This window comes from Ascidiella aspersa, chromosome 7 (assembly GCF_963924565.1).
Source record: "Ascidiella aspersa chromosome 7, kaAscAspe10.2, whole genome shotgun sequence".
NCBI lineage: Eukaryota > Metazoa > Chordata > Ascidiacea > Phlebobranchia > Ascidiidae > Ascidiella > Ascidiella aspersa.
Window position 1 is genome coordinate 27,324,165 of NC_139453.1, and position 144,179 is coordinate 27,468,343.

At 35.7% G+C, this 144,179-nt stretch overlaps 5 protein-coding genes across 6 annotated transcripts; 3 read left to right on the top strand and 2 right to left on the bottom strand.

Annotated features, from left to right (window-relative positions):
* The first annotated feature begins 9,337 nt into the window (after positions 1–9,337).
* Positions 9,338–25,075, top strand: LOC146138761 (uncharacterized). Of its 2 annotated transcripts, none has more exons than XM_083393862.1 (15): positions 9,338–9,430; positions 10,667–10,945; positions 11,727–11,854; positions 13,654–13,742; positions 14,020–14,092; positions 14,472–14,674; positions 15,002–15,179; positions 15,573–15,667; positions 16,213–16,374; positions 17,489–17,684; positions 18,103–18,253; positions 19,808–19,967; positions 23,259–23,456; positions 23,840–23,942; positions 24,524–25,075. In XM_083393862.1, exons 1-15 carry the CDS (start codon positions 9,359–9,361, stop codon positions 24,687–24,689), a joined length of 2,253 nt encoding a protein of 750 aa, XP_083249988.1. In that variant the 5' UTR covers positions 9,338–9,358; the 3' UTR covers positions 24,690–25,075. The 2 variants fall into 2 exon arrangements, with proteins under 2 accessions (XP_083249988.1, XP_083249989.1); XM_083393863.1 differs by having other exon boundaries at positions 15,014–15,179.
* Positions 25,076–25,998: 923 nt separating this feature from the next.
* LOC146138762 (cornifelin homolog B-like) lies at positions 25,999–29,287 on the top strand. Its single transcript, XM_083394672.1, has 4 exons — positions 25,999–26,110; positions 27,272–27,430; positions 28,580–28,719; positions 29,192–29,287. Exons 1-4 carry the CDS (start codon positions 25,999–26,001, stop codon positions 29,285–29,287), a joined length of 507 nt encoding a protein of 168 aa, XP_083250798.1.
* A 4,380-nt stretch (positions 29,288–33,667) lies between these two features.
* On the bottom strand, positions 33,668–38,492 carry LOC146138763 (uncharacterized). The gene is made up of 3 exons (XM_083394673.1): positions 38,459–38,492; positions 38,221–38,313; positions 33,668–36,906 (listed from the first exon to the last, which is right to left on the bottom strand). The coding sequence occupies exons 1-3, from the start codon at positions 38,490–38,492 to the stop codon at positions 34,304–34,306; spliced, it is 2,730 nt and encodes a 909-aa protein (XP_083250799.1). The 3' UTR covers positions 33,668–34,303.
* Positions 38,493–43,133: 4,641 nt separating this feature from the next.
* On the top strand, positions 43,134–48,487 carry LOC146138764 (uncharacterized). Its single transcript, XM_083394674.1, has 3 exons — positions 43,134–43,187; positions 44,336–44,450; positions 44,915–48,487. Exons 1-3 carry the CDS (start codon positions 43,134–43,136, stop codon positions 47,482–47,484), a joined length of 2,739 nt encoding a protein of 912 aa, XP_083250800.1. The 3' UTR covers positions 47,485–48,487.
* A 51,008-nt stretch (positions 48,488–99,495) lies between these two features.
* Positions 99,496–103,204, bottom strand: LOC146138765 (vitrin-like). Its single transcript, XM_083394779.1, has 4 exons — positions 103,009–103,204; positions 101,844–102,005; positions 101,108–101,227; positions 99,496–99,619 (listed from the first exon to the last, which is right to left on the bottom strand). The coding sequence occupies exons 1-4, from the start codon at positions 103,076–103,078 to the stop codon at positions 99,603–99,605; spliced, it is 369 nt and encodes a 122-aa protein (XP_083250905.1). The 5' UTR covers positions 103,079–103,204; the 3' UTR covers positions 99,496–99,602.
* Between the last annotated feature and the right edge of the window lie 40,975 nt (positions 103,205–144,179).

A 144,179-nucleotide genomic window follows, 5' to 3' on the forward strand; every position in this document is an offset into this window, starting at 1 on the left:
GCCGGGAACCTTAGGGAAGTGTAAAGAAAAAACTGAAAAGAACATCCACTAATTGGTTAAACACAGAGTAGAATTTCATGCTCTGATTCGTTCTAAGAATAAAAAATCCGTTGGTCATAGAAATCCACTAGCATTGCGCGTCCCAGAGTCAGAGCCACAAATATAAAATTTACATAAATAAAAAAATGTAATTTTTCACCCCATGCGCGTTTTGCCTGGTTCAGCGTTGTAATAACTATATTATTTAACGTCATCACTGTTTTTATATCTGAGTCAGTAATGTAAAGAAGTCATTTTGAAATGGTCCCAGCAGTCAAGTCATTCGTCATCCATAAATCATCTAAAAAAAATACAAAACTTGTTTGTCCAAAACACTTAAGTCAAGTAATTTAAAACAAAGTCAAGTTTTTGACATTAGTCAGTACAAAAGTGATCTGAATGGCAACAGAATGCCGAATCGTCACCAAACATGGGAAGGCTAAGCATGCTTTTTTGCAATTTAAACTTTATCCTTGCTATTAGAAAAGACCCAGATTATTAACCCACGGTCTACCACCTATTGGTTGGTCAAAAATGCATTCGATGAAATGCGCTTATCCCCTGTGAAAGTTATATTGGCCTTTACATCTCTGCGATAAAATTTAAAAAACATAGCAGGGATGACTTTATTAATCGAAAAGCATTTTAACTAACCAGCTTTTTAAAGTTATTATGAAGCCAACCAATTCAGGAATAGCCTAGGACAATGGTTCTCAACCTTTTTCTTTCGTGGCCCATTTACGTTACAAAAACATTCTGGGGCCCAATAGAATTTTTATGAAAGAAAAAGCTTTAAAATAGGTTTAGAACAAAACACAGCAGAACATATTTCAAAACAGATTATTTATTCAACCGTGCATTAGTGAGATACTTGCGGCTGAACAATATATTTACATTCCATTTTAATTCCTCCCCAAGCCATTATTCCTGTAAAATTAAATATAATGACACAAATGAAACTAAATTTAGCTTTTTAAAGTGGTCTGTGGCCCACCTCAAATGTTCGTATGGCCCACCAGTGAGCCATGGCCCACTGGTTGAGAACCGCTGGCCTAGGGCATCAAAAAAGGATTGACAAAGCATCGCTAAATATAAAACGTTTTTGTGAACATAACAGTGATGTAATGATTCCAGTGAATTAAGATTGACGTAAGTGCCTTCACGTAATAAGAATATCAAAGCCCATACAGAAGTAGGTATCATTTTGAACGTTTCGAATAACTCTTTATTCATGTTGAAAATGAATAAAGAGTTATTCGAAACGTTCAAAATGATACCTACTTCTGTATGGGCTTTGATATTCTTATTACGTCTTACTACAACCTCCAACCATTATGCTCCTAAGTGCCTTCAAGTCAATGTTTTTCAATCAATTGACTTAACCTATTTTTTTAAGAAGTTGGAAAGACTGGTTATGGTCAGCATGACTTTGGTAAAAATGACTATAAGTTTTAGAACGCCTTGCCCGAGATTTAGGTCATTTTGATTTTGGAACGACGTGTTTTTTTTCCGTAGGTTAAAAAACAACCGTTTTTGACCTACGGAAAAATTTATGTGTAAATTAAACTTAGGGAACACCGAACGAAAGTTTATGAAATGCTTTAAAATAAACAACTTAACAAACAAGTTTGTGTAGTTTTTCTTATCTTGGACTGTTCGGATGAGAAAAAAATTCAAATTCGGGTTATATTACTATCGTATTGTTATACAAAGAGTCCTATATTACAAAAAATAAATAGCCCAGGGCAAATCACAATAGAAACGGCAACAACTGTTGATGGTGGTTATAGTTACTTTCGTAAATTAAAAGCTTCTTATAGTACAGGGATGGCGAACCTTTTCATCGCGCGGGTCACAAACACCACTTTAATCCTCACAAAAGGCATAAGTGGGTCATAGGCCTACGTTTAATTATTTGCCAATTTTATGCGAATCTTTGCTGCGTCGTTTTAAGTGTTGTTGTCTGGGTTGGTAATTAAAGGTTTTTTTATGATTTCCAAATTCGGATTCCCACAAATAATAAGAAGCTGCTAATACCATTAGGCATTAGTCATAAGACAGTACTAATACCATTACCATTCTAATACCAATACCATACCATTAGGCATTAGTACCGTCAAGTGGGTCATTAAAAATCAGTGGTGGGTCACAAAGTGTCAGTTGCCAGAAAAACTTTAAACAGGCGTGCACGTTGCTACACCAGCCTCAAGCACAACGCATATAAGTTGGAAGCTAAATTCAGTTTAATGCAACGTTCGAAATACATATATGAGTTTTTCCAGCCTTCAGCGACGGACCAATTGTGATTTTTTTAGTTTGTTTTAATAAAGAATGCTTAAAGATGTTGTTTGTTAAATTGTGTGGGAGATATGTGTATATTCCCGGGAAGTCGAAAAGGTTTCCTTGCGACAAAATACCCACAAATTGAAACCTGGACAGTGGTTCGCCATCCCTGTATTGTGTTACACCAGTGTTTCTACACTAGAGTTCCGCGAAACATAGATTAATGAATTACTGAGTTGTCACACTCGAACCCAAAGTAAACTTAAAGACGTGACAACTCGCGACATTTTTGAATTTAGTCGCTTTTGTGTGGCCGTTTGCTCCCAGCAGAGTGGCGCAGCGGAAGCGTGCTGGGCCCATAACCCAGAGGTCGATGGATCGAAACCATCCTCTGCTACATACGCTGTAATCGTATCGTGGTTAGTACTTCACGTTGTGGCCGTGACAACCCAGGTTCGAATCCTGGTTACAGCAACTCTTTTACTTCAAATATTATAACTCTGGTAATCCTAGTTACAATTGCTTTTTTCTTCAAGTCTTAAATTTCGCCGATTTCTTTGGAAATTGACAATACAATCAGTTTAATCCTGGTTACATCAAATACTTACATTTGTCCAAACTTTTTTATTTTTCATGTAGGACACAGAGACTTTTTATTTTTTATATATAGGCCTAGACACAGAAACAGGCTACCTCGCTTTTCTGTCCGGCAAAAATGTTTCAAATTATGTTATTTTGTTCTGTTTTTCTTTCAAAATTTGTGGTTTTGTTTTTTAAAAGATGTTTTTCCCTGCTTAATGGAACCTTAATATATAAAAGCTACAGTAACAAAACTAGCCGCATTTTTATATAGGCTTATTGTGTTTTAAAGGAATAGTTTATGGAAAGTATTTGACATTGTATTTAAATTTAGGAAAAAGAATAGGTTTTACTAATGGTTTTCCTAAAGTAGAGTAGGATTTCCTAAAAAGGAATCTAAAAATTTCATAATTTTCGGCATATGCAAAAATGTCGATTTTTACACTGTATCTTAATTACGCAGTTAATCTATTTTGCGTTAAGCAACAGTTTCGCATACCATCACTGCACGAAGATTTTTCAAATGCTAACTTCCCATTGCAGCTACTCGCTGTCCATTTCTGGTCATTCCCGAATGTGTTAAAACAAAGCTGATAGTGAGACATGACACGATCAAAAGTGAGACATGGCCGGCTTACAGGAAACATCTATTTTTTGATTACCGTATTTAGGCATTGTATAATTTGTACCGGTTTTGTTTCAGCCAGTTTACTAAATACGTGATTTGTCATCGGCTTTAAACCGTTTTAAAAATTAGGTCATCAAACGAGATCAATTTGATGATTTGTTGGTGAAAATCTGGTTAGCCGTGTCACCGTTACGACAACAAAACTCAAAGTTTAAAAACCCAAGTAAAACTAGGATCAGACATTTTTTATATGAATCTATATATCGCCTATACTAACATATAAGACGTAATAAATAATATATAAGACGTAATAAAAATATCAAATCCCATACAGAAGTAAAAACATAGATGTTGAAAATGAATAAAGAGTTATTCGAAACGTTTAAAATGCTACCTAATACTTCTGTTTGGGCTTTGATATTCTTATTATTGCTGTTTAGGTTTTGTAAAATGTCTGTAAAAGTTTGGTACTAATTTTTCGAAACGGTTTTAAAAACATTTTCTATCGGCTTTGTTGCATTGTGTAACCTCGAACCCACTTGAATCGACAATAAGTAATGTTGGCCAAACGGTCTGACACCTTAATGATGATTAATCTCGGCATCTTATAGTATTACTTCAGCTTACGGTAAATAAATCCACCCAAATCAAATGATATTCTTATCACGTCTTACTACAACCTCCAACCATTATGCTCTAAAGTAATATCAATATTAATAATTTGAATTATTAAAAAAAATTATAAACATATGAAAGCAGTAGAGATTAGGTAAAAGTTTAAAAAACACAACAGGAAAGCTGTGGCTTTCTGAAAGGTGATCTAATGCAGAGCAGCGCCGCGAGGACAAGGAAACCTGTCGTGACATTCGATAACAACAACAAAACGATAAATGACAAATTGAGGGAGTATTGAGAATTCCACTTCCAGTCAAATATCAAACGTGACAACTTAGGAGTGAACGGGTTTTCCGTTTTGTTGGCAGCGAGCAAGTTGCTTGCAAATTAAGTTATAGTTATTAAATTTCTCCACACCGGAAGCAACAAAAAGTATAGCGGTAAATGGGGTCGTTCAATTCAACCCTAAGTAGACATGCGGAGAGCGTTTTGATCACGACAACCGGCGTATCAAGTTGTGAGCACAACGACACGCGAAAGTTTTTCATGACCTCAACTTTCCTTATTTAGAGCTGTCAATCAAGCACTTAAACTTGTCCGGCCGCTATAGTTTGAATTGGATCTTGGTTATAATCTCACACACTCGCACTTATCTAATTCTGAGTGCCATGTTAATTCGAAATTGTGACCTTGAGAAGCCCACTTCAAGGTCGGTATCGGATGTGGGAAAATCCCCGGCTAACCACCAGCCCGCGCGAAAAGGGAGTAACTTCTAAAGCGCTCTTTGGACCCCTTGTAACACGTGGCAACCCGTTATTATAAACGATATGGCGGTTGTTGCATGGTTAACACGTACTTTAAGCAGCTTGTCAGTGTTTAAAATATATAGTATTTAGGTTGGCTAAATAATATTTGGAACAATACTTTGGATTAGCTTTGATAATATATAATCATTGTGTAAAGTTAAATGACTTTCTAAAATAAAATCAGTCTATATTATTTTGAATAGTAAACCAGTCTCTAAAGTAAAATCAGTCTAAAAAGTTTTGAATAGTACATTATCATTTAATCGGTCTATAAGTTTTAAATTGCATAACTATTGTCAGTCTCTAAAGGTAAATTAGCCTATACGTTTTGAATAGTACATTGCCAGTTTGTAAAGTAAAATCACCCTGCAGTGCAAAGTTTTGAATAGTACATTGCCAGTTTGTAAAGTAAAATCACCCTGCAAAGTTTCGAACAGTATATTGTTTTGTCAGTCTGTGAAGTAAAATTTGTGCAGAAAATAAGCGTTGCAAATTCGTAAGAAAAATAAATGCCAAAACAACACGCTCAGCTGTAGCAGTTCTGACCAAGCTTGTTTTCGCTAACGCAGTAAAACGTAAACACCTTCTACCGGCGTTCTTGTTAGATTGGAAATCTCCAACTTAGGGATTCCACTGCCATCGCTCACCAGAACATCGTTTTCGTCAATAAACGCAAAACATTCTATACCAAAAACACCGGGAACGAAAAATACTATTGCGCGCCTGCCTCAGATAAAAGGCGACTTGACGTACTTGGGGGCCAAATCTGAAGGTGTAATCTGACCGGGGAAATTTGCTGTCGTAACCGTGGCCAATTTGCAATCGAGAGCAGAATTCGGGCGAACGAAATTTCCCGAAAATCGTCGTGTTTATTCAACGCGCGGTATTTTTCGAGCAATTAAGAGCGAAGAATAACCGATGCGTTCTGTTGGATATTCTTGCTTTTATGCTTTTATTGAGGTCGTGGCTGCGTTTTGTCGAAACAGGAAATCATCTTTAGGCTCGGGCCACAAATCGAGCCTGAACTTGGATGACAAATCGTGTTTTTGTGTCATGCGATTAGAAACGTTGCCATAGTGTCACATTTCAATCGGAAATGTCCCAAAATTCTCATTTTGACGGTTAATTACCACTGTCTGTCGCGCGCTGACGCGTCACAGTTACGTCAGAATCAAGTGCAGCTCTATTCTTCTAAGTTACGACGAGTTACAACCACAATGCTTCGAGAGCAGGCAAAGTCATTCGGCCATATAAGGCAAAACTCTATATTACAGCGATCCGTCCGAGAAGTGAGACTTCGATTTAATCCGCATTACCTTTACAGTGATTTCAAACGGTTCAGATTCTCCTAACAGACATGTATTCCCCCGTTTTAAAACTTTAGCTCGTCTCAGCGTGGCAATAAACACGAGCGGATTACGCGGCTAAATATTGCCACCTTGTCGAGGTGACTGGCACGTTTTTGCAGCATATGTCCTGCTAGCGCCACACTAAATCGCCCGTTTTTAGCTGTAAGTATCCATATTTATGTACATAACCTGATCGTTTTCTTTTGTTTGAGTTCTGATAATCTGTTTCCATTGTCAATAAAACAATGCCGAGGTTCTCGAACGTGCTCGATTGTTGTCTAATCATGGATAGAACAGTTGTTGTGGCTTTTTAAAAAGTCGGCAAATCTAGTTGTTTGGTCGTGAAAAACCAATCGGATTGCCAACTGTTGACCTCCTTATTAGGAATCGGGACAAAGCAATTCGTTTCTTTGAATTGCTTTGCATTTTTACCTGTTTAATCGTATTTAGCAAGCATTATAGCCCGACTTTCCGCTTTTACTTGACGAACGCTGTTTTTGTTTTCAATCGGAGCTGACTGTTTGTTAAATTGTGTGGGAGATATGTGTATTCCCGGGAAGTCGAAAAGTTTTCCTTGCGACAAAATACCCACAAATTGAAACCTCGTAAAAAACAACTTTTCTAGTAGCCTGCAGCTAAACAGATAACATAACTTGCGTCAAAACAGTTCAGTTTGCGTTGCTGGTGCATTGAGGTCAATCCTTCACTACAGAGTTTAAACTTAATCTCATGACAGTTCGTTGGGATTTTTGGTTATTCCTGGCATTTTTTGCGCCTTTTTTAACAAATGTATTTGCCCGTTTCCATTCCATTTTTGTTTTATCTCAAAATTTTTCAAGTCTTGGTCAAATGAGGACAAAAACCTTCTCACGTTTGGTGATTTAAAAATACATTTGAAATGTGATGCGTGGATTTCTTGGGATTACCCATTGAAGCAATGATCTTGTTTTTGTTTTATGTGGTAATGTGGTTATGGTTGGCGCTTGTCAACCCATTGGTCATAAAGATCTTTCAGGTGTGGGCCGCGCACTTTTTACACACCAGTTACTCAAATTATGGGGTACACTATACATTAAGACGCTGCACATTAACTGAAGATGATACAAAGTCGTATCGAAACGTCTTAGTCAAAATGATGTCTATCTACTCGACCTTTTCGACTTTGCAATTCATTATTATCAAGCTACACAAATTTGGTTGTGGCAAATTATAACCCGTTCGACTACATAATTTAATTTATTTCATGTTGTTTTTTGTGAAGTCTTTTTAGTTCAATAGCGTCTGTTCGTTTAGTTTACTGTTTTGAAATAAACGTTAAGAAGCACTGGTTCACTTTTTTACAGGTTGCTTAAGTAAAAAAAAATAAAACGAGGTTGAAAGCATTGTAACGCTTTGCTAAAAATAATATTATAAACGAATAATTCTATCGAGGAAATTCACACGGAACGCGAAATCAACTTTAAATCAATGCCATGGTAAAATTCAAAGCACGTGTTCACTCCTTTCGTCACAACATGTTATTATAGCATTACGTTGTGGCCGGATTTCAGTTAATGACACAGTTTCCGATGCGACCGCTTAATACCAAGTTTGTCGTTTCAGCTTTGCTGTATTTGCTCGATGTTATGATGAATCATACTCTTAGATCAGACTCGCAAGGATGACATAATTTGTTATTAGCCTGACTTTATACTTCTAAATACGTTCAATTAAATTTTCACACCAATGACAGGGCCGCTGAAAGTCATTCTTCCGGTGAATATTCACCAGCTTCCCCTAATTGTAATTAGTTCGCAGGAGCGCAGCCCCGAGTGACATTTCCGTTTTATGCAAAGTTGGTCTTTAAAAGGTTGATATTAAAAAGCGAAAAAGTTCCGGTGCCCAGCGCGCATTTAAAGGTGATTAAAGGCATAGTTCTATTATTGGATTGTGAATTGCCGATTCCGGTGCTTTTACCATCATGCGCTAAAATAATGCCAGAGTCGGATGTTGTTCGATGTTAATGCGCTGGGCTTTGGGCCCAAATGTCATTAGCGCGTCTCGATTTAGCCACTTTTACTACAAGCTGGACATAGTATCCAATTACACAAGTGCTCTAGAACGTGCACAATCGAAATGGTGCTGCTATTTGATTCGCAATGCGTAACAATCTAAATCCAAGTGGCTGCACCCTGAAGATCACTTACTCTCAAGTAGCGGTTGGTGTGACTCCTCGATCGCCTTGGAAAGAGAACAGGAACTGCGTTTGTGATGTCATAGGCAAATACGAGAGAGGACAGGAAAAGAAGAAGGCACAAGGCTCTTATAAATAGAGAAGCAAACTCTGTTCAATCAGTAAATTATCTGCTCTGGCTCTAGGGCAGGTAACCAGGACGAAAGTAGCCGGTTGCAAGGTGAAAGTGTCATGTTGTATTTCTCAGACGAGAAATAGGCAGCAAATCCGATTTTTGTTATAGCAGAGAAGATTTTTTAAATTATAGCGACATAATTTCATTTTGTCGTATACCGTTAATTACCTTGACATGCGTACTTTAATTTGTAGACCTTTTTTTAAATGGCATCAATTTAATCTTTTTGGTCTAACGTTTTAACATTAACAAGATTGTTGAAACGTGTTTGCATTTAACACTCCCTATATTTAGCCAAGAAACGAGTATCGCATATTACTCAATTTGAGTTTTGAGTTGTTTACTAACTTATTTAGATTAACTAAACATATATTTTGCTCAATTGTAAGTTTTAATTATTCTTATGAAATTTTAGTAAAAAAATTATTGTTGTTTCGTTTAATTAGGTTTTGTACAGCCGAACTTTTGAATTTTGTAAATTCATTTTTTTAAAGTCGGATTTAAAAAAAAAGCGTAATACGTAAAATACTCGGGCTGAAATTTAAATTGTTACATCCTCAACTCGAAGTTAAAATCATTGCGTCTACAAAACTCGAATTGATCTTTGTGTGCGTAGAAGGCTTACGTCTGCAGGACAACGGTACGGCACGTTTTTTCTATTCTAATCAAATTTCTTGTTTCGCAGGCGATAATTTCCAATTAAAAAGCAAAATGTACCGACGAAATACGTCACTGTTGCTGCTGACGACGGCCTGCCTAATCGGAGCTGTTTACTCAATGAACGTAAGTGCGGTTTTCTAATCCTAACAAACTGCCTCATGTAATAGTTTAAATCGTAAAAGTCCGGAAAACGATTAGCCATGCCTATAGCATATACGATATTATGAAACCTGCTTTATTCCCAGACGAAGATTTTCAGTTTAATACTCGTTGGATTTAAAGCAATTCTCTGAATAATGTATCCTGTACTACAGGCTTGTTGAAATATGGGTCACTAGGGGAAATGCTGTAAATTATCTATCTCAAAGTAACACCTTACAGCACGTTAAACCCGTAAAACCTTTTTTATATTAAGTTAACACGTTACACAAAATTACGTAAAGGTGACAACCGCATAATTGTAAGTTGAGCCGATTTGCCGGATGTTAAAATCGATGTAGACAATCCCGGCATCGTATTATTTTCAAGTGTTATGACCTCGAAATCCCGGTAATTGCAGCACAGGTGGCTGAGTAAGTCGGCTCTTCATTAAAAGGCCGACCGCACGGCAATTTAACCCTGGGCCAGCCGGTTTAGCTGAGAACCGCCTATCAGCCTTTACATCTGCTATTTAGTCTGGCGATTTAAAGATTTAAGGTGGTGGGCTGCAATATCTAGCCAGAGAATCTCGTGTCGGGCAACGTGTTTAGCTCAACACGCAATTTCGTTGACCCTTATCGATGGCATTTAACATATAGTTGAACGTTTTTAACAGCCGTGCCAGCTGCTTGTAACATTTGAAAAAGTACTGTTTAAGCTGAATGATGTGGCAAGCGCGAATACGTGATATCGCAATCCCCTCGTTGCCGTGTTTATGGGCGTAATAAATGCGTACGACCGGCAACCCTTAAACTGGCGACTATATTAATGCGGCAACTTTTTTACGGGCATTAAACTGCATTTCCCCGCTATTAGACATTGACACCAATAAAAAAACACCACAAGGCGCCGTTCAATTAATCTAACCCACTTCATTGATCCGTCAGTCCCTAAATAATAATACAGCAAAAAAACAACTTATATTTGCCTCCGTTGCCTATAGTACATAAATATTACATAATTAAAAAAAATAATTGATAGTTTTTTTTGTTGAGTATAATTTATAGCAATTCTACACAGACTTTCCTCAATTAAGTGACAAAAGGTATTTTTTGACATAAATAATAAAAACGACACATTTTTAAAACCGGATTTTGATTGATAACTTTTCCACATACTTTCTTTGCCAAAGCTTAACAAGAATATCGCGTTTCTTCACAGTTAATCGAGCGACAACAGAGCGAAGTGCAAAGACAACGACAACAGGCCGAACAGCAACAATCGCAATCCGCACAACGACAAGCCGAACAGGAGCAGCGCGAACAAGTAGAGCAACAACAACAAGAGATGATCCAACAACAGCAGGCGCTGCTACAGCAACAACTGGATGAGAGCAAGGCCAAGAATCCGGAGCCCGACTTGTTCGTGGAGCATCTGATTCCAAATATTGACGACTCTGTTGAGGAAGTCCAAGTTGGAAGGGCCTTGCTTTTGTCCAAGGTAAATCTAGGATATTGACGACTAAAAGTGAGGAATTGCGTTCTAAGGGTAGACGTGCAACGTGTTTTACTACAACGAGAGAATAATCAGTATCTGTACGCAGTATAGAAAATAATAACATAAAACACTGTTCTTACAAAGTGATGGTCCACCAAGGCCTCAATAGCTGCCAATTCCGCATCTTTGTTTAGTTGCAGCTATTAAACCTGGGTAGTGCACACGTTTTTCTTGCTCCTTATTCTTTGTTTTAATACTGATGATGGTTTTAGAGAAATAACAAATTTCCACAAACTGATTTTTGGTTTTTAAGCAGGTGTAGTAAGAATGTCAACCCCCATATATAAGTAGGTCGCATTTTGAGCGTTTCAAATGCTTCTTTATTCGCTTTTTTAACAGGTATTCCAAACATTAAAATTCTATACCTACTTCTACATAGGCATTGATATTCTTACTACGCCTAACTAAAAGCTCCAACAATTAAGCCCCAAAAAACATGCTTCTTGTTCATCAATAAGTCAATAAGTTTTCCCTATTCTAGTTTTTCGTCGCCAAATTGTTTATGAGGTTCTTGGGTTCACATAATGTGTTCTAAAAGTATGCAGTTACCAAAAACATAATGGATAACTTGATGGAAATTCAATTCAGAAAACCTTTTAGCAACATTTCTAAACTTTGTCAATGTCCTTGCAATCTTGCTTTTAGCAGTTAAATTTAAATAGGGTTGTTTTCTAAGGTTACACACGATTTCACGTTGTGCAATCTTTTGTTGAACCTGTTTCAGAAAAACTCAAAAGCTAAAGGAAAATTGTTTTCGATCCAACGCGATGAATATGATAACGCCGTGGAAGGCCAGAGAACCAGATCCACGAAGAAAATGGGACGCGGTCCTTCATCTTATTCTTGCTGCAGGTAATTTGTCGAATCTGTTGAAAAACAATTCTTCACCAATGGTCGCAATTTTGTGATATAGAGGGCAACAAAAATAAACCCTATATAAAAAGATAGAAAACAATTTTGATGTGTGTTTAGGGCAGAAAATCCTAATCATTTTCACAATAAAAGCTGACGCTTTGCAAAGTTTGTCCCTTATACACCTGAATATCGTTTTCGGACTAAACCTTTGCTATAGTTATAGATTTAATCCTTTGACCTTTTAAAACACAGCATGTTATTTGTTTGGCAGTTTTAGGCCTAAAATCGTGTACGAAACGTAAAAACAAGCCCAGTATTACAGGGTCGATGACCTGTATTGCCATTTACCCATGCATTAATATAGACATGACCATTTCAAAAACCATTCCGTGTTAAACTTAAAAGTTTCGTTCGTGACATTCCCGCAAAGCTAAACTGCGGAAACGTGAGACGTGTTAGATCAAAATTGCGCCCGGATTGGATTTTGGGCGCCTTCAAAAAAATGCCAACCAAACCGTACTGAACCGACAAACTGTTTTCGAGTCTGTAAAGTGATACGGCTTTCGGCGAATTGGAATTGATAAAAATCTGCGAAACCGAACCCAAGTTAACACTAACCTCTTTCTTGCACGAGATCGCGGTATATATAAATTATTTTTTAACTGGACCTTAGCCTACTATTAGGAACCTTACATTTTCCGAGCTTTCACTTTAAAGATAACATCATAACCTTAGACCTTAAAGGACTTTAAGTATTTTGTGTCACATTAAACGATCTACTCGACCTTTTTGGCTTTGCAATTCAGTATTATCAAGCTACATTACAGATCCGTGCAAAGTGTACTCAAGTATTTTACCTTGTAACTTTACCAGCATCACAAAAAAAAATTATCGCGTGGACGTTGCCGATTGTGGTAAAGTTACAAGGAAAAAAAGTACTTAAGTACACTGTGCAAGAATCTGTGATGTAGCTTACAAATGAATGTAGATCGACATCATCTTAAGTGGCGGTTTTTACGTGTATTGGAAACGCTAAGATTTAGTCACACACAACGATCAGTTAATGAGGCCCGAAAAAGGGTTTACGAACAGACAGCAGGTTAGTTAGTACAGCGTTCAGCGAACACGCAGCAGGTATTTGATTGCCAGCATTTCAAATGTCATCCTAGCCCCGGGTGTTATATTTAGTTCGACCGTAAGCGACGTGTAATGTCAGCTTGAGCTGGCCAGCGTCCGTTGTAACGCGACGTCCAACAGTTTGCACACTGTACAGACGCTCCGGCTGGAAAGTACATCACTTAAAAACTGACCCTTTCCTTGTTTTTAAAGGTCGCCGGCTATTTTTAGAGCGCCGGTCGTTATGGATGGCTTGCGCATAATTTTTTAAATTTTGGGGTGACGAATTGGCATTAAAATAGGTCAGACAACAATTGAACCGAAGTGACTGTTTTCTCAGCCGAAAAACAAAGTCGTTAGCCTTTTCACGCGGCAAAATTGGACTGGCGGTTCTCAGATTGCGTTAGATTGTGCACAAGATCACAAACATGCAATTTTGATCTACGCGCCAATGTATCAATGATTTGCGACGCTTTCGGGAACATTACTTGTGTTGACTGCATTAAAATTAGCAAAACAGTACAACAAACGTACAACATTTACATATTTATTGCAATGTGTTAATGATAACCTGTCAACCTTAACATCAATTTAGAGCAGAAAGTTGCCGAAAGTATGTTTGCATCGCAAAGCAATTTCTCCAAACGCCGTTGCTGGACGTGATTTTTATTTTTTAACAGACGTGAAACGGGGCTGCAGATTAAAGAGATGAGAGCGGCTGGTTACATCGAGTTTACCTATAGATCCTGCAGCTGGAATTACTGCACAAGTAAGGGCTTTTAATTATATAAAAGTTAAGAATAAAAATCATTATTTCGCTCTTGGTAGGGGGTAAACCGTTTCCACATAAAAAGCGTGAACAATATCTGTGAGTTTATTGTAATCGCGGGACCATATAACAAGAACAAAAAAAAAATATGTAGGCGATTCTCTGCCTATTAAAGTGTTCAAAAAAGATGGGGGTTTCTACATCTGTAAAATATGTTACAAGGTTTTGAAGGTTACTCGGTTTTGATTAGTAGCCTAACTCTGTATATCTCCCACAGCTTGCAAAAACGACATGGCTTCCTGCAGTGGACTGCGTCGCATTGGATGCAACCCAGCCAGCAGATTTTACAGGTTGGTAATCATGATGAATGCTTGCAAAAATCCGATTGGAATTGATTAGTTTTAGGAGGCATTATGTTAAGTAATGCATGCGAATAAGAAAATAATCATTCGTTTTGTCAAGTTTATTGCTTTACAAGTACAAACAAAAAACTTAAAAAAACTATAACGAATTAATCATTTTTACAATTTTATCGCGTTGCTTTGTGTATAAGTACCGCGAAAAAATTGCAGAAAACTGGTTAGAATTGATCATTTTTTTACATTTTTCTCACATATTTAAGCATTCAAGCTTGAAAAGAACGTGTTGGAATTGAATAATTATAACAAAGCTCAGAGGGCCAGGTCGTCAATAAAACCAACATCTATAAAAATACCACTGTTTTTTCAGCTTCATGAGTGCTCATTGTCCCGAAACGTGCGGATGGTGCAACAAGAAGCCGACAAATTACCCTAAAGTCCCCACCACTACTGCCCCCAGGGTCACCACAAGAATACCCACCACCACCCGTAGAACCCGGCCCACCAGACGTCCAACCAGACGTCCAACCCCCACATTCACCAGGACTTCGCGAGCACCCCCAACCCCCAGAAGTAGGAATTGTTTTGAGCCCTTGCTTTTTAAAATATACACTTGTGTTTACCAGAACCTGTTGGTAGATTTTTAAGATTTACAAGGTTTTTGTAATATTTGCGCTGACATTGTTTAGGTGCAACTGTATTTAAAAAAAAGAAGCTTTGAACACCCTACTAAAAAAACAAACAAAAAAAAACAAGCTTTGAACACACTAAACCGATTTCAAAAATGTATTTCTTTTGGGTTGGTAAAACTTTACCTTGTCAACTCAAAGCAGTTTTTTGAGATCCAAAGCTTAGTACAAACAAATTCAACCAAACTTAACGCTCAACTTCTATCCAAAGCAACCACCCAAGGCCCGACCTCAGCTCCAATGAAGAGGGTGCAGGTCTTTTTCGACCCAGAGAGCAAACCCTACCGCTACATGTTCACCACCTCCTCCCGACAACCCGGCTATCCCTGGAGAAAAGCCTCCGAGAGCGGTGCCAGTGGAGAAGTGGGGTCCTTCTTTATGTATGAAAGGTGAGTGTGACTGTGGAAATAAATCTGCTTTACTATACTCAACTGAGTGTATATACTTTGGGTTGTTGTGTATTTTGGTGTAATTAATTTAGTTAACTGTACGCACATATCGCTTAAAACGCGTCTGTATAGTTAGGTCAGTTGGAAATTCAGTACCAAATCCCTTTAAATGAAGTATTCACAAAGTTTTATTTGCGATAAGATGCGAAATGTAACAATTAACTTATCATCGAATATGATGTTGCTGCCAGGCGTTGTTTTACTTGTAAATGCTTTCTTCCGACACACAGAAAGATCAAACTTTTGCCGGAAAGAATAATTATAAAAGCTAGCTTATCATCCTTTGCTAAATTGATTATTTTGTATAACGCTTATACTTTTTTTGTTCCTCAGCCCAACTTCGTCTTTCACCGCGCCAATTTACTTCTGCAAAGCGGCCAACAGACGAGAGCAGAAGTGGATGGTTTCACGGACTCCATGCCGTCGTGGTACGGATTAGCTTGCTTTTCAAACAGATTTTGGCGCCAAAAGTTTAGGCTGTGGCGAGCAGACGGGAGAAAACAGATTTTAATACATATTTTTCGGATCCGATCGTTGTGTTCCAAGAATTCAACCGCATATTGCAAACAAACACACGTCTAGATAAAATTGAACGTTCGCAAATGAGTTTTAGCTATGCGCCCAAAGGCTAAATGCTTGCTAAGCCTGTTGCTATGTCTTAAATTAGATTTAACGAGCCAAAATACCAACTTCTATCAGAAGTTTATTTGCTGGGCAGATTTTGCAATGAATATATAGAAACTGAGTAAGCATTTTACCAAGAAATAAAGAAATCTAGGTGAACTAGCAAAATAAAGACAAAATATTAAATCAAGGGGTAGAATTTAAAGTAACTTAATAAAAGAGATATTAATCTTGTTTACATAATTATTCAGAATTTTTTTTTTCACAAAGATAAAAAATATACACTTTTCGTTAAAACTAAAACAAAAGCTCTGCCACAAATCGACGCCAATTTCTGTTTTTCCCCTAGGTTGGAGCCTTGACTTTCGTCTGTATGCTTCACGACGCCCAGTACCCTCATCCGAGTATCTTTTCGTGAGCAACAGAGGACAAACCCCGTGGACTTCGCGAATCTCCAGGTCCAACGTTTGCTGCGGCTACCAAAAAGCAATGTGGACCCTTTTTGTGCCGAGTAAGTGTGTGTAATTTGTGGTTGAAAGCCATAGAAAATAGGATTAAGCGCCTGAAACACAATAACAAGCAATTTTTAACTAACATTTCTCAATATATTTTATGACAACTAAGCTGAAACAGTTGCGATTGTAAGGAATCTCCAGTAGACAATAAAATGTAAAAGAAATATTCTTGCTTTAGGATGAGATGATGTTTAGACGGTTTATAAAAACAAGTATAAAACATAAAATGATTTTTTTGATTTTTTTGATTTTTAATATTTATAAATAGGACAACTTAGTAATTCGAATATTTCCCAAAATTAATATAGACGACACATATATGAATTCCTTTTTAAAGCCGATACATCAGTGGACTTCTGTGAAATCTTTGTGGCAAACCTTTAGTTGTACCCTTACAAAAAGTTGCTCACATATTGTTATTGGCCTAACGACCTTTCTTTTCACGGCTTACGTGAGCCTCGCGCATTCACCCTGAGTGAATGATATTTCCAAAATAGCTCTAAAACGATCTGCGTTCGACTTTGGCCGTGTGCAGTGCACTGTAAAGCGACCGCAGTCACGTTTGCTCAATTTGACCTGGCGTTTTTTCGGACGTGCTGTATTTCGGTCTCAATCCATTCGTGCCGATAACTTTGTCTCGTGCGAACGTCCTCTTAACGACTGTCGCACACGAACTAACCATTCAGCGTCTGCCACCATGCCTTGCCAACGTGCGGTCTGACGACCATTCAAAGGTTAAGCGACCGAACTGACAATTATCGACACTTTGCATGAAATCCTGTTCATGCCAATTTAAACTCTTCGCCTGAAAGAAACATACACCGTACGTGCATTAGGAGAACCTCCCAAAACAGCCAGCAAATTATAAAACCTTGCGATTAGATTTGAAATTTACCTCGATCAAATCTCGACCAAATGTGTACAATACGCCTTGATTGTCTGTCCAACAACTTGAACAGTTTTTTGTATACCGTACGCTATAATATGTACGCCATAATAGTTTAATTCAAGGATTCCAACAGGTCCATTTTACATTGCTACATCCGCTCAGTTTATACAGAAAAGTCTTGAAAAGCCCTTTAAAGCCTGTACACAACTCTTTATTTCCAGCATACCGCCAAGTCGAGACCACAAGACGACCCATAGTTACAAGAAGGACCACCACCAAGGCACCCAAGACCTGGCCAAGACGCCCAACACGCCCAACGACCCGCTACGTGGCCCCCACCACCCCAAGTCGCAAACCTTCAGCCCAGCCGAAGAGCACTTTCGAACGCGATTGCCTGCACTACCACAACTTCTACAGGTAAAAGAAATATGTAAACAAGGCCTTGTGTTATTAGTAATTAATTCTGGAGTACAACTTATTGGTCAGCACTTTGTTTGTAAATAAAAAAAAAAAATTGCCTGGTTCAGTAAAATCGCTCTTTTTCCCTGCAAATGCTCGAGAGCTACTAACAAGCAACTTTAGTTTACTATTTTACTTTTAACAATAAAAAAAGAAAAAAGAAAAAAAAAAAAGAAATATTGATTGCTTGACATGTTAGGATTGAAGCACAGCGTTTAATATGATCTTTCAGTCTATAATCTCTATGATTTTATTAAAAAATAAAGCGTTTTACAGTAAAAGTAACTGTAATATCAACATAGAACTATAGTTGATCCTGAAACGGTTCTTTTTGAAAACGTAGCAATTTTACACTTACAACGATTTTCCATTTCAGAGCCCTTCACAACTCTCCTCCACTGAAGTGGGACCCCGAACTAGTAGCTACGTCAAAAAGGTGGTCCAACTTTCTTGCCGACGCCGCCCCTCAACATCCTTTCAACGTGAAGCCAGGAGTCCAAAAGACAAGGAACTGGCCACATTCTGAGGTTTGTCTTACAATATCAGTGGTTCTCGGTTTAGGATCCTTGTTATGGACTCTCAACAACTTCCTCAAATGATAATAACGTTTTTTTTTTTTTTTTTTTTTGAAAGAAACGTTACAGTAAGTCACAACTTTTTCGAAGTCAAACAAAAAAGAATAAAAACAAAAACGTTGATTTTAAACTAAAATTGTAGAAAATACGATAATTGCTTGTAAGCCCCGAACTTTTTGTTAAGAAACCCTCAATTATATCGTAATATTGTCTGTTTATAAATCGGCACTTGTTAGATGGATGTGATTTAGATGTACCTTGGCATGTTTTTCAACCGCAAAATAATGTTGTCCGATTATGTACTTCATGCAATGCTAAATATGCAGAATTGGGGCAGTCTGAAAAAATCAACAAATAGAGGGATGATTTAGTAGCGGAAGGGTAAAAAATTATTGGTAGAAATCACGTTTTAAATGTGAAATAGCAACTGACCATTTTATGCAATGTCGCCGTTCGCTTGAAGGTTACTTCAAATTTGAAATTTACTTTAAACAGATTTTATCTTCAGAAAACTCAATATAGACTGCAAGCCACCGGCTTTACGCCGTGATTGAAATCAAACCGCACGAGTAGGTTACTGACTCGCCTAAAACACATTTTAGCCGAGTTCCTCCTACTTTAACATTTACCATGCATATAGGCGACGCAAACGCGATTGTGTATGTTCCCGCTTATCGCCACCTTAGGCAAGCCAAAGTCTTCTGGCCCGTTAATTAGACCCAAAACAAATAATTACGCCCGCGCTGTCGAAAACTAAAGACTGTATGGCGGCCTTTACTTGCGAATTTCCCAGAACTGGCAAAACCAGCGATTTATTTTAGATTGAAAGTAGACGCGTAGGCCGCTCGTGGTGGGATTAATTTCCTTTACTTGCATTTAAACTTTGCTTGTTGGACACTTGCATTTGAGCGTGGGTGAAAACCCGCCATCTCATCTATTAAAATCTTAACTGCCGCGCTTAATCAGCGTCTTAAATCAGTCTATAAATGTGAAGCAGTTTAAACAAGTAGGCGAACAGAACTGCCTGATGGATCTCTTATGTAACATCCGTTTTTATTCGTTAAAGGCAATTTATTGTGTAGACGATGTTTTTACGGATTATCAATTGATAGTGTGACAGAGAACTACAAAAATACTCTAACGAATTTATTTTGCTATTCCATAGTTAAGCGCAAAAGATAGATACAGTTATCAACCAATATTGCCAAACAACTCATTAGTTATACATTCTGATCAGTGTTGTAAACAAGTCAATTTGAAATGACTTAAGCCCCAATCTATTCATTTGAAAAATAGTGAAACCCAGTCTAACTCCGTTGTTCCAATTAACACTGATTCAGATTAACAAACAACGACAAGCCAAGGATTATAGACTAAATCTAATATGTCAAGATTTAGGGAGGCAAAAAAATTTAGGGAGGAAAAAGTCGATTTAGGGAGGAAAAAAGTCGAAAAGAACGTCATATGCCGCTTTTTAACCGTTTGCCTTGTATTGCTTTTCGACAGAAAGCTACGATATACAGAAAGCGAGGCGTCGGTGAGAACATTGCTTGGGACTTCTCGATGGACGGCAGCCCAGCCCAGGAGTCGGTTCTTCGCTGGTACGCCGAGATCTTCTACTTCGAGAAGAACAACCCTACGCACAGCCACACTAACAAGCCAGTCGGTAAGTCGACCTTTTTAGTTTGCGACGCGCGACATAAGTGCCGCTGTTGGGAGAGCGACACAAACCTGTTACGCGACGCTTTTATAACTGGTTCTCAAAACGTAGTATTGTCGCAGTTTAAGTATTAATTTTTGTTTAACTAGATGCACCGCAAGTTGAACAACTTTAATAACTCAGCGTCTTGACTGTCATAAATGGTTTAGAAATCAAAGCAAAGGTAAAATCTAACAAATTGGATTAAACGTTTAGCGCTACATAACTGCTTCAGTGCTAAGTGCGACTGAAGCGATGTAGTCCAGAAAAATTTAGGTAAAAATTCCAAACCTTAAAGAACTAAACTGATAAGGAGTTTTCTCGAGTGGAGTTTTTGTTGATTCATCACAAGCCCTTTTTCAAAAACTCCGCCAAAAGTACAAAATAGGTATTGCCCGGTTTATCAGGTAATTTTCTTTTTTAACACGGTAAACCCTAAGATTTACATGTACACCATAAATCGTGTTAAACGTAGACGTTAATTTACAACAGCGATATGCTGTAAATTTACCGGGCCCGTACAGGACAGCTTTTGCCGCGGGTTATACCTTACCTGAAGGTCGGGTTTGCGCTAGCTGATAAGATTTAGGACTTGTTTTTGTGTTTCGCTGCACTTAAACAAGCCTGTCCCATTTCCTAGGACTTGTTTAGGCTGACTGTCTTAGTAGCGGCTATCACTGAAATGTCAAAGCCTCCGTACAGCTTTGTAGGCAAAACTGTCTTGAAATTTTCGAAGGTAAATTGACGATTTTAGAAAAAAACATAACCTCAGCAGTTGGCTATATACCTTCCAATAAACAAACACCAAGCAGATTTTTGTTTCCTCTCAAATAGGCTGCCTTGCGAATAATATTTTCATGTATAGTTTTCGCGGAAAAATCTGAATGTCATAACTTGAAAACAGACCATGTTTACTGTCATTTCAGTCATTTCCCTGCACCTGCGCTTGAAAACCACAAAGTTTTTACGTAACGAAAGTGTTATTGCGTTGTAATGCCAGGCGCAAGTTAGAAACGTAGTTTGTTTTGTGATTGGGTACTAAACAGTAAACAAAAACCACTTAAAATTAATAACTATCAGCAAAACATTAAACAACTAAAACAGTAAAGCAATACGTGCAGTATTTTTGTTTGGCAATCAAGGGAAGAGTTGACTATTGCTCACATTCACACACAGCAGACTGTACAATCATTCAGTTTAAAATTTCCACAAAACTCTACGAAGAAAACAGTGCGGTGTACCAGGAATGTTTGTTTCCCAAACCCTGGCCGTGATGACTCGTTTCGTTTTTGGACAAAACTTGTTTATCTGAATCACGATCTCAATCGCATCAGATCACTATCGTGTCCGGTTTACGTTCGACAACCTGCAAATGCTCGCGGTTGTGATCGAAATCGGCCGCGTCAATTTTCTGGCTACATTTCATACTTAAAAGACTTTTGCAGGAGAACAAAGTAGCGCAATATTTTCTATAGAAGGCATAGTGCTCTCCCAACGCTTTTCTAATTGATGGAATTCGACTTGGGCATTGGCTCCAAAGATAAACCAAACCTAAATATTACTGCTGCTATGTTGAAAATGAACAAAGAGTTATTCGAAACATCCAAAATGATACCTACTTCTGTACGGGCTTTGATATTCTTATTATTGCTGTTTAGGTTTTGTAAAATGTCGGTAAAAGTTTGATACTAATTTTTCAAAACGGTTCTAAAAACATTTTCTATCGGCTTTGTTGCATTGTGAAACCTCGAACCCATTTGAATCGACAATAAGTAATGTTGGCCAAACGGTCTGACACCTTGATGATGATTAATCTCGACATCTTATAGTATTACTTCAGCTTACGGTAAATAAATCCACACAAATCAAATTGCGTCACTTATTTTCGCATCAGTCGCTTGACACCTGGCAAGGCCATCACAACCTAACATCGAAAGTAATTTTACCTACAGTGTAAGGCACCTTTAATTCAATGTTTCGACCGGATTCGTAACGCCGTGAGAAAACCTTTTGAATTCTTACAAATTCGCGTCAACGGTTTTAAGCGGAACAGCTGCAACACAGTTGTATAAAATCGAGAGGGTTTTCGTGTCGATTCAGATCTTTAAACATCAGGCGACTTACATCTAAACAGTGAGCACACCTTCGCAATGACGCACTTCGAAGTGTGAAGCGCTTCCGATAAACCTTACCCGCAGATGATATAACTATGATCAAAACGAAGATTCGAGAAACATCGCCAGATCTTCCATCGAAGGACATTACCCTTTAAGAAGCTAGACATTTGTCTAGATGCGTGACCCGTTTAAGTGACTATAAAGGGCAATTTGATGGGTATTCCTGATTAAAGCCTTAATAAGTCCCACAACCCAACAGAACCGATTACATGCCGGGTTGTTTTGTAATGTTTGTCACGAAATTCGGATCTTTTTCAAAACTCCACTTTGTTTACTGGTGCAAACAACATTAAAAGTCGGGCCTTGTTGAATTAACTTCCGATCGAAACGTTTCTATTTTTATCGTTTCGTTTGGCACGAAGCCAGCAACATGCAGTCCTTGCAAATTTCCCGGGTCATAAAATCGCGATTAGCAGGACTGCACGAATTGCACAGCGAGTACGGCACCGCCATTTCTTCATCCTCAAGCAATTTCCGATCTATTTCGGGCGAAGTCATCAGCACCTTGTCTACATTTGGGGATGCGTTTTGTCTCGATGGGCTTTGCACATCACGTTTGGCTCGCTTTCTATGTAAAACGGAAGGCCCTGCTGTTCCAATACGTGTGATTCTTAGGCGCCTGCCGGTTCCATACATTAGCATTTAGCTGGGGTCAACGTGGTTAATGTAACGAGGCCTCAATTTCTGCGAAAGTCTAGATGTGTTTGCAAATGAACTGGTTACAGACCTAGTTACCAAATAGGTATTTTGAGTGCTTTAAAACTAAAAGCTGTTCTTCATAACACAACTGCATGACGAAAAACAGGCGTTATGAGTACAACCCATAAAAAATGGCAATATTGTCTTGATGCAAAACTGTATATTATCGTAATAAACTATGCCTAGATGGTTCTTAAAATGTCAAAAATTATACTGCTTTTTTAATGCCAGTCGTTATCGGCCTGATAAAAAAAGCGTCAGGGTCTTAACCTGCTCAGAAGAAAAATCACTTTCTCGTACACTTAATTGATATACATATACCGCAGCCATACGAGTTTACCAAACTTTCACATTATTAACCTTTGTCCCTTTCGTTTTGCAGGACATTACACCCAGCTGCTCTGGAAAGAAACCACCCATCTCGGTTGCGCCGTGGCCATAAAGGAAATGGATCGAGGAGGCCGAAAGTACAAGTCCACCTACACTGTGGCTCACTACGCACCTGGAGGCAACGTTGTCTACCGCAGGAAAAGTGACACTCTGGCCAACTACGCAAGGAACGTACCCGACCCCAAACGTGGTAAGGACTTGTAGTTGGACTTTTATTTTAACCGACTCCGCAGCATTGATATCCAGTAACTAGGGTGTAGTAGGTTCATATTCAGCTATAATTAAAATTTTTCTTGATCCTCTTTGATAAATGAATCGTATTAGCTATTGAATATTGGGAATCTAGGTTTGTTGTAAAAACAGACCTACCCCAATGGTTAGTAATAAAACAAATAATTGTGCACCAAAACTTCTAGTTATCGCCCAAAACAGACATCACCCAACATGGCAGACAAATTAAAAACCAATGCCCAATTAGCTGCACTTAGGTTTGTTAATACTTCCTATAGATATATATTCAATAATGAACAGCAGCATGTATTTGCAACATACTTAACCTGAATATTTTTTCAGAAACTTGCCGCACGGATAGAAGCTGTTCCGGTGATGGCGGGTGCATGGGTTTCACCAAGGACTTCCGCTGTTCGTGTCCCAAAGAGAACACGTCCGGGCTCGGGTAGGTCTCTTTACATGTTGATCTAGTGCGTTTTTACGAAAATTTTACCCAAACAGTTTCAGATTAGCTTTTGTCTTACGCTTTTGTTGTTTAAGCCAGAACGAAAAAGGTTGAAAAGCAATAATTTTGGAGATGTCTGATAAAGTCAAATCGCTGTCTATACCGTTTGTCACGTCCCAATTTCTGCCAGGTTAAAAGTACTGCTTTACATAAAAATAATTTTAATTAGATTCACTTTTTATATGTAAAACAGTACTGCAAATCACAAGCTGAATTACGCTACCTCAATCAATTCCGACCATCACGTCTACAAATTAATTAATGACCTTAATATAGCCCAGCAAAACGACTAATTCAATTTCAAGCATGTCACTTGGTTTAACTCAAGCCGATATTACCTACAGGCGCGGCGGTAATTTTCGATCGGCCCATTTGAAATTACAATCAACCCATTTCAACCTTTTGTCGTAAACATGTTTATAAGTTAACTGCGGGCCTGATCATCAGGCTATATAATCGCCTTATTATTGACGTTCAAATTTAAAGCAGCACTAACCTGGGATTTTATTGTTACGTAACAGAGGCCGGCCAAGTTGTTCTGGAAGAGGAGGTTGCATTGTTGCATGTGAAAGGCCGGAAAATGCGATCAAAGGATATTATCGATGGAGCAGCGAATGTCAAGGCGAGACTTCGTGCGAATGCGTCTACGAGGTCACCGATTATAAAGCCGGCGCTATATGCAAATAATATGTTACCGGTGATTGTTATTCAGTTGATGTTGTACTTTTTTATACAAACTTTATGACGGCGGCGGCGGCGGCTGCGGAAAACTTTGTGCACTTGTAAAAACGAATTGCCCTGGCACTTTTTTATAAAACAAATGTCGTGCTGTCGAACTTAATTTAATTTAACGACATGTAGAATCGATGAAGAATGCTCTGTTTGCGTTTGAATTATTGCCTTTGTTACGTAACGACCGCTTGTGTTGTTTTTTTCACAAGAATGAACCGGGAAGCTTAAACCCTGTCCACCTCATTGTTTTTTCCTTTTCTTGTTTCTTTGGCAAATTGTTGTCTTTCTTTCCGCTTATATTATTCGTTTTTTGTTTTTTCTTCGTTTCTTTCTTTATTATGTATGCCTTTTTTCTATCAACAACATTAAATGAGAAAAAAATGAAAGCTGGATGATACTGTAAGCCTAATAATAATTAGTTAGCACAGTCAATAAAACAGTACCATCTATTCAATAGTTAAAACATCACAAGGTTGCTTGTTTGCTATAAATATGTGTGATTTTCTGAAAGCTGAACGTGTTTGTTTGCAAGGTTCATACTTCACCAGAAAAGTTCAAATGTAAAAGAACTCATGTAGAACCACTTGTTAGAAATGATGCCTTTTAAACTGAAGTGTTTCAGTTCGTTTGGCACAAATCGGCGCTGATTAAGCGTTTCAAGCGCTGATGGGGTACTTTGCCTAAGCGCCTTTAGAACTCAATTGCATAATAATCAAGTGGAAAACTGGAGTAAACCGTGGCTTGACCTCCAGTATGCATAAGAAGTCGGCAACAACTCGGTGTCCTGGTAGGTTGTTGTAATGGTGTTTGATACAGGCGAACAGCTATTTTTTATGTTAGCTATTTCATTATAGATATCAACCAAGGTAATTATGAACATGTATTTAAAATTAAACGACAAGCATTGTTCAAACCTGGTCCTAACATAGCTAAACAGTTTCAGAATAGTTTAGCTCTCATATTATAGTACACACTACACTGGTATTCAATTCAACCTAGTTGCCTTTTTTTTAATTCAAAAAAACTTTAACAGGGTATATAACAATCAAATATTAAAGTGGGGTTTCAACCCTATACAAATAGAAGTTTACCAGCCTATAAGTATACCTTTTTCATAAAGAACGGAATAACAGCTTTAACATAGCAGAACATGTAAATAGCATTGCTTATGTAGGCTAATATATTTTGTTTACATTATCAATTGCAGACTGTTAATTTTATGTTTTAAATAACCAGTAGTGCTACATTACAATTGGTTGTTACGATGTCGGGCTACCCACCACCCCAATACTCGGCTTATCCAGCCCCCCAAAGCGCGACCCCCCAACCGTACCAGGGGGTGCAGGTCTCTCAAGCCCCCGTCGTATACCAGCAACGTAAGTTCGAATTGTTTGTAGATGTGTGGCGTGTTTGACTGCTTGCGCAATTTGGTAAAATTTTACAGTTAGTGTTTATATGCCCAAACTTAATCAGTTTTTGGCGGTGACGTTAAAAAGTTTGGTAAAACCAGTTAGCGAGTATGTATTGCTTCACAACTTATTAACAAGCTCTTTTAAAGTTATGTTTCGACTGTCCAAAAAAAAAGACCAAATTGGTCAATACAACTTCTAAACATGTCATAAATGCAACATTTCTTTTGGTCAATTATTTTAACGTTCTTTACAATCATTGAAGTTTTTCATTGTTTTTTCTTAGCGAATTTAGTTTCAATAGAGACCAATTTGGCATGTTAACTTAAAATAAGATTCTCCCTTGCTCGCTGAATTTGTCTGGTACCGTAAAACAATAGTATTTTGTGGAAAGTTAACATTTTTGTTCAGGAAGCAAAAATATTTTTTTAAACCTCCTAGCTTCGTCAAATTCATCAAAAACGTTTGAAATTGGCATTTATTCCGGTTGTTCTTTTCTGAGAAATACTTCCCGTCAAGAAAATTTGGGTTCAACGATTTTGCAAGTGTACTAGTTTAAATACAGATTTTCTAGGAATTTCTGTGCCAACGTATATTGAGATGTAGTGACGTATACTTGCCTGTAAAGTTAGGTTTTGCATATTTCAACGAACTTGTTGCACTATGGTCTTGTGATGTTTGATGCGCTTGCAGTATTTGTTGCCTATTTGTTTACCACACTGTTCTATAGCAATTCTTTATGGTATAAAAAATAATAAATATTCGTTTTGCTTAATAACGAAGGTCAAAGCCAAAAGGTCGAGTAAATAGACATCATCTTGATAAAGACGTTTCGATACACACTTGTATCATTAATCAGTTAATGTGACATTTACTGATGATGATACAAGTGCGTTGCGAAATTATTAAGCTACATTACAGATCCGTACGTAGTGTACCAAAATACTGCTTGAAATAAGTCAATAAGTGTATGAAATGTCAAAAAACTAATATTGTAGTCAATTGCCTTTTAAGTATAGCGTACAATCACCTCTTTTGAGACCACATATAAAAAAATTGGAACTTAGTTGTTTAAAAATAAACAATGTTTAGCTTTCGTTACAAAATTACAAATTCATTGCTCTCTAGCGCCAGGACCGGTCATAATGTCTCAGCCGACCACCACGATAGTGAACAACAACACAAGTTGCGTAACAAACGAGAAGCCAGCGCAGCAAGTGATTGTCCAGCCTGTCAGCATTGGCTGGTCCACATCGTTTCTAGATTGCTTTCAGGACATTCCAAGTTGTAAGTTCGTTTGCTTCTATTAAATCAAACCGTTCAATTGAGAGGCTATGTCGTGCACCTTTCCTTTGAGATAGGTGTTCTCAAACTGGTGTCGCTTACCCACAGTAGCGGTGTTGTATTGTCTTAAGTCAGTTCCTTGATTTTTACCATTTTTAAATGACTTGACTTGACCTAAACCTTTGAACAAATGACTTGTTTAGTTAACTATGTCTTTCGGACAAGTGACTTGTTTAGCTAACTATGTCTTTCGGACAAGTGACTTGTTTAGTTGACTCTGTCTTTCAGACAAGTGACTTGGGTTGAAATAAAGTAAAGCATTTTTTTAATTTGTTTTTTTTATCCTAATATTTTAAAACAATTTAATTGCTAAACGTTGCTTTATGATATATTTTACTTAAGCTTATGAGTTACTGTTTTATTTTACGACACTCAACTTGAAGTTGACTTATAGACTTGACTTGGGATTTTTCGCACAAGAGCTTTGATCTTTCGACAATAATACTGTAGCGTCATAAGTGAAGACAAGACGCAATGATAAAATTTGCGAAAAGCCTCTTATTTTTCAACATGACCATGGGTAAAATCGTTTTAGTGCGTCATCGAACCCTTGAAAATGATGTTTTTTTGCTTTGCGCGAATCGACAACATATTTGTAACGAAGCATTTGTATTTCAATGTTACACAATACTCAAAAGCTAAAACTGACAGAATAAATAAATTGAGTGGTGTTCTTTAGGCTGTTACCTCGTTTGAACGACACGTTAATATTTAACTTTGTATTGTTATAATTTGGAAAAAAATTACAGCCTTTAAACAAAAGTCCTAGAATGGGTGGTTAAAACATGTAAAATATATATTTGTTTTGTTTATTAATTGCGTGTAGCCTACTTGTGTAAAATCCTTATAAGAGGGGCGCCTCATATATGGGTTCATTCAAGGTGTGTGTAACCAACAAAAGCTTTAAGACTAGGCTACATTATCATCACTTCCAAAAAAAACTGTTTAAAAACAGTGCATATCTATAAACGCTATTTCAGCTGTAAAACAAACATGAAATCCCATAGGGCACAACGTGGTTACATTGGTTACATTGTGAAGACGCAGTAGAAAGATTAAGCTACAAAAAATGTTTTACTTTTTTAATTTAAGGTGTTTTGGGCTTGTTGTGTCCACCTTGCCTTGCTTGCTGGATTGCCTCAAGGTACCAGGAATCGTGCTGTCTTGGCTGGTGTGGAACCCCTACGCTGACGGCTCTTCGAACCAAGATAAGGGTTGATTTTAAGATCCAGGTTAGCCGAAATCTTTTATATATCGATGTGCACAAAAACTTTTAACCTGTTTAAGGATCGCAAAAATACAGATAAATATGAAAACAGTGTTCATAAGAACAGTGAAGGGATGGCTATTTGTCCACGGCAATTGAGTTTAGGAAGGTGATTCTCTTTCTCTTAGATTTTACAGCGCACTAGGAAAATAAAAAAAACTCGGCCATCATTACATATCAATTTATTAAAATTTATGCTGAACGATCGCCCTTTATTTACAGCAAATCAAATTGGGAGGCAAAATATGCTTGCTACATGTTGCGTTTTGTGTTAATTTTTATTACAGTTATTGCTCATAATTGGACAGTTTGTCAATTTCAATAGTATAACGATTAATTTTTGACTTGACTTGCTCTAATTCGGACTTGACTTGTTTTTTATTTAAAAATGACTTGACTGGGACTTTACGAATTGTTTACAACACTGCATTTTACAGGGTTCTATTTGTGACGATTGCATTTGCGTGAGCTGCTGTACCCCGTTCACTCTTTGTCAAATGCACAGAGAGCTTAATCAACGACGAATTCCTTGACAGTTACTACTCAATGATGACGTCATGATGGTTGCAACGTGACGTCAACATGGTATGACGTCACTACAGCTCGTTATTTCTTCTTTCGTTTGTTCTATTTAGTGCGTTATGTTTTGTTGCATTAAAGCACCCTTCTCTTGTTATTTTCTTACTAATTAGTTTTCCGTATAGTTTAACTTTTTGTTCAATTTACTAAAAAAATATCTAATAAAACTATCAACCTATGGGCGTATTTGTAAACGGCTTTCAAGCGTTTTTTATGAGAGCAGTCCAGCGTCTCCTTGCATGTCATTTAAATCAATACTTAAAGCGAATATAAAGGGCAAAAAATTATCAAGTTCGTTTGAACGAACTAGATGTTCGTTACTCGTCAAAGCGTGATAAAAGTGGCAATATATTCGCTTGGAAGCCTTTGAAGTATCACCAAGCTGGTAAAACGTTACGTCAGCAGAGGTCACTGGCGCATTTTTGGAAACTAGCAAAATATCTTTGGCGGAAAAAAAGCCTAGTACAAAAATGCCTTTATTTCATTTAAATTTTCCAATTGTTTTAAGGTTAAGAAAGAGAAATGACGTAAACCAGGGCTGCGGAGTCGGTTAAAAATAACCAGAGTCCGACTCCGGTCAAATGTGTGATTTTGTAGAGTTCCGTGTCCGGCCCGGACTCTACAGCCTGTATTTCACCAATTTACGTAACTAAAATAACGTGGATATTCAGCAATCCACTTATAGGGTTGTCGTATAATGCATTTACTCACAATACATGGTTGGAAAATATTCCGCCATATAATATTCCACCTTTACAATTTCCATTTGGCGGCCATATCAGTTTGAAAAATTCGGTACTGCGCATGCGCATGTCGGACTCGAGACTCGGGTAGTGTTGCAAGGTCTTACTCTGAGTCCCGAGTCAAAAACAAACCGACTCCTCGAGACCCGAATCCCGAGTCCGACTCCGCAGCCCTGTTTAAAACTATCAAAATGCTACCTACTTCTTTATGGATTTAATATTCGTACTACAACCTCCAACCATTATGCTCCAAAATTTCACATTATTGAACAATATAGCATTTTTATAGATCAGGGTTTGTTATTCTTGTCTGAGGCGCGCTCCCTATGAGAGGGCGTAGCCTACTACCAGTCCGCCAACTTATTATTATAACCACGTAAACCAGGGGTCGGCAACCTTTTGTACTCCGTGTGCCAGTTTATTAATACTGTCAAAATATCAACAACTCGCGTGCCGAACATTTTTTATGTTTAGTTTTGCACTGGCAATCAGGGCTACAGTTTTCTGCCTTATCAGTTTAGAAATTTTGTCATGCGCATGCACACACGTCGGATTCGAGTCCCGAGTCCGACTCGGCCCTGTGTACATCTAATTTACGTCTCTTTTTTGAATATTCTTCTATGTTTTTCAGCCGATACCTATAAATGTTAGCTATAAGTTTCGCTTTTAGTTGGTTTCTCAGTCGCACAAAAACACACGTGTTAGCTGTTAATGTAGAACAGTGGTTCTCAACCTTTTTAGTATACGGACCGGTGGACATACAAAAAATAAAATCAACCCAAAACGTATTAACGACAAAAGTATGCAACTTGAAAGCAAACAACGGAAACTTCAATGTAATGAGCAATTTGCTGCTGTCTTTTTTATATCCTACGTGTTATGCGTGGTTCTATTGAAATTTTACACGTACAAATGGTCGTAAAGTTTAAGACTTAAACGAGTTGTAGCCTAATTTTGAACAGTTGGGCACAGCACTTGCACCATTGTGACGTAACAATAAAGTCCAAAGTAGACCATTAACTCTATGTTACGTCACAATGCTGCAAATAACTGGCGAAGTTCTAAATTTGATGGACAAGCTGCTTTCAACATCTTGCATTTTACAATCAGGACATGAAATTGTAATATATTTGACGGACCGACAGGAGAGTTGACGCGGACAGGCGGTTGGGTACCACTGATTTAGAATGCCCTGCATTAACGCAGTAAACGTCACGCAACTTTTGGGGCATTGTGACGTAATACGAACGGTTAGTCGTAAACAACAAGTTTAACGCACACAAAAAATATTATTAAATACAACAATTAAGACGCATATATTCGTGACTGTTTTCAACCATTTAGTTAGTGCTTCAGTGTTGGTGATGTAATAGTACTTTTAATAATGTAGTAGTGATGTAATGGTTGCAATTTCTCTTAAGGTGATATAACGTGCGCGTTAAATCATGGCGTGCCCTGAAAAATCATCTCTTGCCGACCCCTGACGTAAACCCTTATTATACACCAACTTAGTATCAAGTTTGTCACTTGTATAATTATGTTAAACTGCTTACAAGCCCTGACTGATGTGCATTGGTGTATGACATTCAAGTCAAACATATTCGTCTTAAACAAGGTACCGGTATTAAAAATCGGAAAATAGGGGTTCGAGCTTGCAAAGTAGACCTACCGCAATTGCTGCAACTGTAATTTCTATGCATCGCACGAACAAGACAAGAGGGCAGAGTTGTGCTTTTTCACAAAACGTTTATAACGACAAACTTTTAAGTACCCTAGGCCAGGGATGTCCAACCTTTTAACAGAATGGGCCGCATTGCAACTTTAAAAATTTTCGATGGGCTTAAAAATTTCGAACTTAACTTCTAAAAACATCCGCCTTCGAGATTGAAACTCATGCGGCCCATTCTGTTAAAAGGTTGGACATCCCTGGCCTAGGGTACTTAAAAGTTTGTCGCTATAAACTTTTTGTGAAAAAGCTCTTCGAGATTGAACTCATGCGTAAATATGCAAGAAAATGTCAGCCGTATCGCACGAAGCGCGATAAATTGAGTTTACATGCCGTATCACGCTATGGTACGACACCTTTGAGGCTTGGGCGTTTATATATTTTCTTAAAACGGTCCGCAAAAACACACATTTAGAAAAGCACACACCTTGCTTAAGAATGATGGCTACTCAAGCGTTCGATGACCGTTAAAATGAGACTCAATTATGGTCTCGGAAAATATATGAGATTAGGCCTTCATCAAATACTGAGCGTTCGCGTTTCGATGATACGCGTTTTGATGATAGTCGAAATAATTGTTTTAAATAAAGGCTACGGTACTGAAAGTTAGAATAAGTAGTGAGCCGCAGGCTGGACATCCCTGCCCTAGGCCTAAGAAAGAAGGGAGAGATTTGTTGGCAACAGTTTAGACACCAAAGGAGTTTTTTTTTCAGATTAATAATATCCTTGCAGACACGATAACTGAACATGAACATGGCTTCCTTGCAGGTCGGTTGGGGTTGATGGTTGCAACGTGTATAAAGTAAGGCGCTGGCTCTTGGCGAGGGCAGAAGTCTCGGCGAGGGTCGATAGTCTTTTACACAATCCCTAATTGTAGGTATCTGCCCCCGAAGAAACAGCCCGCTAAAAATATATGTCCTTAACTGTTTGAACTCTAGACAGAGTCACCTCACTTAGTTGATATTGCTTGTTAAATATATTCAAAATGAAATCCCAGAACACAGAACATATAATAACGTGATTCAAGCCGCTAGCTAGTTTAGAATCCAAAGTGAAACGCTAATCCCGCTCGCTTCCTATGTTGGTCACACGTCAGTGGACACCGGTCACATGTATTGTGAGGTCATAGTCCTACAGTCTAGAGTTAGGGGTTATGCCTATGTTATGTAGTATCACTTTTTAGGGAAGTTCATGTGAATTGCCTTTAGTCAGTCCATGTTATTTGCAATACATTAGGTTGATAACAAACTTTGGCGCTGGTCTAGAATCCTACCACATTTTCGTCCGGGGTGTTTGGCTTAGGTGGGTCAAGTATTATTATTACATTTACAAACCCATATTTATTACTTCCTTGCAATTTCATTTTCAACAACTCGTTCGTTACCGTAAAAAGCAAATCTTAGAATTCCAGACCAGCGCTAAAACTTTTTTGTTTGCATAAAATTTGCTTTACAAATTCTCAATGCAACACAACAAAACTGGGCGCTCTTTCACTTATGTACGTGAAAAGTTATGCAAAAAAAAAAAAAAATAATACCGCATACCACAACGGATATTGTTTGGGTTAGGGTGCGGGTTAGCGTTTGGGTGAGGGTGGGTCAAGTAATATTATGTTTATACTTAATAATAACTTGACCCACCCTTAACCAAACGCTAACCCGCACCCTAACCCAAACAACATGTGTTGTGGTATGCGGCATTTGAAGAAAATTTTGTTTTGTATTAATTTTTACGTACAATAGTGAAAGAGCGCCCAAAACTGTATTATCTATAAATAAAACTGGTAAATACCTGTTTTTATAGCCAACGCAACACAATATTTGTCTAATATATTAGCATGATATTTTTCCAAAACAAGTGCAATAGATCAAGTTGTGCATACTCTTAATGCTGCGATGTAAAGATTTTATAACAATTGGTAGTAAGGAAAAACAACAATTTGCATATAAATTGATTTCTACTAGTTACCACTGAAAACAAAGCACAAAATTTAATAAAAAATAAAACAATTTCAAAATATAAGATCAGTTACACACAAAATGTAAATTTTCACATTTTATATAATAAGTTCATATTTTAGATTATTTAATACACTATGATTTCTTTCATAGAATAAAGTTCTTTAATCACAGTGTATTTTGTAACATGTGCCTTACTGCACAAATTAGTTATACCCAAAACACATAAATAATGTAGCTTTACCAATTATATTCTAATATTCTATACGGACACAATGTAACGATTCAAAGCAATAAATTGAATTTAAATGTAATTTGGGCAATTAGGACATGTAGCGCAAATTTATCATTTACCCACATTACTTATCTTGATTAAATACATGCTTATCAGATGTTTATAAAATACCAAAGGAAAAAAATAACAGTTTTGTTGACTGTGGTTTAATTTTATTAGTTGGGATTGGAAAAATTTTAAACTTAACTATGAAATACTTTACTCTCACAGCCTGCAATTGTCTGCCTATTTATTTGGACAGACAAACTCTATCTATCACCATTATCTAGTCTTTTAACTGCTTCAAGTTTTTGTTCAAGATGGGCAATAATATCTTTGGACATTTTTGTCTTGGATTTTAATGCTTTTTCGCAGCAAGTGATTACCTTCGGAACATGGCAAACTAAATTTCCAGCCAGTACAGCTCTAGCAAAATTGTGACAAATCCATCCATAGGACCTGATGTGTTCATCTTCTCTTACAAAATCCATTGCCTCCATAATCAAGAAAGCTGCTTTTGCCAATTTCCCTCGTGCAGCCCAATATTTGGCACAGTACACAATGCACTGGTTCCAGATTCCCCAGGCGGTGTTTTTTTTTGCTTCTTCATACAATTTGTTGCAATATTGGTCAGCTTCATCCAAGTTTAATTCAGGATCTAGTGCTACTAGTTTCGCATTTATGCGGACAATAGAACGATAGTGCCGCATTTTGTTGAAGGTTTGCTGTTTTACATCTTTTTTGATGCCATGTTCATACCATTCACATACAGGAGTTTGGTTGCCTAAGAGTTCATTGCAAACGTACCTTCTTGTTTCCTTTAGAATGCTCAACTTTCCATCTGAAATGTCATGCAAAGCTTTCAGCATTACATTGACCAGACTTGAAGCAGATAGATGAAGGAAAAGGCTTGCCACTGTTGTTTGTTTCAGCAGGGTATCACACATAGTGTATGTCAGTGTTGAAAACCACTTCGACTGTTCTCTCTTTTCTTTTGTGATTTTCCCGTTGTCATAAATGATAAGTCTGCTCATTGTGTGAAAAACTGAAGCAAACCTTTCTGTAAGCATCACCATAGAATATAGATCCTTGTTGAGGAAATAATTCTTGTTGGTATCGCGGAAGTTTTGCAATTTCGTTGAAGGTATCTGCAGGTTTAGCTCATCTGCTTTCTTTACATATTCCAGCATTTTTTCATCTGTAAGTGGTCTCATGAATTCAAACTCTTCATCACGAAAATGAAGCATAATGGACAAAAATATGTTATCGTTAAACTTACGTTCACTTAGTGTTTTTCCAGCTTTTATGCATGCTTCAACTATTGCCTTTGCTACACAGTTTGCCTCTGAATTTGTTGTTGATGGCTTTAACTGTTCAAGGGTGATGTTGAAACCTAGATCCCTAACCAAATCACATAGCAAGTTAAGACTCTGATTTAAATTACATTCAGCAGAAAAGACTTTTTCATCCGGAACTTGCTCATTACTCATGATAACGCCAATCACTTCGTACAAATGACTTGTGCAAAGTTTAAGAAGATAATCATCAGGGTTTATCATATTTTCATTGACCAAATTTTGGTACTGCTTAACAAGTGCTTGCATGTGTGGGACTATTGCTTTCATTGATTTTGAATGAACAGATCTTCTTAGATCTTTGTGGACAATACTGGCAAGAGCTTTTAATGTAGTTAGATAGGTAGGGTATAGCAAGTTGTCTTGCGCAATACGGCTTCTCACTGAACTGAAAACTACATCGTGAAATGTGATGGTTTTTGTTGAAGCATCACATTTACACAACGAGAAGTTCTGTGCATGTTCAATAAAACTTTCCATATCTCTTCTGCTTAAATATTTTGTCCGTTTAAGATCATGTTTTTCCTCATAAAAGTTTTGCAAAATTCGCTCAACTAAATCGTTCGGTATAGCACCATGATGACACAACGATAATGCTGAAAGAACCTTCCAATTTTTCACTTGATTTTCATTGTTATTCCATGGAAAAAGTACATTTGTAATTGCCTGGTAGAGATGCTTCATTTTCATTTTTTCAGCTGCCTTTGCTTCTTGGTCAATCACTAAAGGATAAATTTCATCATCTTGCAAATGCTCCAGGTAATCTTTGAAACTGTACGAACCCGCTTTCGTAGCTGCTACCACTGCTAAACCAAGTGGAGAGAAGCTTAGTTGTTCAACTATTTTTTTAGCTGCTTGCCTTTCTTCCTGTGAACTTTCGTCTGACAGCGTGAACATTTGCAATCCTTCCTCCATAGTAAATCCCTCTATGTTTTCTAGCTTGTACATTGGTAACCCATCACAGTTAACAATATTTTTAGATGTTGACGTTAGATAGACATGAAACTTCTTTTCAGAAACTGTTTTGTTAACACATTTAATGAAATCCTCAAGCAATGCTTTGTCATCCACTTTTGGATCTTCTATAATAAGGAGTAGTGGAATTTGAGTATTTTTTAAAAGTGAGACGTAATCTGTGGTGCGACCATCCTTCATGCTTTTAATGGCTGTTTCAAGACCAGTTTCACTGGGAAGTAATCTGTTGTTGTAGATAGCTTTCATAAATGATTTCAGCTGTTCTTTGATATTGTGGCACTTGTCACTACATGCAATGTGCCATTTTGCTACCAAACCTTTGTCGTCCGCTGGAAACTCTGCTGCTAACTTGCGAACTATTTCAGATTTTCCTGACCCTGGCATTCCGTAAAGGTGCAAGATAGACACAACTGTGTTGCCAACATATTCCTTAATCTTGTTGTAAGTACTGCTATTTATAAAGTTTGTAGTAGGTTGTTCAGTGTTGTTAATTGGTCTTGTTGGCGTTGGCGGTGTTGTTATCTCCCCTGAAGTAAGAGCACCTAAAGGTTTATGATGTTAAACAGTCAAAATAATTATGAATAAGTTCAGAAAAGGGGTCCTAGTCTAATTCAGGGGTGGTCAACCTTTTTGTTGTTCAAGCTCCACATTTTTACCTAATTCAGATGTGCAACAAACTTTAACCCCCTTTCAGTCCTAAAAAGATGGTAATTGTGCATATTGTAATTACCCTATATCAATGGTCTCCAACCTTTTTAATAAGCGACCCCAATTAAAATAAAATTAAATCAGAATTTACATTGCGACCCCATTTTTTCAGATAGGAATAAATTATATATAATATAAACACGAGCGAATATGTGTAAATTATTAACATTTCCAGAATATATGTGTACCAAAATGATTTCTTTTAGGTAGTTTTATATAAATTATGAATTTATATTTAGCACACGAACTAAAGCAAAAAAAGTAATTTGTTTTAACACTAAGTGCGATGGTTGCGCTTGTATAATGTCCACCTGTTTTTGAAAACGCGGCCCCACTTCGACTAAGCATAACGATTCTACTTCCAAGCGATTCACGATGTTTCTTTTTCAATATGCTCAGTGCGTTAAATTCCGTTAAACAAAGCCACGTGGTTGAAAACGGAAAGAGTGGTTAACTCACAAAAAAGAAAACAAAATACATAAATCGTACTAAAACAGTAGGAATATGATGAGTTATGGCGACCCCAGAATTTTAGGCGACCCCACTTGGGATCACGGCCCACAGGTTGGAGACCACTGCCGTATGTAGTACTATAATATAAATACACCAAGTCACAGTTGTTAAGCTTTTTAACATTATAGATTTTTAAGTTGAATAATTTATTTCAGTTGGTTATTTTCAAATGTGCCAAGATCAATAAATGAACACTGATCGCAAAGTTGATTAAAACATGATGATACTTTCAAGCGAGATAAACATATCTCACTTTAACTAGATTTTTGTTATATATTTTTATTTTTACTATTGCAGAGATGGTTGGGTTTTTGTGTATATGTTGCGCCAATTATGCAATAGGCCACTGTCAAACAGCTATACAAATAAAATTTATATTTTAGTGAGATATTTAACTAAAACTTTGCCACCTAACTATGTGTTTTTTTATTCGGCATTTACCTAGCCATCAACTTGGTTATCAAAATAAATAAAATTTTGAATTTTTTGCTAGATTTTCAGGTGCATTGAAGCATATCAGGATTGCATAATTTATAGAAAATCAATCTGCAGTATTTTTTTGGTATTTCAGATTTAAACTGTAAAACTTTGTCCATAAATTATTTAAGGGGATTACATACTAATAACATTTCTACCTGAGAAGTTGGTATTTGGTGGTATCACATTCAACTGTAGGCCTCTAATTGTTGAATTATGTATGTTGACTTCATTGGTGATTCCAGGTGTATCTGAAGTTTAACAAAATATTTTGAATGACATTGCAATTTAGAATTAACTGTAAGTTTATAGTTAATAAAACGATTCTTATATTCAATATATTAAACTAGGTATTGCTACATATTTTTTTTAATTTTACTAAAATGTGAAATTTACCTTCAATATTTATTGATTGGCTTGCTTCTGACATTTTGCCTTTATAATCGGTAAGATTTTTTTTTATCTTTATCTTCAGGCACCTGTTCTTGTTTTGCTTTGCAGTAGAAACTAATATCTAGCAATTGAAAACTTTGTCCTTGTATTGTTGAATCGCAAAAAAAATTGACAAAAGTTATTTTTTAACGGAGATTATTTTAATTAAGTTAAGTTAATGTTGTTAAATCACGAAATAACATTGACAAAAGGTATTTTTTACTGAATATTATTTTTAATTAAACCAAGTTATTGTGTTTCAGTTTTGAGTCCCATTTAAACAAACTACTTTAATATTTTAGTTGCAGCATTAGAAAAGTTCAAAGTAGAATTTCGCATTTTAAGGTATATTTATACCATACATATTGAAAAGTAACATACTTTCACGCTATATCTAGGGTGGCTTTTTGTGTCATAAAATTATTATACTACATTGCATTTTGTCACATTATTATCATTTTACTGCTTCATAGTTCTGTAGGTTTATGGCGTTTCAGGTTTCATGTTAGTCTATACTCATTTTAATCTAGTATTACAGCTTACCTGTGGTTGAACAAAGCAATACCGTAAAAAATAACTTCAAAGAATCTATTCATAACTTGTAATATGTTTTCATTATTTAATTTATACATAATGCCAGATTTTTACATGTTGAATTGGGATAAAGGTGTAATACAGTTAGATTCATTATTTTAGATTTGAAACATACTCTATAGCTAGGTATGTCTTCTACTTTGAACAACCCTATAACAAAGTGTCAACAATACTGCTTGTTTAAAAAGGTTAGCTTAAAATGATAGCAGCAGCTAAAAGTCCCATAGTGGCCATAAAATAATGTTGACTTGGTTTCTAAATATCTGAATACTACTTTATTAAAGTAAAGATTAAACTAGGAAGGTGACACAACACCAATTAAATACACTGCTGAACAATATGTGGAGAAACGACAACGGTGTACACAATAAAAACAACCTACACACATACACAATGAATCCATTGAATAACAACTGTTAAGTATACTAAGGATTGTCATGGGTACTTCCTTGTATTGTTCAGCGCCACAATGAAGAATGGTACTATTCAACGTTGTATACACACGCACACACACACACACACACACACACACACACACACACACACACACACACACACACACACACACACACACACACACACACACACACACACACACACACACACACACACACACACACACACACACACACACACACACACACACACACACACACACACACACACACACACACACACACACACACACACACACACACACACACACACACACACACACACACACACACACACACACACACACACACACACACACACACACACACACACACACACACACACACACACACACACACACACACACACACACACACACACACACACACACACACACACACACACACACACACACACACACACACACACACACACACACACACACACACACACACACACACACACACACACACACACACACACACACACACACACACACACACACACACACACACACACACACACACACACACACACACACACACACACACACACACACACACACACACACACACACACACACACACACACACACACACACACACACACACACACACACACACACACACACACACACACACACACACACACACACACACACACACACACACACACACACACACACACACACACACACACACACACACACACACACACACACACACACACACACACACACACACACACACACACACACACACACACACACACACACACACACACACACACACACACACACACACACACACACACACACACACACACACACACACACACACACACACACACACACACACACACACACACACACACACACACACACACACACACACACACACACACACACACACACACACACACACACACACACACACACACACACACACACACACACACACACACACACACACACACACACACACACACACACACACACACACACACACACACACACACACACACACACACACACACACACACACACACACACACACACACACACACACACACACACACACACACACACACACACACACACACACACACACACACACACACACACACACACACACACACACACACACACACACACACACACACACACACACACACACACACACACACACACACACACACACACACACACACACACACACACACACACACACACACACACACACACACACACACACACACACACACACACACACACACACACACACACACACACACACACACACACACACACACACACACACACACACACACACACACACACACACACACACACACACACACACACACACACACACACACACACACACACACACACACACACACACACACACACACACACACACACACACACACACACACACACACACACACACACACACACACACACACACACACACACACACACACACACACACACACACACACACACACACACACACACACACACACACACACACACACACACACACACACACACACACACACACACACACACACACACACACACACACACACACACACACACACACACACACACACACACACACACACACACACACACACACACACACACACACACACACACACACACACACACACACACACACACACACACACACACACACACACACACACACACACACACACACACACACACACACACACACACACACACACACACACACACACACACACACACACACACACACACACACACACACACACACACACACACACACACACACACACACACACACACACACACACACACACACACACACACACACACACACACACACACACACACACACACACACACACACACACACACACACACACACACACACACACACACACACACACACACACACACACACACACACACACACACACACACACACACACACACACACACACACACACACACACACACACACACACACACACACACACACACACACACACACACACACACACACACACACACACACACACACACACACACACACACACACACACACACACACACACACACACACACACACACACACACACACACACACACACACACACACACACACACACACACACACACACACACACACACACACACACACACACACACACACACACACACACACACACACACACACACACACACACACACACACACACACACACACACACACACACACACACACACACACACACACACACACACACACACACACACACACACACACACACACACACACACACACACACACACACACACACACACACACACACACACACACACACACACACACACACACACACACACACACACACACACACACACACACACACACACACACACACACACACACACACACACACACACACACACACACACACACACACACACACACACACACACACACACACACACACACACACACACACACACACACACACACACACACACACACACACACACACACACACACACACACACACACACACACACACACACACACACACACACACACACACACACACACACACACACACACACACACACACACACACACACACACACACACATACACATACACATACACATACACATACACATACACATACACATACACATACACATACACATACACATACACATACACATACACATACACATACACATACACATACACATACACATACACATACACATACACATACACATACACATACACATACACATACACATACACATACACATACACATACACATACACATACACATACACACATACACATACACAAACAATTACTCAAAAATAAAACTTTGAAAATAAAAAGAATGTTCTGTTTATATGCTTTGAAGTGAACTTAGTCATTATTTTTTTCTTGTTTCTATGTACTTAAAGTATATGGGCACTTAATGTCAAGTAGAGCCTATTAGCCTAATACTGTTCAAAGTTTCCTATAAGTTGACTGCTGAGAATTAGAGTTCAGCTAAAAGTTTTGTAGTTATGTTATTCACCACACTGTTTTATATATTAGTATGACTTTTGAAAAACAAGGCTGAGTGGAAAGTTTTTATCTAACTCAAGGCAGTAGAGTGAATCTTTTTTGCATATTTTTGACATTGATTGTGCTTGAGAAATCCCGCAACCTGCCACAGGTGATTATTATCCCTGTGATATTTGCTGCTGATTGCTCTTGAGTAGTATCGTTGGTCAAAAGCATGTTTAAGGTGATTCAATGTTTAACATGAAATTGAACATCTAGTTTATTTCCTGTTATATACTATGCATACTATTTAAAAACAGAGGTCGGCAACATTCGGCCTTAGGGATAACTTTTTCGAAACATCAGTTATTACCCTAATTAAAAAGCTATATCTTGTAGCTAGATTAATATACAGACTCTGAGTAACTTCTAATACAATCCATCTAAATGGTTTCGCTGAAAAATAAACTAGCAATCTTTTTGTTTTTTTGTTGTTCTTTTAGGTTTAATATTAAAACTTAACTGTCTGTGAACACAAATGGAAACTTATGATGGTGGGGAGGACAATCCGGATATTCGAGACATTGACATGGTACTTTTTCTTCTTACGGTTTAATAAAACTAATAACAATGTAGACTATTGCTTCCCAACCAGTGGGTGCGACTCATTGGCAGGTTGCGAAGCTATTTCAGGTGGGTTGCGAAGCATTTCTAAATGTTACAGTTTTCCATTATTCGGGAAAGTTTTGCATAATTGTTACGTAACATTTATGCAACAATATCACAAATACTTAACAATTAGATGTCTTGTGTCGCATTTACTATTTCAGTACGTATGTCAGTAGTAAAAATGCAGATTTTATTTAACTTTATTTGTTTGGCCATATCTCATTGTGGGTCGCACAAATAAGACTTGCATTAAAAGTGGGTCTCAAACTAAAAAAGGTTGGGAAGCACTGATCTGGACTATATCTATATGTCAGTGGTCTAATGCATGACCCCTTCTGCTTCCTTAAAACAATGGAAGATTTACAAATTTTTAAACTAGGCAAAATAATGTTGTGGTCCCTGCAACAATTAAACTAGTACTAATACCAAAAAAGACTTTTTTTTTTAAGTGCACAAGCTGTCAAATAAATTTTTACCCTTAACATTTAGTGTAAAAAGTGTGCTCAGTTCAGAGCTGCGGAGACATTTAAAAATAAATCTAGTTCAATCCTGAGTCCGACTGCCGGTTTTGACTCTTAAAAGTCTGTATTTTATCCATTTCTGTAACTAATTTAAGGTGGATTTTCAGCAAACCCCTCACAATGGTGTCATATAGACAACCACTCAAAAAACTTGGTTGGAAAAAACCCACCATATGCTATTCCATCTTTACAATTTACAGTTTGCAGCGATATCAGCTCAAAAATTTAGTACCGCACAATCACATGACGCGTTGGACTCGGGTCTCTGGTAGTTTTACGTGGTCTTAGTCCTGAGTCTGACTCCAGGAAAACAAACTGAATCCGTTGAGTCTTTAGTTTGACTGCACAGCCCTGACTCTGTTAAATCTTAAACGTTGTGTATAAGAAAATAAATTTTGAAATTGTTGTGCTGACTCCTTAAAACCACTGACCATAGAAGCCAAAAATAAAAATTAAGTAGAAATATATTTAATTTCCAAATCTCAAGCGCCCTTTTTGGTATAATAATATAATATAACATGCTAAAAATGTTTTTATATGTGAAATGCAGAGTGGAAATGTCACTGGACACGCGCAGAATGTGTACATCGGTTCAGAAGTTCATATGCATGTTACGCAAATATTCCAGCATCAAAACCTAAGTAATGCCAGCAACCTGCAACATGGTAAGTTGTTTGGATATTCTAGTAAGCTGCAATAACCTACAGATAAATTACTATTTTTATTTTTTTGTGTGTGAAAGGAATAGAAACTAAAAAAGAACTCAACACTGGCCTCTGACGCCGCCGATAGTAAATAAGGAAAATTATATCTGTTTTGTTTGATAATTTATATATGCTTTTAATAAGTTCTACTTAATGTTAATACAATTTTACCATCAATCCTTTTGCTAATTTGTTAAATTCATCAAAAAAGTTACCAGACTGGTATAATTCCAAAACAGTTTTTTTCTCAATGTAATTAGGCTGAACAAACAGGCCATTTTATTTAGAGAAACTGTTGGGGCAATTACCCCTCTTATATAATTCCAATACATTAACAAATAGTGGGAAAGTTATAAAAATAAGAAAATGCATTTATTCTAATTGTAAGTAGTTTAAGCTAAACAAACGGTCCATTTTATTTGCAGAAGCTGTTGGGACAATACAAATAGCCAGGCGAGCCATCGACAATGCTGGACAGCCCACGCAGGATTTCATAAACAGTTCTTCCTTTCAAAAAGTAAAACAACGTGTTAGTGACAGAATTGTGTCCATCTTGCATCTTTACGGAATCCCTGGTTCAGGAAAATCCGAGATTATTCGCAAGTTGGCCAAAGAATTTACTGCAGATGAAAATGGCTCAATCGCAAAATGGCATATTGAGTGTAGTGACAAAAGTCATAATATTAAAATGCAGCTTGAATCATTAGCCAATGCCCTGGGTTTAGTTCCTAGCCGTGAAGGTACAACTGCCATAGAATGCATGAAGTCTTGTCGTTCGAAGAATTTTTTAAAGATTTTGATCGAAGCCTGTATTCCGATACTAGTGATAGTTGAAGATCCACAAGAGGGAGACAAAGAGTTCTTGGAGGATTTTATTAAATGCGTCGATCAAATCGATTCCGATAGAAAGTTCCATGTCTATTTGACGTCACAGTCTAAAAGTATAATCAACTGCAACAGAATACCGAAGTATCAACAAGTCAACATCGAAGGTTTTACAATGGAGGAAGGTATGCAAATGTTAGGGGTGTCCGAACAAACTGCTGATGAAGAGAAACAAGCCGTCCAAAACATCATTTCAAGACTAAGTAAATCCCCTCTGGGCCTTAGAGTGGTAGCAGCAACAGCCGAGAAAAGTTCAATGAATTTCCAGCAATATGACAAGCTTTTACATGATGGTAAAACATTTCGGCATCTACTAAGGCGCGAATCTCTTGAGGCTGAAAAGTTAAACCAGCCGCATCTCTACAAAGCTATACTCATGCTACTGGGACCAGAAAGAACGGATGAAACCAACATTAGAAACTGGAAAGCTATCTCTGCACTGTCCTTATGCCACCATGGCTCGATTCCAACTGTTTTAGTGGCCAGAATTATGCAAAACATCCGCAATGGTGAACATGATTTAGATGAGACAAATTGCCTTAACACATTAGAAACCGATGATTTTCTGAACACTTACAAAGACTTTGGGTTGTGTAAAGTGGAATCTAATGGAAAAACGCAAACTTGTACGTTTCATGAAGCAGTGTTTGTTGCTGTAAGATCCTGCCAAGAAAACAACCGGATTCACGAGATGTACCCCGTTGCTGTTCAAGCCCTTGCCAGCCTTGTTCACAAAGATCTGAGAAGTTCAGATCAGGTGATGTTCATGAGAGGTGTAGTCCCACATATGCAGGCACTTCTGGACAAATATCAAACTTTCAATAAGGAAAACAAGTTGCCAACGGATGATCTACTTTTGTGTTTTTGTACAGGTCACCTGTATGAAGTGATTGGCACTGTGCTGAGCAATACAGAGGAGTCTAACGGAGAAAAAGCTTTCGCTAAAAAAAATCTGCAGCAGAGTATTCACATTCTATCACAAATCACTTCTAACTTTGGGTTTCATTTGGATAGCGCCGACTTATTAACAGTAAGGCAACTAAGCGAAGTATTAGATTTCGCTAATAAAATTGTGGACATGTGTATTAGCTGTGGAAACGCCTTGTTTCAAAAGGAAGGTTTTAAGCTTGAAAAATATTTATCAACTGTACTGCAGTTTGGTGAAATAGATTTTCTAACCAATTTAGACCCTGAAATTATGGGTTACATTAAACATGCATTGGAACTAAACCTAAAGGTGCCCCCTGAAAAACTTGCCGAGTTTCAACAGAAAAACAACAAAATGTTTCTGAACAAAGAGGATCTATATAAAACCTACTTGGTTGAGCGCTTTGTATCTGTTTTTCACTCGATTAGTCGCTTGATTTTATATAATCACAGCAAAATATCTACTGAAAATCGCCACAAATCAGTGTGGTTTTCCACCCTTGCTTTTCAGTTGTGTGAAAACTGCTGCCAAAAAACGGGTGTTTCTTTCCTTCTCGGACAGCTCACACAAAAAAGCTTAGTTGATATCTTCTTGAAATCACTAAAAGTGGACCCTCAAAAGGAAAAAACCTTAGGTGATGCGAAATCTATTCTATTGGCAAATAGGCCAACTGAAGGACAAAGCGCAACAAATTATTACGAGCATGGTTTAGTTAAGCAAATACAAGGCAATGCGTACACAGAAATGCATCATAACAGGTTTATTGTTCGCATCAACTGTAAGTTTCTATTAATTGGAGCTTACCAGGACCTTGAAGAGTCTACAGCATTCTGTAAAAAGTTAGAAAAACTATCACGAGAGAATCTGGAGCGGTGGCCAATATCTCTCAAGTGTCTAGTCGATTGCAGCAAGTTTTGGAGACTACAAAAGCAGTATCTGAAGGCAGCCGATGCAATTCTAGTGGCCTTACAGCATCAAAGTATGGAGCATGTAAGCGAAGTAACCTGGACCTACCCTTGGGCGTGCAAGAACTATGCTAGGATTGTCATTTGTGGAAAACTGCTGGAACACAAAGACCTTGCTGTCAAGAAATGCAAAGATGCCCTAAAAGAGGAACACCGGATATCAAAAATCTTGGTTGAACGCATTAAAAAATGCCTAGAAGAAATCGATAAACTATAATATCTTTAAAAAATTCTAAATACTTTTTAATCTTTTCTTGCCTTGTTTTGATTACATATTTTTCGCGGTACCTTATTGTGATTAATCCTGTATGTTATATCTTTAATGTAAGTTCACTGTCTATCTCTTATTGTAGCACTTCCTTTGTTATGAACTGTAACCAAACACTATGCCAGTCAATTTTAGACACTGCTACTTTAATTTTGACTTCGTTTTATGCTTTGTTACTTGTTAATGTTTGCTTCAATTCATTCAAATATTGTTTTGTATAAGGTTCTATAATTTTTTCATTCAAATATTGTTTTGTATAAGGTTCTATAAATTTTATATAAGGTTCTATAATGACCGTCTTTATTTTCATTCAAAGCAATTGTTTAATTTTTAGCCATTTTGCTCATTTTTATAATTATCATTAAAACTTGGGGTTAATTTTGCCCACTGTAGCTGTAGCGTATTTTGCAAGTTTTTATAAAGTGTTGATTCATTTCTTTTTGATGTTTGTATAACGTTTCTTCACCTTGTTTATAAAATATTTTCTGTGATATTTTTATGCTTCAACGTTTAAATGTATTGTGTGACATTAAACTAAAGTTTTTTGGATACTGCAGCTCAGTTAGTTTCTAATTAGTTTTTAAGTTCTGCCAAAAAGGATTAAGTAATGCCTAGTTCATCTTTCATCGGCCATTCCAAACTATTATAATTTTGTGCTTTAATTTCTTTCTTGTGTAATTCTCTCTGTCCTATTTACCTACATGTTCTGTAAAACTGGTTTTTAAACTGGGTTCCGTGACCTAAAGTTATACTAGCCGGACATTAAGCTCTTAAGGTTTTAATAAGAATGAGTGATTTACCCTCCTTGTACACAATAAGTAGGCTATAGTTCATTTTGTTAATTAGTAGTTAATGCTACATGATTTTTTATATCGTTTCTTGTTTAGAAAAATATGGCTCCTTTATTTTTTTAAGGAAGCATAATGGATCTGTGAGGTAAAACAGTTTTGAAAACCACTGCTACAGGACTATCTTTAAATTAGTGTGCAAATCCTCTCTTCTAGGTGCCATTATAAATTTACATTCAATTCGATTTAGCCTCCTTTCTTTCACAAAGATAAAATAAATTTCATGCATGTACTATGTATTGTGGTTCACTTAATTGTTTTAGGCCATGGGTTCTTTTTTCAGCTCGGACCCCTAAAATTTTTTTTTTTCAAAAGATTTAAAAAATGACGTCATAAATTTACGTCACAGTACAAATAGACTTCATAAATCCGCTGATTTCGGTTCAAAAACGTAAAAGTAAAATGGAGTCAAAATACATTCAGTGCAAAACCGTTTTATTTTTAATCAAACTGTTTTCTTTAAAAAAATGATTACTTCCTAAATATACTCTGATATTTCAAGTAGGTCTTTATGGACCCCCTTGAACTAGTTCACGGACCCCAAGGGGCCCCAGTTTAAGAACCCCTGTGTTAGGCTAGTATATACCCATCTGCCAAAAATTTCTAGTACCATTCAAAATTTGCAAACGAGGAACCTATTTTATTAATGTCGTGAGTGTATTGTTGGACTACAATCCAAACCGCATTTTAGACCACATTTCATGGCAAGTTTTTAGTCACAAACCTAACTTTATAGATCAAACTGTAGCAATAACATGGCTTTGTGGCAAAATTGCGTTAAAAAGAAGCCATGTAAAGCATAATATGTAAAGTGTCAACGTATACATTTTCAGCTTCTCATGAACCCAAACGTACAATCGCAAAAAAGCCGCGCTTGGTCATTTAAAAATCTTTGCGTTATTACTGGCAGGCCTATTAAATATTTAATGGAATTTTAACACGTCTTTCTACTTAAGGTAAACACGTAGTTCTGCAATCTGTTTGCTCCATTAAACAGATATCCTGTTAATTTACGCGGGCTGTGTTTTTTTTTGGCCGCCCTGCGCCGCCAGTTCAGTCATAAGAAATATCAGTTATATTATACTCCCCCCCCCCCCGAAAACTGTATTTTTTATCTATTTTAAGTATAATGCAAAAGAAATTTCGTGCTCCGCGAGAATCCATTTATGTTTATAGAATGTCTTACCTCATTTGGTTAAAAATCTTTTTTATCGCAACATTAAAAATAAAAGTTTGGGCAACTTAAACGATATAAAGACAATTTGCGCCTAGCACGAAACTGTAACACTGTTGTAGCTTTTGTTATAGAAAGTAACACCTGTTCAATCTAAAACCATAACAAAATAAACGAACTGTGTGGTGTTTATAAGCTTCCTTTTTTTTTTTTTTTTTTTTTTTTTTGAGGTCACGTTTAGATATAACTCTATGACGTTACAATTTTAGACGAAACTTAATGTGACGTTATCTCTGAAAAAAAATTTTTTTTCCCCCCAAAAAAAATCCTAGATCCCCGCCTGCAACACAACAGGCATTATTCGACTCTATCGCTTCCCTTCAAATCTGCGACCTTCTGAGATGAAATAAACTAAACGTACAATCAGTAGTCGACAATTCATACAAGATGCCCTACACGTCTGCGGAACATCGAAGAGCAGACAAACGAAATTTATTCACTCTACGGTTTACACTTATCAACCTGGTTGTCTCGAGTATGAAACACATAGGATAAAACAGGAGTGTCCAACTCAAACATACCGGCATGCCAATTTTTATCCTATATAACAGTGATTCTCAAACTGGGGTCCGCGGTCCTTTTGGGGTCCGCGAGACAATTTTCTGGGACCGCGAAGCTACTAACAAAAAATCAACACGGCGCTCCTGAAGAAGATAATTTTTGTGCCATAAAATTTTCAGGCAACTTACTTCTCCAAACCAAGCTCACTAGTTTTATTCATTCACTTCATTGCACGCTTTAAGTTGAATTGTCCATTATGACGTCATAGCGATGCGTTGTGCTAGTCAGAATTACGTTTTTACAGCTTGTTGCGCTGACACTGTAGGCGGAACAGTGTACGGTCACGGTTTAAAACTGTTCGTGGTTGCTAAACTCAAATAAAATGATTCATTAGAGGTTAACATTGCCGAGCTGATAGCAAAGAAGCAAGTGCATCCGTCTCATTGATACCATTATTTGTGTTTACAGTATTTGTGTATATTTTTAAGGGACCGTGAGCAATTAAAAAAAATTCTGGGTAACCTTTGCGTCATTTTTTACAAAAAAGTTTGCGAATCACTGCTATACTTTTTTCCGTGCCAAAGTTTGGTAACTAATTCTTTCTAATAATAAAAGCGTTTTTTTAGAAATAATAAAAACGTGTACTTAGCAGTGCGCATTACTGCATCTAAATGTCCGTCGGTGAGCTGACTTTTGCTTTTTGCTTCTTCACACCAATTATGTGAATGCTAGCCTCCACTACAATATAATGTTATAGTACGGTATTAGAAGTAATTATTAGTTGTCGCGATTGCCGCGATTATTTTGTATTGTGAATAAACAATGGCAATTTACTGTAGTATTTTTTGACTGTTGTCTGAATAACAAATTAAGTATTTTAGGGGTGATTGTGTGCCATTTTTTATTAGGTCGCGTGCCACATTTAGCACTCGTGCCGCTTGTTGAACACCCCTGGGATAAAACCAACGTAAGGATCGATAGGATGACTCACTACGATTCTTGCAATATTTAAGATTCACCCTGGCGTTTCGTGTGATTCTGTATATTTTAGATGCACTTTTGTGATTTTTTGTGTGTTTCTTTATGCTTTCGTCGATAGCAGGAAAAAACTCTGACGACCTTGTGCAAGAAATGCCTTACATGGTGTTGACTTTACTTTTGTTTACAACCGCGGCTTTTAGATTGAACATAACTATGTTTTGTATCAGTATTATGTCTGCCGATATCGTTGTTCAGTACGAGCCTAGAAAGGTTTAGTCACAGATTATAGGCTACACATCGTGTATATAAACGTTTCATTTTATACTCATTATTGAAATCAGGGCTGCGGAATCGGAGTTGGACCCGGGACTCGAGTAAGGCCATCATAAACTACCCGAGAACAGAGTCCGACGTGCGCATGCGCAGTGCCAAATTTCACAACTGATATTGCCGCCAATTTGAAATCGTTAAAGTGTAATAGCAAATGGTGGATTATTTTCCATCATGTACCTATAAGAGAACTGCTGAGCGCGCTGAGATTTTTATAGAGCGGCATCTCCGAAAGTTGTAACGTTACAAAGTTTACATTTTTACAGAGTTCTTGTATTGAATACACCTTTCCAGACACATTTTTGGCCAAGAAAAGTATAAAAAAGTTATTATTCATAAATATGAAAATAGTATTAATATTCAGCGATAGTCACCCTGTCGAGCCAACAAGTTCAAACAACGATACAAACAAAGTGTTGAGGCGCACTGAGGCCAAGTAAAATATAAATACACCAATTTTGTTTATTGACTTATTTTAGGGCGATTATTTTTTGACTTGTCAAAATATACACGTTAGGTCAAAATTTGTCGAAATTTTTTCATGTCAAAATCGAATAACAATGCACATAAATCGCTTAAAAAATAGAAAAAAAATAAAGTCAGGTTTTTCAAATTGGTCGTTCAGTTATTTTGAAATTTATCGTTCATTTTATCAAAAAAATTTAGTTTTGATATATGTTCAAAGTCATTTTAACCTATTATATCTTTGTTAGAGCAATATACGGTATAAAAAAACGCGTGATTAACGACGTCTAGCTCATTTAATTCAATGTATTTCTAACAGGTCAAAATTTTATCAAAATAAATTATTTTCAGGTCAAAAAATATTCGCCCTACTTATCATATATCGATAAATATTGTCAACAAAATGAACCATTCACCCAAACTTGGTACGACTGTTTATTTATACACATCATCTACAGTCTACACAGTTTAAATCTGAAATGCTGCGTTGTGGCTTTTTTAAAAGTGACATTTCCTTCCTTTTTGTTCCTTGATTCAAAAATTTGTATTACAAAAAATGATTTGTTTATCTACCCATTGGTTAATTAAAACGTGTGCTATGAGATTAGTTTGGAAAACAATATTACTGTTGTCACTGTGAGTGAGTCAACAGTATTAACCAGTCGTGCGTATCCCTAACAAACAGGGTATTCCCATTTTATCAGCGCAAAGTAAAGCTAAAAAATTAAACTGTAGAGCAAGACAGCAGTTGCCATGGAAGATAGTCAGCGATTCAGATTTTATAAAAATAAATTATTTCGATCAGTTTATGATTTGTGACACTCCTACAAAATCAATTGGAAAGTTTTTTAACAAAGCTGATATCTGTCCTACTGTCTGTCTGCCAAAGTGTGTAGTAGAGAAAGGCTAGTCGCCTTTCCCTATTGTAATAATAATCTACTACCGAAATCTCTAAAACATGGCAAAGGCAGTTACACCGAGTGTCGAACCTCTACCGATACTAACCCTTAATTGATATAGGGTGGAAAACGATATTTTTGATACAATATGTTTATGATTAAAGGATTTACTGGACAGTTAGCTGGACTTAGTTCTATTTTTAGTTATCATCGTAGGTAAATAGGATATGTTTTTATGCCAGGCAGTAAGGCGTAAAACTAGAAATGAAAAATATGGTGCTTCTAATGCAGTATAGGTGATATGTTTATATATATAATAACTGTTACTTTCCCTTGTAATTCACGAAGTTGCTGTGAAAGGCGAAAGCCTGAATGTTTTGCGAAGGCAAACAAAACCCCAAAATCAATTCTATGTAAAGCTAGATTTGGCTAAATGTTTTTGTAGCGCAGCACTGAATGTGCTTTACGTGGCCTTCTTATCGTTTGTTAATCTTTTTTCTTTGTTAATTCTTCCGTCAGGTTTTGGAATATACAGCGATAATTATCAGGTTTTTTTAGCATGACCATATTTTTACTAAACTGTACGAGTGATTTTAAGGGATTGCTCAATAGCCAGATAATAAAGATATAGCAACATAAGAAATACCAACAATTTTAGTTTGACATATTTGAAACCTGCATACTTTGAGCGACATTTTATTTCTGCCGAATTGCTTTTATATTTTATGAATAGGCTAATGTGTACTATACAAAATGCTTGTGCGTTGCATAGGTATTAGGGTATATTTACCATTTTGTTATATTTGGCATTACAAAATGTACAACCGTCCCCTTTTGGCGTTGTTCTTGAATGCAACGTATTTAAAGTTTTCAATAGTGTGTACTGTTACACCAAAGTTTCAGGACTCTCTACTTCACGGCCTGTCGGATACCTGAGCACTACACGAGACTTATTAGTGTTTTTATAATATAGGGCGATACGTGCAAACTGACATATAAAACATAAACAATATAAGGGCATAATAATATAAAGCGGCTAGCGGTTAAAATAGGGCGTAAACGACGACGATCTTAAAATGTGGTAATCTCAGTTTTGTCCAGCCAGACTGTCAACTATACCATAAAGCCTTTTTTTAAACTACATTTCATGCGAAAAAGGTGTAATGGCTACAGTAACGAAAGATAAAAAGGTGTTAGCAGCAAACGTAATTAGATCAGGTATAAACAGGTGAAGGGTGAGGTAAAGAGGCAAGAAAAGTTAAGTGAGTAACAACGCAATAGTAAAAATAAGGGGAAAACAACACACAACAAACGATGAAACATTTTGTGCAACATATACAATATATTTTCCCGTAAAAGAAGTAGCCGTATGCTCTATACAGATTGTGTGTTAACGAGTCGCTCACCCCCTTCATGTTGTTCGCATCTGATTAAAAATGCTGTTTCCTTCTGATGTGATTGAGTCACATTTAATGTACCTGAAAGTAATGCATTTTGCGGAAAAGTAGGCAGTAACTCTGACCTATTTGGAAAGCGAATAGGTCTACATGTAATCAAATCCGGTAAATTTATAAAATATATCATTCCTGAAATATATCAAGTATCCGACATTTCCAAAACACAATGTAATAGCCTGCGTTTACTTAAAACGATGTAAAAAATGTTTTCAAAACGTGGAACTTTTATAGTTTATATTAGTTAAATTTGTGCTCATTACTGCGTATTTTGAAAAGACCCAGCTACAGCTATTTCCTTATGTTTTGTTCGCCTACAAAGAGTTAAGTGCAAGGTAATGGGTCGCCAAAGCTGTTGTAACTACGCTGAGTAGTTGGGGGCCGCGATGAAAGGTGTAAAAACATTGGTGTAGAATTTCTGTGTAATGGCCACTGCAATACCTATGAACGCCAAGGTTAACACAACTGGCAGTTAACAAACACAACTGGCAGTTAACAACGGCGGTTTTATTTCGCCAACTTAAACTATCCCCGTCTGTTGATCAAGTAATGAATACTAAGCTCTCGCATTGATGTCAAACAAAGGGCTGGGCGGAACGTTTATTGTATAGTGTCATTTCGAGTCATAAAGGCACTCCGTTATAACCTGTGCCGGCACCACGAATTCGACTGACTGCATAACCTACACATCCGGGTTTTATAACCCTTTTTGAGCCACGAAACACTTAAAAATAATTTTTCGGACCACCAAAAAAAAAGGCATTGATAAAACACAGTCTACTTATCGTATGTTAACACAGTGAATTTCGACTGGTGTTGAGTGGAACACTTAAATCAATAAATATATTGCGCAACACCTGACGATCCTTCACGGAACACCAAAGAAAAATTAACTGACACATATACATAAGTTTAATTTCTATCTACAGTTGCCCATCACTTGAAAGAAAACAACTAATTTAACATTGTGTCAGCAAATTCTCGAAAATCAATTACACTTTACTGTTTTTTCAGGGCACTGTTGAGTATCCGAAACAGGTTTAGACAACTGAATTTCTGTAAATCAAAATGGCTGATGCGCCTACTGGAGGTGTTGGTGAGGATACAACTGTTCACTCGATTGATTTGGTAAGGTATTTTCTTTAAACATGTGAAGAATAAACGTAAAAAAAAAAAATTACCCCTGCAATAGTTTATCTAAATTATAACCTTGATAAACAAAATGTAAGAAGCCATGAAGCTGAGACCCCTTAATCACTGCTGTACATTGTGTCGTGCCACACCAGTTTAATTCAGTTTACTCAAGCTTAGAGTTAAAACCGGTATTTAAAAAAATAATTGTGAAAATTTGACATGTACCAAAAAAGTAATATTTAACGAAAAAGAGTGTAAGAAATAATTCGCATTGGCGAGAGTGCAAATTGAACCAGTCGGCTGCCTGGTTGGGTCTTTAGGTTTAGAATCTATCCACTTTCACTGGAGAATTACTTTAATGATATGGAAAAAAATAAATGTAGTTGAAAATCGAGTAGGCCGAAATAAATAAATTAAGTATAGGAGGCGGGGTGAATGTTCTTTCAATTAGCTGACAAGATATGAGCCTATACTGGCCGCGGCCACAAAACAAACACTATGTTTAACGCAGCGAACAAAGATACGGTGCGTGTCTGAGCACAATTGACTACCTTTTTAACGATTCAATACCTTCAAAACAACGCGCCTTGGTGAGAAATCGACCGGTTGGACACTCCAGCAAACAAAGGAAAAATGACTATCGTTTTTGCAGCTAAACGAACGAATAGAGCTTGTATTGTTGAGGGTTGCACGTACGCTAAATTAATACAATTTCTTAATTCAATTATTGCCGCAAAACCATAAATGAGAGGCAACGAAATGCCAGATTTAAAGAAATGTAAAATATACCCCAAACTCGGCAAAATTATACAAGGAAACGGGTCTCAAAAGGTTGTATATACTTAAAAGGGGGTTGTGTCAATAGTTAACAGTATCCGTGTTTGCTAACACACAGAGCACGTTGAACACCGAAGAACAACGCCGCGATGTTCACCTGTATCAAGGCTGCGAAGTTCATCAGTATCAAACAACTGTTAATGTCATTCAGCAAGGTAAAGAAAATAAAACTTTGAATTTGTTTGGTATCGCGACACTATAGGGTGCTCCGTATCCATCCCTGTTAAAATGTCACTCGAATCTACAGTTGTGTTCAGTGAAAAGCGTGACGTATATGTGCTGTGGAGGCAACGTACACCTAGTGCGAAAAAGCATTTCCGCCTTGTAGTTTACGTAATGGTACAATAAATATATTTGAAACAACAAACGAAATGTAATATGTACCCATATAGTGCCAGATCAGGGGTCGGCAACCTCTTTATTGTCGCGGGCCAAACCAAACTTAGCAAGGTCTCGTCGGAAATTTCCACAACAATTTTGTTATAAAAAATGTGGCTTTTAAACACTCTTAATCAGGGTCGAACCTAAATGTTATATGTATATGGCATTGAGTCTAATTTATAAAATAGTAGCACCGCGCAAAGCGAAAAAAATTTCTTTTGTTTGAATTGAACTTCCAAACCCTTTTAATTTACAAAAAGACGTAGTGCATTTTGCACAAACAAAATAAAAGGTAAAAAAATAAACTCTTGTTTTAAATGGTAAATGACGGAATACATCAGCGAAAAAACTATAAAAAAACAATTATTTATATTTTACATTTCAAAGAATTCTATCTTACGAATAACTTTAACTGAGACAGTTTCCAGTCTTACGTCCGTTTGGTCTAAGAAGACAAAACAAAAAATGTACTTTAAAGTTAAAAAGAATCGCGCGATGCACGGTTTTGTGTTGCATTTTTGTGTGGTTAAAATAGTTAAACATATGGGCATGACTTTGTGTCCAGTTTAAGAAAGAGTTGGCGGGCCGCATGATTTTCACTGACGGACCATAGGTTGCCGACCCCTATGCTAGAAAATTTGTTACAACCATCATGATTGCAATATGTACTAAGGTTTAATGTTGTCATAATATTATTAGATGCACCCCAAAATCAGGAAAAATCAAAGATGCTGATCGACAATGTTCGTCAACCAAGTCGGCATTTCATATCCACTTCCGTTTACGAAACGATTAAAGAAAACGTTAAAGAAAAAGTAGTGTCCATCTTGCACCTATGTGGAATGCCTGGTTCCGGAAAATCTGAAATTATTTGCAATCTTGCAGCAATATTTCCCAAGGATGATAATGATCTGGTTGCAAAATGGCATATTGAATGTAGTGACCGTAGTCATGATATTAAAGATCAACTGGAAAAGTTTGCTAATACTCTTTTTAAGAACGGGTTGGTTGACGATTGCGGGCTAGAAACAGCAATAGACGGCATGAAATCTGATCGATCTAGAGGTTATCTTAGTTTCACTAAAAAAGCCCAAATTCCAGTGCTACTAATTATCGAAGATCCGCAAGATGGCGACAAAGAATTTCTTGATGATTTCGTTAAATGTGTCAATCAAGTTGACTTCGACAAAAAGTTTCATTTGTACATCACATCAAAGTCAAAAAGTGTTATTAATTCTATTGGATTGGATAGATTTAACCAAAAAAATATAAAAGGGTTTGAATTGCAGGAAGGATTGAGAATGTTAAGGGTCTCTGATGACACTCCAGTGGAAGAAAAACAAGCCGCTGAAGAAATTATAACCAAATTGAGCTTTTCCCCACTGGGTATACGTGTTGTAGCCGCTACAGCAGAAAAATACTACTGTTTAAGTTTCAAGAAATATCTATCTGCATTATGTGACGATAAAGTATCCCGACTTTTGCTTAGGCATGAGTCTAGTGAAGCCGAAAAGTTAAGTCTAATGCATCTACACAATGCAATAATTAAACTCCTAGGACCAGAAAGAATGGATGAAGACAACGTTAGAAACTGGAAAGCCATGTCTGCACTGTCCTTATGCCACCATGGGTCAATTCAAACTATTTTAGTTGGCAGAGTTATGCAATACATCCGCAATGGCGAACATGATTTAAATGAAACCGATTACCTAAATCAAACGGAAACTGCCCACTTTTTAAAATCCTTTGAGGACTTTGGATTGTGCAAAGTGGAAAGCGATAGTTCTGGAGAAACTGTTACATTCCACCAGGTAGTGTTTTCTGCAGTTCGTAGGTATCTAAAGGCAAACAATCAACTTGCCATTTCTTATCCTGTTGCTGTTCAAGCCCTTGCCAGCATTGTCCACAAAGACCTGAGGAAGTCTATTGATTCTGCTTTCATGAAAAGCATGGTTCCCCACATGTCAGCAGTTGTTACTCAGTACGAGAGACTGGTAGATGACAACAAGATAAAAGGTGATGATTATCTACTGCATTTTTGCACAAGTCATCTGTATGAGGTGATGGGTATTGTGATGAGCAGTGAAAAAGATGCTACTAATGAAAAATCTATAGGCGAGCAAAATTTGGAGAAGGGCATTTACGTTTTATCACGCATTACAGAAAATCTTGGAAGTAAAGTTGATATTAAAAGCTTTTTTATGGCCAACCCACCAGCGGAAAACAAATGTGAAGCTGAAAAACTTGTAAACGATTGCCTTGAATGTGGCAAAATGTTGCTGCAAAAAAGTGAGGGGGGTTTTAAACTGGAAGACTATATCTCAATCATTTTTCGTATGCCAGCAGAGGAAATTAAGTATGCTGCTAACTTTGCAGATGATCAAATCATTGACTTAGTAAAACACGCAAATAAGCTCCACCTAAAAGTCCCCGCTAAAAAGCTAGCTGAATTTCAAAAAAAAAACATTGAAATTTTTCTCAGCAAAGAAAATCTTTACAAAATATACTTTGTGGAAAGATTTGCGTCAATTTTTCATACATTGAGTCGATCAATTTTGTACGACCATGATGAAATTTCAACAGAAAGGGCCCAAATATACAAGGGTTTTTCTACCCTTACATTTCAGCTAAGTGAAATTTGTTACAGGAAATCAGGTGTAGCTACTCTTTTTCGGTCGATAACAGCAATCAGCTTGGTCGACATTAGGCTGAAAGCATTGAAAAATGACCCCAAGAAAGGGGAAACGCTGGTCGAGTTAAAATCATTTGTTACTGAGCATCTTTTGAACAAAAATCACGATGGTGTTAAATATTACGAGCACGGATTAATTAAGCAAGTGAAAGGTCATATACACGCAGAATTGTCTCATTACCGGTCGCTGGTACGCATCAATAAGCAACTGCTATCTATCGGAACTTGCGATAATGTGGAAAACTTCGAAAGCGACTGTAAAAATTTGCAAGATAAGGCACTGGAAAATCTAGACCAAAACATATGGGACATTTCTCTAAAATGTTTGGTTTATTGCAGCAAGTTTTGGAGTCTGACTGAAAATCACCCAAAGGCTGCGGACACCATTCTGGTAGTTGTACAGCATCCAAATATTAAAAGGTCGTTGAAAACCTATTTTTGGACCTGCAAAAATTTTGCTAAAATCGTCGTCCGAGGAAAACTGCACGATCACAAAGAACTTGTTACTGACCTTTGCGCTGATGTGCTGAAAGAAGAACACAATATACCGCAAAAGCTGGCCGATGAGATCAGGAAATATTTGGCTGAAATGCAAGAAATGTAATTTTCTGAGGTTGTTTGACACTTGTATAGATATGCACTGCTACTAGGTGTAATTGTGCTGTACATAGCGAATTTACGAAAAGGATGGCATACTGTTTCTATGTTGTGTACAAAAATACTATATTTAAAAGGAGATCCCATACTATGGATTTAACCCAATAATCATACTCGAACAGTCAAAAAGTTTAACAAAATTCTATGGCAATAACTTTTTTTTGCACCAAAGAAACTTGAAAGCAAAAATAAAGGCCTCGCAGGATCGATGGGATCCTATTCTGCTTTATATAATTTTACAAACAAAACGGGGTTACCTCTCCTGAACAATTTATCTCCTGAGCTAGAAACAACCGCAGCTGACCACTTTTGTTCAACGGATGACCGTCCTTCTACCAATTAAGTTGAACAGGATCGAAGGGAGGCAGGGCTGGGACTCGACAAAATCGCACACTTTGCCGGAGTCAGAGTCGGAAGTCGGGCTCGGGTTATTTTTAACCGAATCCGTGGCTCTGGAGGGAATTACGTCGATAATAATCGACCAAAGCACCATTGTCTGCTGCGTCATGTTAGTACATACACCCAGTGGTGGGATTCAAATTTTCCGGCTGAATTCCACCACTTCATACGCCCGTAATGGAAGGGGGTAAATGTGACCAAAGAATACACGCTGTGTATATTAAGGTTTAGTTGGCCGTCACTTGTTGCCAACGAAATTGTCGAGGTGTTTGAGTAGCATCGTTTACAACCTAGTGTCGCTTATTTTTTTGCTTGTTTGTATTAAATTTTAGCTTAATACACTTACGCAATTTTGATATTTTGATTTTAATTATAGTCCAAACTTCGGCTGCTCATGTAGGAAAATTTTCTATAAAAGTAACTACACAGAAAGCTAAAATAATATTGCAATTAGGCGTTTCTTCATAAGTATGTCATTTCTGATACATTGGTTTCATATTCAGTAATTTTATACTGTTTTGTGTCTTTGTCCGACTTTATGTTTAATGTATCGTTGTATATAAAAAAAATGATACGTCATTTAGTTTGTTTCGATTATTGTATTTCTTTTTATGTAATCATTAAACGCAGAGTGATACCAACCCAGGTTTGCGGGCAACATTTATTTTTCGATTGCCCGCAACAAAATGTGAAATTTAGAAGTATTGAAACGCTTTTCTGTTTTCGCGCATTTTCGGGCATTATTTTTTTTATATTAATTGAAAGCAAAATAAGTTAACTGCTTAGTTGGGATTTACATTTGTTTGTGTAACTGCTAAATATACTGTTTACGAATTTTTTGTGTAACTGGTAAATATATTTTTTTACAAATTGTTTGTGTAACTGGTAAATATATTGTTTACGAATTTTTTGTGTAACTGATAAATATACTGTTTATGAATTTTTTGTGTAACTGGTAAATATATTGTTGATGAATTGTTAAGTGTAACTGGTAATTTTATTGTTTAGAATTGATTATATTTTTTTACAAATTGCTTGTGCAACTGCTAAATATACTGTTGACAAATTGTTTGTGTAACTGCTAAATATACTGTTGACAAATTGTTTGTGTAACTGGTAAATATACTGTTTACGAATTTTTTGTGTAACTGGTGAATTTATTGTTGATGAATTGTTAAGTCTAACTGGTAGTTTTATTGTTTAGAATTGATTATATTTTTTTACAAATTGATTGTGCAACTGCTAAATATACTGTTGAAAAATTGTTTGTGTAACTGTTGAATATATTTTTTTACGAATTGTTTGTGTAACTGGTAAATATACTCGTTTTAGTTGCACTTATGTAACTTACTGCGTGTATCCAGTAAAGAAAGCAGTAATCTAATAAATGTGTACGAAATTGCCTGGTATAATATTTCAATTTGTATTTAACGTGAAATCGTCCATAACAGTTCTTTAATTGTCCATAGCAATTCCGCTATGCTTATGAACGCGCATGAATTAGATTTCTGTGTGTAGTAGCCTATTTTATCAGCTTACTAAATTTTTTATTAGACTGTTTTTTACTTTGTAAAACGTTTATTTCCAGCTCTTAACACTCTTCCTGAATCATGTTGCATCGTCTTAAAGAAAAGCTTTACTACTTTTTAAATTTGTTTTTAAATTGTTTTAAAATTATTTTTAAATACAAGTATCAGTAGTGAGGGCGATAGCGGAGCAGTTAACATTGGAGGCTTTAAATAGAGAGGACTTCTGGAGTCCTAAATCCTTCGGAATAAAACCGAAATGGCTATAATCTGTACAACTGGTTACCGAACCCGAAACGACACTCCTAAGTACATAACTAACTATTTTAAGCATTTTAGCCCTAGCCTAATTTTTAACCACTATCATTAACTCTTAATAACCCCAAACCATTTAGGCCATTCATGGCTTGTTAGGCTTATTACGATGAATTTAGGACGTATTCCGATTTTACTATACTTTTGGCTTTGTCATGTCATTGGTCTTAAGGCTATAGAAACATAGGATATTGTTGCCTTGTAGGTCTTATTGTGTGTTCCCACTAACAATCGAAAGATAAAACCTGACCAGTATTATTCGTACAGCTTTACGTATTTTTTTTTCAGAGCGGCCACCAATTTTTATTATACAAATGCGAGAAGAGGACCGAAATATCAGAAGATTACCAAGAAATTTCGTTTTTTCGAAATGGATAGCCTTATTTTTCGCTTTTGGATTATAAATACGGTTAATTTGCTTGCCTTGGTGTATATGTTATGCGTCTAGGACTCTAGGCCTACTTAAATTTTTATTAAAATGCATTCGAAGAAAAAAACACTAAATCCCGCGGTCGCAAAAAGACGCTGTAAGCCTACAATACATTAAAAATAATGTAAGTGGCTGAATGTTTGACCGGGTGGTAGTATTAGATTTAACTTATCGAGTTTTGTATAACAATGTTTTTTTTTTGAAACCGATTTAAAATATTTTATTAGCCGGGTAAATATCATCGTCAAAGCGTAAGCCATTGTCAAGCGTAAGTTTGCATTAGGTCGTATATAACAGCAGAATACACCAGCAAAGCTAGCCTTGGTCATATTTTAAGATCTGTTTATTGTGTCTGACCTGAATTGCTACCTTTGCTAGAGTATTTTGTTGTTACTGTTCAGAAATTAAGGTCGACATTTACCTTGCAAGGGTCAAGGTGATCTCTATCATCACATATTCAATGCAAAGTCGCATATAATGTTATCAGGCGAAGGTGGTTTTTCCGGTGGAATAGGTTTTTGTCTGATTGGACATGAATGTTTGAAAGTAAACTAAAGGGTGCCAATAGTCTATTTAATCGGGACGCTCTTTTACGCTTGCACCCGTTAGTGATTTTAGGTCTATTTGAACTACTTTGTTTTCCGGGTGAATACCCTTTTCCAAAAATAACTGTCGTACAGTTGTTTTAGATTGTAATTACATACTAGTTAAGAATACTTTTGTTTGTTTCGTTAGGCATGGATTTCTGTAAAGATCTAACATAAACCATTAAAGTTTGCCAAAACGTATTTGTGTATATTCGGTTTATAATTTAAATTTATTAAATTAATCCATTAGTTTTTCATATTGTCGACATCCATGTTATAACTCGAACCATCTTAGTCGTATTAAAAGCATTCGATTTCCACGGGGTAAACATTTAAATTTAGGAGAAAAAATAACAGTATGTTAGTATCACAACTTTAGAACAACAACATCCGAAATGACACTTTTTCCTTAAAAATTGCATCAATTAATTATATGGGCCGAAAATTTATTTTCGGGACATATCTTGTTTTTGCCCGAAAATGTTTCAGACCGATTTTTGTCCGGAGCTTTATAGAAAAAGTATACATCGTAGAACTTTCAAATTTTCAGACATGGCGTAGAGTGGTATGAAGGTGCAATGTCGAGGTTTATGAGGCTGCACCCCTAGGTGCCTTTGACTGGGGGGCAAAAACCTGAAATATTGCGTTTTAGCTCTCTATAGCTAACGACTGCCATCTAGCAGCAGAAAAACTTCCATACAGAATTTGTTCATATTCGCTTGCTTTGTCCAGCTCGTGAAGTGACGAAGCGATTGGACGCCTGCTGCGCTTTATTGTCCCGCGCGTATAAGACTTTCATTGTGCCGCGTCCAAAACTGGGCGCGTGCGACTTGCATTTTGAAAAGAGGCTTCTCTTTAGTAAAATTACAAAATGCTGTTAACAAACAACATATTTTACCACCGCGAATTTAAATGCGAAATCTGGTGGCACTATACACCTCTCTCTCTTTGCACCTGTTTCGCATGTAACCTATCCAACATTTTAACACCAGGCCTACACAACTAAAAATTGTGTGTTGATATGTTGCATTGGAGTAACATACGAAACAGGTGCAAATAGCAAATATTCTCCAAATCGTATTTCATTTTATTGTCGCGGTAATACACAAAGAGGTAAGGCCGTGAAAAACTTTCACCCACCGTTCAATTAACGCAGGGAAGCATTGCGAGTAGGGATGTTCAAAGCAGAATATCGGCGACATATTTATAATGCTTGCTTTAAATGCGGCGTCAGCGTTTGTTCGGGCGACCAATTACTTCGCGATAAGCTTCGCCTAATAATCAAGTGCCAATAGGGTGTATTTACCGCCGCAAATTTAAATGCGAAATCTTGAGGCAGTGTACGCCTCTCTGTTAGCACCTGTTGTGCATGTTGCTCCAAAAAATACATTTGTTTTCAAATTGTTACATTTAAAACTCCGTATAACTTTATAGTGCTGTACACTGAAACCATCTATTATTTTCAAGCCCTTAAAAGCTCCAATGCAGAATATAGTGTGACCACTGAACAGACAATACAAAAGACGTTTTAACTTTGATGTCACCTGTTTATTGTTATGTTTGATTACTTACAAGTTAAAGAAGGTTTATTTATTGGTTGAAAAAAGTGTAACTTGCAAGTTTAGTTGCATCAACTTAGTCCAATTAGATTTTTTGTTGCATTTTGCGCAAAATCTTTCACGCATTTAAGGCATTTCTTTATTTAAAATTTAAAGTTTTAACTACATAATAAGTTTTGCACAAAAAATAAATGAGAGTATTTTAACAATTTTTTTGTTTCAATTCTGCCTTTGAGCTGTTGGTAGCTTTTTGATTAATGATCATTTAAAAAGAGACAGATGTACGCAACTAGTTGCCTACGGTTTAAAACGAAAATATAATGATAAAAAACCAAATAACTCCATTACAAATAATACATATATACAAAAAAATTAGAAGCAAATATGTTGCTTGTAAATCAATTGACAAACTGATTTCGTTACTCACGGAAAATCTGTAATAGTTTATATTGCAAAATAAGATTTCTCGTCAGCAGCAATACTAGCATAGCTTCTGGCTACAGATATTTCGGTAATAATTTTGAAAGTCTCAATAAAAAAGGTGTAGGCATACCTCGCTTCAACAAAATATGTAGGCGACCAGTTAAAAGAAAAAAAAAATATAAGTAGCACGACTGTGGTGAAAAAGTTAATTGAGAAGCATGAAGCTCTGTGCTTGGCTCTGCGAATGCTTCCCAAGTTGTGTTGACGGTTGGCAAACTTGTCACTTTTGTCTGGTTAGCTGCAAGAAAACGAAAGGCGTTCATTGAATTAAAGATACGCTATACAAAGCATCGAGCCCGCAAAAATCACGTTTAACACATATTTGCAGGTTGAATGTTTTTTCATTAGGTTAGACGTCTTTAAACAAGCTACACCTATATTTGCTATTTTCGAGAACCACTTTGATGTAGTATGTAGTTTAGGATACAACAATTAGTGAACTTTTTAAAAAAATTGAGACATTTTTTTCAGTGTTTTTTTAATCCATACTATTTAATCATAGTATTTTTACGCTCTGATCATGTGTTAATAATACGGTCTTAATATAGTACTGTGATGTATTTCGAATATAGTATTATTTATGAGAGAGCGACACAGTTGCAATACTATCTAACGTGAACGATTTGCGCGAAGCGTGAATTGTTTGCATTTAGATTCTATTGGCAGTTCGGGGGTCCATGTCCCCTTTCCCTTCCCTTGGAACAATGTTAAGCGATTCTTTTACATATCTATTTAGATACTAATAATGCTTTCGGTAGGCCACATAGGAATTTGCAAAAATATCCGTAACTAATTACTAGGGCGATTATTTTTTGACTTGTCAAAAAAGTCAAAATTTGGTCAAAATTTACACGTTAGGTCAAAATTTGTCGAAATTATAAATATGCACATAAATCGTTTACTAATTTAAAAGAAAACTATATTCGACTTTTTCAAATTGTCGATCAGTTAAAATTTTAAACAGCCATATTAATTTTGAATTATGTTTAACGGCATTTTAACAGTGGTAGATCTTCATTAGAGCAATACGTGAGCTTGCGGAATTACGTTCAGCTCGAACTTCGTTTTTACTTTATGTAGTTGTTCATCTCTGATTTGGACAAATGAATTGACCAGTACTTGCTGTATTTTTTCGCTTGTGATTTGCAATTACCCCATTTTGTATTTCAAAAATATGATCAGTTTTGTTAATTTTCTGCAAATAGTTTTACCTTGTGATTCAACTGTTTACACAACATTGTTTTGAAATAAACCTCGTCTTGTCTTGCATAAACACGAAAAATAATTGATTTGTTTTCGACCGGCAGTCAAAAAACAACAAACACGTGTGGTTGACGATGCTAAGACACTAATGCAGTACTTTTTTAAACAACAATATGGTGCTTAAATTAAGTATTTCTAATAGGTCAAAATTCATCATTTTTTAGGTCAAAAATTAATCGCCCTACTAATCACATAAAAATAACTAAAATGTTTGTTCAAACAGGTTGCAGCTTGTGTATTCCCCTGACAGCAGAAAAACATACAGCCTTGCGCATAAAATTGTTAAATGATAGAGTACAGAGGCGCGAGTCGAGAAACAACCGTACGCCAAATGCTTGCAATGTGTGGTTGTTTCTCGACTCGCTCCTATTTGAGCCTGTGTAGCTCAGTCGGTAGAGGAGCGGTCCCGATGGAAGGGTTCTACAGAGACCCCGCTCAATCGTCACAAAGCCCCTCCTAAGGGGTGGATTCAAGAGATGGGGGCACGTGGTCATATGCCCCCCAAACTGTTTTGTTTTTCTATTTTAACTATACGTTGATACAAAATATTTACTCGTTTGCGCTAACCTACGTTACGTTTGTAGAATGTCTAGGCCTATTTTGATTAAATTATTTTAGCCCGAAGGCGTCGTCTGTCCCATAGCACCCTCGGAAATCAAAGTTTTTGAACCTTTGGAACGTTTTTGCAATATAAAGGCATTTTGCTTTGCGCGAAAACATCTTTTTGTGAATGTTAAGTTCTTTAAAATGTTTAATGTATAGCTTTTGTATTGAAAGGTACTCCTTGCCGACCTTAAACTTAACAAAGTAAATAAACTGTGTGGTGTTATCTTGAGGTTACTTTTTATGATGTCACGTTGATATGTAACTCGTGATGCCATTTTTAGACGTAACTTTGCGACGCCACACTATGAGGTGATTTTGTGAAGTCATTTCTAAAAAACATTGTCATGGCCTTGCCAAACACAAATCCTAGTTCCACACCTTTCCTTCCCCACTGCTATAAAAGACATTGAGACCTTATTCCGTTATGTTTGGGTTTTATTTTGAAGAGTTAATATTGTACTTTGTTGTTGCTATTACTTCATTTTTTTATTTCATGTCGTTGTTCTAAATACTGATATTATAGGTAATTTCGCTTTAGATTTTGTTGCTTATAAGTCTTACTTTGTGTTCCCCACTTTAGCCTATCATTGTTGTTACACCTCCGCGGGATCACTGTTAGAAAAACATTGTTTAACTACCCTTTCTACCGTGTTAAAAATCAATGCGGTTCAAAAAATAATATTATGGTAGCCATTAACAGTCTTTATAAGTAGTGAGTGTCTTTTTAGGGTATTCCCCTATTCTCTCTATCAGTGCATTTAAGCAGAACAGACCTGTAAATACAGACTAAATAAAAATCTAAGTGATCATTTCCGAAATTGGTGGGTAGTTTTTGTTAGCTACTGAGCGAATAGGCCAAATCTTAGCTGATTTTAGGCAGGCGCTTTATGCGAATACAATTTTTAGACGTGACGGCACAATTTACGTTGTAATATGTAACAGGTAACTCAAAGTCACTAGATTTCCTAGATTTTTGCAAAGCGCAATAAAAGCATGAAAACAGTATAGACTTTCTTGTCTCAGTCAAAATCAGTCACTATAGGTTCTAGTTTATAAAAGAAAAATATATTTCGCCAATCACGGCATCATCAGTCTCTAAAAAACGAATACAAAATAATGTTAACACGTAAACCAGGTGGTAGAATTTAAAAATAATAGGAAAATAATCATAAAACCTAGAGCAACAAACTACGCGACCAGGTTAAAAATATAAAAATATAGAAGATAAAAGTTCTTTCTTTTCGCTTTACCAACACAGCTGATTGTTGTTTTTCCCTAGACTTGGGTAATAGGATGGTCCGGTTTTTTATAGCCCTATACCTATAACTTTTATCTTCTATATTTTATATTTTTAACCTGGTCGCGTAGTTTGTTGCTCTAGGTTTTATGATTATTTTCCTATTATTTTTAAATTCTACCACCTGGTTTACGTGTTAACATTATTTTGTATTCGTTTTTTAGAGACTGATGATGCCGTGATTGGCGAAATATATTTCTCTTTTATAAACTAGAACCTATTGTGACTGATTTTGACTGAGACAAGAAAGTCTATACTGTTTTGCTACCATTCGAAGTCATTGTCGTCACTAACGTGCATTAGGGCGAGGAGATATCTTCTTTTTCAAATATTCGGTTTGCATTTAAAAGCATAAAATTGATTAATTTTGAAGGAAATGCGTTTTTAGGAGAGTTAGTAAGTCTGCTTAAATTACACATAAACAGAAAAATGTGTAATTAAAAATTTCCCTTTATAAAAGTACTTTTAAGGTTTATCCAGTTCAAGTTAGGAATACAGTAGTTGTGAATGAGACAATGGCTTATATAGTTGCCTATTTGTTTGCATCGAGAGATAACGGGCGTTTTAAGGCTTATATAGGATATTATTTAATTGTTATGTAAGGAAAGAAATGGTTAAGCATATTTTTATATACGGTGCCTCAAAATATATACCTCAAAAACCATTTCATTAAAACTCATCTTTATATTCCTTATTTATTTAAGCAATTTTAGCACTTTGCTGTGGAGAGTTTGCGGCTCAATGTTTTGCAATGACAAACATAATTGAAAAGTCCACCATCAAAATTGACTCAACATTCTAGCATTTACAATGATTTGAGCGACCGAACTTTTTGTTGATTTGTAGAGATGCTTCTTGTCGATTAAGAATGAGGTTTATTAGGTTTATATAAAGTTTGTACAAACTAACATTAAAAATTTGCGAAGATATTTCATTGGCGGGGAAAAAAAACAGACCGTTTTGTAAAGTCAATATGCTTTTATTTAGGCTGCTTTAAATCTCGATTTTCTACGAGAACCATGTGTTGTTTGACTCACCAGGGAAGCAATTCACGTTTCAGTGGTGCCCAATATTAAGTAATTAGAGCCTCTGACGGTTTGCTGCTGAACGCAGAAAGTACATGAACAACTTTAACCCTCTCCGGTAAGGAGATATCACAGCTATTCTCGGCCTTTTATGTTGTGTTTGTTTTCCGTGTCTGCGAAAATTCCTTTTGTCTTGTAAATTTCTTCCCTAAAACGAATTCGTATGAGGTACAATTACTTGTTTTACCTTTTGAATAGGGTTCCTGTATTACAGCTCTGATTACAGGCTGTAAGGTAAATTTCGTCTTTGCGTAAACGGGACCGACATTTTTGTCAGTTTAAAAACTACATTAAATTTTTCCATTTCACAAAATTTACTGGACCGCCTGAACAAGTCGGATTTTGTAAGTAAATTACCCAAACCATAAAATACACTTCAAAATCTCGTTTTCAAGCACAGTGGTCTCGATCTGTGTTGGCTTAACCTGCGATATTTATGTCTGTCGGTTTTTGGTCAGTTGCGAGCTAGAGAACAGCATTTTTAAACTTTCTTCTCGAACCCTTTTTTAATCTGTCAAAAACTTGAGCGAAATCACGTTTACTCTAAATACAACCCGTCCAAAACAAAAACAAAAAATATATTTTGTTTACCTAAATAAGCTATGAAAAAAAATCACGTTTTATTATGAGTAACTGGTTAAAACTAAAAGATAAAAGTTAAAAGCATTTGGGCAGTGGTTGTGCAAAGGTTGTTTAATTTTGCACAATGGTTTAAATTGCTTTTCTTTTTTAATAGTTTGTTTCTTGTTTAGATAAAACAAAGCAACTTAAGTAGGCCTACAATGTCCAGTCAAAAAGGAAGTGAATTTCAGTTAAAAGTGGAAGGCAAAGTTGATGAGAGTGGAGTCCAAGGATCTGGTAAAATGAAATGTGGTGTCTGCTCAGTAATATGTGTTACTTGCATTATTCTCGGAGCGATGGTATTCTGTGAAAGATGCTACAAACACAAGTGTGAAGCTGAATCAAAAAATAAATGAAATCAAGAAATAACGGAGCTTATAAACAATGTACAAACAATTACAATCGGGATGAAGTTAACATTCTCTTTTTTTGTGATATTCTTTTTCTTAAAATCTGCATTTGATTGATGTAGTAACTCTGTAAAAATGTTGAAGTCAGTAGAAATGAGGTTGTTTTCTTGTTGAAGAGTTACTTCAAAAAAATTCCCATATAGTAATCGAATTGCAAAATGACTCTTGGTCTGCATCTGTCCGTTCCATAAAATAAAGCCAATTCTACGAATGTTTGATCGACTAAGGCGATTCCAAGACACGATTAGATTTCTAAATTTGAGCAAATAGTTATATTAAGTTTCCTAACTCTTTTCAGATATCACACCAAATTAAAATTTTACCTTTTTTGGCTTAACACTACGACATAATGTTGTCTTAAAAATACGACATAATGTCACGACTAGGGTGATTATTTTTAGACCTAACAAATAAGAAATTGTTACCTAAATTTTTTTTTTGACAAACTTTTGACCTATCACATATACATTGATTTAAACAATGCTGTGTTTTATGAAGCACTAAACTGCATAAGTGTCTTGGCGTCGTTAGTCACTTGATTTAGATATTTTACTGACGACCGGTAGAACACAAATCAGTTATTTTTCGTGTTAAGATGCAAATTTGTTGCATAGTTGATTTTTTTGGACATAAAAATGCCAAAAAAAATTGTTGACTAAACAGTTTAGTTGAAATACAAGGTAGAAATTAGTTTTGCAAAAACTAGTTTGTTGTCCAAGTCTGGACTCATCAACGCCTTAATGGATTTAGCGTCGGCCATATATTGAAATGTATACAATTGTACCGTTGTTCATGTGAAATAAATTTTGTTTGTCAAAATGTTCATTTTTCACAGCCTGTAATACAAACTAACAAGCTAGTGTTCGTCAGCACGAGTTGTTTACGCAGAAAAGGAAGGTCTGACGCTAAATGGCACATCACGTGGTTCAAATTTAAGAGACGGTTTGAAGTAGTGGTTCGTAACCTTTCATGAGTGTTTGAACCCATTGCTTGCGCCCCAATAACTAATAATATATGCTTGTGACTTCCCAAAGACTGCTTCATGGCCCACTAACTTGAGCGCCGCGGTTATAAACGTTTATTTAAATTAAAGAATGCATGATTGTGTTCTTTGCGTTTGTTGAACCAACCAATATCGACCGAGGGTTGCTTTCTAACAATGAAAAAAAATGAAAGTGTACGTTTTGAACTTAAGAGGAATTTTGCTCAAGTCGTCCCGTTGTAGTAAATAGAAACCTTGAGCTTTTAATGTAGTTTGGTGACAGTTTACATATGTTGCTTGGCTGCGTGTTTGTTATTCCACCTTTGCGTTGACAACGAACAAAATGGCCTTTTAGCTAGTTCGTTCTTATTGTGTTGGGTGTTTTCTACAGATTATATTTCGAGCGGCAGAGGTGTGGAATGTACACATTGCTTTTCAATGTTCCTTTACAAAAAACGTCAGACGTTAGGATTTTGCTTGTGCCACCTCTTTGAATCTGGAATTGGAACAACGCTGTCAACTAAGAAATCCCGTTTCTATGCTCCAATTGTATTGCCCCATTGAAAAAAATGGGCATAAACAGAGAGCTACGACCGCATAGGAAGAAAGCTATTTTTCAAGTATACACTGCTTCGTTGATGCTAGTCAACCCATTGCAGTTTTCATTTGGGGGTCGTAAAAGCTCTTGAATGTAACTTGCGTAATCTTGCCTTTTTAGTTATACGAAAGTATGGAAAACGTATTTTTTGAACTGATTTAAAAAACAAAAGAAAACTAGAATATTTCAAGTTTCCTGAGACAAGGTAAACATGCAGTAAAATTTACCTCTGTAATATAATAATAAACCCGCTTGTTGCATCTTTGTACTGGTCTCATACAATCGAAAATTCACTCACTGCTGTAGATTTTCAAACAGTTTCTAGTATAATGTTATGCTATGAAATAGATTTGAGAAGTTTTTGGTTGTATGGTGCTGTAAATTTGTTGTAAAAAAATTTTAAATTGATTTTACTTTATTGTTTGTAGATGCTATGATGTTTATAACAATACAAACGCATACAACGTGAACGTTAAACACATCAACCTATAACTACTTCTAAATTTTAGAAACCTTGAAAAATGGTTGTTGTTACCACCACCATTGTAGTCTCAACATCAAGATCAGTGACAAAACCAATTATTACTATAACACGCAACAGTGGTAACTGGAACATTTGCTGCTTTATTAGCAGTGGTACTTATTGGTGTTGCGGTTTTCGGCATCTCCTATCTGGGCCAAAGAAAATCATACAAATCCTAAAACTCAGTGTAAATATTTAAGGTCGTTCGTCTGATGAACTTTGTAGTAATTTATATGATTATATTTTGTAGATGTGTTTCATTTATGCGTAAGAATATATGGCTTATTGAGAACCCCTTCAACCACTATTTTGTAGGCTACAGTAAAAATGTACAAGGTCGGAAGAATACGTCACATTATGTAAATTAAGTGAGCATGTTAATATTGATATTTTCGGAAAATTAGCAATACGATATCAAACAATAAATATAAAAAAACGTTAGACATTTTTATCGATCTTTTTATTTTTTGTTTGAGCCGTTCGTATGCAGTGCTTTTTGTCTGTAGAGTTGTTTTACTTTGTACAGTTCGATACATTTTTATGCTATACATGGTACGGACGGTTTTAAACTTTATCTTTACATTTAACTTGAAAATACAGGCAACAACGATTTTATAATATGTTCGTATACGGTTTTCTAAGTTACATACCTTAAACACATAATAGAACAGTTTGTTTCCATCGATTTTATTTAACGCTTAACGTTATTGAATTTACCGCTACCTTGGTTAACCGTGTAAACAAAACATATGCGACAGTACTATTGTATTTCTAAAAATAACACTTGCACCAATTTGGTCTATATCTATTTTTTATTGCATTTTGCGCAAAATCTTTCACAAACTTTTCTCTACATATTGATTCTACACATAAAGTATACATTTAAGATGGCATAAGCACTTGCCGAAACGTATGCAAATAAAATAATGAATTTTTATCATTCTATTATAAGAAGTTACAACTTAACATGGAAATAGCAGATGGCACACAAAAGGTGCATATCATCACGAAAATCTACAGTGATTCAAATTATTGCAATGATTACCAATAAAAAATGAAGACAGATTTAGTTTGGAATCATGCTGAATTGATTCTTTGTGACACCTAAAATCTGCAAGCTCTTAGTGCTTTTTATTCATTTGTCGAAGCTTTGAAGTTTGAGTTGAATAAATCATTCCACTAAACATGTAACCACTACGGTTTACAAACAAAAATAAAGTGATAACAGCAAAATTTTTCATTATAAATATATACAAAAATACAAAATAGTTTTAATTTGAAAGATATATTAGAAGCAAATATGTTGCTCGTAAATCAATTGACAAACTGATTTTATTACTCACGGAAGATCTGTAATAGCCTATATTGGAAAATAAGTTTTATCGTCAGCAACAATACTAGTATAGCTTCTGCTGGTTAACAGATATTTCGGTAATCATTTTTGGATTTTAATAGTCTCAATAAAAAAAGTGTACATCGCTTCAACAAAATATGTAGGCCACCAGTTAAAATAGAGGTTTCTAACGTGGGCTGAACCGCTCCCTTGTGGGCGTTGGCAAGTTACAAGGGGGCGTTTTGTGTCTTTGTTTCATTTGGGACGCACATAAGGGGGCGTTACTTCATTTGGGACGCACATAAGGGGGCATTATGAACGCACATAAGGGGGCGTTACTTTATTTGGGACGCACATAAGGGGGCGTTACTTCATTTGGGACGCATATAAGGGGGCATTATGAACGCACATAAGGGGGCGTTACTTTATTTGGGACGCACATAAGGGGGCGTTACTGAACGCACATAAGGGGGCGTTACGTAAAAGTACTTTTCGCAAAATTTTATAAACATTTTACATAAAAATAGTAACAAACAACACTGTTATACCATAGGATGCTAAGTATGTAATTTATATAATTGGACAACAGGCTAGCAACAGGGGGACGAAATGTTTTGCAAAAAAATGAGAAAAATTGCCACAAAAAGAGAAATTCAATGTGCAAGCATGTCCATTTATTGCATATGTTTTAAGGGGAAACATAGGCTAGTTAGAGTTTGTAGTACATTTGGCTTATTTTTGAGGTAAGTTTTTTTTTTTAATTTTTGCCATCTGGCAACCCAGGTCATGGCATAGAATTAGGTAACGTGTCTGCGAGCAGACAGTGTGAACTAAGTTTAATTTTTGTGCAGTTTAGCCCCAAATAGTTTAGCAATAGTTTTGACTGCTTTATATTAGTAGTGCCCACTGTATAAGGTTTATTACACCGTTTGAAAGTTCGGTGCTCTTTATGCATATGATTGCCTATTTTTGTCACTGGGTACGGCCTAACTGGCCAAGTTAGTTTATTGTTGATCTATTCAGCCTAAAGATTGAGGTGTTTAAGTGGTTAAACAACTCATTGACTGATTAATATATTCTGTAGAAGTAACAAAAAATTTAATCTTAAAAATGGCATGTCCCAAAAGAAGAGAAAGTACCAGAAACACTATTTGAATTTAGGATTCACATATCTTATTGAGAAAGGTCTTTAAGTTCCTCATTGTGTCTTGTGCGTGGAAACATTTTCAAACGGTACTACGAAACCTGCTCTTTGAAACAAGCAAAATGATCATCCAATTATGATGAGCAAAAACTCGCGTTTTTGAGCCAAAACTGTCCAGTCTGAAATAAAAAATAGACTAAACTGGAATGTTTTGACAACAACTCGTTGCCTAAAGCAAGGGCAGCCGTCGCATTGATAATACCTGATGTAATTGATGGCTTTCGTTTTGTATTAGATGAGCAGTTTAAGCATTTATATATTGGAGGGTAAATCTGATATTCATCTTTGTCAAAGGGGTAAAACATGCAAAAAAGGTTAAGAACCCCTGGTTTACATCGAGTAACAACAGTTTTCAGGAACAACACGTTAACAATAACTATAATATAGCGTACACAGGGAAAAATTCACATCTAACCTACGAGAAAAAAAAAACGAAAAATACAATCAATCTTAGTTTTGAATACAAGGTCAAATGGCCTGGTTGAAAAGAATTATATAGCCTGGGAAAAAGACCATTTTTGACTGGTACAGTGAGCCTGCGAAAATACGTTTACCAAACGCCTTTCCTGACCGTGCCGGCTTGCTTTCATCATTTCTGTTACCAAGTATTTTAGTCAAAATGTATTATCTTACAGCGTCATTTTTTTTTTTTTTTTTTTTAAGGTAGAAGTTTACAAAATGGTTCAAAAGTCATGTTAGCCGTGGTTAGCACAGAACTCACTTGCATTTGGGAAACAATTCAACCGCGAAATTGTTAATCGTGATTTCTATGTGACCGGTGGTAGTGGCAAGTTTGTAGGTCCATCTGGAGTTGTCGGGTACTCTTTCGGCCAATTGGGCGAGTTGATTAAACCTTCAGATCCTGGATTCAATTTTATCTCACGGTTGCAAGACTTTGAATCATTCGTTGTTTGGTAACCTGCGCCAACGTTAAAATAAGCAAAATGAAACCGTTACGTTTTTGCGCAAGAACAAAATTTTGCCCAATGCATTAGGTCAACCAATTGGATATGGCGTTGTTGTATGTATACTTTTTCATTGCTTTCTGAAAATAGCAAACACACAACATGTAAAGCTTTAACTTCTAGCAGTACACATGCACGAACGTTTAACAAAAACAAAAAGTTTTCATTGAAGTTTGATATTGTTTTATGGCTTTAATATTATGTACTAGATTTATCCCTTATCTTAACTCATAAAGTTTGCTGAAAAACAATTAAGTTACATCTTACCTTTGGTTTGCGCCGACTAAATTAAAACAACTGTCAGTAACTTGAAATTTTCCATATTTTGTTTAAATATTTCTGAGCAAAACCCTTACCCTATAGGTCCAAAATAAAAAATAACCACTTTAAAGGCAAAAAATACGCTTTTAAATACTAATGACTCGGGACTCGGACTGGGGTTATTTTTAACCGACTCCGCAGCTCTGGTATAGACTGTACACTGCAAAACACACAAACCGCAGCATTTGTTTTGATTTTAATTTTGATGTTTACTGTTTAGAATATATTGAAAAAGCATCGATTGAAAGCCTGAACCATACAAGTTGAAAGAGGTTGACATTGTTGTTTTCAAAAAGGTCATACAACAAGTTCATTCAAAATATAGTTTCAACTAGAAACAAGCATCCGAATCATTGTATTTTCTCCAAATGAAATGTCCTACTTGCAAAATTTATGCTTCAGTACAATTGACGTAAAGGCCTATAATCTTGATTTGTCTGACGTTCATTTTTTGTGAAAAATGTGTGCTCGATTTACAGATTTCATTGCTTCGTTCGTAAATTTCGCAACATCATTAGAATTGTCATATTGCATTATATCACTTTTTAACAAAACGATAACACAGCATAACATGTTTAAGAATATAGGCTAAAGTGTTTTTTTTTTACTTCCGTTATAGACTTTTAAATCAATATCAGTAATAAAAAACAATATGTAATAAAAAACAATATCAAAACGCAACATGTAATTTGTTTAATGTGCAAAAATTAGGCTAAATAACCCTATTTTCAGAAAATATACCTAGTGAATAGCATTAAACCCATCCCAACCCCACATACACTTCAAAGTGTTTTCTTAAAAAAAACGGTTTTCCATGTTTGGTTCGGGCTGTAAAAATGAGCAAAAAACTCGTTTGCAGATTTGGGTAAAACCGGGTTGCAATCACTAGTAGGCTACCGTGTAGGCCTAATCAGTGTTTTGGCCGTTGTACATTGTTAGGCAGTGACAAATGTTCAATATAGTGCAGTATTGCGGATAGGTTCAGGCACAGAACAATTGCAACATGTAATATCTGCGATACTGTTTACGAGCATTTGGTAATCCAATAAATTATGTTGGTGTTGTTAATTAAACTTTTATTATTGATGGAAACAGTCGGGTGGCCATTGAATTGAACGATTAGTAGTAAAAACCTAGTTTGCTTAAAAAAAGATTACTATTTGGAGGACTATTTCCAAATAATCATTAACTGTTGTGATATGATCACAACCTGCGATGCGCGTTTTGGAGTGATATAGGTTTGTAAAACAAAATGCAAATGCACTAAAAACAAATTAATAAAATAACTCAAATTCAAACCAAAACAAAATATTTTTTTTATTTCAATACAAAAAACAACAGGCAAACAGACAAGATTTGCCGGCGTCGTGCGTGTTAGTTGACTTTTAACTGACTTTTAACTAAAAATAGATTTATTGCACAATCGAAACATAATTGCTATTTCAAAACTAAATTTTGCAAACACCTAATTGTAATTAATCAAAACTTTCCTTTTAATGCAAACTGAATTCCCCAATCAAGTGGCAGATTTGCGCAAAAGAAATGAAATAGTCGAATTTAGATTGAATTGGCAAAACGTTTGGTTTGAAGTACAACAGTCCTAACGCATTTGTTTGGTTCAAACCAGTTTAGCCAACTTACAGCCTACACTTTTCTAAACCAACAAAATAAACCTTCGCCAACTTGTAAGTACGGTTCAATCAAAGCGTTTGCAAGCAGCTATAAACAGTAAACATCAAAGTTAAAGCGCTCCTCGGCCTGTCTGTTTTGATTTTTAGTCAACACTTTATTCTGTAATGAAGCTTTCGCGGTTGTGAAATAACGAACAGTCTGAAAGCTTAGTTAACAAGTTGCAACAAATTAATCGGACAGTTAAAGAATTGAAATACTTTATGATCATGGTTTTGTTAATCGTGACAGTTTGTGTCTGTAAAACACGGTGTTGTTATGACTTGAGTCTATGACTTTGACTTAAGTGCACTTAAGTCACTGTTTTTAAATGACCTGAAGTCATTTAGGAAAAATAACTTGACTTTGCATAAAATATTTGAGCAAACAGCTTAACTTGATTTAAGTCTTTTTGGAAAATGACTTTTGTTAAAATGAAATGTTTTTGTTAAGCATTGTTTTTCTCGAAAATAGGTTATACCGGTATGCCTTAAAAAATATATATAAACAATTTCCTGCTAGACGTTGCGTTTCTTTATTTTTTTAGTCGATTTACTCCTCGTAAAAGAGCTATAGTTTACCAATTACTAATAGTTTAACGTTTAATCTTTATAACAAGGACTTGACCTAAAATTGACTTGTTATATTTATGATTTGACTTATGATTTTATGAAAAATACGTGAATAGAACTTAAGTTATTCTCCAAGCAACTTGACTTGGACTTGAGTGGTTTTACGCATGACTTGACTGAAACTAACTTAAGTCATTTCATAATAACTTGTTTACAACACTGGTAAAACACTTGTTTGTGATATTTTGTTTTACTAGACTTTTACGCTGTCCAAGCTACATTTTGTTTTAGTACAAGTATGTTGAAAAACATTTGACGAACAAAGGATGATGGAAATTATAAAATTACTGTCAATCATGTTGACTTTACTTGTGGAATCTGAAGGTAGAATATGCTTGTTTTTAATTCTTTACACAAAAATAAAACAAAGATAAGGTACATCATATAAAAAAGCAGCATAAAATTAGCAAATGATTGTTTAATACAATTTTTTTTTATTAAACATTTTGATAGTAATTATCGCCTAACATAACAAGGTTATTAGCATCAACCAAGGGCCGCGTACTTGGAAAAAAATCATTTAGACTGCTATTAAATCTTATAACATAAAAATAAGCGAAACACGACATTTTTCAAACGAATATCAACCACGACATGTCTCGCAATCTTTATTGATTTATATCAAATATTATTCCGCATGAATGACTATAAATCGTACAGTCATTAGCAATAACAAAAAAAAACTGTTTGGTAACCTTTTTCATTTTGACGACGGCTGACCAACGGCCGACTTACCAATTCAAATATCGTCACGCTCATAACCAAATTGCCTAAGTCATTTTTTTATGATTTTCAAAGGTTTTGCTTGGGTCATTCCTTGTTGCCATCCCCATCTATAGAAAAAGTGCCCAAGTCATTTTTTTGCACAGGGAAGTGGGAAATGACCTAAAAATGACCCAAGCACTTATTCTGTGGATGGGGATGGTAACAAGGAGTGACTGAATCAAAAACTTTGAAAATCAATAGAAAATGACTTAGGCAATTTGGTTAGGAGCGTGACGATATAGAAAAGATTGCTAAACCTATTTTTTATTGCAGTTGGCAAAACCAAAGTTACAACTTCGCCAACAACCCTTGACACAACTTCGGAAACTTTCGCCACAACTTCGGAATCGTTCGATATTTCTCCACACAAAACACCAAAGAGCTCAACGGCCTCTAACAACTCAATTGTTTCGCCCGAGAAATTAACCACCGTTGGCTTGGTACTCATAATTTTCTTGGCGATTTTATTTTTCTAACGCATTTAATGTGTATATCTTGTCAGTCGTCATTTGAAATTAGAAACAAAACTAAGTCCAATGCTGCTTGGCAGATATGAAAGCCATCACATGACGCTTTGTAACAACAGCAATATTCCTTGTTTAGTTTTCAACTTAAATAATAAAATTGAAAGCCGAAAATCTGTGGCACTATTAATCTAGTAATATAATCGAATCTAGAGCAGTGTTCTTAACCTTTTTAGCGCTCGTACCCTTTGATCTTTCATGGAATTTTCTCCAACCCGCTGCCTACACAGTAACTAAAATTGTAATACCAGGAAAATAAACTCAGTGTATTTCTGACTTACGTGTTGGATACATGCGTTAAATACAGTCGTGTAGGTTCAACAATATTTAAACAAACAATCCGCCAATTTACTAATGCCTTTTTTGTTGTTGCTTTTAGCCAAGTAAATTACGCATTCTTTACAAATATGCCTAAATAGCGCATAATTTCACTTTGCATGTCGCATCCCTGCTTTGGTGCTTCGTACCACCAAGGTGTACACATACGCCTGGTTAAGAACACCTGCTCCAGAGTATTATCATCATAGGTTAATCTAGTATATAATCGTATCATTATAATAAATGGCAAAGTTTGTCCGCCGGTCGCCGGTTCACTTTAAGAGACAGACAAAGCAACTCTGATCATCCTGATTCCTTTTAAACGTCTTTCTTCCAGAGAAAAACGGATCAACAAGCGAGTCAAGGGGGCGTGGTCGCACAACTGTTAAACATAATCATACCAATTTTTACCTTTAGAATTCGGCCTAATGTCAGGTTGTAAAATTCATTTACAAAAGTTTTATCAGTGTTATTTCCAGTGACAAAGAAGGATATTTTAAATTAGTTGAACAAATCTGATGATGTCTGCTGGTTTCCCATGCCCAAACATTAAACGAAGTGGCAATTAACTGTGACTTATTAGGTCTTGAGATGGTATACTGGTCAACTTATGTGTTTAAAGGGGACAGAAATGTGTAGTGTTGTGTATCCAGTATATGTCTAGCCAGTGCGTTTGGTTTTAAATAAAAGCAACTTGACCAGCAAATTCAATTTAAAAACAAAAATAATAATAAAATTAACATGAATAAATCACTTTCGTTTCACATTACTCTGCGAGCCCGAACGGGTAACTGGATGATGTGATCCAGCCTTCCGATTCTGGATTTAGTTCAATCTCGCGGTCACAAGACGCTAAGTTATTTGCTGCTTGGTAAAATTAAATTAAGACGTTCAAAGGTAGTTTTTCCCAGGTTATTAACAGAAAATTAGCTTTCCATGAATCTTTAGTTGAAAACGTAATATTTTAATTATTTTTTTTATGTTTTAAAGTAGAATAGTTGCGTTTGGTCGTAAATCGTGGCTAAAAAATCTTATTAAATTAGTATCAGAACAACACTCACAGCACGTCTCTTTTTGCTGCTTATACTTTTTCCGATTGGAAATCACCGACACTGCGCTTAGTCAGAAGGTACATCTGCGGGCGCTTTCCTTCAAAAGTCCAAAACGGAGGCAATTTGATACAGTCAGGCTTTTCTCCTCAGCAACTCGTATCTGCGTCAAACCTCAACCAGTGGACGAAAATTGTGACGCAGTGTTAATTATATCTTCGCTGCGTCACGTCACTGACAGGAAGCGTGGGTTAAACAGACAGGCTATCAATGCACATTACTCAACGTACGCAAGTCTTAGAAATTAAGCCCTATACAGAGCGCCGTGTCTGCATATTAGACTTCGCAGAGGAATAAAGTTGTTTAATGACCGAGCTAAGAAAATCTGGAATTTTGGTAACTTTTAGAAAGAATATAAAATAAAAGTTAGGTTTTTCATATTTACTTTTGATGCATGAATGGCGCCATGAGCATGTCGGACAAACTACTCTCATTAGTATTTTACACTGCTTTATTTCGGATGGCAATGAGTGCAGGTAATTTGTGTGTTTTGTAGTAAAACAACAATAAGAAATAAGTGTTGGTGTTTTTTAAGGTTTTGCATCAAAAGAGCCATAAAAACTTGCGAAATATTCAAACTGCAACTTTTGAACTATTTATTTCGGGTATTTTTACTGCCTTTGAATTGGCGTTCTGTCGGAAAAGTAAATACTACAAATTTAGCTGAATTATTTCCTTGTCTAACTTTATCTTTTTAAGTTTGGAACAGCATTTTAAACATAGCTATTCTATTTAAACTTCTCCTAGGCTTTAAAAACATATATGGATAAAAAATGTGAGTTCTATGCAAAACAGCATTATGGGGGCTAATCGGTTAGTCATATAATAATTAACCAACGGTGACAAAAATCGTGCGATTTGTTAATCGTAAACAAGTTTTTTTTATGCCATTGCATTTTGTTTTAGATAAGTTGCTAAACTGCAAAACGATGATTTAGTGAAACCAACAGTTTAGGAAACCCAACCAATTAACTAGGAATATAATATACATTAAATATTTTTTAAGCATCAGCTCGCATTTAGGCTAATAAAATTGTTTGAACGAAAAATCCGACACTTTGCACTCTCAACGTGCGCCCTATCTTGGTTGTGTTATTGAACATTACTCAAGCCTATCGTAGCAAAACACCCACATCCTAATCAAGTGCTGATGTAGGCGGCAGTTTGCCTGCTGCAACGTTTGCGTTGTTGGTGGTTTTCAGGAAGGTATATGATGTCATTGCTGTCTCCGTGATAAGGTGTGTGGTGAAACGGTTCTCAAACTGTATAAAGCGGCGAACAAAATTATTAAGTGCGCTGTGAAATTTTTACTTCGGTAAATAGAATATTACAAACAAGAATGCAGACAAGCATTTTTCGTAAAACAATAAAAACAAGCAGATTTTTTTTTAAATATTTAAAAAATAAAAATGAACGCTTTATTTAATCAATATTTTTTGTCATCAAATTTGGAATAAAGCATAACCTGACTGTAAAATACTGTGGCGCTATGATAAAGTAAACCGATTTTATTAAGGTTCGGGTTCCGTCAACAAATATATTAGGTTCAGTTCCGCTTTGTTTCCTTAAATATTACGAAAACGGTTCAGGTTCGTCTACGGTTCGGGAAAAAAACTAGCCAAAAACCGGTTCATAAAGTTTCGGTTCGGGTTCGGTTCATCTTCCTGATATTAATGTATCTTGTTCCTTCAGTGTAGCGATTATAATTTGGCACATTTTTTGCTCGTTGTTGCAATGAACTTTTCATGTCACTTTTAAGATGCATTTACGTTTTATACGCTGTTTTATCCCACGGTTTAAAAAATTGATAACATTGTTCTAAAACACTGTTGTTTTGTATCTGTTTATTTTAAGCACTTCCGGGTTCAATTTATTTTTACCGTCACGTTCAGGCAAGATGCCAATTCGTGCGGGCAACCGTGTTTACTGTTTTCTGTCCATCGGGATGAAGAAATGATAATAAAAAAGTCAATTTATTTTTACAGTCACGTTCAGGCAAGATGCCAATTCGTGCGGGCAACCGTGTTTACTGTTTTCTGTCCATCGGGATGAAGAAATGATAATAAAAAAGTCAATTTATTTTTACAGTCACGTGCAGGCAAGATGCCGAGTCCTTGTGGAGAATCGTGTTTACTGTTATCTGTCCATCGGGATGCAGGAATGATGATAAAAAAGTTTGGGGAACTGATATTTACACTTCTGACTCTTCAATTTGCAAGGCGGCCATCCATGCCGGCGTCATCACAAGTAATAGTCAATCTCTTTATTAATTCCGTTGCCATTTTAATCCTCATATCTCAGTGTTTCTCAACGACCTAATATTGGGTCGCCGTTTAAATTGGTTGGGCCGCGGGATACAGTAGTTTTTAAGGCTTAGATTGCTATGTATTGATTCTGATAAAGATTGCTTCAATACTTGAGAAAATTGCGGAAGTAACACGAAAATTTGGCTTATCTTATCAAACTTGGAAGCTGTTTGTGCTAATGTGTTACGTGGTGGTCGCTTACAAATAGTTCAATGAAGAGAGGTGGTCGCCAAAATTTCGCTGTTAAACTTATGTATTTGGGTCGCCGCGTAAAAAGGTTAAAAAACACTGTAATATCTGGTACTTTGTTGTTCTTTCAAATACTCTTTCACCTTTTTGATACCGTGCTTCTATTTTGTTAAATTGTTGGCGTGTAACATTTCATTTTTTTCAGATAATGGAGGATCTGTTATTGTTCAAAAAGTCACTGGATTAAACAGTTACGAGGGAAGTGAAAGAAACGGAATAACCACCCGAGGGTGGAATGACTACTATGATGCGTTCAAAGTGTTTGGTAAGGCGTGATTCTGCGATGCTTTCCATTGCATCTGAACTTGTATTTTGGGGGACAAAAATATAACTATTGTTACTTGTTTAGCAAAGCAAGCTCTACAGGTAAAATACACATCAGGGTTGTCAGTTTGGATTTTTTAAAGCCAAATTTGAAAACTAGGCTTCATTCAAACCACTTTAGATTTATTTATTTAAAAAAAAATTCAAACGAAATTTGTCGTTTTTAGGCTTTTTTGTTTCATTCAAAAATTAAAAAAAAAAAAAATTGCCAAGCAAAATTTACAAAAAAAATTGAAAAAAGAGAAATTCAATGTACCAGCATGACCATTTATTGGATTATCTATTTTCAGCAAAAACATAGGCTTGTTAGCGTTTGTAGCAGATTAGGCTTCTTTTGGCCTTTTTTAGGCAAGTTAAGCATTTTTTACTTTGGCCATCTGGCAACCATGATACACATGTACAGCGTCAAACAATTAACACACATTGGTTCGGTCATGTGTGCGATATCTGGCTGGCTTAACACTTTACATTTGGGCAGCATAAACTTGCCGAATAATTTACTAATGCTTTAGTCATATGCGTTAGACAGCCGTCCCTTTCTGGTTTTGTAAATTCATTTGTTAATGACTATATTCTCATTTTAATGGCTGACACGCGTACCCAATGTGAAAAGCCAAATAATCAGTAGACTCTGTGCCGGTCATGCTGTACATCACATATTTGGAACGGTATAATTACATGTAAAAAAACTCTCTTTATTAAGATTAAGTTAATTTCTCCTTAATGCACCAGACCTAAAATTTGTCAAACATTTACAAAGTCATTGTTAACCCCCATAGGGTAAAGGTTATGTTTATATTAATAGCAGTAATAACTACAACAACTTCAACAACAAGGAGTACTATACGCCCAACGTCGACGATTTCATCAACAACCAGGCAATCATCAACAAGGCAATCCACAACTAACTTGTCTCAATCCAATCAGACATTTTCGACTCAAGCAAGTGTACCCCAAAGCAACGCGCAGACTTTCAACTCCGTATCCTCTACTTTGCAGACCTTCAACGCCAGCCTTTTAACTTCCCAGCCAATCAACGATACGTCACAAAATGGCGGAAAAGTTGAGGGGAATTCCCTTGACACCACGAGGCTGGCAGCAGGATTAGTCTCGGGTGCAGTCGCAATTGTACTGCTCATCTGTTTAGCTTTGCTTATTATAAGAAGACATAAAAGACAGAAGCTGTCCGCTAAAACCGAGACACCAATCTCCAATGCAACACAGAACCATAGGGAAGTCGTTAATAACGTGCTATACACCAGCTATGATAACGAACTTGCCACTGAGAATGAAAATACTTATCAAGTTGTAGATAATGTTGTTGAAAACGAAAATCACGCAGTGTACGAAGTTCCGGAAAGAACAAGCGAGAAAGAAGAAGTGGACAATATTTTATACGGCGACACAAAAGTAAGCGACCAAAAGGAAGAAGTTGTCAACCCGCTGTATGACTTGTGAAATGCCTCCTAACTATTAATCCAATAGGCGGAAATTGGCATTATACATAAAACAGCGTAAGGTGGAATATGTTTCAGTTGTTTGTTAATTTTTAAACTGATTTTTGTTGTTTTGTTATGCCTAAGTCAAACTACTTTTAGTAATATTGTGCCACTTTTAGAAATGATTAGTTTTGTAAAATTAAAAAATCATACGTTTTTTTAACATTTGGTTTGCAAGTTAGGGAGTGTTCTTTAGTTAATTGCGAACTCTGGTTGCTTGAAGTTCAATTGCTGTCAACATATCATGGTTACTCAAATGTACTGAATCACTACCATGGTCACTGAAATGTACTATAATTTTGGAAATAAAGACAAAAGTCGATTTTAAGTGGTTAAGACATTCGAACAAGAACTGGCGATTCACGGAAATTATATAAAAATCCTTGTACACTTCCATCAATGTAGACAACATAACACGACATTTTAGTCAATGATTTATGGATTTTAATTTTTAAGAGTCCCTAAAAATGTTGCAGAACCGCAAACGGGCAAACAAAATGTTAAATTTATAGATGACTGTTTTGTTTTAACTTTATTTAACCAGGTACGCCAACTTGATCTAGCCGTGGAGTACCAAGTAAGTTTAACGTAAAACCCGAACAGAAATCTTTATGAACCGGGTAAAGGCTGATTTGGTCGGACTTGAACCGATTTTTTAAGGCTTTAAGACGTCGAACCGGAACTGAATAAACAGTTTAAAGCAGGGCTGCGGAGTAGGTTAAAACAAACTCGAGTCCGAGTCCCGGATCCGACTCCGGCAAAATGTGCGATTTCGTCAAGTCCCGAGCCCGGCTGCCATTCTACAGTTTGTATTCCACCCATTTGCATAAAATCAGGTGAATGTTCAGCAATCCACTCATTGGCGTGTTATATAATTCATCCACCCACAATACATATAGTTGGAAAATATTCCAGCATATGTTATTCCCCTTTACACTTTGCGGCCTTGTCGGTTTCGAATTTGGTACTGCGCATGTGCAATTCGAATTGGGTACTCGCGTAGTATTACGTATAGTCTTACTCGAGTCCGTGTACCGAATGCGACTCAAGCAAAATAAACCGATTCCTTCAAGTCTTGAGTCCGAGTCCGAGTCCAGAGTCCAAGTCCATGTCTGGGCCCGGGTCCCGAGTTCAAATTAAAGTAACATGAACCATTTCTTACAACATATTCTTAAAACATAGGCGTTTCTATATTGTATGTAGTGTATATTTTTTACCCCTGGTATGTATTGTTAGTTGATGTTATTGTACAAGATATACTTGTTTAGTCCAAAAATTGGATCTCTAGGAGCTGATTGAACTTACCTAAGATTTTATAAAATACAGCGGCTGCAGAAACAGAAAAAAACTTTAGGTTTGAAACACAATTTATGGATCGACGACAAAGTCTATTTAAAACCGGTGTAAAAAGATGAATTTCCTGTCGCAAAACATAAATTTATCTATAAAAACGAATTGCAAAGCCAAATAGGTCAAGTAAACCGACAATTAACTTACATAAGACGTTTCGATAACTTTTGTACTATCTTCAGTTAACGTGACCGAAATTGCTTTGATCTTTTATAAGTGATGCTGTAATTTACTTCCCAGTCACTTTAACTGAAGATGCTAAAAGTTCGTGCCAAAACGTCTTGATCAAAATGAAGTCGATCTAGTCGAATTTTTTGGCTTTGCAATTCATCATCAAGTTACATTACAGATTTGTATAAAGTGTACCCAAGTATAAACAGTCCTGCTATGAAGTTCTGTAACCCGAGATAAAACAATGTTTGTTAAGTTTTTCCAATTCATATTTAGCGATAAATCGTTGAACATTTCGCTTGCTTCCTCGCAGTATCGCCTGCTCCGAAATATATGAGAAAACATTTTAGAGATGCCGTCATTATGTGATTACATAAAACAAAGGGTCACGAAATTTCGGCCCATGTCATCCCCAAATAATGTTATTTCAAGTTTTAAACGTAAAACTTTATTGGGTACAAATCCAAGCTAAATGTTTCATATGTGATATGATCCGCCGTGGTAAAGAGTCTGCAGGTGCATCTGGAGTTTGCTGGGTACTGGTTCGGAAACTTGGTCGAGTTAATTAAACCTTCGGATCCTGGGTTTAGCTTAATCACTCGATTGCAGGACGCTGTGCAACACCAAATAAAAAGTACTACCCTCTTGTGATTTTTCTTCCTTGAAATAAATTTAGATTGCTGCAGGTAAAAGGTAAAGCTTTTGTTTCATCGCTAAATGAACCCAAAACCGGTGAAAAATGTCATGGGGATTTGTATTCTTGTTATTTTATTAGGTGGGAGTTAATTTGTAACAAGGGTGGGGGCTCGGGACTCGGGTAGTTTTACGCGGTCTTACTCGAGTCCCGAGCCCCGAGTCCGACTCGGCAGCCCTGACTCAAACAGTTGTAATATCCACAAAACAATAAGTGCTCCAGAGTGATGTAGCCTACGCAGCCAAACCAAATGGTGTTTTTCAGGTTTATTTACTGTTTGTAGTTATGCTGGAAACGGATCTATCTCTTCTACCAATTGACGAAGGTTCATATTGTTAATGCAAAAGTTAGGCTGATTTCAACCCGGCGAATGTAATAGATTCTTATAGTCAATTGGCATTTGGCAGAACTATGACTTCACATATCATTTATTGGTACATTCTTTAGCTCGAATGTTATTGAATGATATTACAATCTCGCATCTACTGTACAAAATACCTTCGAACCTATAGGCAGAACATTTGGCGTGCTGAGATTATATTTTTTATGTAGATGCAGGCATCCGAGGGGAGTGGAAGTTGTAGCATCGTTTGAGATTGATCACGAGCTGCTATAATCTATTTATTAGGCATCGTTTTGTTTATTACATCTTTTAATTGAAAAGTTTTGCCAAGCTTTTTGATTGGACTGGATTTTAGTTCTATGTTTGCGCACGAGTTCGCTCGAGAACAGCAGGTGTTTTTGCGATGTGTAAAATAATTTGTGCCAGTTTATGCATTTTCTGAGTAGGTTATTGGAAAATAAAATAAACACACAATAAACACGAATATTGCACACAATATTCACATGATAATTTTACAAGAAGGGTGACGTCTAAAAAAACTACGGAAAAATGAAAACACAACAGTTTTGCCATATAACCTTGTTTTCGTAATTGTGACCGCTTAAGTTGATTGTAATGTACAGCATATAGTGTTTTCGTCAACAACAGGACTGAAAGTAGAATACTTTTTTTAGATGAACTATGAAAAATTGTCTTACGGGAACGTGTCAAAATTTCAAAGATGACAAGACGTCTAAGACAATTAATCTCAGGAAACATAAGGCTAACATTCGGATTTGTGCAGAAATGTGCATCTGAAATCTTAGTTGAAATACAGTCAAGGGGATGAAGGGAAAATTGTCTTGTGAAAAAATATTTTTTTAAGTTCCGCTGTACTGAAAAATGATATTTTACCGGATCGCCGTTCCACGTTCAACACTGGTCGAGAACCATAACTTTACAAAACAGCATCGATATTGTGTAAAGTGTAATACGTGGCAAGACGAATCAAAGAAATTAATTGTTGACGAGAAGAAATAGTGATAAAAGGATGAGTAGAACTTTGCAGATTTGAAATTCAGTTTGGTCAAGAGTTCCTATTGCGTTGTTTACACTCGTGGGAATAGATGTTGTTGAAATGTTACAGTCAGTTAACATTTTGTCGTGTGTTTCTTGGTAAACTGTAAAAGTAAAAAGGGCAATTGTTGTGAAAAATACGTCGTATAATCTTGTAAAGCCATCTGTGTGTTATGCACGCACAACCAACCAAAACAAACGAATGAACGAACTCTGGTGCTTTTCAATTAACGCACTGTGTGTCTCATAAAAAAATAACAAGTCCATTCCTAACCCTAAGCCATCAGCTGCTGTTAAGTCATTATTAGACCAGTTCACCTCCAAGCCAAATCAATGATATTAGAATAAAAACAAAAAATATTTAGGTCAACTAAAAAAATAACAGAAAAACAACAAGGAACAATCTATTTTTTTGTAAGAGATAAATATCTCAACTTTATAATAAATATCTCAACTTTCTATTATATCATAATAGTTATAAATAAAACCACTTATTTCTAAACGTTTTGAATCAGGAATTAAGCCAATTCATTTTACCAAAACCAAATGAGTCAAGTCAAGTCATTTAAAATTAGTGACTCAATTTCACTTAATTTAGTCATTGACTTAAAGTCATTACAATACTGCATGAAGCTTCTTATACTATTGAAGTCATACATCTGGTTGCACCACGATTGATTATTATCAACTGTCTGTAGACGAGAACCAACATACTGGGGGAGATTTGGTTAGAAATGCAACTGAGGATGCTTTTGGTCGGACAATTCGTTAAAATTGTACCAGGAATGTATCTGACACTGAAACCATAAAAGTAAAACACTTGTAAGGTGTGCGGTGAATTATATAATGTTTCACCTATGGAATGATTATCGTCAAGAGCCCTCATTGGTATTGTTTGGTCGAGTTTTGTCGATACGTTGTACTTCATTCTGGTAGAAGATGTTTCAAAAGTACTTTCGTCGTTTGAGAAAGGCGCATTTGCTGCTTTGTAGGCTTGAGCAACTTTTCAATGCAACAAATGGAAACAATTCAGAAATCTCAACTTATTTATCATTTTTATTTTTATTTAGTTAAAATATTCTTATTTGTTTCCAACCATTATTGTACACGCATATTGTCAGTGTTGTAAACAAGTCATTTTGAAATGACTTAAGTCCCAGTCAAGTTATTTATAAAATAACTTAAGTCCAAGTCAAGTCTTTTCGAATAAATAACAAGTCAAGTCCCAGTCCAAGTCATCAGTTGCTCAAGTCAAGTCCCAGTCAAGTCATAACTAGAGCAAGTCAACTTCAAGTCATCTCCTTGTCATAAAAATAAAACGTTAAACTATTAGAAATTTCAAACTCGCATGATTATGAACAATAACTGAACTAAAAAATAAGAAAAACGGAACATATAGCAAGCAATTTGTTTTTTGTTGGACAAACAGCTCAATTTAAAAAAAAAATACTTGAAGAAATGCTTTATTTCAACCCAAGTCATTTGTTCAAAAGACTTAAGTCAAGTCAAGTCATTTCAAAACAGTGACTTAAGTGCACTTAAGTCAAGTCATTACAACACGCATATTGGTGTTACAATCAAAGAAATAATTCAGCGAATCCTGTTTTCAACTTAACACTTCACGTACCAGTTGCAGAATGTATCCGATGATTTTTAAATAGTCGAATTACTGCACATTTGTTATATATGGTATATAGCAAAGTAGAGCCCAAATTTTAAGTTTCCCACTTTAATATTATAGTGAGATTGCAGTTGTTGGTTTAATAAAAAAGTTATTTAAGACATACCTGATTTGTTGCGTCCTTGTTCATAATTTTAACGACAAAATAAAACAAAACAACATCGTGCATATATCAATAAATTCCAACAAGTAGATTAATTATTATCACCTGTGAAAGCCACTCCACTAACGTTCCTATTGCTTGGTGTAGTTCGGTCGAGCTTTGTTGAAACATAATTCTTTATTCTGGGAGTAGGTGCTGTCAAAGTACTTCCATCGGGTGGGGACACTGGATTAAAGTAACAAAACAGGCACGTGTTTGGGGAACCAAGGTATGGGGGCTACAAGGAAATTTCCATACCCCAATTTCCAATAGTGTCTCAGTGTTTTAAAAATAATTTAAGTATGCCAGGACTTTTAAGTATGCGAGGACTAATTGACCCGGTTAAAAATATTTTTTGTCAATTTTTCTTTCTCAAGTATCATGTTTAAACTCTCTATATTTTCGAAGATAATATAGTGTGTGGTTTATTGTGTTTATGTTTTGATACATATAGCGAACCCAAGTCTTAATTGCTTAGGGCCTCTGAAAAGCATGATCTGGCCCTGAAACATATTTCTCGCTTGGTTATGTCAAGCAACTTTACAAAGCAAAAACAACGTTACAGCGAAAGAAAGATTTCCTTTTTTTTCCATCAGTAAGTCATCGAAAATTTGATTGAAAATGTTAATTTAAGTTATTTTGCTTCTTTTCCACAAGGTTACAACTAACCAGTCAGTGGCGTAAGTCTCATTAATAAGACACACTCACCAGCTCATTACTAGACTTCAGTGTTGTAATGATTTGAGTGCACTTAAGTCACTGTTTTTCAATCACTTAACTGAAGTCATTTGGGAAAAATGACTTGCGTTGACTTATGTCTTTCGGACGAATGACTTGGGTTAAATCACAGTGATATTTGAAAGATTTTTTTGTAGGTATATATCCTAATTTTTCTAAATGAAACGGTAAGCTTGCTATATGTTGCGATTTTGTTATTTTTCTGAGTATAGGTATTGTGGCAATCGAGTTAGTTTATCTCTTCTGGTAATTTAACGCGTAAATTTCGTAACAAGGACTTGACTTGGAATTGACGAGCTATAATTATGACTTCACTTGTGATTTGTTGACAAAGACTTGACTTGGACTTACGTTATTTTACAAATGACTTGAATTAAGCTTAAGTTATTTCAAAATGCCTTCTTTACAACACTGCTACACTCACCACATTTGTATCTGATGAGGAAACCAGAATAACGGTATGTCGTATCAGATTTAAAGTATAAAGTCAAATATTTTCCACTGCTGGAGTAGGGTGGCGGGATTATGTAACCACAATCCTTGCCCAAAAAAGTGGCGTCGCTACTTGAGCCGTCGTACACTGAGATGTAGTCGTTGCTATTCAAAATAAACTTGCAGTTCAGCTTTACGAACAAAAAAGCTGTTTGGTAATTTTACGCCACACAACCTTCCAGAAAGCGTTGATGTCGTATATGGCAATATTTGAAGTGCATATGATGTTTATTTGAGGTATTCTGACGATTCTCAGTTATTCCGGTTTTATATTCCAGTTTTGGACTAAGTGTAAAGCTTAACTAATCCCGTTTTATTTTAACAGTTTAAGAAAAACCCTTCCTTAGGTAGGGTTCAGTAATATAAGTAAATAGTTCGTACATGTCAACACATTCGGTGAGTCTGCGATGGCTTTCGGTGTACTAAAGTAAATGATATGGTACTGTGGATCCCCTTCAATGAGCTTGCTTGTACTCACAAATTGAGCAAGCATTGGCGTATGGTTGTTTCTCGACTCGTTCCCTTCTGAGCCTGCATAGCTCAGTTGGTAGAGCGACGGTCCCGGCTTGACCGGAGGTCGTGAGTTCGAACTCACTGCAGGCTAGTTGTTTTTCTACTTTGCCTTGCTTGCATCATAGATCAACACATTCGACGAGTCTGCGATGGCTTTCGGTGTACTAATGATACGAAAGCCGTAGTCGTTGGTCAAAAAGCAGCTTCGAAGGGCCAGACTTCAGCTATTAACACACATATGTGAATGTTTCATTAAATAAATCATATGGTACTGTGGATCCCCTTCAATCTGGTTGCTCAGTTATCCCGGTTTTATATTCCAGTTTTGGACTAAGTGTAAAGCTTAACTAATCCCATTTTATTTTAACAGTTTAAGAAAAACCCTTTCTTAGGTAGGGTTCAGTAATATAAGTAAATAGTTCGTACATGTCAACAGATTCGGTTTTGTATTTCCAGTCCCGGTTTTATATTCCAGTTTTGGACTTCAGTAATATAAGTAAATAGTTCGTACACGATCTTTCTTTCTTTATGTATATTTCGTTTAATATTTTCGTCTAATCATATTGTCATTCAATTTTTTATAAAACTATATACTGAAAGCTTTAGGGCCAGCAAAGCTATCCCTAACGTTTAGGGTTAACTTACTCGCAATACCGTGATTGTCTAATGTCCAAAACTGCAAAGTTGATTTCTATGTGACCGGCTGTAGTAGCGAGTTTGTAGGTGCACTCCGAGTTTACCGGGAACGGGTTTGGGTAATTCGGTGAGTTTATGAAACCTTCGGATCCCGGAATTAGTTTAACATCGCGATCACAAGACGCTGTATGATACAAGTAAGTGTTAACAATTTATTATTTTACATAAAACGATTCTCAGCATGACTTGTATTTTTAGTTTATCAGAAATTAGGTTCAATGAATTTTCAACATACCAACTCGGTATCTGATGCTGAAGCCAGGAAATTGAAGTTGGACGTCAGATTTAAAGTAGATTGTCATATGCTTTCCACTGCTGTAATACGATTGCATCAATTGTAAACCACAAAACTTTCGCATCGAATTGGCGTAAATGCTCGAACCGTCGTACACTGACACGTAGTCATTGCTATACAAGATTAATATGGTCGTTAAATAACATCCTATTTTGTCTGATCAAAGTAACAACCAAAAACAATATGGTTTGTTATGGGGGTATTCATATTATGTTACATCACAAAATTGACGAGAGTTTTCAGTATTTCGTATTTACGTGGACACGATGCTTTTTTGTGTTAGTTTTATTTTTGTGACTTTCGTAATTAAGCTTCCTTCAAACTAATTCTGTCAGGAATGGTTACTGTTGCATTTGTAGTTTCATGCACTAAATATAATTTAGTCTCAACCCTTTTTGAATTGAAATAGACAGAGGTATTTGTTGATCGGCATGAGTTGATACATACAAAACTTGTCAGGTTAAAATTGACAAATATTTTAAACGTTTTCCGTTTTTTGAATAGAGTTGGTGCAAAATGCTCTAGGGCTATCACCCCTCTCGGTTTGCTACGGTATCTAAGATACTTACTTGCATTTGTAAGAATCCTCAAGGCTAAATGCTTCAAATGTGATTTCAATATGATCTGCCGTAGTGAAGAGTCTGTAGGTGCATCTGGAGTTTTTGGGGTACTGGTTCGGAAAATTGGTCGAGTTGATTAAACCTTTGGATCCTGAGTGTAGCTTAATCACGCGATTACAGGACGCTGTGTAACACAAAATAAAATGTATTACTCTATCGTGATTTTCATCCCTTGAAAGAAAGTCGATTTAGATTGCTACAGGTAAAGGTAAAACTTTTGTTTCATCGTCACCACATGAATCAACTTTCCTAAAGATCTAACTTAAACTGTAAAAACGTCTTAGTTTAGAAAATATGGGAATTGATATTCCTGTTATTTTATTAGGTGTGAGTTGATTTATAACAGGCTGCGGGACATGCGGTCAAAGATGATAAAATATTTCTCGAAAAAGGGTGTACTTATAGTAAAAATATAGTAATGAAAATGGTAATCACTGTATTAAATAGCAAACCAAAATATTATATATGACCTATGCTGCTTCAATAGCATATAATATGATTTACAGAATATACCTTGGGCATTGTAAAATGTTATGAATTTAAAGAGACGAAATAATTGTAAAGTCTCATTTTACAACGTGAAATTTATTCGATTTTATGTAAAAAAATTACAAAAAATACACGGATTAAAGTTTGCAATGTAGATAAACGTTGCCATTACATGAGATCCAAATTGTAAAATTTATCGTTGCCGAATTGTGGACGTTACTATTATTTTGTTTAGAAGATTGTTATAGGCAATAAAAATAAAGATATAGGTGCTACCTTCACATTTCACAAGCAAAATTAGGAAAATGGAAAGCAATAATTGATTTTCCATCTTCTTTGATTCTTCAAATTTTATTTGAAACACTTGGACTTGAGATATTTAAGTTACAAAAATACACAATTTATAAATATCTTTACGACATAAGTAACCCTGAAAATTCGCAACAACCATCAACGTGACGTCAGACACTGAGCTATCCTTGGAAAACTTTTTCAAACCTGAATACATAGCACCTTCACGATAAAGCACTAAACCTTTAAATTACGCCACACACTCAAAGGCTTACAGTCCCCATGCGCTTTAAATCAATAAAATGTCTGCATTGTTTCACGAACAATCCAAACGATTTTTTTAAGTTTGTTTACCGTTTGTAGTTATTGTGGAACCGGTTTCACAACACACGTACAAGTTGACAAAGGTTTATATTGTTGACACAAAGGTTGGACTGATTTAAACCCGGCGTAAGCCAACACTTCTCGTTAAAACCCGGCAAAACCTTACCGTTCGATTTGGTATTGACCTAACTCTAATTCATATTTCCGCTTTATTGCATATAGTTAGGCTGTGATGTTGTGTCTGAGATTATTGTATTGTGTTGACTGGAACGCACAACTTCAAGAGTGTTTCTCAACCCACAGGTCGCGACCAAAAGTCGGGTCAACGTTTGATTTGTTTGAGTAGCCGAATGCAATAATTATATATGGTTATATATTTTAAGATCGGTCCAGAGCACGATTTCTGTTGTAATGCTGCGTTTGAGTCAACATAATGCGGTAAACTCATACATACTGTAACCTTACAGTCTAACGATATACAATAAAGCGGAAATGTTAGGTAAAGTTGCGACAATAGCAAATTGAACGGTAAGGTTTTGCCGGGTTTCAACGAGAAGTGTTGCCTTACGCCGGGTTTAAATCAGTCCAACCTTTGTGTCCACAATATAAACCTTTGTCAACTTGTACGTGTGTTGTGAAACCGGTTCCACAATAACTACAAACGGTAAATAAAACTTAAAAAAAAATCGTTTGTTTGTTCCTGACACCATGTAAAGCTTTTATTAATTTAAATTGCATGGGGACTGTGAACCTTTGAGTGTGTGGCGTAATTTGAAGGTTTAGTGCTTTATCGTAAAGGTGCTATGCATTCAGGTTGGAAAAGTTTTCCAAGGATAGCTCAGTGTCTGACGTCACGTTGATGGTTGTAGCGAATTTTCAGGGTTACTTGTGTCGTAATAATATTTGTCAATCATATATTGTTGTAACTTAAAAGTCTAAATGTGTTTCATAGAAAATTTGAAGAACCAAAAAAGATGGAAAATCAATTATCACTTTTAATTTTCCTAATGTTGCTGGTGAAATGTGAAGGTAGCATCTTTATTTTTCTTTTTATTGCTTATAACAATTTTTGTAAAAAAATAATTTGTAATGTCCACAATTGGGCAAACAAAAATAAATAGTAAATTTCACAATTAAGAACTAATTTATTGCTACGTTAATCCACATTGTGAACTTTAATCTGTTTTTTTGTTGTTGTTATTTGTTTAGATAAAAGACGAATATATAACACGTTGTGAAATGAGACTTTATACAATTATTTCGTCTCTTTGAATTCATTAATATATTATCAACATAATGTACACCTTTTTCGGTAAAATGCATCATTTATATTGCTTTCATAGTTACAAATACATTGATGTAGAAAATGAATAAAGAGTTATTCGAAACGTTCAAAATGATACACTTCTGTATGGGCTTTGATATTCTTATTACGTGTTACTACAACCTCCAACCATTATGCTCCAAAATATTATGAAATGATTTTAAAATTGCACTATGTTGTTTTTAAAATTTGATACAGATTGCCCAGCCAAAAATACGTCTGTGCTAACCAGTGGAAAAACGTTGGCAGCTTCTACGCCCGAAGTGAAAAAAACTTATCGACCGAATCTGCGTGAGTTCGTTCTAAAATTAGATCCTAAACTATTGTTATGCCTTATTTGTTCAGCTAAAATAGCTGCCTGATCTCAAAAATAACATAAGAAAACCCTAAGTGGAAATATCTAAGTGTAAAGTAGTGTTAGAATATTGTGAAAATTCGTCAGATTTTATTTAATTTGGCTGTAGTTTTCGAGATATTGGACAAGAAAAAAGGTTTCGCGGGCCGCATGTTTGACCTTTTTACAATCAGTGTTAAATGAATTGGAATAGGCTTTAAGTCTTTTTTGCGTTATTTACTGTTTTAAAATGATGTAGATTCTCAACCAACACATACGAATGTTAAAACGACAGTAGCACTTCGACAGCATATACTTCGACAGCTGTAAACAACGCATTAGGAACGTTTGACCAAACCACAACTACATTCAGCGACATTGGAAAAGCGGTACTTGCCTTTTTTGCGACCATTCTTCTCTTCGACAGTTAAAATATCCAAAGCCTCTTTACGGTCAGCACTAAACGCAATATACCTATGATCAAGTCTGTGATTGTGACTATCGATACCAATACAGTATGTAACTATTGTATATTAAAATCAATCTAAGTGCTTGTAATGGTTTATGTTTCTATTCTTAACTCTGATTTCTATGATATTTACCTCGGCGAGTTTCTCCTTTCATTGTTGCCTCTCTCCTTAATTATCATTATGAGTCCCGCGTCTCCATTGCATTTTTTCTTTATTACGCTTAGTCAGTTTTAGCTGAGTTCTCTATTTGGGTGCGGTACTCCTTATATATATATTCGTCATGTATTTAACACAGTTTTGTTACAGCAGCTATGTTGTAACTTATTGAATAAAGCTAGTAAAACGAAGTAAACGTACTTGATGTCGTTTATTGTTAGTTACTTCAGTGCTCAAGTTTATGGAAACAACTCTTAACCTTAAAACTCCTCTGATTTTGATTTTGTGTTATTTTTTCACAGTCGAATACGAATTGCGAAATCGCAATGTGAATACATAATGCATTATTCCTGTTTGGAGTATGTTTACTTCATTTACCGTAAGTGCAGGTATTAATTCGTCAAGTGGCCCAAACATTTTACCATGTTTATTGCAAACTCTCACGACCTTTTATGTTGTAATAATAAATATGTTTATATTAAACTTCATATTTTGAACATCAGTGGGCAACCCATCGCTTCTGTGCCTGGCCATTTGACTCGAAAAAAGCGAGATCATTTAGGAAAACTGAAAGTGACACCTTGTTTACATGATGGAAATTCGTTGTACAGTAAAACTCTGAGGAAAAATTCAATCACTTGGGACAACTCTAAATCATTAAAAGACTACTTGATCTAACAATAATCTTTTGAAAAGTATTATATATAAAAGACCAATAATATAATCTATAAAAAACTACCAAAAAAGTATCCTGGATGTGTAGACTACTGTGTATGTTTATGTAAGGTTATGTGACAATAAGGCTTAAAATGATCCGGCAGTTTATATCGTATAATTTTAAAACTATTTAAACGATGCTTGCAACCTAAGGGTTAAATTTTATTAAAGAATATTAATTTTTGACTAGTTTTCTATCTCTATTTGAGGGGGGACATAAACACATTTTCAGAGACGACGTGACGTCACAAAGTTACATCTAAACGTGACGTCATAAAGAAGTTATCTTAATAACACCACACATTTCGATATTTTGTTATAGTTTTTAGTTTGGAGAGGGTTACTTTTAATCTAAATCCTATGTTACAAATATGTTATCAATTTACAAAAAGCAATAAACGCAAGCTAGAAATAAATGATATTTCGGTTGAATAGACGCCTTAAAGTTTATGTTTGTGTGTAGTTTATATTGAATTTTTATTTACAAACTTTACAAGTGCATTGTTTCCTTTTTGTTTTCATTAGAATATTTTTGCAAGCAGCTAGTTTTTTCTATACATAACTAACAACTTTAATGTAAAATAAATTTTAAGTTCACAAGAAGCAATAACGTATAATCGCTTCTCGCAAAACCTTTATGAAAGTGCATACAACCTACTTTCCACACATGTTTAATATTCATTGACGTCTAACTGCAACATTCAGCCAATATGTTAAGTTTATTTCAAACTTACAACAATATATGTGACACGAACAAGCCTTTATTAAAGGCTGACCGTTGGTTGTGACAAGTTGCATTAAAATTAGTTCGAGAGCTTGTCGACGAAATCAGTGATGCTAGTTGCTGTGAACGCTGACTAAGCAATTGGAGAATCTATTAAAAAAGAAAAAAACACATTTCAAGTAAACTGATATTGTGACTTGGAATACACTTAGTGAATTAGATTGTGATTTATTATAGTTGTAATAACATCTTAAAGTTGTACATTTTCACTGACACAAAATTCGAAAAAAACCTTTTCAAAAGTAAAATATTTAAAGCACAATGTTTGGAGGTTGTAGTAAGACGTAGTAAACTACCGCAGCCAATACAGAAGTAGGTATGATTTTTAAGTTCGAATATTTTTTTAATGAATAAAGAGTTATTCAAAACGTTCAAATTGATACCCATACTTTCGTATGGGATTTAAAATTAAAAACATTTTTCATAAAACAATAAAAATGTATTATTAATATGCAATTGTCCATGTCAGCTGCCCAATTTAGTAAAATTACAATTAACGAATTAACAAGTTAATAAACAAGTGTGTTAGGTAGCTCTCGACTGTCACATGAACACGCGTGAATCGTGAAGTATTTTGCACCAACTGCACTCGCGCATACAATGGACGCATCGTAAGTTCACTTAATTAACCCGGGAATTTCGCGCTTTTCACTTTGAAATTTAATGGAATTCTGGCCTACGGGGCCAACTAGCGCCAATATAAAGCTTGCATTTTCTGTGTGTGGAGCAGTCGGCATCAGCACCAACTCAGTGAACTTCTACAACGCTGCAGAAACCAAACATAAAAGAGGAGAAAAATGAAACCAGACGAAAAATCTAGACCTCAAACTTTGACGTTTCATTGTAACCAGGTTTGTGAATATATTAGATTTAATGTGATGAACCCTAATTTCGTTATAACTTAATAATCGTTTAAACTTTAAACGGTACATTAAATGGCAGTGTTGTAATGACTTAAGTCAATGACTTTGTTTAAGTGCACTTAAGCCATTTTTGCAAATGACTCGACTTGATTTAAGTTACAATGAAGGGTTTTCAGTATTTTTTTTTGAATTGAGTAACTTATCCTAATTTTTAAACATAAAACAATTTGCTTGTTATAAGGTTTTTTTATTCTTTTGTTCAGTTATTGCTCATTATCGTACGAGTTTAAATAAATTCTAATAATTTGGCGTTAAGGGCGTGGCTTGAAGTTGACTTGCTCTAAATGTGATTTGACTGTAATTGACTTATTATTTGATTTCAAACGTTGATGATTTTCATGACTTTTAACTACGATATATAGAAAGTTATATACAACACAATTTTTGTAGTGTCTAACACACTGCGAAATTGGCGTTGTAGTGTTATAACAAAAGATGGAGTCATCATAATTAATCGAATCTATTTAAAACAAATACTTACCTAAACGAAGTATTCCTAATATTACGCAAACTCTTTTTGAAGGTAGGAAGCACTACAACGCAATACATACGTGCAATGTATTGTGCTTTCTTGAAACAATCATCATCACTGAATGCCTTGTCGTGCATAGGACCCAAGTCGCAGTTTAACCGCACATAAAAATGCACAACCTACCTGAAACTACGAATGCATTCCAGTACCAAACGTAATCTACGCTGGTAATACCGTTCCTCGTTCCTCCAGGGAAACCGTCTTGTCCACCGTTCTTTTTGACAAAAACTTGTCCTCCGGTATCTAAAAATAGGTAAGTTCCTGATTTATTTAAATACAAAAAAAACTTTTTAAACATGCGTAATAAATAGATTGGCGCACACCTGACCAATGGCTTGACTGGAGTGCTAAGTCACTGTTTTTTAATGACTTTACTTGAGTTAAGTCGTTTCGGTAAAATTGTCTTAAATTTGTGGCATTTAGTCAACTTTTAAAGGTTTTCATTTAACACTTTGTAGTAAAACGGATTCATTTATTTCAATATTTGTAAGTAAATCATTTAAGATTGCGACAGTTTAAAAAAATTATTTATTGCTCAAAATCGGACGAGATTACCAATTTTCATATTAGTATATTATTTTGGGTGTGTGCTGTATCGACCCTGTAATAAAAGGGCAAGCTTTAAACAAACTTCAACTTTCCGGAAATAATGAAAGATATACACACATACACGTGTTCAACAACTGTGATCTAGCCATCTATCTGAAGCTGAATTTTTGACCAACGATTACGGCTTAGTTATCATTAGTATACCGAAATCCATCGCTTGCATCATTGGTCGACAGATTCGGTGAGTCTGCGACGCCTTTCGCTCTACTTTCGAATATAATGTTGAAAAAGGGATAACAAATTCGGTTACCTGTTATGACTCCAGCATGGATAGCCGCTCTGCAAATGGATGAGTCGATGGTGTAAATATCAATTCCCCAAACCAAATAATTAACCTCGTTTTGGCATCCGGCTGGACAGTCAATGCTAAATTTCTGGGCACTTTCGGAATTTGCCATTTTTGCGCAAACACCTGAGAAACGAAAGTTTTCATAATAGTTATAACAGTGGATTTATAGAATTAAACTATTTAGAATACCTCTTCTATATCCAATGAAATAAAAAACATACTTTTCGGTTTTATCGTGATTTGTATAAAGCAAAATCGATTTATTGCCGAAGTGAAATTGGAGTAAAAATGCCACGCATCTCCATCCAAAGCACATTAGGATAACTAAATCGCATTTATTTCAGCGAAAAAACACATAACCTTACTCAGAAACTTCACCATTATATTTTTAGCTGTTGACATCTCTTAGATATGTTTATAGCGCTTAAGACAGCATACGTGACGAGCATCACGTTTCCAGTTTCATTTGCTGTCTCGAGGGACAAATGGCCGTAAATGTTAGACTGTCGGTATTCTAACCACATGTCGACTTAAGTCTTTTGAGCAAAGGACTTCACTTTGATTAATTATATCGTACATCTAAAAGCCTAGTTCGAATTTAACTGTGTTTTTTTCAACATTTTGTTAGAAAGCTAAGATTGTTTAACGATCAGTTTGTTACAATTGTTTTTTTTCTTCTAATTTTTTAGGTGTCGTATCATTTCAAAATGACTTAGTTACAGCATTGCTTGTCATTATTGTAAATAATGTTTTAATTGCTCAATAATTTGACTTGTTTTTTCCAACGTACTATCCGCAGTGTCTTAATTGTATATTCCAACTAACTTTTTTCTATAACAATTTGTAGGGATAGTTTTCTTCCCTAAGCAGTATTGCTTTTGAGATGATTAGTATCGCGCTAACTACAAAAATCACTTGAATTGCATTACAGGAATTAAACTAATTATATATTAACTAAAGTAATGTCCCCAGCTACAGATAAATGAGTTTCGAACGTTAATTCTATTTGCTATCGATCATGGCGTTCAGTTTTAGGTTTGGCAAAGCCTATCATGCTGATGTACTATAAGACTTGTGTTAAAACAGTAAACTTATCTTAAATGTTTTTACCAACCATGCCACTTACTTGCACCCGATGCCATCCTGAGAAAAAACATCCCAACAAACAACAACAAAAGTTGTTTTGAAATACTCATTGCGCAATTAATACAACAGTCTTTTAAAATAGCAAACAACAAATAGTTTGAATTCTTTAAATTAAATATCCAATTGCCAACTCGATGCAACGTACAAAGCTCCTCAAGCTATTAGACACACACGCAGTGCAGAAAATGGGCCGTGAATGGTTTGCTCGTTATAATGCACGAGGAGTTGAAAAAAGTCAAGGGTCTCGGGAGACTAGCGATAGAGTTGCGCACGCATTCGCCTACGTGATTTTATGCAGGTCTACAAAAGTAACGCGGAAGGTGGATAGTTTCACTCTGGAAAGTAATACTCATCGTTGTAAAAATTATTTAGATATCACTTAATTCTCAGGAAGTCTTTTGTAAAAAAACTAAATCTAGGTCGACAACTTAAGTCAAAGACGAGTCTTTTTGAATAAATAGCAAGTCAAGTTCCAGTCAAGGCGTGATTGAACAAGTCAATTCCAATGAATTCCGTGTCATAAAAATGTAAACTTTAAACTAATAAAATCGGCAAACTAGTCCGGTTCTGAGAAATAAGTCAAAAAATATCACGAAATGAAACATATAGCTACCAGACTGTTTCATGTACAAAACTTAAAATAAATTACTCATTTTTATAAAACAAATATAATGAAAGCACTTCCAAGTCATTTGTCCAACGACTTAATATATTTCGTCTAACAAGTTAGACCACCAATGTGGCTATTATATACCGCAACGCAATTGCAACTGCAAAAATCGTTTTGTCGGTATACCTTTCTGCCCATATAATATTTTTATTTTTGGTGCTATAAATTAAAAACTTTACTGTTACGCAAGTGCACACACGATTTCTAAAAATAAGTATAGGTTCGTTTCACAGCCTAGCCATAAAGTGGTAACATTTTTTTCTACAGGAAAAACGTTTTTTTCCTCATTACAACTTGGTGTCCAGCGGTTACTTGGAAGTAACGCAAAACAATGTTTACTTACAAAGCTCAAAATGTTTTTCATATTTGAATCTCATATTCAACCGTAGTAAAACAAAACATAATATCATGCTTATTTGATATATTATTTCACAGGTTTCGTATTTTTATGGCTACCGACTATTTTTGTCATGCTAAAGTCTTTTTATTGCATTTTGTCAAGTTTAAATACCCATGGGGCATGTAGTACTCAAATGTTAAATGTCGGCATATTGAAAACAATTCTTTGTGTGTGCGATCAAAGATATGTGCTGACCACTTATGTTTGCTGACATTAAAAATACTCGTGAGAACAGATTACCTTTTTATCAGTGAACACGCACACTCGCACAGTAACAAATTTCGCGATAAAGTGCGTTTTATTGGAGTTTATACTTGATGCTTGGCTACAGTAGATGCTTTAAGTTGTAATTAATTGTTAACGATAGTGCGACCTTACTGCCAGCCTCACTGAATGTAATAAAGTATGTATAGTCTCAGTACGTATATAATTTTGTTTACCAAACAAATACAATTATCTAAAACCGCAGAAATACGTGGGGCTACTACTAATAAATCACTTAAGCGTGAAAATTAAGTGTGGGTATCTTTATCAGATGTTAAAATAAATGTTTTCATAACAGTTGCTCACCGTTGTTTTCATAACAGTTGCTCACCGGAAGTATATGTCGCTAAGAATTATTGTTTTAGAAAATGGCTTATTGTGTTTTCTATTTTGTCGGAAAATTAGCTTCCATCACAGGAGTTGGGCGACAAATAAGTTTTTTTTCCATTAAATATTTTATAAAGCTAAAATAAGTTGTTTTGGTTATTCAATTTGTTTTTCATGTCGTTCATCTGTTCTTCGGTAGAAACAATTACAATTCATACAACTGATTGTCAACTTCTCTTTTCTGATCTTCTAAATCTCTATCGCCGTATAAAACATTGTGAGCTTCTTCTTTATTGTTGTACAAAGCTTCGGTGTCTTCTTTTTTCTGATCGTTCGGTTTTGTCTGGCCGTATAAAATATTGTCGACTTCTTTTCTTTCGTCCTGATTCCACGAAGAGTAAACGGGATTGGATACAATTTCTCCTTTTTCAATATTGCTTGCAAATTCGTACGCGTTGTCAGATGCAGTTGTAATGTTTTTATCGTAACTTAAATACAAAACGTTGTTGGCCACTTCTCTTTCAACATGTAGTGCTGCGTCGAAGGGTTTTGTTTTATGTTCAGCAGACAGATTTTGCCTTTTGCGTCTTTTAGTTATGAAGCACACAACAAAGATAACTAACAAGATTGCGACTCCAGTTAAAACCAAACCAACAGCTAACCCCGTAGTGAAGGGTAACTGGCCATTCACTGGCGTTGTTTGGCGTTGAGCTGAGGTTGAGTTATGACTCGGCAAAGTAGATGGGTAGAAACTTATCGTCTGAGTATTACTTTGTACAGTTTTTATTAATGGTTTGAAGCCAGTGGTGGAAACTGCAATATCAATGACCTGCATGAAAGTTGTTGTCTGTTTTCTTGTTGAAATTAAATTCGATATTCTAGAAGTAGTACTTGCTGCTTGTGTTGATAACTTGGTGCTTGTAACAGCTATTTAAACAAAAAAGGATCAGCACTTGGTTAGTAAATATGTTTAAAAAAACATTACTGAGATCAAGCTTAATAAAACATTCCAATCTTACTGCAATAGTCAATACTTAAAAATAAAAAAATCCTTCGATTTTTAGGTTTGTTTTAACAGGTAAAATTTTTATTCAACAGCATCATATCATCAGTGTTAAAATGCATGAAAGTTCTTTAATAGCGTCAAAAATTATTGCAGATGGAATGTAATATAAGCTTTACACAACAAAACGTAAACGATTTTACAAACTTTACCGGCAACTGAAAAGGAACTGTGATAACTCCCCCAATGTTTTGTAGTAATCTCATTCTTGGTACTTCCATCGTATCTGCTTAATCCCTCGATGTTATGAACAATAACAGGCCCTCCACTATCTTAAGGAAATTTGCCATTTTAGCTACCTAACATTACAATAAAACCTTTTGAACCATGATTGAGAAATAGAAATAATGTTGAAGGCCTTTAGTTCACTGAAATAAAATTAAAATCTTTTCAAATACCATAATATTAATTGCGGTATTTATTTTTCTTGACTAAAATCCTGACTAGTTGCTTTATTATTGGAAACAAGTTACGAAGCAAAGTATTTTGCCAAAAAAAGTAATTCCACGTTAAGTCACTTTCAATTAATAGCGCGCTAAGTGCAAGTGATATGCACACAAAAATAACTGTTACACTATTAAAACACCCTCGTCTCATTTTATCCAGACAAGTGTTTTTCGAGCAAATACCAAAACCTAAACATAAAGCATGGAAACTGATTTACGTGCACAGGTAAAAATATAGACCCCTTGTGAAGATTTTGAACAGAAACCATGACATTCAGCTTTATGATTTTTTTGTAGATCAAATTATTATTGATTGAAATCACATCAAGTCAAGACTTTTTCAAGCAGTGTTGGACTTGAGGGTATACAAGTCATTAAATACTAATTTTTTGGCTACAGTTTCAAAAATCTAGTGTGTTATGATAAACTTGTTATTGCAATTACTTGTGATAACGCCGGCATGAATGGCCGCCTTGCAAATAGACGAGTCGGAAGTGTAAATATCGGTTCCCCAAACTCTTGTATTATCATTCCTGCATCCTTGTGGACAGATGACAGTGAATATTTTTGAACTTTCTGAATCAGCCGTTTTACTGCAAGAAACTGCAAATAAAGTTCAATGTTACCATTATCATGAAGAAATATTTATAAAAAAAAATCATCTAAACAAAAGGTGACCACAACTGTTAACTGCTCAAGAACGCAAAATTCCTGTACACTTGTTTATAAGAAGAATTATTTACTGAATTAATTGTCATGCTATTAGCAAATCACCTGCACTGTTTACCAATAGGGGTAACTCAATCCAAATCAATATCCATAACAGTTGTTTTGTTCTCAATCTGCCTTTCAATATAACGAAGGCAATTAAAGCCATATTTACTATTTGAAATAAACTTCGTACTTATTTAATTGTCTTCAAATCAACTCTCTTCATCAATAAACAGATGCGCGGCCAGTATTTCTCCGCGGTTTTGTGCTTATTGTCGTATTTTAGTCTTTTACCTCCTGCTTTTGTAATGCAGCACAGTTCAATAAAGGTATACTTAATTTAACCGCTTGACAGGCTATATTACCTATGAATAGAGTTAGCTCCACCGGGCAACATATCAATAAATATAAATCGCTCTTCTGGTGTAAACGAAGTATAAACCGACGTTTATATTACCAATGGTTGATTTTTGACCAGATACGCGTTACAAAGAACAAAGAGGGAACGTATGACTACATCAAACTGTTCTTGCACAACATTTTACGCCCCTCATTATTCATACAACTATACTTTGTAATTATACCTACCTACACATTCTGTATACTATACATGTCTACAAGTGCATGCTGACAATATTAATAAGTGAATGCCTTTACATTGATTTAGTTTGTCGTTTATAAATTTCCCCATTAGTCTACCGATGTATACCTTTTTAAACAAGTAACTGCAGGTTCCCCATTTTCGTCGGCATTCTCGCATATACTCTATAAATTCAATCATTAAAAGGAAAATGGAAGACGATGTACAAAGTTTATTAAAAAAACGAAAAAATTATAATGATTTTTTTCTATATAGGATACCCAAATGAAGAGTTTATGTCGACTATCTTTGACGTAGTTTTGTGTAATTGGTAAAGTGATCCTTCGGAATAAAGTTCAGGCCACTTCACATAACGTGTATTCGCGAGCCATTGTACAAATTTAGTTGTACCATTTTGCTTTAAAATTCTCAAGTAAATCTAAGACTTACCAATTCTTGTTTTTATAACGCATTTCGAGTGTTGCTTAATATTTTATTGATTACAGATCATAACCTTCCAAAAAGTAAATAATAGAGTAGTTGAGTTGAGTAATTCTCACGAGTAACGTCACCTAAAAGGTATGGAACCACTGACATAAGGTCTGTAGCAGTGTTGTAATGACTTAAGGCAATGACTTGACTTACACTGGTTTAAATGACTTGAATTGACTTTAAGTCTTTTCAAATAACTCAGGTCGGAATGAACTGTTTTCCTTAAGTATTTTTTTTAAATTGAGCTATTTCTGAAAGTCTTTGCACATAAAACAAATATTGTCTTTTTCTTACTTTTTAGTTTATTTATTGTCCATAATCGTACTATAGTTTAAAAGTTATAATAGTTTAACGTTTTATTTTTATGACAAGAACGTGACTTGAAGTTGACTTGCTCTAATTATGACTTGACTGGGATTATTGTGACTTGATTAGTTATTCAAAAAGACTTGCCTTGGACTTCAGTTATTTTAAAATGACGTGTTTACCACACTGGTCTGTAGTATGGTATTACTAATCAAGTAACAAAATTCCTGGCCATAATTTGACATCGCAGTAGCATACCTCGATTTATTGTCACTATTAATAGCACAAAAACGCAAATGACAACGTCACAGGCACTAATGCCACAAAGACAGCACAAAAAACACAAAGCCAACATAGAGTAGGTGGTGAGGCAAAAGAGTTGGAGTGGGTGTTGAGTAATTATTTTTAGCCGCGGGCCGCATGAGGAAATTAAAGTGCTGTGGCGGGCCGAGTCAAAAATAGGATGTGGTATACACGCAATATGACGTCATACTAAATCAAAAAAGCTACCCAATTTGTTATTACGTTTGGAGTTGTGCAAAAATTTGCAATTTAATTTGAATTTAAAGTAGGTCACGAGACATCGTGCGAAGCGCGAAACAATTGCGGCTATGTTTGTTTTAAAGTGCAAAATTTAATTTAGTTTTGGGGTTACGTGAAGCATTAGGCAGAGGCAAAAAATGTACATTGCTTGATATATTGGCGTTTGTAGGGCGCGTTGACCCAAAAGTTTAGATTAAAATACGTAAAAATTCGGTACAAAAACGTAACATGTTTTTTATTCTTTTTAAAGCTTCAAGTTACCGATGTGTTACATGCGGTACAACGGCCACATTGCAAAGACAGTTTAATTTGGGAGAAATGCACAACAATTTTTCTGTAAAGATGCAAAACATCGCATGGAACATACGAGAAAGACAGAAGACAATCGCGTAAAGCGGGAAAACAATTTTCGTTATAGTATTTAAATCAGGCTAAAAATCGAATTTGGTGGGGTCTTGACTAAATTATGTATTTTAAGCAAAATAGGCCGCAGGCCGGTTTAAAATGCTTAGCGGGCCGTGCCGTATGTTGCCGCAATCTGGTCTACAGTGACCAAAACAAGACATGTTTGCGATTTCCTTTAATTTTTGAAGACTTAAGATACTCGGACCAGGTGACGACTGTGGCTTGACATTTTGTTTCTAAGCAAACAGTATAGAAATCATACGATTTTATAAATATTGTGTTTAAATGACGTTAAATTTGTACAATTATTTTGTAAATGAAGGTGCAATATGATAGAATATAGTTCTGCAATATGATAGAACACAGTTGTAAAGAGCTGATTCCAGTTGTCAAAGCAAGAGTTAAAAGTGATTTTCGTACACTGGCGTGTTGTTTTGACTTGACTCGACATTGGCCGGGATGGTTACATATTCCACTTCTGCCTTGGAGGGCAGTTGTGGGTTCATTTCGACGTAATCCCCATCTTTGGAATGAACTGGAAAAACTGGATTGGGTTGAATGTAACCATCCTCTTCGTCAACATTTGACACTTTCCCTGTTAAAAATGCTCATATTGTTCGATTGTGTCTTTATTTGGTAAGCTTGCAAACACTAGAAAAAGGGTCGTGAAAACCAAAAGGTTGGGAACAATCGCTCACTCATGTTGCTGTATGCCTTGACCATGGACCAATGTTCTCATTCGTGGGTCAGAGTTACAACCCGTATGATTATATTTTTTGTTGATATTTAGACTACTGAATGACATATTGTTGCTTAAACAAATATTTTGCATTTAGATAACTTACTTTCGATATAGACATAGTTGTGGGGTTCTGATATTGCCAATGGATTTTCATTTGTAGTATCTTCTACTTGTTGGATTAATATCTGCTTCAGGCGACATCTGACACAAAGAACACAGTTCAGTATTAGTGCAAGATACTTATCGTCAGGGTTGGATCCAAGCAGTGAAAGGCATGAGGCCATTCTTCCCCTCCAAACTGTATTTTTGTCCATTTAAACTAGGCAAATGCATTTTTTCTTATGAGTTCAAATTATTGTCATACAATGTCTTGGCCCAATTTAATTAAATCGTTAAACCCAAAAGGCATCGTTCGTCCCCTCGCACCCTTCAAAATGGCAATTGGCATTTTAAACAATGTTTTTTCGCTGTGCGCGAATCGATACATCTTTGTAATGTAACTTTTTTATCGACAGTAACACCTCTGCAACCTAAAACTTTAACGAAATAAACGAACTTTAGGTTAATTTTCATGACGTTACGTTTACATTATATTTCGTGATTTCACATTTTAAAGTAACTTTTTGAAGTCAATTCGGACAAAACTTTACGGTCCACCCCCAAACAAAAATCCTAGATCCGCACGGCTTATCGGTAATAAAAACATAGGGCAACTTAATTTTTTTTATTAAACCACAGAGGAGAATTCATCAGCTTATCCAGACATAGGGATTGGGATATTACTATAACTCTATAAAGCCGCTAGGTACACTTGCGTCACGTAAGGTACTTACCCTCTACAGCGCCACCACCAAAGGGCAGCAGAGATGCACAGAATGATAAGTAGTATTGCGGATATCGCAGTTATTACTTCAACGTTCGAACGTTCATTGATGTGTGTGTTTGCTTCTGAAAATTCGGTAAAAACAAAACAAGATATACGTGAATTAAAGGTATAGTGGCCCTGAAGACAAATATGCAAATCTGATGACGTCACTGACAGTTTATACGTGATAAAAAAAATCAGTAAAACTAAAATTATAAATCTACAAACTAAAAAAATGTTAAATTTGTTCATTCTGTAGGCTATGTGATGTTATGGACTCCAGCCATAAGCCCGAAATAAGAACAACATCAACATCAAAAGGAAACAGTTCGGAATAAGACCAAAATATGTCTAACACCTTATAGCCGTAATACCGTCCATATCGAAATAAGTAAACCCGTCGAAATAAGAACAGCATCAACATCAAAAGGAAACAGTTTGGAATAAGACCAAAATATGTCTAACACCTTATAGCCGTAATACCTTCTATATCGAAATAAGGCCAAAATTTGGACATTGAGTCCTTATTCGGATGACTTTAGGACGTATTCCGGGTGGGTTTATGTCTTATTCAGACGATTTAGATCTTATGTTTTCATTATTGCGTACCGGTATTTGGCTTCATTATGTCGCTGATCTTAGTGCTATCATATTGTAGATTTTTCTGGTTTAGGATTGTTGCTTTTTAGGTATTATTGTGTTCCCGATGTGAATTACTATTGTTTTCCTAAATATTATAATTCTAAGCACCGTCTTATTACTATTAGCGGTTGCCCCAATACCTGTCAAAGTTTGAACAGTTGAAGCCACAGACGCTGCGTTGGTTTGATTGATGAGCGGACGTGACCCGCTAGCTGTCGGCAACGAAGGAGCTAGAACTTAAACATAGCTGGTCTTAGAAAAACGAGGCCCAGTCAAAAGAGCAACCTGGATGTGTAGAATAAGAATACATCTCCACGCCCCTATTACACGTAAATGACGACAATGACTTCAAATGGGAGCAAATATTCGTTGGACTTTCCTGTTTTGTCAAAGTCAGTCATTTATACATTCTATTCATTTAAAAGAGAAATATATTTTACCACAAAACAAGGTATCATCAGTGTCTTTATTTGAATGAATCTATCATGTCAAAATATGGCATTTTAAACGGACATTGTAATTATAGGAACAACTTAATGAAACGAGAAAATTACAATTTATTGCATTACAAAGAAAAATAAACTAACTTTTGGAACAGGCGACAAAATGTTAAGTGCGACTTTCACGTAAAATAGAATTGTATTTGGTTGGCGCAAGTCAACAAATTATATAAGTCTTGCGTTTTAGGGGAAATTGTAGGAAATACGCGGAAAATTCACACGTTCTCTATGGTCTAACTAATTTTTTTTACGTTTAGGCGGCGAAATATTTGACTTAATTCCCAGTCAAGACATTCGTAAAATATCTGAAGTACAAGTCAAGTCTTTTCGAATAGATAACAAGTCAAATCTCAGTCCAAGGTAAGTCCCAGTAAATTCACAATTAGACCAAGTCGACTTAAGTCAAGTTAAAACTGGTAAAGTCGTCATATTATGAGCAATGATTTAAGCAAAAAAAATACTTAATGCAAGATATAGCAAGAAAGATGTTTTATGCCCGAAAATTAAGGTGAATTACCCAATGTTTGAAAAACCTGCTTGATGGAACACTTGTCCAAAAGAATTAAGTCAAGTCAGACATTTAAAATCTGCGACTTAAGTGCACTTTATTTCATTGACTTAAGTAAATACAATACTGATAGTATCACAATCCAAATATGCGACTACAAACGTAGTTTAAAAGCATTTTTAGAGAACATTTTTAGAGAGGTTCGAACTCACGACCTCCGTCTATACCGGGACCGTCGCTCTACTAACTGAGCAACACAGGCTTAGAGAGGGGCGGGTCGAGAAACAACATGACACCAATACTTGATAAAATAAGGTTTTTAAAATTGCGCTTACCCTTACTGCAAGTGTAAGTGACGCTCAAGTATTTGTTCGTCGTTGAGCAATTGTTGCCAAATACATCATTCGTTGCGCTTAGCGTGCAGCTTGATTTACCGTCGCACATCGATCTCACTTTGTTCAACACATTTGAAGTGCATAATATTATGAGTTGAATTATACCAGCTGAAATCGGACAGCTGAAATCGGAATAGTACAATTCTCATCATGTTGAAAATGTATATTGTATCCCGTGGTAAGAATAACAAAGCCCATACAGAAGTATAGCTATCATTCTGAACCTTTCGGATATCTCTTTATTGATTTTCAACATATTGGTCGTTAAAATTGAATAAATATTTTTTTCGGAACGTTCAAACCGATCCCTAGTCTGTATCGGCTTTGATATTCTTACTACGTCTTACCACAACCTCAGTCATTATTCTAGGAATATATTTAGGGCAAATTTATAAACGCATAGTTTTGGTGCTGTCGCTACAGATATTGCATAGGTATTAAAAACATAATTATTTTGTTTTGATTTTGTCTTACCATCGAAACGCTTTAAAATCAACGGTAACGATAAGCATATGTTAACTACTTCGCGATGATCGTCTCGACCAATAATTCTCAAACTGTGTTTGTAAGTTCGGAAAGAGAGTATTTGTATTACGAACAGGCATACACGCAAACATTTTAGACTTAAAAACGTACTATTCATTACACAATAATAGTTTAAGGAAGATTGTAAAATAACTCTCTTTGTTGGTCTGTTAAAATTGTGCTGCGAAACAGTTTTTTTTAGTGTGCCGCGAGGCAAATAAGTTTGGGAACCTAGACTCTGGTTATTCATCTTTGGTTTCGCAACGGAGTTAAGTCTTTCCTTACATTAATGTATCTTTTCGTCCATAACTTGCACTCGTCACGTTAATATGATGATCTTGTAGACACTTGATTGTTAAAGTGGAACCCTCGCAAATGTTCAAGGTGTTTTGGCCTGCATTGGTAAAATAAATAAAGCATAAAAAACAGTGTTTTGTGACTGTAGTCAATGATTTTATTGAGGTGCACCTATAAGCTATTTTGACTTGGTTTTCGTAAATTAGATTAATTATTATTTAACTTGAGTCATATGCGCAAGTGACTTGATAATTAAGTGCATTAACTGAATATATTCAGTAAAGTAGGTTATTAAGTTAATTACAATGTATAAAAAATATTAAGCTATTTCTTTCGTTATTGATGTTTGCTATGACAAGTATTGCTCAGAGTGGACAGTGTTCACCGGGTTTGAAAGTGTCCTATTTATTTTAAGTGTCAACGACGGTATTCGGATTTGCCTTGTTAAATGACTTATGCCCGAACTTAATTTATTCATGCCACAAATAACATCATGTAATGGATATTAAAATGGCATACATATTTTAATTACCACTGTTGTTTCAGCATAGTAAAAGTAGGTGCAGGCTGTGATGTGACAAAATAAATCTTTAAAATAGCACAATCATTTCTTAATATTAAAGTTGAATGGTGATCAAATACAGACTCGTGTGAATTACGCATGTTTAACAATAGCTGGTGTAGACCAATATGTTACACCTTAATCATACATATTTACATCAAATTGATGTTGCCATCACATTACTAAACAGTCTAGGTCCAATCGCATACCACTTGTCTTAAATCGTCGCCAGCTGTTGTATCGCATTAATTACCGCGCCGCTCTTGTTGATAAAATTGCAATTAACATTTCAAAATCTCGACCGAAGCAAGCGCATATTGCAGCAGCCATATTCCTTAGAACTACGTCAGGTTATGCGCGGCGCTGCTTTGCATTAGATCACCTTCAAGAAAGCCGTGGTTTACTTCTGATAGTATGTTTTGTTTTTAAACTTTTCTTTAATCTGCACCGCTTTCTTTCATATTATATTTTTTACTTTTTTATCAATTTTATTATTATTTTGCTTTGTACAGTCAAACTTTGATGTGTATGGATTTTACTTCACTTGTAGGAACGGGCGATCCCTATAGGCAAAATATATATTCCTTTATAAAAAATCTCGTTTTACTCGGGGGTTTTAAACTTCGAACTCTATTGTCCTTATAACGAGGAACGCAAACCTGCTGTCGAATCTAAAGGAGTTTGTCATACAAAACAGTTATGTTAATAGTCAAGATACAAATTACCTGCAGCAAACTTTGCAATCCAAAGTAGATTAACCCAAACAAATATCATGAATAGTTGCTTTAAAATCTTCATTACGTGGCCAATGCACCAGTAGTTTGATATGATTAAAACAGTAAAAGTACTTTTTTATAAAAACTGAATAACTCAATTTCATTTAAATATAATAGTTCTCTTCTTTTAAACAGGCGGTGCTCAGTGCTTTTTACTATACTTATTTGCCACGAAGTTGACTAAAGATAGACCTTATTATGCAGCCTTATTACCTTATCGTAAATCTTGTGCATATAGTAGGGGTTTGACGCAGTATTTCCAATACGCCTTAGCAATAAGGAAATCATGACCACGTCAAACTGCCTATTCAACCTTTCACTTCCCCTTATTGTTCGTGCTGCTTTCTAATTCCCCATCATGTACTGTATTAATCTTATTTCCGCATTACTTTACACCTGACAACACTTACAGGTGTAAACCTTTTGATCAAGTAAGAAATGTTCAGCTTTAAAACTTTAGCACGTGGATACAATCTGAATCAGTCTTCTGTAAATATTGATAACGCAAAAGATATTCCAACTCACCTATATAGGATTTACCGTATCTTTCTACAATATTTTAGTTTTTATCTCTCAGTGTTATTCGTTCAAGTTTTTCATAAATAAACCGATCAGATATCTGTAAAAATCAAATGCACTTTAAGGGGACTTAAGGGGTTTGTATATTGCAACCGCTTCATGATAAAATTGGCTCAGTAAGAAAGGGTTCAGCCACTCAACTTTAATTTAATGACATTTTCAACCGCGTCATGTTTCAACAAGTGTCACATCAGTTTAGTCAAACGTTTCCATACGAGAAAAAAACTAATGATCGCCTGTAGTTGATTATAGAAAGTAATATTATTCAAGTCTGTTTGACTAAGTTTTGGAAATTCGGCTTCAAAATGATATGGTGCCCCTCACCCCTTGGTGCAGTGTTAAGCACGTGTTTATTTTGCTTAATGGTTGATCCAGACCTGTTTCATACCTTTTCCCACGATGTACCTATAGTGGTATTTTAAACTCCCTGCGTAACACCAGTTGGTGCCCGGTTTTAGAGAAATGTATAACCTCAACCTATTTTTTTAAAACAAAAAAGTAAACTCGATCACAAAAAGAAATCACAAATAATTAGTCAAACAGAGTTGAATAAAATTACGTTTTATAATCAACTACAGGCGATCATTAGTATATCACTGCTCTTGATTTACGTCGCAAGTGAAGATTCCTTATAGGCTTCTTTCACTCTTTCGACAAGTTTAGACATGAATAAGGTTTCTTAGAAACGGTGACACACTGAATTACTAACAGCTTTAATTTAGCAAGGTATAGCACATGTTGCAAAACAATACACAGAAATAAATCGAACCCACATTTGCGATACAGAAGTCGCACACAGGATCATTGATACTCATAAATTTAAAGCGAGCCATGCCTTTGTTCGACAGTCAAGCTGTTGCAGTATAGTTCGCAATTAGAGGCCTTAATACTTTGGTGCCCTATATATGTAATTGAGGGTCAAGTTGTGATCAATTTTTTTGGAAATAATTCTCATACCTTTAAACATTTATTGCGAGGTTTCAGATGATACTTGAGAAAGAAAAATAAGCAAAATATTATTTCAACCTTGCTAATTTGAGGTCTGAGTCGTTTGCCTATAGTTGTTTCATTAAACATCGATTAGTTTATAAGGAACCTTTCACAACCGACTATTTTTGTCATGCTAAAGTCTTTTTATTGCATTTTGTCAAGTTTAAATACCCATAGGGCATGTAGTACTCGAATGTTAAATGTCGGCATATTGAAAACATTTCTTTGTGAATGCGATCAAAGGTATTTGCTGACCACATATGTTTGCTGACATTAAAAATACTCGTGAGAACAGATTACCTTTTTATCAGTGAACACGCACACTCGCACAGTAACAAATTTCGCGATAAAGTGCGTTTTATTGGAGTTTATACTTGATGCTTGGCTACAGTAGATGCTTTAAGTTGTAATTAATTGTTAACGATAGTGCGACCTTACAGCCAGCCTCACTGAATGTAATAAAGTATGTATAGTCTCAGTATGTATATAATTTTGTTGACCAAACAAATACAATTATCTAAAACCGCAGAAATACGTGGGGCTACTACTAATAAACCACTTAAGCGTGAAAATTAAGTGTGGGTATCTTTATCAGATTTTAAAATAAATGTTTTGATAACAGTTGCTCACCGTTATTCTTCAGACTGGCGTAAAACTGTTAAAACGTAAGTCTTTCATGAAATGCTTGGACGGAAGTATATGTCGCTGAGAATTATTTTAGAAAATGGCTTATTATGTTTTCTATTTTGTCGGAAAATTAGCTTCCATCACAGGAGTTGGGCGACAAATAAGTTTTTTTTCCTTTAAATATTTTATAAAGCTAAAATAAGTTGTTTTGGTTATTCAATTTGTTTTTCATTTCGTTCATCTGTTCTTCGGTAGAAACAATTACAATTCATACAACTGATTGTCAACTTCTCTTTTCTGAGCTTCGAAATCTCTATCGCCGTATAAAACATTGTGAGCTTCTTCTTTACTGTTGTACAAAGCTTCGGTGTCTTCTTTTTTCTGATCTTTCGGTTTTGTCTGGCCGTATAAAATATTGTCGACTTCTTTTCTTTCGTCCTGATTCTACGAAGAGTAAACGGGATTGGATACAATTTCTCCTTTTTTAATATTGCCTGCAAATTCGCAGTTGTAATGTTTTTATCGTAACTTGAATACAAAACGTTGTTGGGCACTTCTCTTTCAACATGTAGTGCTGCGTCGAAGGGTTTTGTTTTATGTTCAGCAGACAGCTTTTGCCTTTTGCGTCTTCTAGTTATGAAGCACACAACAAAGATAACTAACAAGATTGCGACTCCAGTTAAAACCAAACCAACAGCTAACCCCGTAGTGAAGGGTAACTGGCCATTTACTGGCATTGTTTGGCCTTGAGCTGAGGTTGAGTAACGAGTCGTTGAAGTAGACAGATAAAAAGCTTCCGTGTGAGGGTGAGCATTGCTTTGAACAGTTTTTATTAATGGTTTGAAGCCAGTGGTGGAAACTGCAATATCAATGACCTGCATAAAAGTTGTTGTCTGTTTTCTTGTTGAAATTAAATTCGATATTCTAGAAGTAGTACTTGCTGCTTGTGTTGATAACTTGGTGCTTGTAACTGCTAATTAAACAAAAATGATTAGTACTTGTTTAAATATATTATAAAAAACATTACTGAGATCAAGCTTAATAAAACATTCCAATCTTACTGCAATAGTCAATACTTAAAAATAAAATAATCCTTTGATTTTTAGGTTTGTTTTAACAGGTAAAATTTTTATTCAACATCATCATATCATCAGTGTTAAAATGCATGAAAGTTTTTTAATAGCGTCACAGATTATTGCAGATGGAATGTAATATAAGCTTTACACAACAAAACGTAAACGATTTTACAAACTTTACCGGCAACTGAAAAGGAACTGTGATAACTCCCCCAATGTTTTGTAGTAATCTCATTCTTGGTACTTCCATCGTATCTGCTTAATCCCTCGATGTTATGAACAATAACAGGCCTTCCACTATCTTAAGGAAATTTGCCATTTTAGCTACCTAACATTACAATAAAACCTTTTGAACCATGATTGAGAAATAGAAATAATGTTGAAGGCCTTTAGTTCACTGAAATAAAATTAAAATCTTTTCAAATACCATAATATTAATTGCGGTATTTATTTTTCTTGACTAAAATCCTGACTAGTTGCTTTATTATTGGAAACAAGTTACGAAGCAAAGTATTTTGCCAAAAAAAGTAATTCCACGTTAAGTCACTTTCAATTAATAGCGCGCTAAGTGCAAGTGATATGCACACAAAAATAACTGTTACACTATTAAAACACCCTCGTCTCATTTTATCCAGAGAAGTGTTTTTCGAGCAAATACCAAAACCTAAACATAAAGCATGGAAACTGATTTACGTGCACAGGTAAAAATATAGACCCCTTGTGAAGATTTTGAACAGAAACCATGACATTTAGCTTTATGATTTTGTTGAGATCAAATTAATATTGATTGAAATCACATCAAGTCAAGACGTTTTCAAGCAGTGTTGGACTTGAGTGTATACAAGTCATTAAATACTAATATTTTGGCTACAGTTTCAAAAATCTAGTGTGTTATGAAAAACTTGTTATTGCAATTACTTGTGATAACGCCGGCATGAATGGCCGCCTTGCAAATAGACGAGTCGGAAGTGTAAATATCGGTTCCCCAAACTCTTGTACTATCATTCCTGCATCCTTGTGGACAGATGACAGTGAATATTTGAACTTTCTGAATCAGCTTTTTTACTGCAAGAAACTGCAAATAAAGTTCAATGTTACCATTATCATGAAGAAATATTTATAAAAACAATCATCTAAAGTAAACAAAAGGTGACCTCAACTGTTTACTGTTCAAGAACGCAAAATTCCTGTAGACTTGTTTATAGGAAGAAATATTTACTGGCATAATTGTCATGCTATTAGCAAATTACCTGCACTGTTTACCAATAGGGGTAACGCAGTCCAAACCAATATCCACAAGAGTTGTTTTGTCTTCATTGCACGTTGTATCTGCCTTTCAATATGACGAAAGCAATTAAAGCCATAGATACTATTTGAAATAAACTTCTTACTTAATTAATTGTCTTCAAATCAACTCTTTCCTCGATAAAGGGATGCGCGGACAGTATTTGCCAAATATTTGTGATTATTGTCTTATTTTAGTCTTGTTTTGTCATATTTTAGTCCAACACTTCCTGCTTTTGTGATGCAGCAGAGTTCAATAAAGTTATGCTTAACTGAACTGCTTGACAGGCTATTGCCCGGTTTATATCAATCAAAAAATCATGACTACATCTGTTCCACAACCTTTTACGCTCCTTCATTATTCATGCAACTATGCGTAACTAAACCTACCTACGCTTTCTGTATACGTGTCTACAAGTGCGTGCCGACAATAATAATAAGTTAATGTTTTTATATTGATTTAGTTTGTCGTTTATAAATTTCCCCATTAGTCTACCGATGTATACCTTTTTAAAAAAGTAACTGTAGGTTTCCTATGTTCGTCGGAATTCTCGCATATACTATAAATGCAACCATTAAAAGTAAAATGAAACAGGATGTACAAAGCTTCTCAAAAAGTAAAAAAAAAATGAAAAAAAAATAATGTTTTTTTTCTATGTAGGATACCCAAATGAAGAGTTTATGTCGACTATCTTTGACGTAATTTTGTGTAATTGGTGAAGTGAAAACAGGGATCCTTCGGAATAAAATTCAGGCCACTTCACATAACGTTTATTCGCGACCCATTGCACAAACTTTAGTTGTACCATTTTGCTTTAAAATTCTCAAGTAAATCTAAAACATACCAATTCTTGTTTTTTTATAGTGCATTTCGAGTGTTGCTTAATATTTTATTGATTACAGATCATAACCTTCCAAAAAGTAAATAATAGAGTAGTTGAATTAAGTAATTCTCACGAGTAACGTCACTTAAAAGGTATGGAACCACTGACATAAGGTCTGTAGCATTGTTGTAAAGACTTAAGGTAATGACTTGACTTAAACTGTTTTAAATGACTTGAATTGACTTTAAGTCTTTTCAAATTACTCAGGTTGGAATGAACTGTTTTCCTTAAGTATGTTTTTTAAATTGAGCTATTTCTCAAAATGTTTGCACATAAAACAAATATTGTCTTTTTCTTACTTTTTAGTTCATTTATTGTTCATAATCGTACTATTTTAAAAGTTATAATAGTTTAACGTTTTATTTTTATGACAAGGACGTGACTTGAAGTTAACTTGCTCTAATTATGACTTGGCTGGGATTATTATGACTTGGTTATTAATTCAAAAAGACTTGCCTTGGACTTCAGTTATTTTAAAATGACATGTTTACCACACTGGTCTGTAGTATGATATTACTAATCAAGTAACAAAATTCCTGGCCATAATTTGACATCGCAGTAGCATACCTCGATTTATTGTCACTATTAAAGGTTACAAATAATAGCACAAAAACGCAAATGACAACGTCACAGGCACTAATGCCACAAAGACAGCACAAAAAACACAAAGCTAACATAGAGTAGGTGATAAGGCAAAAGAGTTGAAGTGGGTGTTCTGTGTTAATGTACAGCAGTGGTGAGTAATTATTTTTAGCCGCGGGCCGCATGAGGAAATTAAAATGCTGTGGCGGGCCGAGTCAAAAATAGGATCTGGAATACACGCAATATGACATCATACTAAAACAAAAAAGCTACCGAATTTGTTATTACATTTGGAGTTGTGCAAAAATTTGCAATTTAATTCGAATTTAAAGTGGGCCACAAGACGCGAAAAAATTGCGGCTATGTTTGTTTTAAAGTGCAAAATTTAATTTAGTTTTGGGGTTACGTGAAGCATTAAGCAGAGACAAAAAATGCACATTTCTTGATATATTTGCGTTTGTAGGGCGCGTTGACCCAAAAGTTTAGATTAAAATACGTAAAAATTCGGTACAAAAACGTACCATGTTTTTTCTTCTTTTTAAAGCTTCAAGTTACCGATGCGTTACATGCGGTACAACGGCCACATTGCAAAGACAGTTTAATTTGGGAGAAATGCACAACAATTTTTCTGTAAAGATGCAAAACATCGCGTGGAACATACGAGAAAGACAGAAGACAATCGCGTAAAGCGGGAAAACAATTTTCGTTATAGTATTTAAATCAGGCTAAAAATCGAATTTGGCGGGGTCTTGACTAAATCCGTCAACTTGCCCTTGTTTTCGGTTAGCTTATGTATTTTAAGCAAAATAGGCCGCAGGCCGGATTAAAATGCTTAGCGGGCCGTGCCGTATGTTGCCGCAATCTGGTCTACAGTGACCAAAACAAGACATGTTTGCGAATTAATTTTCGAAGACTTAAGATACTCGGACCAGGTGACTGTGGCTTGACATTTTGTTTCTAAGCAAACAGTATGGAAATCATACGATTTTATAAATATTGTGTTTAAATGACGCTAAATTCGTACAATTATTTTGTAAATGAAGGTGCAATATGATAGAATATAGTTGTAAAGAGCTGATTGCAGTTGTCAAAGCAAGAGTTAAAAGTGATTTTGGTACACTGGCGTGTTGCTTTGACTTGACTCGACATTGGCAGGGATGGTTACATATTCTACTTCTGCCTTGGAGGGCAGTTGTGGGTTCATTTCGACGTAATCCCCATCTTTCGAATGAACTGGAAATACTGGATTGGGTTGAATGTAACCATCCTCTTCGTCAACATTTGACACTTTCCCTGTTAAAAATGCTCATATTGTTCGATTGTGTCTTTATTTGGTAAGCTTACAAACACTAGAAAAAGGGTCGTGAAAACCAAAAGGTTGGTAAGAATCGCTCACTCATGTTGCTGTATGCCTTGACCATGGACCAATGTTCTCATTCGTGGATCAGAGTTACCACCCGTATGATTATATTTTTTGTTGATATTTAGACTACTGAATGACATATTGTTGCTTAAACAAATATTTTGCATTTAGATAACTTACTTTCGATATAGACATAGTTGTGGGGTTCTGATATTGCCAATGGATTTTCATTTGTAGTATCTTCTACTTGTTGGATTAATATCTGCTTCAGGCGACATCTGACACAAAGAACACAGTTCAGTATTAGTGCAAACAGCCATTCTTCCCCTCCAAACTATGTTTTTGTCCATTTAAACTAGGCAAATGCATTTTTTCTTATGAGTTCAAATTATTGTCATACAAATGCCCAATTTAATTAAATCGTTAGACCCAAAAGGCATCGTTCGTCCCCTCGCACCCTTCAAAATGGCAATTGGCATTTTAAACAATGTTTTTTCGCTGTGCGCGAATCGATACATCTTTGTAATGTAACTTTTTTATTGACAGTAACACCTCTGCAACCTAAAACTTTAACGAAATAAACGAACTTTAGGTTATATTTTCATGACGTTACGTTTACATGATATTTCGTGTCATTTCGGAAAAAACTTTACGGTCCACCCCCAAATAAAAATCCTAGATCGGCACGGCTTATCGGTAATAAAAACATAAGGCAACTTAATTTTTTTTATTAAACCACAGAGGAGAATTCATCAGCTTATCCAGACAAAGGGATTGGGATATTAATATAACTCTATACAGCCGCTAAGTACACTTGCGTCACGTAAGGTACTTACCCTCTACAGCGCCACCACCAAAGGGCAGCAGAGATGCACAGGATGATAAGTAGTATTGCGGATATCGCAGCTATTACTGCAACGTTCGAACGTTCATTGATGTGTGTGTTTGCATCTGAAAATTCGGTAAAAACAAAACAAGATATACGTGAATTAAAGGTATAGTGGCCCTGAAGACAAATATGCAAATCTGATGACGTCACTGACAGTTTATACGTGATAAAAAAATCAGTAAAACTAAAATTATAAATCTACAAACTAAAAAAATGTTAAATTTGTTCATTCTGTAGGCTATGTGATGTTAAGGACTCCAGCCATAAGACCGAAATAAGAATAACATTAAAATCAAAAATAAACACAGTTCGGATGAAGATATGTCTAATACCTTATAGCCGTAACACCTTCTATATCGAAATAAGACCAAAATTTGGACATTGAGTCCTTATTCGGATGACTTTAGGACGTATTCCGGGTGGGTTTATGTCTTATTCAGACGATTTCGATCTTATGTTGTCATTATTGCGTACCGGTATTTGGCTTCATTATGTCGCTGATCTTAGTGCTATCATATTGTAGATTTTTCTGGTTTAGGATTGTTGCTTTTTAGGTATTATTGTGTTCCCGATGTGAATTACTATTGTTTTCCCAAATATTATAATTCTAAGCACCGTCCTATTTCTATTCGCGTTTGCCCCAATACCTGTCAAAGTTTGAACAGTTGGAGCCACAGACGCGGCGTTACTTTGATTGGTTAGCGGATGTGACTCGTTAGCTGTCGCTAACGAAGGAGCTAGAACTTAAACAGAGATGGGTTTAGAAAAACGAGACCCGAAGCACACTAAAGGTGTAAAATAAGAATATATCTCCTTGCCCGTATTACACTTAAATTACGACAATAACTCCAAATGGGAGCAAATATTCTTTAGACTTTCCTGTTTTGGTCAAAGTCAGTCATTTGTAAGTTCTAGTCATTAAAAAGGGAAATATATTTTACCACAAAATAAGGCATTATAAGTTTCTCTATTTGAATGAATCTACCATGTCAAAATATGGCATTTTAATCGGGCATTGTAATTATAGGAATAACGTAATGAAACGAGAAAATTACAATATATTGTATTACAAAGAAAAACAACCTTTTAGAACAGGCGACAAAACGGGGTTGACTCTAATCAACAAATTATATAAGTGTATAGCTTTAGGGGAAAGCATGAAATACGTGGACATACTTCATTCATCGTTTTTGAAGTTCGCACGTTCTCTAAAGTCTAAATAATGTTTACGTTCAGGCGGCGAAATCTTTTGCGTTAGGCATGAGACAATATTTCACTGATACACAGTAGTATCAATAAAGAAAAACCTTTGGTTACAACATTTCTGCATACCTTTTACAAAAAGTAATTTTAAATGTCAGATTGCCAAAATTATTTTTATAACCCAAGCATCGCCTAACGTTAGTTGTTGAAGGATCTTGGGTTACTGGATTCGCAGAAGTGAATTGACTGGTGCTTGAAAGCGACATGGCGGAAGAGTGACGACACTAGAAGCCACGCTGAGTATTGCAAAACAACGTGTGAACATTTATTATTTGTAAACCTGCTTGGGTACCCTATGCACGGATCTGTAACGTAGCTTGATAATGAATTGCAAAGCTAAAAAGGTCGAGTATATCGCATCTCCTTGATAACGACGTTTCGATATGAACTTGTCTCATTTTCAAACTTGAACTTGTAACAATAACTGAAGATGATAAAAGTTTATATCGAAACGTCTTAATCAAGATGATTTCAACCTACTCGGCCTTTTTGGCTTTGCAATTCAATATCAAAAAGCAATCCTACAAGGTCATACTTTAGAATGGTGTAACCCAAGAACAAGGCGACAAGCTAAAAAATGATAGAAAGCTATCCAGAGGTAACGTCGAATAACAACATTTGAACATTTTTAGAGAGACGTTGCAAAAGTTGACGTTGCAAAGTTACGTCATGTCGGCTTTTAAAATAGGTAAGCTTTTCGAAATATTATCGTACGACGTTATGCACAAATATGCAACTGACAACCTAGTTTAAATGCATTTTATGGAAAATGGCAGGCTGGTTTGGTGAAAAAGCGACATAAACTGGTAAAAATAGAACATTTTTATACGTAAACGATGTACCTAAAGCCATAATTTTACCGAAACGTGTAAAATAGTATAAACAAACGAATAAGAACCTTCGATGCGGTACACTGAAAGCCATCGCAGACCGAATCAGTCGATCAATGAGCAACAAAAACAACTAACCTGGAGTGTGGTTCGATTTTACGACCTCCGGCTATACCGGGACCGTTGCTCAAACAGGCACAGAGAGGAGCAAGTCGAGAAACAACGATACGACAATGCTTGCTACATTATGTTAGTACAAGCAACTTCACATAGAAGGGATCTACAGTACCATATCATGTTTTTGGTTTTCGCTGTATTGCCTTTCGGCTGACTCCATCAATACAGCCATAAGGCTCGAAATGACATTTTAAATTACGCTTACCCTTACGTAGTACAAGCAACTTGACATTGTAGGGAATCTACACAACCATATCTTCCTTCGGCGGAGTGTTTTCGTTTTTGCTGTTTTACCTTACGGACTTGAAGGAGTCACCCGAAAAGCGCCATGAGCCGCGAAATAACATTTTTAATTAATCTTACCCTTACTGCAAGTGTAAGTGACGTTCAAGTATTTCTTAACCGTTAAACAAGGGTCGCCAAATACATCATTCGTTGCGCTTAGCGTGCAGCTTGATTTACCGTCGCACGTTGATCTCACTATGTCCAACACATATGCATTTGAAGTGCATATTGTGAGAGTTGTTTTCTCACAGCTGAAATCGGAATCGTACAATTTTCACCTAATTAAAAATGTATTTAGTACCCCGTAGTAAAAATATCAAAACCCATACAAAAGTATAGGTATCATTTTAAACATTAAGAATAACTCTTTATTCGTTTTTAATATTTTCAACATGAATAAAGATTTATTCGAAATGTTCAAATTGCTACCTACTTCCGCATTGGCTTAGATATTCTTATTACGTCTTACTATAATCTCCAGCCATTATGCTCCAAAGTATGTAGTATCTCTTTAGGGCAAATATGTCATTGCATAGTTTTAGTACTGTCGCTGCGGGTAGTATAGATGGTAAAAATATTATTTTTATTTTATTTTGATGTTGTCTTACGTTTAACACGTTTGAAAATCAACGGTAACGGTAAGTGTACGTTAACTATTTCGCGATTATCGTCTATTTCGATCAATGATTTCCAAACTGTGTGCCTCGAGAGATTGTCAAGTGTGCTGTGAAACTTTTTTTAATTTCGGAAAAGAGAATTTTTGTATTGGCAATAGGCATACACGCAAGCAGACTCTATATACTGTTATTTATCTGTGGTTTCGCAACGGAGTTAAGTCTTTCCTTACATTGATGCATCGGTTCGTCCATAATTTGCACTCGTCACGTCAATATGATGATCTTGTAGACACTTGATTGTTAAAGTGTACCCCTCGCAGATGCTCAATGTAATTTGCCCTGCATTAGTGAAATTAATAAAGGATAAAAAACAGTGTTATAATGACTGATGTTAATGACTTTATTGAGGTGAACCTAAGGTACTGTTTTAAAAAGACTTAATTTTCGTAAATTAGATTAATTAATCAACTTGAGTCATATGCGCCAGTGCGTTGATAATTACGTGCATTAACTGAATATATTCAGTAAAATTGGTTATTAAGTTAATTACAATGTATAAAAAATATTAAGCTATTTCTTTCGTTTCTGATTTTTGCTATGCAAAATATTGCTCATAATAGATTGTGATCAATGTCAACGAATTTTTAGTCTTAACGACGGTATTCGGATTTGAATTGTTAAATGACTTATGTATGAACTTAACTTGTTCAACCTAATCCCAATATATACAACAAATAACATGGAACGTAATGTATATTAAAATGGCCTACAGCATAGTAAAAGTAGGTGCAGGCTGTGATGTGACAAAATAAATCTTTAAAATAGCACGATATTTTCTTAATATTAAAGTTGAATGGTGAAAAATACAGTCTCGTATGAAATTACGCATGTTTAACTATATCTGGTGTAGACCAAGATGTTACAACCTAATCATATATATTTCCATCAAATTGATGTTGCCATCACATTACTAAACAGTCTAGGTCCAATCGCATACCACTTGTCTTAAATCGTCGCCAGCTGTTGTATCGCATTAATTACCGCGCCGCTCTTGTTGATAAAATTGCAATTAACATTTCAAAATCTCGACCGAAGTAAGCGCATATTGCAGCAGCCATATTCCGTATAACTACGTCAGGTTATGCGCGGCGCTGCTTTGCATTAGATCACCTTCCAGAAAGCCGTGGTTTACTTCTGATAGTATGTTTTGTTTTTAAACTTTTCTTTAATCTGCACCGCTTTCTTTCATATTATATTTTTTACCTTTTTATCAATTTTATTATTATTTTACTTTGTACAGTCAAACTTCGATGTGTATGTATTTTACTTTACTTGTCGGAACGGGCGATCCCAGTAGGCATATAGGCAAAATATATATTCCTTTATAAAAAAATCTCGTTTTACTCGGGGGTTTTAAACTTCGAACTCTATTGTCCTTATAACGAGGAACGCAAACCTACTGTTGAATCTAAAGGAGTTTGTCATACAAAACAGTTATGTTAATAGTCAAGATACAAATTACCTGCAGCAAACTTTGCAATCCAAAGTAGATTAACCCAAACAAATATCATGAATAGTTGCTTTAAAATCTTCATTACGTGGCCAATGCACCAGTAGTTTGATATGATTAAAACAGTAAAAGTACTTTTTTATAAAAACTGAATAACTCAATTTCATTTAAATATAATAGTTCTCTTCTTTTAAACAGGCTGTGCTCAGTGCTTTTTACTATACTTATTTGCCACGAAGTTGACTAAAGATAGACCTTATTATGCAGCCTTATTACCTTATCGTAAATCTTGTGCCTATAGTAGGGGTTTGACGCAGTATTTCCAATACGCCTTAGCAATAAGGAAATCATGACCACGTCAAACTGCCTATTCAACCTTTCACTTCCCCTTATTGTTCGTGCTGCTTTCTAATTCCCCATCATGTACTGTATTAATCTTATTTCCGCATTACTTTACACCTGACAACACTTACAGGTGTAAACCTTTTGATCAAGTATAAGAAATGTTCAGCTTTAAAACTTTAGCACGTGGATACAATCTGAATCAGTCTTCTGTAAATATTGATAACGCAAAAGATATTCCAACTCACCTATATAGGATTTACCGTATCTTTCTACAATATTTTAGTTTTTATCTCTCAGTGTTATTCGTTCAAGTTTTTCATAAATAAACCGATCAGATATCTGTAAAAATCAAATGCAATACAATCGACTTAAGGGGTTTGTATATTGCAACCGTTTCATGATAAAATTGGCTCAGTAAGAAAGGGTTCAGCCAATCAACTTTAATTTAATGACATTTTCAACCGCGGCATGTTTCAACAAGTGTCACATCAGTTTAGTCAAACGTTTCCATACGAGAAAAAAACTAATGATCGCCTGTAGTTGATTATAGAAAGTAATATTATTCAAGTCTGTTTGACTAAGTTTTGGAAATTCGGCTAACAAAATGATATGGTGCCCCTCACCCCTTGGTGCAGTGTTCACGTGTTTATTTTGCTTAATGGTTGATCCAGAAATAATTAGTCAAACAGAGTTGAATAAAATTACGTTCTATAATCAACTACAGGCGATCATTAGTATATCACTGCTCTTGATTTACGTCGCAAGTGAAGATTCCTTATAGGCTTCTTTCGCTCTTTCGACAAGTTTAGACATGAATAAGGTTTCTTAGAAACGGTGACACACTGAATTACTAACAGCTTTAATTTAGCAAGGTATAGCACATGTCGCAAAACAATACACAGAAATAAATCGAACCCACATTTGCGATACAGAAGTCGCACACAGGATCATTGATACTCATAAATTTAAAGCGAGCCATGCGTTTGTTCGACAGTCAAGCTGTTGCAGTATAGTTCGCAATTAGAGGCCTTAATACTTTGGTGCCCTATATATGTAATTGAGGGTCAAGTTGTGATCAATTTTTTTGGAAATAATTCTCATACCTTTAAACATTTATTGCGAGGTTTAAGATGATACTTGAGAAAGAAAAATAAGTAAAATATTATTTCAACCTTGCTAATTTGAGGTCTGAGTCGTTTGACTATAGTTATTTCATTAAACATCGATTAGTCTATAAGGAACCTTTCACAACCGACTATTTTTGTCATGTTAATGTCTTTTTATTGCATTTTGTCAAGTTTAAATACCCATAGGGCATGTAGTACTCGAATGTTAAATGTCGGCATATTAAAAACATTTCTTTGTGAATGCGATCAAAGGTATTTGCTGACCACTTATGTTTGCTGACATTAAAAATACTCGAGAACAGATTACCTTTTTATCAGTGAACACGCACACTCGCACAGTAACCAATTTCGCGATAAAGTGCGTTTTATTGGAGTTTATACTTGATGCTTAGCTACAGTAGATGCTTTAAGTTTTAATTAATTGTTAACGATAGTGCGACCTTACTGCCAGCCTCACTGAATACAATAAAGTATGTATAGTCTCAGTATGTATATAATTTTGGTTACCAAACAGATACAATTATCTAAAACCGCAGAAATACGTGGGGCTAATACTAATAAACCACTTAAGCGTGAAAATTAAGTGTGGGTATCTTTATCAGATTTTAAAATAAATGTTTTGATAACAGTTGCTCACCGTTATTCTTCAGACTGGCGTAAAACTGTTAAAAAGTAAGTCTTTCATGAAATGCACGGAAGTATATGTCGCTGAGAATTATTGTTTTAGAAAATGACTTATTATGTTTTCTAATTTGTAGGAAAAATAGCTTCCATCACAGGAGTTGGGCGATAAATAAGTTTTTTTTCCATTAAACATTTTATAAAGCTAAAATAAGTTGTTTTGGTTATTCAATTTGTTTTTCATGTCGTTCATCTGTTCTTCGGTAGAAACAATTACAATTCATACAACTGATTGTCAACTTCTCTTTCTGAGCTTCTAAATCTCTATCGCCGTATAAAACATTGAGCTTATTCTTTATTGTTGTACAAAGCTTCGGTGTCTTCTTTTTTCTGATCTTTCGGTTTTGTCTGGCCGTATAAAATATTGTCGACTTCTTTTCTTTCGTCCTGATTCCACGAAGAGTAAACGGGATTGGATACAATTTCTCCTTTTTCAATATTGCCTGCAAATTCGTACGCGTTGTCAGATGCAGTTGTAATGTTTTTATCGTAACTTAAATACAAAACGTTGTTGGCCACTTCTCTTTCAACATGTAGTGCTGCGTCGAAGGGTTTTGTTTTATGTTCAGCAGACAGATTTTGCCTTTTGCGTCTTCTAGTTATGAAGCACACAACAAAGATAACTAACAAGATTGCGACTCCAGTTAAAACCAAACCAACAGCTAACCCCGTAGTGAAGGGTAACTGGCCATTTACTGGCATTGTTTGGCCTTGAGCTGAGGTTGAGTAATGAGTCGTTGAAGTAGACAGATAAAAAGCTTCCGTGTGAGGGTGCGCATTGCTTTGAACAGTTTTTATTAATGGTTTGAAGCCAGTGGTGGAAACTGCAATATCAATGACATGCATAAAAGTTGTTCTGTTTTCTTGTTGAAATTAAATTCGATATTGTAGGAGTAGTACTTGCTGCTTGTGTTGCTAACTTGGTGCTTGTAACTGCTAATTAAACAAAAATGATGAGTACTTGTTTAAATATATTATAAAAACATTACTGAGATCAAGCTTAGTAAAACATTCCAATCTTACTGCAATAGTCAATACTTGAAAATAAAAAAATCCTTCGATTTTTAGGTTTGTTTTAACAGGTAAAATTTTTATTCAACAGCATCATATCATCAGTGTTAAAATGCATGAACGTTCTGTAATAGCGTCACAAATTATTGCAGATGGAATGTAATACAAGCTTTACACAACAAAACGTAAAAGATTTTACAAACTTTACCGGCAACTGAAAAGGAACTGTGATAACTCCCCCAATGTTTTGTAGTAATCTCATTCTTGGTACTTCCATCGTATCTGCTTAATCCCTCGATGTTATGAACAATAACAGGCCCTCCACTATCTTAAGGAAATTTGCCATTTTAGCTACCTAACATTACAATAAAACCTTTTGAACCATGATTTAGAAATAGAAATAATGTTGAAGGCCTTTAGTTCACTGAAATCAAATTAAAATCTTTTCAAATACCATAATATTAATTGCGGTATTTATTTTTCTTGACTAAAATCCTGACGAGTTGCTTTATTATTGGAAACAAGTTACGAATCAAAGTCGTTTGCATAAAAAAGTAATTCCATATGCACACAAAAATATTTGATATGCACACAAAATAATTGTTACACTATTAAAGCACCCTCGTCTCATTTTATCCAGACAAGTGTTTTTCGAGCAAATACCAAAACCTAAACATAAAGCATGGAAACTGATTTACGTGCACAGGTAAAAATATAGACCCCTTGTGAAGATTTTGAACAGAAACCATGACATTTAGCTTTATGATTTTTTGAGATCAAATTATTATTGATTGAAATCACATCAAGTCAAGACTTTTTCAAGCAGTGTTGGACTTGAGTGTATACAAGTCATTAAATACTATTTTTTGGCTTCTGTTTCAAATATCTAGTGTGTTATGAAAAACTTGTTATTGCAATTACTTGTGATAACGCCGGCATGAATGGCCGCCTTGCAAATAGACGAGTCACAAGTGTAAATATCGGTTCCCCAAACTCTTGTACGATCATTCCTGCATCCTTGTGGACAGATGACAGTGAATACTTTCGAACTTTCTGAATCAGCCGTTTTACTGCAAGAAACTGCAAATAAAGTTCAATGTTACCATTATCATGAAGAAATATTTATAAAAACAATCATCTAAAGTAAACAAAAGGTGACCACAACTGTTTACTGTTCAAGAACGCAAAATTCCTGTAGACTTGTTTATAGGAATTAATATTTACTGGCATAATTGTCATGCTATAAGCAAATCACCTGCACTGTTTACCAATAGGGGTAACGCAGTCCAAACCAATATCCACAAGAGTTGTTTTGTCTTCATTGCACGTTGTATTTGCCTTTCAATATGACGAAAGCAATTAAAGCCATAGATAATATTTGAAATAAACTTCTTACTTTATTAATTGTCTTCAAATCAACTCTTTCCTCGATAAAGGGATGCGCGGACAGTATTTGCCAAATATTTGTGATTATTGTCTTATTTTAGTCTTGTTTTGTCATATTTTAGTCCAACACTTCCTGCTTTTGTGATGCAGCAGAGTTCAATAAAGTTATGCTTAACTGAACTGCTTGACAGGCTATTGCCCGGTTTATATCAATCAAAAAATCATGACTACATCTGTTCCACAACCTTTTACGCTCCTTCATTATTCACGCAACTATGCGTAACTAAACCTACCTACGCTTTCTGTATACGTGTCTACAAGTGCGTGCCGACAATAATAATAAGTTAATGCCTTTACATTGATTTAGTTTGTTGTTTATAAATTTCCCCATTAGTCTACCGATGTATACCTTTTTAAAAAAGTAACTGCAGGTTCCCCATTTTCGTCGGCATTCTCGCATATACTCTATAAATGCAATCATTAAAAGGAAAATGGAAGACGATGTACAAAGTTTATTAAAAAAACGTCTCTTACGTAATTTTGTGTAATTGGTGAAGTGAAAACAGGGATCCTTCGGAATAAAGTTCAAGCCACTTCACATAACGTTTATTCGCGACCCATTGCACAAACTTTAGTTGTACCATTCTTTAAATGCTCAGAGTAAATCTAAGACTTACCAATTCTTGTTTTTTATAGCGCATTTCGAGTGTTGCTTAATATTTTATTGATTACAGATCATAACCTTCCAAAAAGTAAATAATAGAGTAGTTGAATTAAGTAATTCTCACGAGTAACGTCACTTGAAAGGTCTGGAACCACTGACATAAGTCTGTAGCAGTTTTGTAATGACTTAAGGCAATGACTTGACTTAAACTGTTTTAAATGACTTGAATTGACTTTAAGTCTTTTCAAATCACTCAGGTCGGAATGAACTGTTTTCCTTAAGTATTTTTTTTAAATTGAGCTATTTCTGAAAGTCTTTGCACATAAAACAAATATTGTCTTTTTCTTACTTTTTAGTTTATTTATTGTTCATAATCGTACTATAGTTTAAAAGTTATAATAGTTTAACGTTTTATTTTTATGACAAGGACGTGACTTGAAGTTGACTTGCTCTAATTATGACTTGACTGGGATTATTGTGGCTTGATTATTTATTCAAAAAGACTTGCCTTGGACTTCAGTTATTTTAAAATGACGTGTTTACCACACTGGTCTGTAGTATGGTATTACTAATCAAGTAACAAAATTCCTGGCCATAATTTGACATCGCAGTAGCATACCTCGATTTATTGTCACTATTAATAGCACAAAAACGCAAATGACAACGTCACAGGCACTAATGCCACAAAGACAGCACAAAAAACACAAAGCCAACATAGAGTAGGTGGTGAGGCAAAAGAGTTGGAGTGGGTGTTGAGTAATTATTTTTAGCCGCCGGCCGCATGAGGAACTTAAAGTGCTGTGGCGGGCCGAGTCAAAAATAGGATGTGGTATACACGCAATATGACGTCATACGAAATCAAAAAAGCTACCCAATTTGTTATTACGTTTGGAGTTGTGCAAAAATTTGCAATTTAATTCGAATTTAAAGTAGGTCACGAGACATCGTGCGAAGCGCGAAACAATTGCGGCTATGTTTGTTTTAAAGTGCAAAATTTAATTTAGTTTTGGGGTTATGTGAAGCATTAAGCAGAGGCAAAAAATGTACATTGCTTGATATATTGGCGTTTGTAGGGCTCGTTGACCCAAAAGTTTAGATTAAAATACGTAAAAATTCGGTACAAAAACGTACCATGTTTTCGCGTAAAGCGGGAAAACAATTTTCGTTATAGTATTTAAATCAGGCTAAAAATCGAATTTGACGGGGTCTTGACTAAATCCGTCAACTTGCCCTTATTTTCGCTTAGCTTATGTATTTTAAGCAAAATAGGCCGCAGGCCGAATTAAAATGCTTAGCGGGCCGTGCCGTATGTTGCCGCAATCTGGTCTACAGTAACCAAAACAAGACATGTTTGCGATTTCCTTTAATTTTCGAAGACTTAAGATACTCGGACCAGGTGACGACTGTGGCTTGACATTTTGTTTCTAAGCAAACAGTATAGAAATCATACGATTTTATAAATATTGTGTTTAAATGACGCTAAATTTGTACAATTATTTTGTAAATGAAGGTGCAATATGATAGAATATAGTTCTGCAATATGATAGAATACAGTTGTAAAGAGCTGATTCCAGTTGGCAAAGCAAGAGTTAAAAGTGATTTTCGTACACTGGCGTGTTGTTTTGACTTGACTCGACATTGGCCGGGATGGTTACATATTCCACTTCTGCCTTGGAGGGCAGTTGTGGGTTCATTTCGACGTAATCCTCATCTTTGGAATGAACTGGAAAAACTGGATTGGGTTGAATGTAACCATCCTCTTCGTCAACATTTGACACTTTCCCTGTTAAAAATGCTCATATTGTTCGATTGTGTCTTTATTTGGTAAGCTTGCAAACACTAGAAAAAGGGTCGTGAAAACCAAAAGGTTGGGAACAATCGCTCACTCATGTTGCTGTATGCCTTGACCATGGACCAATGTTCTCATTCGTGGGTCAGAGTTACAACCCGTATGATTATATTTTTTGTTGATATTTAGACTACTGAATGACATATTGTTGCTTAAACAAATATTTTGCATTTAGATAACTTATACTTTCGATATAGACATAGTTGTGGGGTTCTGATATTGCCAATGGATTTTCATTTGTAGTATCTTCTACTTGTTGGATTAATATCTGCTTCAGGCGACATCTGACACAAAGAACACAGTTCAGTATTAGTGCAAGATACTTATCGTCAGGGTTGGATCCAAGCAGTGGAAGGCATGAGGCCATTCTTCCCCTCCAAACTGTATTTTTGTCCATTTAAACTAGGCAAATGCATTTTTTCTTATGAGTTCAAATTATTGTCATACAATGTCTTGGCCCAATTTAATTAAATCGTTAAACCCAAAAGGCATCGTTCGTCCCCTCGCACCCTTCAAAATGGCAATTGGCATTTTAAACAATGTTTTTTCGCTGTGCGCGAATCGATACATCTTTGTAGTGTAACTTTTTTATCGACAGTAACACCTCTGAAACCTTAAACTTTAACGAAATAAACGAACTTTAGGTTAATTTTCATGACGTTACGTTTACATGATATTTCGTGATTTCACATTTTAAAGTAACTTTTTGAAGTCATTTCGAAAAAAACTTTACGGTCCACCCCCAAAAAAAATCCTAGATCCGCACGGCTTATCGGTAATAAAAACATAGGGCAACTTAATTTTTTTTTTTATTAAACCACAGAGGAGAATTCATCAGCTTATCCAGACATAGGGATTGGGATATTACTATAACTCTATAAAGCCGCTAAGTACACTTGCGTCACGTAAGGTACTTACCCTCTACAGCGCCACCACCAAAGGGCAGCAGAGATGCACAGGATGATAAGTAGTATTGCGGATATCGCAGTTATTACTTCAACGTTCGAACGTTCATTGATGTGTGTGTTTGCTTCTGAAAATTCGGTAAAAACAAAACAAGATATACGTGAATTAAAGGTATAGTGGCCCTGAAGACAAATATGCAAATCTGATGACGTCACTGACAGTTTATACGTGATAAAAAAAATCAGTAAAACTAAAATTATAAATCTACAAACTAAAAAAATGTTAAATTTGTTCATTCTGTAGGCTATGTGATGTTATGGACTCCAGCCATAAGCCCGAAATAAGAACAACATCAACATCAAAAGGAAACAGTTTGGAATAAGACCAAAATATGTCTAACACCTTATAGCCGTAATACCTTCTATATCGAAATAAGGCCAAAATTTGGACATTGAGTCCTTATTCGGATGACTTTAGGACGTATTCCGGGTGGGTTTATGTCTTATTCAGACGATTTAGATCTTATGTTTTCATTATTGCGTACCGGTATTTGGCTTCATTATGTCGCTGATCTTAGTGCTATCATATTGTAGATTTTTCTGGTTTAGGATTGTTGCTTTTTAGGTATTATTGTGTTCCCGATGTGAATTACTATTGTTTTCCTAAATATTATAATTCTAAGCACCGTCTTATTACTATTAGCGGTTGCCCCAATACCTGTCAAAGTTTGAACAGTTGAAGCCACAGACGCTGCGTTGGTTTGATTGATGAGCGGACGTGACCCGCTAGCTGTCGGCAACGAAGGAGCTAGAACTTAAACATAGCTGGTCTTAGAAAAACGAGGCCCAGTCAAAAGAGCAACCTGGATGTGTAGAATAAGAATACATCTCCACGCCCCTATTACACGTAAATGACGACAATGACTTCAAATGGGAGCAAATATTCGTTGGACTTTCCTGTTTTGTCAAAGTCAATCATTTATACATTCTATTCATTTAAAAGAGAAATATATTTTACCACAAAACAAGGTATCATCAGTGTCTTTATTTGAATGAATCTATCATGTCAAAATATGGCATTTTAAACGGACATTGTAATTATAGGAACAACGTAATGAAACGAGAAAATTACAATTTATTGCATTACAAAGAAAAATAAACTAACTTTTGGAACAGGCGACAAAATGTTAAGTGCGACTTTCACGTAAAATAGAATTGCATTTGGTTGGCGCAAGTCAGCAAATTATATAAGTCTTGCGTTTTAGAGGAAATTAGGAAATACGAGGACATAATTCAGTCTTTATTAGTCCTTTGTTAAATTGACACGTTCTCTATTGTCTAAATAATTTTTTTTACGTTTAGGCGGCGAAATATTTGACTTAATTCCCAGTCAAGACATTCGTAAAATATCTGAAGTACAAGTCAAGTCTTTTCGAATAGATAACAAGTCAAATCTCAGTCCAAGGTAAGTCCCAGTAAATTCACAATTAGACCAAGTCGACTTAAGTCAAGCTTTTGTCATAGAAATAAACTTTTAAGTTAAAACTGGTAAATTCGTCATATTATGAGCAATGATTTAAGCAAAAAAAATACTTAATGCAAGATATAGCAAGAAAGATGTTTTATGCCCGAAAATTAAGGTGAATTACTCAATGTTTGAAAAACCTGCTTGATGGAACACTTGTCCAAAAGAATTAAGTCAAGTCAGACATTTAAAATCTGCGACTTAAGTGCACTTTATTTCATTGACTTAAGTAAATACAATACTGACAGTATCACAACCCAAATATGCGACTACAAACGTAGTTTAAAAGCATTTTTAGAGAACATTTTTAGAGAAGTTCGAACTCACGACCTCCGTCTATACCGGGACCGTCGCTCTACTAACTGAGCAACACAGGCTTAGAGAGGGGCGGGTCGAGAAACAACATGACACCAATACTTGATAAAATAAGGTTTTTAAAATTGCGCTTACCCTTACTGCAAGTGTAAGTGACGCTCAAGTATTTGTTCGTCGTTGAGCAATTGTTGCCAAATACATCATTCGTTGCGCTTAGCGTGCAGCTTGATTTACCGTCGCACATCGATCTCACTTTGTTCAATACACTTGAAGTGCATAGTACTCCGAAATGAGTTGTACCAGAAATCGGACAGCTGAAATCGGAATAGTACAATTCTCATCATGTTGAAAATGTATATTGTATCCCCTGGTAAGAATATCAAAGCCCATACAGAAGTATAGGTATCATTCTGAACCTTTCGAATATCTCTTTATTGATTTTCAACATATTGTTTTTTTTGGAACGTTCAAACCGATCCCTACTTCTGTATCGGCTTTGATATTCTTACTGCGTCTTACCACAACCTCAGTCATTATTCTAGGAATATATTTAGGGCAAATTTATAAACGCATAGTTTTGGTGCTGTCGCTACAGATATTGCATAGGTGGTAAAAACATAATTATTTTGTTTTGATTTTGTCTTACCATCGACACGCTTTAAAATCAACGGTAACGGTAAGCATATGTTAACTACTTCGCGATGATCGTCTCGACCAATAATTCCCAAACTGTGTTTGTAAGTTCGGAAAGAGAGTATTTGTATTACGAATAGGCATACACGCAAACATTTTAGACTTAAAAACGTACTATTCATTACATGATAATAGTTTCATTACACAACAATAGTTTAAGGAAGATTGTAAAATAATTCTCTTTTTTGGTCTGTTAAAATTGTGCTGCGAAACAGTTTTTTTTAGTGTGCCGCGAGCCAAATAAGTTTGGGAACCTAGACTCTGGTTATTTATCTTTGGTTTCGCAACGGAGTTAAGTCTTTCCTTACATTAATGTATCTTTTCGTCCATAACTTGCACTCGTCACGTTAATATGATGATCTTGTAGACACTTGATTGTTAAAGTGGAACCCTCGCAAATGTTCAAGGTGTTTTGTCCTGCATTGGTAAAATAGATAAAGCATAAAAAACAGTGTTTTGTGACTGTAGTCAATGATTTTGTTGAGGTGCACCTATAAGCTATTTTTTTAAAAGACTTGGTTTTCGTAAATTAGATTAATTATTATTTAACTTGAGTCATATGCGCAAGTGACTTGATAATTAAGTGCATTAACTGAATATATTCAGTAAAGTAGGTTATTAAGTTAATTACAATGTATAAAAAATATTAAGCTATTTCTTTCGTTATTGATGTTTGCTATGACAAGTATTGCTCAGAGTGGACAGTGTTCACCGGGTTTGAAAGTGTCCTATTTATTTTAAGTGTCAACGACGGTATTCGGATTTGCCTTGTTAAATGACTTATGCCCGAACTTAATTTATTCATGCCACAAATAACAACATGTAATGGATATTAAAATGGCATACATATTTTAATTACCACTGTTGTTTCAGCATGGTAGAAGTAGGTTCAGGCTGTGATGTGACAAAATAAATCTTTAAAATAGCACAATCATTTCTTAATATTAAAGTTGAATGGTGATCAAATATAAACTCGTGTGAACTACGCATGTTTAACAATAGCTCGTGTAGACCAATATGTTACACCTTAATCATACATATTTACATCAAATTGATGTTGCCATCACATTACTAAACAGTCTAGGTCCAATCGCATACCACTTGTCTTAAATCGTCGCCAGCTGTTGTATCGCATTAATTACCGCGCCGCTCTTATTGATAAAATTGCAATTAACATTTCAAAATCTCAACCGAAGCAAGCGCATATTGCAGCAGCCATATTTCTTATAACTACGTCAGGTTATGCGCGGCGCTGCTTTGCATTAGATCACCTTCCAGAAAGCCGTGGTTTACTTCTGATAGCATGTTATGTTTTTAAACTTTTCTTTAATCTGCACCGCTTTCTTTCATATTATATTTTTTACTTTTTTATCAATTTTATTATTATTTTGCTTTGTACAGTCAAACTTTGATGTGTATGGATTTTACTTCACTTGTAGGAACGGGCCATCCCTATAGGCAAAATATATATTCCTTTATAAAAAATCTCGTTTTACTCGGGGGTTTTAAACTTCGAACTCTATTTTCCTTATAACGAGGAACGCAAACCTACTGTCGAATCTAAAGGAGTTTGTCATACAAAACAGTTATGTTAATAGTCAAGATACAAATTACCTGCAGCAAACTTTGCAATCCAAAGTAGATTAACCCAAACAAATATCATGAATAGTTGCTTTAAAATCTTCATTACGTGGCCAATGCACCAGTAGTTTGATATGATTAAAACAGTAAAAGTACTTTTTTATAAAAACTGAATAACTCAATTTCATTTAAATATAATAGTTCTCTTCTTTTAAATAGGCTGTGCTCAGTGCTTTTTACTATACTTATTTGCCAAGAAGTTGATTAAGATAGACCTTATTATGCAGCCTTATTACCTTATCGTAAATCTTGTGCCTATAGTAGGGGTTTGACGCAGTATTTCCAATACGCCTTAGCAATAAGGAAATCATGACCACGTCAAACTGCCTATTCAACCTTTCACTTCCCCTTATTGTTCGTGCTGCTTTCTAATTCCCCATCATGTACTGTATTAATCTTATTTCCGCATTACTTTACACCTGACAACACTTACAGGTGTAAACCTTTTGATCAAGTATAAGAAATGTTCAGCTTTAAAACTTTAGCACGTGGATACAGTCTGAATCAGTCTTCTGTAAATATTGATAACGCAAAAGATATTCAAACTCACCTACATAGGATTTACCGTATCTTTCTACAATATTTTAGTTTTTATCTCTCAGTGTTATTCGTTCAAGTTTTTCATAAATAAACCGATCAGATATCTGTAAAAATCAAATGCAATACAATCGACTTAAGGGGTTTGTATATTGCAACCGTTTCATGATAAAATTGGCTCAGTAAGAAAGGGTTCAGCCAATCAACTTTAATGACATTTTCAACCGCGGCATGTTTCAATAAGTGTCACATCAGTTTGCTCAAACGTTTCCATACGAGAAAAAAACTAATGATCGCCTGTAGTTGATTATAGAACGTAATTTTATTCAAGTCTGTTTGACTAAGTTTTGGAAATTCGGCTAACAAAATGATATGGTGCCCCTCACCCCTTGGTGCAGTGTTAAGCACGTGTTTATTTTGCTTTATGGTTGATCCAGACCTGTTTCATACCTTTTCCCACGATGTACCTATAGTGGTATTTTAAACTCCCTGCGTAACACCAGTTGGTACCCGGTTTTAGAGAAATGTATAACCTCAACCTATTTTTTTTGAAACAAAAAGGTAAATTCGATCACAAAAAGAAATCACAAATAATTAGTCAAACAGAGTTGAATAAAATTACGTTTTATAATCAACTACAGGCGATCATTAGTATATCACTGCTCTTGATTTACGTCGCAAGTGAAGATTCCTTATAGGCTTCTTTCACTCTTTCGACAAGTTTAGACATGAATAAGGTTTCTTAGAAACGGTGACACACTGAATTACTAACAGCTTTAATTTAGCAAGGTATAGCACATGTCGCAAAACAATACACAGAAATAAATCGAACCCACATTTGCGATACAGAAGTCGCACACAGGATCATTGATTCTCATAAATTTAAAGCGAGCCATGCGTTTGTTCGACAGTCAAGCTGTTGCAGTATAGTTCGCAATTAGAGGCCTTAATACTTTGGTGCCCTATATATGTAATTGAGGGTCAAGTTGTGATCAATTTTTTTGGAAATAATTCTCATACCTTTAAACATTTATTGCGAGGTTTAAGATGATACTTGAGAAAGAAAAATAAGCAAAGTATTATTTCAACCTTGCTAATTTGAGGTCTGAGTCGTTTGCCTATAGTTGTTTCATTAAACAACGATTAGTCTATAAGGAACCTTCACTTGCGCCGTAAATCAAGAGCAGTGATATTTTGATTTCCTATTCGCTTACGACTTTTCATTTAAAAGTTTTCTGGTGGAATAATTCTATAAAGTAGAGGTATCAACGTGAAAACAGGGAGAAAAAAGTGTTATAAAGCTGAGCAACAATCGTGTATAACTCTACGTCGAAACTTTTTATTAATGGGAAGTATTGGCTTTATAAAGTCTACGATGGAGTACAACCCAGCGCTACCCATGGGCTACAGGCAAAAGATTTGTATTTAGTCATCAGTTATATAGCTGTAGTAAGTTTCGTCCACACTAAGTTATACCACAGGAAGCTACGCAACTACATCGAGGGCGGAGGAAATACGTTCTTTTGTTAAACATGGGATGCATATAATTTGAATGACGCTGCTTAGCGCAACCTACAGTACTAAAGGCAGGATAAACAAACTATAGGCATTTTGGAAATTGTTAGAAGGAAGTAAAAGAGTTGATAATAAATTATAAAGCCAAAAGGTCGAGCAGATCGAAATCATCTATCATCTTCAGTTAATGTGACTGAGAAGTAAATCATAGCATCGCTTATAAAATGGGAGACGCAATTGTTATCATTTTTGAGAAAAGTCTTAATCAAGATGATGTCGATCTACTCGACGTTTTTGGCTTTGAGATTCATTATTAAGCTAAATTTACAGTTCCGTGTATAGTATACCCATGTAAAGGTGTTAGTTTTAGAGTATCGGGAAAGCACTGCTATCCCTTGAGCAATGAAGATTTCCGAGGATATTTTGTTCCTTTGCATTCTGCTAATGTGGATTACAACATTACGTGCAGGTGATTTAAGGATCTTGAATATAGGATAAAGGCTAGCCAGGGTGAAAACATTAATTGTTATGTTAAACTATATTGACATATTTGAAGATATCGCTGTTTAACATAAAGTGCATTTTCTATAACCAATCGAGACACCTTACAGTCTTACACCCATTCTTGTTAAGTGACCATAAAGTACATATGCCCAGGTATATTGAATATTTAAAAGTGTCCTATATAGCCTGGTAGCGGCATCGAAACTGGACTTGGGCCTGGGGAGGGGACAGAGGATTTGAACTCGGGACTCCAGTAAGACTAATGCACTTGAGTCTGTATATTTCAACAGGGAAAACATGACCACCGTGCTATCTGACTCCACTAAATCGAAACTAAAACAAACTGCCATTGAAATTTAAAGAGCATACTGTCAGGTCGCTTATAGATTTATTGTACATTCACATAATTTAGCATATTTCGCTTTCAATAAAAGAGGTTACAGCGCAGTAAAAACACGTGTTGCCAGTAAGGCGTGCATTGTTGACTGTCGTTTTGTAGAATTCGGATACAACTAACGTTGCAGTAAAAGGGAATGCGTTGGGGATTAAAACTAGCCAGTTAACGAGCAGGATGCAGGGAACAGGAAATACGCCAGAAAGACTTTAGCAGACTTTTAGCACACGTACAACAAACACAGTACGGCAAATAACTAATACAGACGCTGGTTCGCTACAAGTCTTACGTGCGCTTTCTTAGTAGCAAGTTCGGAACCGACAAGGCCGCACACTGTAAATCGTAAACGTGGGATTGTATACAGGGTGTGATATTTTCCCCCTGGTGGGTTTGGTGTATGACACTCCATTATGTGAATTGCCGTGAAATCAGCCCTATTTTCAGGTGGATAGATAATAACAGGACTAAAAATTGGGGCACGGAACTCAATAAGTCGGTTAATTTGTTTGAGTCAGACTCGACTTTATTTTTTCGCATTTTTTCATTTTGTTTTTTGTTTTTTTTGTTTTAAATCGTCTCAGCAGCCCTGTCCACTACCATTACATGGCTTGTATTAATGGGTGTATAGTTTCAATACATTTTTCTAATGGACTCTTCGATGGCTTATGTAAAGATAGATTAACACAAATAGATCCTTGCACGTGTTTCCTTATTGCTTTTATCTAAACGGGTCTCGTGACTTATACAACAATTAAAATTGCTGAGGCATGTTCGAAAGTATATATCTGAAATGGTATAAAACAGTGTTTCTAAACTGTGGCGATTTTTTGTTGTTGTAACTTGATTCCTAAACGGTAGTTTGTGCAGTTTGTTCAATTTGAAATCAGACAACAATTTCGTATGTTTTCAGATATTATCAATTGCTCGTCAACTTCATGCGATGTACACGCGACATGCACTTACAGAAATGGAACACCCAATTGCAGATGCAATAGCGGATTTACCGGAAGTGGTAAAACATGTTCCAGTAAGTAATCTGATTTAATGCAGCCATCTGGTAGGCAACCCTTATCGAGGTTCTTTA

Excerpts from the sequence above, each read along its gene's own strand:
- LOC146138761 (XM_083393862.1), top strand. The coding sequence starts at position 9,359 with ATGTACCGACGAAATACGTCACTGTTGCTGCTGACGACGGCCTGCCTA. Across the intron at positions 9,431-10,666 it reads GAGCTGTTTACTCAATGAAC|TTAATCGAGCGACAACAGAG; the intron begins GTAAGTGCGGTT and ends GTTTCTTCACAG. Across the intron at positions 14,675-15,001 it reads AGCACCCCCAACCCCCAGAA|CAACCACCCAAGGCCCGACC; the intron begins GTAGGAATTGTT and ends TTCTATCCAAAG.
- LOC146138762 (XM_083394672.1), top strand. The coding sequence starts at position 25,999 with ATGTCGGGCTACCCACCACCCCAATACTCGGCTTATCCAGCCCCCCAA. Across the intron at positions 26,111-27,271 it reads CCCCGTCGTATACCAGCAAC|CGCCAGGACCGGTCATAATG; the intron begins GTAAGTTCGAAT and ends ATTGCTCTCTAG. Across the intron at positions 28,720-29,191 it reads GGGTTGATTTTAAGATCCAG|GGTTCTATTTGTGACGATTG; the intron begins GTTAGCCGAAAT and ends TGCATTTTACAG.
- LOC146138763 (XM_083394673.1), bottom strand. The coding sequence starts at position 38,492 with ATGTCAGAAGCAAGCCAATCAATAAATATTGAAG. Across the intron at positions 38,314-38,458 it reads CCAATCAATAAATATTGAAG|ATACACCTGGAATCACCAAT; the intron begins GTAAATTTCACA and ends GTTAAACTTCAG. Across the intron at positions 36,907-38,220 it reads ACCAAATACCAACTTCTCAG|GTGCTCTTACTTCAGGGGAG; the intron begins GTAGAAATGTTA and ends ATAAACCTTTAG.
- LOC146138764 (XM_083394674.1), top strand. The coding sequence starts at position 43,134 with ATGGAAACTTATGATGGTGGGGAGGACAATCCGGATATTCGAGACATT. Across the intron at positions 43,188-44,335 it reads ATATTCGAGACATTGACATG|AGTGGAAATGTCACTGGACA; the intron begins GTACTTTTTCTT and ends TGTGAAATGCAG. Across the intron at positions 44,451-44,914 it reads TGCCAGCAACCTGCAACATG|AAGCTGTTGGGACAATACAA; the intron begins GTAAGTTGTTTG and ends TTTTATTTGCAG.
- LOC146138765 (XM_083394779.1), bottom strand. The coding sequence starts at position 103,078 with ATGAGTATTTCAAAACAACTTTTGTTGTTGTTTGTTGGGATGTTTTTT. Across the intron at positions 102,006-103,008 it reads CAGGATGGCATCGGGTGCAA|GTGTTTGCGCAAAAATGGCA; the intron begins GTAAGTGGCATG and ends TTCGTTTCTCAG. Across the intron at positions 101,228-101,843 it reads CCATGCTGGAGTCATAACAG|ATACCGGAGGACAAGTTTTT; the intron begins GTAACCGAATTT and ends ACCTATTTTTAG.